Source organism: Phyllopteryx taeniolatus, chromosome 2 (assembly GCF_024500385.1).
Source record: "Phyllopteryx taeniolatus isolate TA_2022b chromosome 2, UOR_Ptae_1.2, whole genome shotgun sequence".
Lineage (NCBI taxonomy): Eukaryota > Metazoa > Chordata > Actinopteri > Syngnathiformes > Syngnathidae > Phyllopteryx > Phyllopteryx taeniolatus.
In genome coordinates this window covers 19,774,110-19,918,288 of record NC_084503.1, presented here as the reverse complement: position 1 = coordinate 19,918,288, position 144,179 = coordinate 19,774,110, and the positions used below count along the sequence as shown (strand labels likewise).

Genomic DNA, 144,179 nt, shown 5'->3' with positions numbered 1-144,179 from the left:
TTATCTTAACACCTCAATACACAAATGTTGTAACAAACCTGTATAGCCAGGAAGGGTGTCTGTAGTGTCTGGGTGGGACGATTCTTCCGCTTTGTGCTCTATGGTTCATGTATTTTGTCAAAGAACAATATATTTTGAACTAACAAGTAACGAAGATGGTTAGGAGAACTGTATCGCAGTAAAAGTATACATTTTAGTTAGGAAATGTACAAACCCAATTCCATTGAAGTTGAAGTTGATTTGCAAATCATGCTCAACCTATATTTAATCAAATACACTACAAAGACAAGATATTTAATGTTCAAAATGATAAACTTTATTGTTTTAAGCAAATAATCATTAACTTAGAATTTTATGGCTGCAATATGTTCCAAAACAGCTGGGACAGGGTTATGTTTACCACTGTGTTACATCACCTTTTCTTTTAACAACATTCAATAAATGTTTGGGAACTGAGGACACTAATTGTTGAAGCTTTGGAGGTGGAATTCTTTCCCATTCTTGCTTGATGTACAGCTTAAGCTGTTCAACAGTCCTGGGTCTCCGTTGTCGTATTTTACGCTTCATAATGCACCACACATTTTCAATGGGAGAAAGGTCTGGACTGCAGGCAGGCCAGTCTAGTACCCACACTCTTTTACTACGAACCCACACTGTTGTAACACATACAGAATGTGGTTTGGCATTGTCTTGCTGAAATAACCAGGGGCGTCCATGAAAAAGATGTTGCTTGGATGGCAGCATATGTTTCTCCAAAACCTGTATGTACCTTTCAGCGTTAATGGTGCCTTCACAGATGTGTAAGTCCCCTATGCCATTGGCACTAACACAGCCCCATACCATCACAGATGCTGGCATTTGAACTTTGCGTCCACAACAGTCCGGATGGTTCTTTTCCTCTTTGGCCCGGAGGGCACGACGTCCATAATTTCCAAAAACAATTTGAAATGTGGACTCGTCGGACCACAGAACACCTTTTCATTTTGCATCAGTCCATCTTAGATGAGCTCTGGCCCAGAGAAGCCGGCGGCATTTCTGGGTGTTGTTGATAAATGGCTTTAGCTTTGCATAGTAGAGTTTCAAGTTGCACTTACGGATGTAGCGCCGAACTGTATTTACTGACATTGGTTTTCTGAAGTGTTCCTGAGCCCATGTGGTGATATCCTTTACACATTGATGTCGGTTTTCGATGCAGTGCCGCCTGAGGGATCGGAGGTCACGGGCATTCAATGTTGGTTTTCGGCCTTGCCGCTTACATGCAGTGATTTCTCCAGATTCTCTGAACCTTTAGATGATATTATGGACCGTAGATAATGAAATCACTAAATTCCCTGCAATTGTACGTTGAGGAACATTGTCCTTAAACTGTTCGAGTATTTTCTCACGCACATGTTCACAAAGAGGTGAACCTCGCCCCATCTTTGCCTGTGAATGACTGAGCAATTCAGGGACGCTCCTTTTATACCCAATCATGGCACCCACCTGTTCCCAATTACCCTGTTCACCTGTGGGATGTTCCAAACAGGTGTTTGATGAGCATTCCTCAACTTTCTCAGTGTTTTTTGCCACCAGTCCCAGCTTTTTTGGAACGTGTTGCAGCCATAAAATTCTAACTTGATGATTATTTGCTAAAAACAATAAAGTTGATCAGTTTGAACATTAAATACCTTGTCTTTGTAGTATATTCAATTAAATATAGGTTGAACATGATTTGCAAATCATTGTATTCTGTTTTTATTTATGTTTAACACAACGTCCCAACTTCATTGGAATTGGGGTTGTAGTTGAAGAAAAGTGAAAGTTGCCAGAAATAAGAAAATAATGAAGTACAGATGTGAACATTCTACATAATTACAGTAACAAAGTTTTTGTACTCTTGTTACATTGCAAGACTGATGTATTAAGGTGTATTTTTTTTAAAGTTGTTATCATTAGCTAGGCACGGTGGCCGACTGGTTAGAGCGTCAGCCTCACAGTTCTGAGGTGCGGGGTTCAATCCCCGTCCCCGCCTGTGTGGAGTTTGCATGTTCTCCCCGTGCCTGCGTGGGTTTTCTCCGGGCACTCCGGTTTCCTCCCACATCCCAAAAACATGCATTAATTGGAGACTCTAAATTGCCCGTAGGCATGACTGTGAGTGCGAATGGGTGTTTGTTTCTATGTGCCCTGCGATTGGCTGGCAACCAGTTCAGGGTGTACCCCGCCTCCTGCCCGATGACAGCTGGGATAGGCTCCAGCACGCCCGCGACCCTAGTGAGGAGAAGCGGCTCAGAAAATGGATGGATGGATGGATCATTAGCTAATTTAGCATTTTTTGTTTGTCAGTTCACAATGTTAGCAAAATCATGGAAACATGTTGTTTTCATAGCATAAAAGCCTGAGCCAATGCTAGCTCTATCTCTAGGTTCATTTTTTTGTGCCAAGGTATAAAACAGGTATTGCATATTATTAACGGTTTTATATTTTAATCAGTTAATCAGTATTTCTACTTTTTCCAGTCTTTTTATTACCAAGTATCTGTACTTCTACTTAAGTAATGGGCGTGAGTAGTCTTGCCACTTATAACAACAACACAACCTGCACCTTACAGTTGACCCACATCTATGGTAGCTTTTTGCGTGTGTCCCTCAGCCCAGGGGAAGATGCAAAAATGTCAAATCAGTTAAAGTTAAAAAAAAAAAAAGTCAAATCAAAACAGCAGTAGAATTTCAGACATGGTGACTGAAATATAATGCAGAAAATAGTCATCCAATCAGAAATGTTCACCGTTGAAGACACCACCCATATAGTTATAAGCAAAGAACAGTGATGAATTGATGTTACTACAAATCAAGTGTGGTACTTTCGCTACTTCATCTGCCTGGACCATTTTGGACATGTTCAAAATCAATAGAATTCACGAAAAGGATAATCAGTTGATCATTGTAGCCAGAAGAGTGATCAAATATCTGATCATGCTGTTTATGAGGGAAGTACAAAATGTATAGTTTTTATTACAGTAATATGGGGTTGACACGATTAGTCTGGAAACACCAGTAGGCCTATTAATAATATATTAGAGATTAAATCTAATAATAACCAATGGGCGGTAAAAGGAAGTCAGACTACCTCCGATTGATGGGCCACACATCCTAATTTAACAACTCAAAGACTTGGTAACACTCGTTCCTGTATCATTGCTGACCCCAACTGGTGAAATTTATTCCCCTTTAATATCTTACACACCAGTTTTACTGGGTTCGGTTGTCATGGATATGAATGCCCAAATGGCACACACTGCTTGGCCATATAAAGTCAACAATATAAATGTACAAGCCTTTTTTCATAGCTCTCTATGCAATGTGCCTTAGTATTATGTGGTGTTTGGCGATCTATTGTATAGTGAACAGCGGAGGTGGGAAACGGATTATACTCTTGCAGACCCATGAGATGCGGAAAACTATTAGAAACACATCATTATGATCCAATGTAGATGATACATAAACTGCAAACCACAAAAATACATTTCTACCTATCTGACAGTTCCAATCAAACTGAATACCATTGTTTTCAGAAAGGCGGACATTTGTTTTATTCAACACTTACGTTGGATGTCTTGACTTCCTTGGAGCCAAGGGTGTCGCTGGCAATTTATTTTGAACATACCAGAAGGCCACAACAACCATGCGTCAGTGCTTTTATCAGAACATCCAGGAACCAGTATCCCAATTGAAAACCTTTTATGTAGTACTGGAGGTTTGCAGTGCTGGGCATTACACACAAACTGAGCTCCAATGCCGAACAGCAGCCAACTAGGACCGGCCACTTTCCACTTTCTGGCTGAAGGATCACGTTGCCATGCCAACTGCCTCCTTTTACCGATGTGCGACCTGTACCACCGGTCGGGCATCTGCAAGAGCTACCTGAGCAAGCTGTCCCGGTAGAACCTGGGCTCTGTCCGACTCGGGCCAGTCTTGGGCCTCTTTTATTTAACGATTACATTACTGACTTTGCTTAGGCTTAGCCCATTATGTGGCATTGTCCTCACGTTATTGGAAAAAGCAGTCATGCCTACTTCTTCTGTCCAAACTAAAGGCTGTTCCATTTAATGAAGAGAAATTCCAACAGACAATAATGCTGTCTCTGTTGAGACAGATGCATAGGGATTTTATTTTGCATGAATATATTGCTCCAACTTTGCTTGCATTGGTTGAATCTAGTTTAAAAGGGAGTGAAATGTAACATCCATGCAACCATTTAGTATACCACTTACACAACTGAATTCAGGCGAGAGGCGGAGTACACCCTGGACTAGTTGCAAGCCTAACCAAAGGTCACATATAGACAAACAACCATTCACTCATATTCACAAACAAGGAAAAGTTTGAGTCTGCAATTAACCTAACATGAAATGCAATGTAACAATGGTAATCTATTTTACTACAGATATTAAGTGATCAGGTTTAGTTGAAATACACACACGTTAAACCCACTTTTAACAAAAATTAGGTGACATATCTTCATATCTTTTCCAGTTTATGTGGTGGGAAAGAAGGTTTCAGTTTATTGGCAGTCAGGCCAAATTACTCTTTAAATGTAAGTGAATGTACACTCCCAATCACCACTGCTTGGCGATTCACCTGTTTTGACAGGACCCCATTCTTAAATGGTGAAATGCTAAAATTCTTTCAATGTAACGAAACAAAACATTTTCAATATGTCACTAGCACACAGCTCCAGGGAGTTATAGGCTTTTTGGAATCGTTTTGACTTTTACACCAAAAAACTCGTTCAGATTCTGTCCTGGTGGGCTGGGCAGCACAGACGTTTTAGCATAAAAATGTAAGCTATTGGGCAATAGTCGCACACACTGTAGCGCCGTCCTGCTGGTTTGTTCACACCTTTCATCTTTGTCTTTGATCACAATTTTCTAAAATGCTTTTTTGTGAAGCCTTCAGATGTGCTGTTGGATGACAGTTTGAGGGTAGGCTCATCCCATATTAATATTTACTGTATATCGTTCTGAACAAGGAAATAGAAATGAAAGGAAACAATAACGTTTATTCATCATAGGGTATACATTACATGGTATAATAGCGATGTATTATTGGTAAAGTTATTATCCAACTGCATTTTTATACACAAATACAAAATTGGAGGTAGGGCCTCAAAGATTGATGACAAGTGAAAATAAATGCATTTCACATATATATTTTATATTATATTATTTTTATATCTTACACCAATTCTAAAACATATATATATATAACCTCTATTTCTAAATCAAGTTATTCATGTTGGAGGCAGATATCTATATCCATCGGCAGCTGTGCCTCAGAGAACACAACAGAAATGTATGACATTACTCAAGTAATTAGAATTTTAACCTACGCAGTCATAGGTCACACAGTAAAGTGCCAAACTGACTCAACTGACAATAGGAATACTGATACCATGAGACAGACATACTATTTGTACTATTATGAGACATCTATAAGGCCAATGGTTACCTGAAGATGTTTTGTAACATATTGGCAAACACCAAGATATACTGCATGGAACATGTATGGCAGTAGCTAAACCTCCTACACACAAATCACATGATCTTTTTCTTCTGTTTTATCTTTACATTTGTATTTCTTTCTTTGGTTACTGCCAAAGGTTGACTTGCAGGCAAAGTTATTTATGTAATTCATTGATTAGTTCAAATTATCAAGTAAATAGTTTCTTCAACCTCTGATCATTTCAGTTTCATGTAAAGAGAAAGCTCATTTATCATGCATTGACATATATTAGTGAGGAGTTACTACACATGGACATTGAGTTGAGCAACACAAACTGCACATGCAAGCCTATTAATGTCATATTTCATGAAGCTATGTGCATTTAGTGCCTTTTTCCCTCAAAAGCAGATGTGAAACACAAGGACACACATTAATGTGTCCCTTTTACCCATTATAATACATATCAGGCGTTGTCTGCAGAGAACATACAATCCACTACATCACATCAACTTTTGTGGTTAGATATCTTGAAACTTGTATTCCTGCATATCACCCTAACAAGCATACACAATACACAAGCGCTCAATAAAAGCACTCTGGAGTAAGCAAGCTATTCACCAATCAGACTCATGTGTGTTCATACATTCACAATGTGCATTGTTTGGGTTTCACAATCTGAATATAATTTGTTCCAAGTTCTTTTTTCAGTTTATATTTACAGCGGCTGCACCGTGTGCCTATCAGCTACATGTATGATGCATTTACATACTCTTTATAGCTTATAATTTGTTCAGAAAAATGGAAAACGCAACTACTTGCAGTCATTTGCCAGTGGACCAAACACGCACGGTAACCAGACTGATTTTGACATACAATGCCTATTGGTGATACAGTATCTTCATTGCTTTTTGTCTGTAGAAATATTGAGAAAACTCTCCCGTGCGCGTTTCACATAGCGTATGCGAATCCCACCAAATCCCCTTCCAACGAGCAGTCGTTTGATGGGAGTGAATACCTGAGACCCTATTTTCAAGAGGACAGAGAAGCGAGAAGCATTCGAAACGGCAGAGAGGTCTCCAGAGCTACCTGTATATCGCAAACAACAGACAAAAACAACTCCAGGAAATGAGAATCCTTTTTCTGGCCTATCACATGTAACAGCTGCTGTGAGTGTTGTGAGACGTGACAAGTGACAATACACACAAAACCAACACTTTGTACATATACAAAGACAACACGCACACATTCAATCTGTCGTGCCAGCTCTCTCCTCTGCTCAAAGTTAAAGATATATTCATCTATATCCACATTATATATATATATATATACATATATATATATATATATATATATCATCTTATTCTGTGGGTGAGGCTATTACTGCAATGCACATTGTGTTTTCACAAATTGCTATTAAAGTCACAACACATACAATAGCCTACTGCAATATATACTGTCTACAATAGATGCACAGTGACTATCAGGCTTATGTAAAAAGGTTAAATGGCTTCTATATTTTCAACTAAAAGTTGGATTGGGATGACTTACATTTTACAGAGATAAGATACATACAAGATGATTTAATTGAGGAAAAAAAAGAAATATCGACCCAAGCATATATGAGACTGCAGTCTCATCCGAGGCCAAAGTCTATCTAATGAAAGTGGAGATCACAATGCATTGACTGCTCTACACGGACCAAGGAGGCACAAATTCCTGATTTTCTATTCTCCACTTCCTATCACTATTTGTAAGAGCAACAGCAGCAAAGCAGTGGTTACTATAAACAAACAATGCTGGGATGAAAAGTAAAATTAAAGAACCACATACTGTTCTTGTAAATATTAAGGGGCAGTCTTAATATTTGCACTGGCAATATGGATGGCACAAACTTGCCAAGCTTTTTGAGCCATTCTCACTGTCACTGAAGACTATTTTCTTGTGTCTGCTTGTGCTGAGACTATTATTTTTTTCCGCACAAACATGGTTGCACGCACGCACGCACGCACGCGCACACACACCCACATACACATATGACTTGATCGGAAGGAGCTAAAGTATTGCAGATTGCAGCTCTGTCCATTTATGAGAATCGGTCACAAGGAATCAGTCCCACCGAAGGTGGTGGTGAAATCAGTAGTCATGAGTGGGAGACAATGAGAGAACAGCAACTGAGCACAAAGCAGCAGTGGTGGAGAGGATTCCACCGGGGCAGCCCCTCCTCCCTGAAACAAGCGTGAGTAGGGAAGTAGAAGAGGAAGGAGGAGGAGAAGGTGACTATTCCCAAATTAAGACGAGGAGGAAGGCAAAGGGAGAAGGCGCTGAAGCATATAGTGGAAAAGAGGCAGAGGGAAGGTGGGGAAGAAAAGGGTTCCTCTGCCTCGCACCCCCACCCAAGGTTAGAGCTCTCCTGTGGCTGCTGTTACTAAAGGGCACGGAGTTGGAAGTCCGTAGGGGGCAATTTGAGGCCAAGGGAGCTGGTTCCCAGTGGGTCGATCATGTTCTTGTAGCGTTCTCCACGGTGCTTCATCAGGAAGGGACCCCAGTCTGGCTGAGGGGAGCAAACCAGCTTCAGACGCTGCAGAAGGACAGACATAGGTTGCTGCATTATTCCTTCTCACAAAAGTAAATACTCGCTTGTGTTTGTGTCAACCCGTGTCCCAATTCTCCTGATATACTGTATGTTCAAATTACGTAGAAAAACTGAGCCACTCCCCCGCTCTCTGCTTCTTCTCTGCAAGTATTCACCCCAAACATCCCCCCCACCCCAAAAAAAAGCTATGTGCAGGAATTTATTCTTTACAACTGGACGCCAGGGCGGCACGGTGACCAACTGGTTAGAGCGTCTGCCTCACAGTTCTGAGGACAAAGGTTCAATCCCGGCCCCGCCTGTGTGGAGTTTGCATGTTCTCCCCGTGCCTGCGTGGGTTTTTTCCGGGCACTCCGGTTTCCTCCCACATCCCCAAAACATGCATGGTAGGTTAGTTGAAAACTCTAAAATTGCCCGTAGGTGTGAATGTGAGTGCGAATGGTTGTTTGTTTATATGTGCCCTGCGATTGGCTGGCGACCAGTTCAGGGGGTACCACGCCTCTCGCCCCAAGATAGCTGGGATAGGCTCCAGCACGCCTGTGACCCTAGTGAGGATAAGCGGTACAGAAAATGGATGGATGGATGTACAATAAAAATATATAAGAGGTGATCAACTGACCCGGTGAGAACAGTGATGTTGGCAGAGGTTTTCCAAGCCCAGCCATGCAGCCATCCGCATACAGGACACCACTGTTACATATGTTTATCCTTGATTTGTCTCAATAACTTTTGTTGCTAATGGCTAATGGATGTTAAATAATCTACCCAAGAAACTATAAGTCTCCTTTTGCGAGAGGCTGCATGTGCATGTAGAAATGATTGACAACACACCTTCTGTCGCTACAGTCTCTGATAAGCTATTTTTCAAATTAAATTAGAGGCATAAAATGTGGCCAGAGAGGGATGATTTTTCAAAAGATCATTTTAATGATATTCTACTGTCAGATCATCAGACAATTTTAACATACTACATATGACAATAAGTTTTTTTTTAAACTGCAAACTTTACCTTTCAGGCAACATTAATAATACAAGTAGAATTATGGAATGTAAACTGCAAAGTGAGCTGTGCAAAGTTGTCTCTCCTCCCTCTCTTGTACATGTTTGTTTCATGTCACCAAATTACGAATACGCATTTTATTGTTTAGGTCAAATTAAAGCTGTTAGCTATTTTTAATGGTATTTTATAAATGTTAATTTTTTATGTGTATGTAAAGTTAATAAAGGTTTTATGATGTGACACCAAACAACAACGAATTCAGGCTGCTGTTACAGCTACTGGATGAACAACACAGGTTGTGGGAAAAAAAATCTAATTACATATTCAGTGATTAAAAGGGACCTTTTAACAAAAAAAGTCTATTTGAACACTCAGCAGGCAGCACGTTTTTGCTGCTGATGAAGATGAGATTGCTGATTTGCCAACAGTGCGTATCTCAATGATTACCTCAATTAAGGTGCCAGGAGCGAGGTACATCTTGATGACAAACATGATGGGGATCCAGATAACAGAACAGATAACCATTAGCCATGCCAGCACCATAGACCAGGTGGGGTAGGTGTAGTTCTCATATGTCATCACACTCCACTGAGAAAGACTCAGAATCAAGATGCCCTGCATGGATTAACAAATCAACAAAATGCAGGTTTAACTATATACAGTATAATATCTTGCCATTGCAGCAACAACAAAAAATGATTTCACAAAAGCCATTTCAAGCCTGGCAGGAATGAGTTTTAGAAAATTATAATCATTTTTAAAAAACGTACAACATAGCTGTCAAACTCCCGCCACATTATTTTATATGGCCCGTGAAAGCAAATCATGCTCATCAAATGTTTCCTCAAATCTGTACCCAAATTCAAATTGTCATAATAAACTATGTTGAGATATTGCATTTTTATGTTACCAAACCCTTCTTCTACACTAACTTAAACAATACTATTATCCTTGTCTTCTGATTTCAAAACTAATTATCAATTTGTTGTGTACTGGTAATAATGTTTTGATGATGATTAAACATTTATATGGTTTCACTGTTCTAACGGCTTAATTGACGACTCTAAATTGCCCATAGGTGTGAATGTGAGTGCGAATGGTTTTGTTTGTATGTGCCCTGCGATTGGCTGGCAACCAGTTCAGGATGTACCCCGCCTCCTGCCCGATGATAGCTGGGATAGGGCCTTTGAGGGAAATCATAGCTACAATGAGGTCCAAGACAAAAAAGAAAATGAGTTTGACACCCCGGATGTACAACGTCAATGGTCCTGACTATGTATTGATACTTACACAAAGATCATATGAGAGTCGGTTGTATCTTTGTTACACAGAACCCATCCAAGCAGGAGACCACTGCAAAATTCTTTCTCTGATTTGCTATTTATTATGTTTGAATAAAATGAAAAGTCTGCAATTGGCTGGCAACCAGTTCAGGGTGTACCCCGCCTCCTGCACGATGATAGCTGGGATAGGCTCCAGCGCTCCCGTGACCGTTGTGAGGATAAGCGGCTCAGGTAATGGATGGATGGATAAAATGAAATTACCATTTATTTTGCAGGTAATGAAGGTTCCAGTGTTTTCAGATGTCCAATCATTTACCGTACCGCTTATCCTCACTAGGGTCGCGGGCGTGCTGTAGCCTATCCCAGCTATCTTCGGGAGAGAGGCGGGGTACACCCTGAACTGGTTGCCATCCATTCGCAGTGGCATAAAGTCACCCAGCAGCATTGTGACAGACTGGTGGAGAGCATGCCATGGCTCATAAACCTGTGATAGCAAATCCTGGTTATTCCACCAAAAAAAACATAAGTAATGTTTTGTTTAACTTTTGGAATTTTTGGTGTCTTTGGATCTTTTTTGTTTTGACTATTATTCTGTAAATAAATGGCTCTAAATGAGGTTTGTATTTATAATCTGTCATGGTCTGTGTTTTTAGATTAATTTACTTTATTTCATGTTTTCCTGTGTCCCATGTAGTTCCTTTCTTGTGTTCTTTTAGTTCTCGTCAACCGTCTACCTTGTGTCGACCAATCACCTCCCTCCAGCCACTCGTGTCTTGTCCAGGTGTTCCTCGTTGTCTCGTCAATTTGTTTGTATTTAGCTGCCTGCTTTCGTTCAGTCTGTGTTGCTGCTTTGTCGAATGTCGTAAGTCAATAGTTATCAGTCGTCACGTCTCCTTAGTCCTGTCATGTTTGTCTCCTCTTTGTGTTTTGTTGTTACTTTGTGTTTAGATTTTGGACTGTTAATTTAGCTTTTTGCCTCTCCTTGGTTGCCTTTTTGGTTTTGTAAATAAATCTTTTGGGGAAATTCCGGCACTCCCGGCTTGCCTCGCTGCTTCCCTGCATTTGGGTCCTCTGCTTCCTTGCCTCAAACACCTAAAAAAAACTCAAACCTGACAATTTGAGAGTTATGTTGTCACTGTCAGTAGCTTAATCAGAGAAACTGATAATTGTAAATTTATACCACTTTTTCGATTATTTAATTTATTTTTTTAAATTAACAGAAGTGAGTGCCGGGCATTAACTTCACACCCCTGCTTTCCAGGCATTGTGAATTCCCTGACAGAAAGGTACTGTCCAGCTGTGTTAACACTTCAAAAGGGGGAAAATTGCAGGCTGACTTAAGTACTCAGTTCTACAAAAAGGCCCAAAAAATTGGGCTACTACAGGCACCATAAAAGGATCCTTAACTAATGACTTGACTACAAAAGGCTCTACTGTTCCATGTGTTCATATACAGGGTGATTGAAAAGCAACTCCCTATTTTAAAATACTGAATTTATTCATATGTTGTAATATTCTTCTCAATTTTATTGTGTATATTCCATGATTAAAGGAGTTCAGAAATGGTTCCGAAATAAATTACAAGTACTTAAAAATAGAGAGTTTTCAATAATCCTGTATATAGAAACAAGGATAGATGACAAAAATGTGTGCTAAAGAATGGGCAATTAAGAAAAAAATAACTATAAACAAAACTTTTGACTGGAATTGAAGAAGACAAGGAAATGAGCAGTAAGAACAAGGACAGAAATAAATTAGTATGAATCGAAGTTCTCCCATGAGAACTGCATGATGACCAACCAGCCAACTGTGGCTCCATTTGTCGTCGTCAGACCCGCTTTGGTTCTACAGTGATTTTCAGCATATTTACTAATATATGTTCTGTATGGTGGCCAATATTGGCATGCAGTCCTCTTCAGTGTCCCACTTCTTCTTGGCTAACCTCTTTCCTTGTATGATTTCCTGTACCTTGAGGTTCCACCACCAAGTCTCCTTCTCCCGTTTCTTACCAGACGATACACCAAGTACTCTTCTGACTGTCTCTCTGATCACCTTGGCTGTCGTGGTCCAATCTTCTGGAAGCTCCTCCTGTCCACTGAGAGCCTGTCTCCCCTCTTCCCGAATAGCCGCACAACACTCTTCCTTTCTCAGCTTCCACCACATGGTTCTCTGCTCTGCCTTGTCTTCTTAATATTCATCCCCACCACCAGTCATCTTACACACCATTACCTTACAGTCAGTAACCTCCTTCAGATTTAATCGTCTGCACAAGATATAATCCAACTGCGTGCTTCTACCTCCGATCTTGTAGGTCACCCTATGGTCCTGCCTCTTCTGAAACAAAGTGTTCAATACAGCCATTTCCATCCTTTTTGCAAAAGTCTACCACCATCTGTCCCTCCAAGTTCCTTTCCTGGATGCCAAATTTACCCATCACTTCTTTATCCTCCTCCACCAACATGTCCATTACACGACACTTTGTCTGGGATGCTCAGAGCTACTTCGTCGAGCTCCGTCCAGAATTTCTCTTTCACCTCTAGGTCACATTCTACCTGTGGGGCATAGCCGCTAATCACATTATACATAACACCCTCAATTTCAAGTTTCAGTCTCATCACTCCATCTGATACCCTTTACACCTCCAAGACAGTCTTCGTTAACTCTTCCTTTAAAATAACCCCTACTCCATTTCTCTTCCCATCTACCCCATGGTAAAATAATTTGAACCCTATCCCAAAACTTCTAGAACCTTACTGCCTTTCCACCTGCTCTCCTGGACACATGATAAATCAACATTTCTCCTAATTATCATGTCAACCAACTCCTGAACTTTTCCTGTCATAGTCCCAACATTCAAATTCCCCATATTCAGTTCTCGGCTCTGTGCTTCCCTCTTCTCTTTCCACCTCTCCTTGATCTTTGACCCACAGTAGCTGAATTTCCATCGGCGCTCTGTAGGTTAACTGCGCTGGTGGCTGACGTTGTTGACCCGGGCCACAACCAATCCAGTATGGAATTCTTTGGATGAATGCTCATATTTTTTGGCAAAGTTTTAAGCCAGATGCCCTTCCTGACGCAACCCTCTGCATTTATCAGGGCTTGGGACCGGTTTACAATTTGCACTGTCTCGTGGTGCCATAGGGCTGCATTGGAGCTAGTACTCAAATACCATACACAATTTATATACATACAGTAATTAAACAGAAAAATACTATCGGCCATTCTCTAGCGTAGCTGGGACCTTAACCTAAGGAAGAACAAAATGGATGGGTGGCTGGATAAATGGATGGATACAATTTTAAGTTTTCTGGCTTCCAGTATATTAAAGTTCAAATTGGCATTTGGACAAAAGGCCAAATACAAGTTTGAAAAAAAAACTGATTCTGAATTCTAAACATTCTAAACAAAGTAAAAAGCACCACAATGATGTCACACTTATTTAAACATGCTATCAAAAAAACTATTTTAGACTTAGTGACACGATAGGAGTTGTAAAATCCACTTTGCATTTTAGCATTACAGGGAAAATGGAACATTGAAAGCAATAAAATGGACACTTTTGAGGCGTGTGTGTGCGTGTGAAACAGACCGTCAGAATGGTTGGTGTTACAAAGGCCCAGCAGAGTCTCCAGAAGCTATTGGGCTGAAAACCAATCATCATTTCGATATCCTCGCAAAACTTTTGCAGCCCTGCATAGGGGGGGAAATGAACAAATGAAAGAAGAGTAGAAATTGCATAAAGTCACAAAACCAGGGTTTAAAAGGTCTCTTACACGAGACGGACAAATTTCAAGCCAGGGAGCATCATCAATCTCTGACTTCCCAAAGAAGGAGGATGGAGCAGGTGGCTTCATTCCTCATTCCTCTGAAAAATGACGCTGAGTGGCACAAACAGGCAGTCAATGTGACATGCTATCTGATGGCCAGGCAAACTGGATGTGAACAGTTTTCATCTGAGCTGTAGTGAATGTGTGCAAGCTTGGCTTTACAACAGAGACATCTAATGGCTGAGATGAGAATAACACCCTCCACAAGGATCTGGTCGTGATTTCAAGTCTCTAAAGCCAAGTACTGATTTTAAGATTTTATTTTTTACTTTATTAAGGTAGAACCTTAGTTAAGACTCCCCAAATGCGAACTGGACACATACCGACAATCTGGCCTCATCCTCTCCTCCGATCAAAGGCCCAATTGTCAAATGTCTCCAAATTGTATTATGGTCTGGGCGCTGTTGAGAGTGATTGTCGACATGACAATGTGTGATAACAAAAAATGGGCAATGGAAAACAAAATAGCTATAAACAGCACTTTCGACTGGAATTAAGAAAGACGGGAAATGGACAGAAAAACTAAGACGCAGAAATAAATTAGTGGGAATCGATGAGCTCCCCAAGAAAATGGGATCTCCCGTGAGAACTGCATGACAACACAGCAGACTGTGGCTCCATTTGTCAATGTCAGCCTTGCTTTGGTGCAACAGGAAACCTGTTCAATATTTACCATCACAAATTCTTGTGTGTGTGGTCAACACTGAGTTGGACCGAGCCACCCACTGCATGACTGACGTGAAACGGAATGATAGCCCATTAGGAAGTGACCTGTTGCTGGGCACCAGAAAAAGGGAGTTGTTTTGTTGAGTAACGTGTGTCCTGGATCATACACCACAATAAAAAATCATACACCACAATAAAAAATGACAATGAGACCAGCTTTGCAACAACAGTGTAGTTACCACCAGATAAGTTAAAGGTTAGCCTAGCTTCTATTTTCTCTTCTATTTATTTGTATTTTCTGGCAGGGTGCCTTGTAGCACCATGCTGCCTCCCAGTTAAGTCTTGGTACTTTGACAGATAGCTGGTTTGGGGCAGGAAGATTTACGATTACCCGTAGCTATATGGTTATGTGTCTGGTGTACTGTTGTTGGTCATCTCGAGGACACTCCACAAGATAAGAACACCATTTTTTTTCTTCGGCATGTTTGGGGTGGGTGGCACGGTGCAAAAACTGGTTAGCACATCTGCCTCACAGTTCTGAAGACCGGGATTCAAATCCCGGCCCCGGGTTTGCATGTTCTCCCCGTGTCTGTGTGGTTTTCTCTGGTTTCCTCCCACATCCCAAAAACATGCGTGGTAGGTTGATTGAAGACTTTAAATTGCCCGTAGGTGTGAATGTGAGTGGTTGTTTGTTTATATGTGCCCTGCGATTGGCTGGCGACCAGTTCAGGGTGTACCTCGCCTCTCGCCTGAAGATAGCTGGGACAGGCTCCAGCACGCCCACGACCCCAGTGAGGATAAGTGGGAAAGAAAATTGATGGATGGATGGATGGATGGATATTTGGGGTTTTAAAATCGATTACGATGCTAAACGATGTGTGTGTATCCCACCAGATAGACATTTCACGTTTATCCCACCAAATGACAATTTTAGCTTACTGCCAAGAAAGAAACTAAAAGCTTGAATATGTGAGCCTGTGATGGAGGTGGATTAGTTTCAGATCACTTTTGCTGATTTATTTTATTGCATCCATCCATCCATCCATTTTCTGAGCCGCTTCTCCTCACTAGGGTCGAGGGTGTGCTGGAGCCTATCCCAGCTACCATCGGGCAGGAGGCGGGGTACACCCTAAACTGGTTGCCAGCCAATCGCAAGGAGGCGGGGTACACTCTGAACTGGTTGCCAGCCAATCGCACATATAAACAAACGACCATTCGCACTCACATTCACACCTACGGGCAATTTAAACTTGTCAATCAACCTACCCTGCATGTTTTTGGGATGTTGGAGGAAACCGGAGTGCCCGGAGAAAACCCACGCAGGCACGGGGAGAACATGCAAACTCCACAGAGGCGGGGCCGGGATTTGAACTCCGGTCCTCAGAACTGTGAGGCAGACGCTCTAACCAGTCATCAACCGTGCCGCCTATTTTATTGCATAAATTCAATATTGGGCGGCACAGTAACCGACTGTTTAGCACATCTGCCTCACAGTTCTGAGGACCCGGGTTCAAATCTGGCCTCGCCTGTGTTTGCATGTTCTCCGCGTGCCTGCGTGGGTTTTCTCCGGGTACTCCGGTTTCCTCCAACATCCCAAAAACGTGCATTAATTGAAGACTGATGAATTGTCCGTAGGTGTGAATGTGAGTGCGAATGGTTGTTTGCCCTGCAATTGGCTGGCGACCAGTTCAGGTTGTACCCTGGCTATCGCCCAGAGTTGGCTGAGATCGTCGCCAGCACGGCCACGGCCCTAGTGAGGATAATTGGTACAGAACATGGATGGATGGATGGAATTCAATATTTTAAGGCAAAATGGCCAGATGTCCCAGTAATTGTTAGAAAAGTAGATATTGGGGGTTTTGACAATGCATGAATCGAAACTTTTTTTGCCTTCAATTGGTTGGCGACCAGTTCGGGGTGTAACCCTCCTCTCGCCCAGAGTCAGAGCCAGCACCCCGGCGACCCTAGTGAGGATAAGCAGGAGGGAAAATGAATGATTGAATGAATGTCTGGGCAAAAAACATCTTACTGGAATTATGCATAAAAATGCATTGTTAACGCTGATGTTATCACCCCGGAAGGTACAAACTGTCAAGCTTTACTCAGTTTCATTGAACCCAACCATACCCTTCTAAATTGGGTGACTTTTCATGATGCCAGTAAATTTGAGGAAAAAAAAGGGGGGAGCTCAGTGGAAGAGGCAAAAGACCAAGAGTTGCTGTACTCACCATACAGATAAGAAATCCCCACTAGCTCAAAAATGGCAATGATGACCAAGGAGTAGGAGGCTGCGTAAGTGTCCACCAACTGTAGCATGTACATGCCATTCTATCAAACACACACAGACATCATTGCAACTTTAACATTTGATACTGACTCATTCATATTAAATGGGTCACGTAAAACCTAATCAAGAAAGCACTTGAGCAAAAATTATTTTGCAGGATTTGAATTGCATCATACCTCTGTGATCATGGGAAATCCCAGGAGGAAAAAGGTGAGGCAGCAGACCAGTGTGAAGAGAGGTTTGTGCTTCCTCAAGTATTTGGGGAACTCGTCCGACACAGAGGTCACAATGGTCTCAATGGTTGCAAACTAATAAAGGCAGAAAAAGAAAGAGCAGGGGGAAGATGGACACACTGCTTGAGAACAATACATTGCAAGATAGCACACGATGAATCAGAGCTTCAAATGATGATGCAATTCTGTATCAAATCAATTTCCACTTAATCCAATTAACATTTTCACCATGTTCCAATGTGTGTGCGTGTGTGTGTGTGCGTGTCCCAATTTTGCCCCGTGATTGGCTGGCAACCAGTTCAGGGTGTAGCTCGCCTCACCCAAAGTCAGCTGGGAGAGGCTCCAGCATGCCCGCGACCATAGTGACGATAAGCGGTATGGAGAATGAATGAATGAATGAATGACTCAATTTTGAGCAGGAACAGATTGAAAAACAAATCAAGGCAAAGGGTTTAGATTGCCACAGGGAGACTTGACAGGTGGAGGCTGTCATCTGAAAAGACTACAAGATGGTAAAAAAGGCTAGGCGTCCTAGGAGCAGAGGATGAATACACAAACATGCAGACGACAGTGGTGGCTGCGTTCGTACGTGTAAACTAAAAGATACAATTAAAAAAGAACCCTGTGGCACCAATCTACCTACTTCCTTTGGCCTCTCTCCCCCTGAGCTCCTGAAACTACTTTTCTGTCAACATCCCTAGTCGATTAGAGTCAAAATGCTTTTTGGGCTTCTTCCGACCCACCGCTGCCTGAACAAAGTAGTAACATCATTTACTCTTCCTGTTGATTTGTGTGCTGCTGTGTCCTCTTCTCAACATGTGAAGGTGGCCGTGTTCTATCTGGATTGAAGGCAATTTGGACGCTCTGGCATAAAGTTGGTAAATACAGTCCTGCAATGCACTGTGATTCACTGGACACTTCATCTTCTAATGAAATAATATATGTAATAAAAAATAAATATATTTTGCTAAGATAGAATACTGACAATTTTGACTGGGACTGTCAGACATTAATTTTAGTTTGTGGTTGTGCTTGTAGTTTGCAATGGTAAATAAAGAACAATGCAACATGCTGAGAAATGTTCCCTTTAGTGATATGAAATCGACAAAATAATTTACACAGTATGATGCAGATTGGATCTACGTCACTGGAAACAACCCAAAAAATTAAACTGTTTTGTTATTGTAGTAAATGTCCCTGAATTGCGTTTTACTAGCCATCATTTGGTTTTGTTTTATCTAAAACATTAAGGTCAACTTAGTTTCTTTCACTCCAATCACACAGATCCCCTTCTGCTTCTTGCACTTCATCCAAAATCTGTCCCAGTGGGGAGCATAAATGGCTAATTGTGTTAATTGGGTCAATGTGTGCAGCAGTAAGCATTTTGGCAGGAGGAGGGTGACTGTTAAACATTCAGCTGGTAAAGAAGGAGTTTAATTCAGCCATAACAATGGAGTTTGGCCATTACAATTATGCTGTTTGTGCATTTTTGTCTGCTTTCCAGGGTGCACACTCAAGACTCCACTTTGGCAATCCAGCCTATTGGGCATGGCTGGCATAAATTTCATTGGATCTCTGAGACCCCAGTGAACTCTGCCAAGCAAGTGGCTTCACCAATCAAAAATGAGTGCTGTGACCGGGGAAAAGAATCCAAGCATCTGCTGACCCCCATTGCTGTGTGTACTAAATAGGCAAAACTTTATTTCAACTGCAAAGTTATATAATGAATCACAAATTATTTCTTGTAGTCTTTGTGATTTACAACATTACTGTTTTTTCTATTATATAAGCCTTCATGGTGGTTTGTTCTGCAGCCATTTCTTAAACATAAAAATTATACTGCTGCCATCTATTAATGTTTGCCACAACATGCAATATTGTAGCATGGGCCCATTTGTAAGGCAGCTGAAGTGGCTTTTATTGGACTTTGAATGGCTCTTTGAACTCCTTGAATCACTGAGTCCCCGAGTGTACTGAATCAGCTGGTGACTGTTATAGCAAGTACCAGGAAGTTTGATGGCTTTTAGTCCCAAAAAAAATATCTGCATTACAGTTGTCACACTAAGGTCATCTATACTGAGTAACTGTGTAATGTAACATTGTGAGTCTTCATGACTGAGGATTCCTTAATTAACTAAAGGCTCCAAAAGAAGTTCTGTAATGTTTGTTCATGTTAGGGTCACAGGTGAGCTAGCCTATGCCAGCTGAGTTTTGCTGACAGTCAACATTGCGTTGTTTTAAATAAAATTTAATTACTAAGAATAGTTATTTCTTTTTTAAGTAGTTGTCGTCCTCTACATACAGTATGTGTCATTAAAAAGCCACAAATCTCTACCACATCCAATCTCATTAGCAGATTTGACTGCATGCAGAAATACACATACAAAGAGCTTAACAGTTACCATGGTATCCAGGCCAAGAGTCAGGAGCATGAGAAAGAAGATGATAGCCCAGAATGGAGATAGAGGAAGTCTGGTCAGAGCCTCTGGATACACCACGAATGCTATGCCTGGACCTGCAGTCGCGAGGGCGCGCGCGCACACACACGTATAAATATGAAACTGCACACAATGTGTCTCCTGATATTTGTCCAGGTGTGTTGCAGTGACTACCAGCCAGCCAGTTTCCTACCTTCGTCTGCCACCTTATCAATTGGCACATCCAACTCATGTGCCATGAAACCAATGACAGAAAAGATGACGAAGCCAGCAAATATACTGGTGGCACTGTTGGTACACACCACTATCATGGTGTCCCTGCAGGGAAAGAAAGGAAACGGATCTCTTACTTTGGAAAGTTTCCGCTTTACTGACTGCAAAAATTCCACACACTGGAAAGGAATTTCAGATGTGAAATATTACAGGACTGCACACAAGAAAGTACAGGAGTGCCCTCTAAAGGCAGTAAAAATGGCATGAACAACATCTGAACAATGCATTAGGAATTTTGAAAATCTTTTCCTTATTACAACCCCAATTCCAATGTTTGGGTGTTGTGTTAAACAAATAAAAACAGAATACAATGATTTGCAAATCATGTTTGACCTATACACTACAAAAAGATATTTAATGTTCAAACTGATATGTTTTTAGCAAATAATCATTAACTTAGGCTGCAACAAGTTCCAAAAAAGCTGGGACAGGATCATGTTTACCACTATGTTACATCACCTTTTCTTTTAACATTCGATAAATGTTTGGGAACTGAGTACACTAATTGTTGAAGCTTTGTAGGTGGAATTCTTTCCCATTCTTGCTTGATGTACAGCTTCAGCTGTTCCCAGGGTCTCCGTTGTCGTATTTTCAATGGGAGATAGGCCTGCAGGCCAGTCTTGTACCCGCACTCTTTTACTATGAAGCCATGCTGTTGTAACACCTACAGAATGTGGTTTGGCATTGTCTTGCTGAAATAAGCAGGGACGTCCATGAAAAAAACGTTGCTTGGATGGCATCATGTTTCTCCAAAACCTGTGTACCTTTCCGCATTAATGGTGCCGTCACAGATGTGTCATTTGCACTAACCCAGCCTCTTAACATCACAGATGCTGGCTTTTTCAACTTCGCATCCATAACAGTCTGGATGGTTCTTTTCCTCTTTGACCCGGAGGACACGACGTCCACAATTTCCAAAACCAATTTTAACTGTGGACTCGTCGGACCGCAGAACACTTTTCCACTTTTCATCAGTCCATCTTAGATGATCTCGGGCCCAGAGAAGCCGGCGGAATTTTTGGGTGTTGTTGATAAATTGCTTGCACGTACGGATGTAGCGCCGAACAGCATTTACTGACATTGGTTTTCTGAAGTGTTCCTGAGCCCATGTGGTGATATCCTTTACACATTGATGTCAGTTTTTGATGGTGCCGCCTGAGGGATCGAAGGTCACGGGCATTCAATGTTGGTTCTCGGCCTTGCTGCTTACATGCAGTGATTTCTCCAGATTCTCTGAACCTTTGGATGATATTATGTACCGTAGATGACGAAATATAAAGACTATTTTGTACTAACAAGTAACGAAGATGGTTAGGAGAACTGTTATCGCTGTAAAAGTATACATTTTAGTTAGGAAATGTACAAACCCAATTCCAATGAAGTTGGGATGTTGTGTTAAAACATAAATAACAGAATACAATGATTTGCAAATCATGCTCAACCTATATTTAATCAAATACACTACAAAGACAATATATTTAATGTTTAAAATGATAATTTTATTGTTTTAAGCAAATAATCATTAACTTAGGCTGCAACACGTTCCAAAACAGCTGGGACAGGGTCATGTTTACCACTATGTTACATCACCTTTTCTTTTAACAACATTCAATAAATGTTTGGGAACTGAGGACACTAATTTTTGAAGCTTTGGAGATGGAATTCTTTTCCATTCTTGCTTGATGTACAGCTTCAGCTGTCCGTTATAATGCACATTTTCAATGGGAGGACTGCAGGCAGCCCAGTCTAGTACCCGCACTCTTTTACTACGAACCCACGCTGTTGTAACACATACAGAATGTGGTTTGGCATTGTCTTGCTGAAATAAGCAGGGGCGTCCATGAAAATTATGTTGCTTGGATGGCAACACGTTTCTCCAAAACCTGTATGTACCTTTCAGCATTAATGGTGCCTTCACAGATGTATAAATCACCCATTCCATTGGTACTAACACAGCCCCATACCATCACAGATGCTGGCATTTGAACTTTGCGTCCACAACAGTCCGGATGGTTCTTTTCCTCTGGCCCGGAGGGCACGATGTCCACAATTTCCAAAGATAATTTGGAATGTGGACTCGTCGGACCACAGAACACTTTTCCACTTTGCATCAGTCCATCTTAGATGAGCTCTGGCCCAGAGAAGCCAGCGGCGTTTCTGGGTGTTGTTGATAAATGGCTTTCTCTTTGCATAGTAGAGTTTCAAGTTGCACTTACGGATGTAGCGCCGAACTGTATTTACTGACATTGGTTTTCTGAAGTGTTCCTGAGCCCATGTGGTGATATCCTTTACACAGTGATGTCAGTTTTTGATGCAGTGCCGCCTGGGGGATCAAAGGTCACGGGCATTCAAAGTTGTCTGTGAACCTTTATGGACTGTAGATGATGAAATCACTAAATTCCTTGCAATTGTACGTTGAGGAACATTGTCCTTCTATTTTCTCACGCACTTGTTCACAAAGAGGTGAACCTCGCCCCATCTGTGCTTGTAATGACCTGAGCAATTCAGGGAAGCTCCTTTTATACCCAATCATGGCACCCACCTGTTCCCAATTAGCCTGTCACCTGTGGGATGTTCCAAACAGGTGTTTGATGAGCATTCCTTAACTTAAGTTAATGATTATTGGTAAAAAAAATAAAGTTTATCCCAAACAGGTGTTTGATGAGCATTCCTTAACTTAAGTTAATGATTATTGGTAAAAACAATAAAGTTTATCAGTTTGAACATTAAATATATTGTCTTTGTAGTGTATTCAATTAAATATAGGTTGAACATGATTTGCAAATCATTGTATTCTGTTTTTATTTATGTTTAACACAACGTCCCAACTTCATTGGAATTGGGGTTGTAAATGAAAACCCAAGGTTGGTCGGAACACACTACATTTACTGTTACATTTACTCCAGTAACATTTTGGATAAATTGTACTTGTCATTTTAATGAAGAATACTTTTTACTTTTACTCGAGTATTTATGTGAAGAAGCGGTACTTTTAACCTGTTTCAATAATCTACATGCCACTCGCTAATTTCATTTATCAATAATTGCGTGCGTGAACAATTTTTAGACTTTCCACCTTCTACATCGGGCCCCATTGCTCCAATCCCTCGTGATTACCACCGTGACGTTTGACTCAAATTCACCAATTAAACAACACAAGAAAGTCACATGTCCGCACACAAAGTCTTTTATTGGGCTTCGCAGGCCAATCCAAGTGAGTCATGACAGCCGCCCGTGACTCGTGTTTACATTACAGACTACGAAAAACAACAGCTTTAACATGCAGCGCAGTTTTGTCAATGCCCAAACTTGGATATTTCAGCCCAGTTCTAACTTGAGAAAGCTCTCTCTCGCTCTCTCGCACTCTCTCTCTCTCACACACACACACACTTTATCGATAAGTCTGGTCTGTAAACAGCTTCTTCATTCAGTCATTTCAGTGGATAAAGCAAATTATGTTTCTGTAAGGCCCTATGCAGGTGTTGTTTTCCACTTAAAAATTTTAATGGGGGCGAGTTTGAATGTGATCCCTTAAGTATGAACACAGCCACGTGCCAGTTATAGGAGGAGAGAGCATCCTTGTGCAACCAGATTTTTTAATTTATTTAATTTGAACTTTATTTAAAGACCAGTTAAAACAGAACATCTCTTTTGCAATGGTGACCTGGCCAATAAGGCAGCAAGTTTAATGTCAAGTCCAAGTCAATCACATTCAAGTTTATTTCAGTTGTTTCTTTTCACCTCCCCTCACAAAAAGATACAAAGATAAATCAGTTGAGTTGTACAAATTCTGGGTCACATTACTGGTGGAAAAAGTTTGAACATGATTTATCCTGGTCAAAAATTTTTTACAACACAAAAACCTGGCATTTTAACAGGGGTGTGTACACTTTTTATATCTATTGCAGCCTTGGTTCCTGTTTTTGTATTCTGCCTGGTGAGCCTACAGTATGTGCTGTTTACCAAGTACAAACAATATAGTATAAGACCATTTCTTGGAGCTGCATTTGCCTTAATTTGTTATTTTACAAATATTTTATTTTAAAAATATTTTATTTATTATGTTTTAGATTAAGTGATATGGTTCAGCAATATCTGAATTTGCACATTTATATGTTATTTTTATTTTATTTGACACTCACACTGATTTAAAAATAAGTCAGAAGTTACTCACTAGTTACCCACTACTACTTACTTGACTGGTCTCATTCTTACTCAAGTAATTATTTAGAGGACTACTTTTTACTCTTACTTGAGTACAATATTTGGCTACTTGATCCACCTCTGGTTAAAACCACATACATATATCTCGTGGTCAAAACATTTTATGTAAAGGGCTTCAAAGTACCTGTAAAAATAATTTGTCCTCTTTCTTTCTAAAGTCTGGAGAAAATAAATAAACACAGATAGACCCGTATTTTTAAGTGGAGTTTATATTTGTTAAAAAAAAGAAAAATAATAAAATATAGCAACATAAATAAGCATAAAAACACGTGTCTCGTCCTAATGAGAACATTTTGCTATTTCAAATGGTCAAGATCACCCATATTTTGCATTGAAGGCTTCTGTCATCCTAACAAGTGCGTCACCATGGTGCAAGTTTGAAGTTATTTGCCAGAAGCATAGTTTACCTTTTGTGTGTTTACCTGTAGCAGTTATTGTGGAACTTATTGTAGGACGAGAGTGTTATCAGGCCTCCCCAAGCAGCAGACAGAGAGAAAAAGATCTGAGTGGCTGCATCTTTCCACACCTAATGGAGGACATACTCCACGTTAGAAGCAGGAAGGGGGAATCCAACCTTTGAGAAAGCGTCAGGTGAAATAGGTCAAGCACTGAGTGAAAACAGGGCAGCGTCATGCACCTTCCCGTCCATAAGTTTCTCCCACTTTGGTGTGATGAAGTAGAGAATACCATCAGCAGCCCCGGGGAGGGTCACGCCTCTGATCAACAGGATCACCAGCACCACGTAGGGAAAAGTGGCTGTGAAATACACCACCTTACACAAGAAGAGACATATAGGGAAAACAAGATGGTCAAAAGATTGAAAAACAGTACAATACTGTATACTGTATGTCAGATGTGTGAGTAAGTCATATGTGCAAGTCAAAAGCAAGTCTGAAGTCACAACCTTCGAGTCGGAAGCAAGTGCCAAGTCACTGCGTGAAAGAAAGTCAAGCAAGTCAGGTCGAGTCGCCACTAAATTTCAAGCAAGTCGAGTCAAGTCATTACTTGGTTTAACCAAGTTGCAAGTCAAGTCATGCAATCTTGCTCCAGTCGCAACATACAGTATATTGGGAGTGGTAAAAAAAAATACATATATATTTTTTTTAACAAATCATAACACCAAAAAAATACATTTATTTACACCTTATGAATGTTAATGAATGATCAACTGAGATTATGATTGATTGAATTTATTGCAGACAACTGTTTATTCCCCCCTCCCCCTTATCGTGGTGGAGGGGTTTGCGTGTCCAGATGATTCTAGGAGCCAAGTTGTCTGGGGCTTTACGCCCCTAGTAGGTACACCCATGGCAAGCAGGTCCTCGGTGAGGGACCAGACAAAATACGGCTCATTGACCCCTTATGGTAAACAAATGAATGGACCTAGGGTTCCCGGACGCGGGTCACCGGGGCCGCCCTCTGGAGCCAGGCCAAGAGGTGGGGCTCTAAGCCGGGTCTGCACCCATGGGGCCCGGCTGGGCACATCCCAAAGAGGCAACGTGGGTCCCCTTTCCCATAGGCTCACCACCTGTGTGAGGGGCCAAAGAGGTCGGGTGCGTAGTGAGCTGGGTGGTGGCCAAAGGCGGGGACCTTGGCGGTCCAATCCCCAGCTGCAGAAGCTGGCTCTATGAACCTGGAATGTCACCTCTCTGGCAGGTAAGTAGCCCAAGCTGCTGTGTGTGGTAGACCAGTTCTGACTAGATATAGTCAGGCTCACCTCCACACACAGCTTGGGCTTCAGTACCAGTCCTCTTTGAGAGGGGTTGGACTCTTTTCCACTCTGGAGTTGCCCACGGTGAGAGGTGCCAAGCAGGTGTGGGTATACTTATTGCCCCCCGACTGGATGTTGGCGTTTAACCCGGTGGACGAGAGGGTAGCCTCCCTCCCCCTTTGGGTGGGGAGACGGGTCCTAACTGTTGTTTGTGCCTACGCACCAAACAGCAGTTCAGAGTACTCACCCTTCTTGGAGTCCTTGGAGGGGGTGCTGGAGAGCCCTCACACTGGGAACTCCCTCGTTTTGCTGGGTGACTTCAACGCTCACGTGGGTAATGACAGTGAGACCTGGAAGGGCGTGATTGGTGCTCACTGAAGATAAAACGGCATGGGAGGAGTTTGGTGAGGCCATGGAGAACGACTTCCAGCGGCTTCAAGGAAATTTTGGTCCACCATCCATCGTCTCAGGAGGGCGAAGCAGTGCACCATTAACACTGTGTATAGTTGGGACGGTGCACTGCTGACTTCAACTCGGGAGATTGTGAGTCGGTGGGCCAAATACTTCGAAGACCTCCTCAATTCCATCGAAATGCCTTCCCATGAGGAAGTAGAGTCTGGAGACTCAGAGGTGAGCTCTCCTATCTCTGGGGTTGAGGTCACTGAGGTGGTTAAAAAGCTCCTCAGTGGCAGCACCCCAGGGGTGGATGAGATCCACCCCGAGTTCCTAAAGGCTCTGGATGTTGTGGGGCTGTCCTGGTTGACATGCCTCTGCAACATCGTTTGGACATCGGGGACATCCGTCCGATCTACGTTCCTACCCTCACCTATGGTCACGAGCTGTGGGTCATGACTGAAAGATGATTGTGGATACAAGCAGCCGAAATAAGTTTCCCCTGCAGGGTGTCCGGGCTCTCCCTTAGAGATAGGGTGAGGGCTTGGTCATCCGGGAAGGGCTCAGTCAAGCCGCTGCTCCAGATGAGGTGGCTCGGGCATCATTATGATGCATCCCGGACGATCTGGTGCTGTGTTCCAGGCACGTCCCACCGGGAGGAGGTCCTGGGGACGACCCAGAACACCTTGGAGAGACTATACGTCTCTCGGCTGGCCTGGGAACGCCTGGGGATCCTCCCAGAAGAGCTGGACTAAGTGGCTGGGGAGAGGGGAGTCTGGGCTTTCCTGCTTAAGCTGCTGCCCCCCGAAACAGACTTCGGATAAGCGGAGGAAAATGCATGGCTGGATGGATGAATTTATTTATTGCACTGAATTGTTTTAAAGTTGTATTTCAAACTCAATTTAACTCAACTTTATTTCTGAACAAACTATGTTGTGTACTTTGTGGTGCCAGCCGTGTAACTCCTACGGTTCTTAAGAGATCATCATTAAACAAAAGCCATACATAACACTGGGGAACACAATTTTTGTTGAGTTAGGTTTGACAGTTGTTTTTAACTCTTTTTGGGTGCGGAATCCAAAACTAATCTAATTTTTTCTCTATCACGTCAAGTTTTTTAACAAAGTGAGAACAAAGTGGAACAAAGAAAATATATACCTATGTAAATAAAACACTAAAATGGAATAGTTACAGTAAACTAAAACAGGATCTCTCTGCTGCTCTTCTCTCTCTACACGAACTGCACCTCAACGCACCCGGCTGTCAAACTCCTCAAGTTTTGCAGATGACACCACTGACACTGACGAGTCTGCATATCGACAGGAAGTGGAGCGGCTGGAGCTGTGGTGCGGCCGACACAACCTGGAGCTGAACACGCTCAAGACTGTAGAGATGATCGTGGACTTCAGGAGGCATCCTTCGCCAAAGCTGCCCCTCACGCTGTCCAGCTGCCTTGTGTCAACCGTCGAGACCTTCAGGTTCCTGGGAATTACAGTCTCTCAGGACCTGAAGTGGGGGATCAACATCAAGTCCGTCCTCAAAAAGGCCCAGCAGAGGATGTACTTCCTGCGGCTTCTGAGAAAGCACGGCCTGCCACAGGAACTGCTGAGGCAGTTCTACACAGCGGTCATCGAATCAGTCCAGTCTGGTTTGGTGCTGCTACAAAAAAGGACAAACTCCGACTGCAACGGAATATCAAAACCACTGAAAAGATTGTCGGTACCCCCCTGCCCACACTTGAGGACTTGCACGCGGCCAGAACTAAGACAAGAGCGTATAAAATCCTCTCGGACCCTCCACATCCCGGTCACCAGCTCTTCCAGCTCTTTCCCTCAGGTAGGCGCTACCGATCAATGCAAACTAGAACGAGCAGACATTCCAACAGCTTCTTCCCTATTGCAATCAACTTCTTAAACAGCTAACCTACAATTTCATTGCAACATGCTGCGAATTTTTTTGTCTTGTTTGTTGTCACATTTCTGTGGGGCCAATTATACATTACTCGTGCACTCACTGTAGTAGTCTCGCCACGCTGCACTATTTGCATATCTGTTGTTGACCAATACTGGCCACTCATGCCAGAGTAGCATCTGCACCATTTGCACACTGACTGAGGAGTATCTGCAACATTTGCACAATCGACATTGTCCCAGATTATCGGACTACTAGTCACTTTAAACTGCATAGATTCCTTGAAGTCTCGGTGCCCTTTGCACAATGGTCATTGCACCGGACTATTGCGAGATTAGTCATTCAAACTGCTCTGAGTGCGAGAGGACTCTGCATCTTTTTGCACCATTGTCTAAAAAATAAAAAAAATAAAATTGTACAGGCATTACCAGATAATTAGCAACCCTTTATTGCTCAGTGACTGTTTTTCTCAATGTCTTTTTGTCTCTAAAGTGTTCTCTGTCAATTGACTGTTTGTTGTCGTACTAGACCGGCTCCAACTACCGGAGACAAATTCCTTGTGCGTTTTTTTGGACATACTTAGCAAATAAAGATTCTGATTCTGATTCTAAAAACGAAATAGAATTTACAACGGTGTGCCCATGGTTACAAGGTTAAGAGAAAAGACATCACAAATCCTCTTAATTCCTACTATGCTATCTTTTTGTTTGCAGAAATTGATACTACTGACCTATTGGGAGCTGCACACACATCTCACCGTACTGTCAATTGTGACTGCATAAACAAGTTGCCACGTAGCTGTAGATGAGTCCCATCGTAATCAACTGGGAAATCTTACTACAGCTAATCCGTGGAATTTTGCTTATCAGGAGGGTAAACGTTTTTCACCTTTAATGTGACAAATAACCTGTAAAACTCGGAAATCTTTTCAATAGAAGTACAAATAAACAACAGATCTCTCATAATTAGAGAATCTCAATTTGAAGCACCAACTCTGGAAAATTGACAATTGTTATTAGATGAAAAGTTGTTTCCTATGCGGTGGTCTCAATTTTAAAAACAGTGCACACAGCTTCATCACAGAGCCACCACCACAAATGATATTTTAATGGTGACTAGGAGTGAGTGTAGGTCGAGTGTGAGTGGGCTGAGCCCTTGACTTAATTTTGGAACGTACCCTTCTGAAATTTGATCGAACTATTTAGACCCTGAAAAAGGCCATTTGGTGGACGACCCAAAATAGCGCTAGCCTTGCCACTAATATATAATAAAAATGATAATAATAATAATTACAGTATCTGTTTATTTAATATATAAAAGTCTGCAAGGCACTTCTCATGATTACGTTTTGAGAGGATGCATGGCATAATTATCTCCACAAGAGGGCAGTATAATATAAGATTAATGAACGTGCTCAAACGTTGACGTTGAAACCAATGTCTTATAGTTCAACCCATAAAACGCTTATTTCAGGAGATTTTTATTCAACTTTTAAATCGCAAACATATATAGATTCACTTCTTATTATTAGTATTATCATTACTTCGTTTTGCCAATTAGCTGGGAGATACGACATATCCACTGTTTTATATGGGAAGTGCGTGGAGTCCATTTTAACTCACTATCTGGCTTTAAAAAAAAAATGTTAATACAGTTCTTAATATGTACAAGGAGTTAAAGCCTACCCATTTAGGTGTAGTTGTTTTAGGGGTAAAACAGCATCTTTAAGATCATTGGCATTCCGTCAAAACGAATAGTAACGCTATACATGGGGGACCACATGTTTTTGTTTGATGCTTTTCTTTCAAAACAGTTCGAGGCATTCTTTTTTTTTTTTTTCTGTAGTTAACAAGTACAAAGCGCAGCATTACCTTTCCTGATGTCTTGATTCCCTTGGCCAAAGAGGCGTAGACAATGACCCAGGCCAGAAACAGACAGCCTGCCAGAGGCCAGCGAATGTCTCCCGGGTATTCGATGCCTTTGGAGATGTGCAGCACATTGTACCTGCAGGAGGAGTCATCAAACACCAACACACAACAAAAATATACTTTGAATACTGTACAATGTTATGTTGCTATATTTTTAGCATTACTTTGTTGGACAATTTTTAATTAGAAAATAAAACATCACATGCTCCTATCATGTAGCTAAATGAGGTAACCAAAATATTAAGACACCATATGATGCAGTTCAGTACTGCACTCTACAATATGAAGAGTGTCAATTAAAAGTCAACATCACTAACGTTATAAAGGCAGATTTTGTTTTCTTTACAGATCTTGATTCTCATTTAGGAAAGACAGCACACTCACACATTTGTTTTTTACTAGAATTCAAGCATTTTGCTTTTGTAAAGGACACACAAGAAAATAAGTTTACATCCAATTGGAGAGAGAAAAATTTGATATTTGATACAATATGTTTACATGAAAGCCTGAGAAATAGCAGCTTTAAAGGATGCATGTCATAAAACATACATTTGCTTAGATTACATTATTTTTTCTCACCAGCTAGAAGCATCACTCACTTGAAGTACTCCTCACTGGGGCTGACATACGTCTTTCCGCCTTCCACTGCCATGTTTAATAGTTTGCTCAGGTTTCCAACAGTGTGGGCAGACAAACAAAAAGAGGAGTTCTTGATCGAGGTGAAGTTCCTGTCCCGCAAGATGCAGGAGTCTGTTCCGAGAAGAAACCAAATGCATCAATTAGATAACCAGCCAATATACAGATGAATTACCTTCATTGAACCAAAGCATATATTTCACATTAGGAACATCTCACAGCAAACCACGAAACAAAAATGGCACAAAAAGTAGTCTCAATTTATTCACAAACTTACTCACTCAGTGTAAAATCTGCGCCTGTTCGGTCGAACACATTTATCAAATTATTATGTTTGTATGAATGGCAACATTGGTGGATACACTGGTAAATTCAACCTGCTGCCATCCCGTGGAAGAACATTTCATTGTTCTGCCCGTCACTATACGTCGGTGGCGATGGATGGATGGATGGATGGACAGACAGACACACACACAGACAGACACACACACACACACATATATATTGGATAAGATAGCACTGCATAATAAAGTGGTTGGTGCGAAACACTTGATTGGATAGATGAAAAGCAGTGGTGAGAAGTAACAAATTACAAATATTTTACGAAATATGAACTCAAAAGTCCAAATACTTGGATTTGTGGATGTCTGTACTTGAGCTTTTTACTTGAGTACTTTTTACTTTTACTTCATATTTGAAAACATATCTGTACTTTTGCCTCCTTACTTTCTACATAGGCTTGATACTTTTTTTCAAGCTCCTTGGACGATGACGCCAATTAAAAAAAATGTAAAAAGACCTAAATACACTGATTTTAAAAAAAAGTCCTTTGTATTTACTTCATTCAAAGCTGTAGCGTAAACCCTGCGTATATCGCAGTTGACGCTTCGCGGTCACGCAATGTAGCTGATTTTGTTCTTACTCTTATTTTTTTTATACTGCTTGTACAATATTTTTGTTTGTTTTGCGCTCGCTCTCTCAATACAGTATATTGTTTTGTTTTAGCTTGTCAGACATTTTGGAAAATGAGGTCATCATTGAATGCCCGCCAGAAGCAGAGAGCTGTGATTGAATTCTTGCTTTGGAAGGGGAACCACCACTTAATAATTTGAAGGTTGCAAAATTTGTATCGAGTTCGGGTTATGTCATCAATGATGACACATTATGGTGATGTCAGCAAAAGCGGCAGGATCTTGGGCCCGCCCCTGCCCAGTTACCATACATGTCTGCACAAAGAAACGCCTTGACCTCACTCAACGAAAAAGGACCAGGAAGACAGCGGCTTGTCGTGCTCTCAAAGTGCTCCTCAGTCGGCTAGGTGACCGTGATGAGCCGCTGAGCCGCTGGAGGAATGAAGAAGGGACCTGCGTTCCCCTCCCCTATGGCTCCCACCTCACTCAAGAGTGCACCGCGAGTGCCAACGTTACACGAAATGTTGCCGGTTTGCTGTTCTACTTTTGGCAATGTACAATAAATTGAAAAATATAAAAGGTGATCAAGTTAATGAACGACTCTGTGAGAACAGTCACATGACGTACGCAATGGTTTTCACAAGCTCATGCAGCCATGCGTCCGTCTGCGTATAGGACACCACTTGCCGCAATAGAGGTCTAACCTTTATTCGAAGTGGAGAGTGGCCCAATACCTTCTTTTAAACTTTGGTTCCGAACCGGAGTTAAATAATCCGGTCAAGAAACAACAGGATAATCTCCTTTTGCGCGACGCTGCTGTGAATACAATGATTTGCAAATCATGTTCGACCTATGTTTAATTGAAGACACAACAAAGACAAGATATTTAATTTTCAAACTGATAAACTTTATTGTTTTTAGCAAATAATCATTAACTTAGAATACTATGGCTGCAACATGTTCCAAAAAAGCTGGGACAGGGTGACATCAGCTTTTCTTCTAACAACATTCAATAAATGTTTGGCAACTGAGGACACCAATTGTTGAAGCTTTGTAGGTGGAATTCTTTCCCATTCTTGCTTGATGTACAGCTTCAGCTGTTCAACAGTCTGGGGTCTCCGTTGTCGTTTTTTACGCTTCATAATGCGCCACACATTTTCAATGGGAGAAAGGTCTGGACTGCAGGCAGGCCAGTCTAGTACCCGCACTCTTTTACTACGAAGCCACACTGCTGGAACACGTGCAGAATGTGGTTTGGCATTGTCTTGCTGAAATAAGCAGGGGCATCCATGAAAAAGACGACGTTTAGATGGCAGCATGTTTCTCCAAAACCTGTATGTACCATTCTGCATTAATGGTGCCTTCACAGTTACCCATGCCATTGGCACTAACACAGACCCATAACATCACAGATGCTGGCTTTTTCAACTTTGCGTTCATAAAAGTCCGGATGGTTCTTTTCCTCTTTGGCCCGGAGGACACGACGTCCACAATTTCCAAAGACAATTTGAAATGTGGACTCGACGGACCACAGAACACTTTTCCACTTTTCATCAGTCCATCTTAGATGATCTCGGGCCCAGAGAAGTCGGCGGCGTTTCTGGGTGTTGTTGATAAATGGCTTTTGCGTTGCATAGTAGTGTTTCAAGTTGCACTTACGGATGTAGCGCCGAACTGTTATTTACTGACATTGGTTTTCGGAAGTGTTCCTGAGCCAATGTGGTGATATCCTTCTCGTGATGATGTCGGTTTTTGATGCAGTGCCGCCTGAGGGATCGGAGGTCACGGGCATTCAATGTTGGTTTTCGGCCTGGGCACTTACATCCAGTGATTTCTCCAGTTTCTCTGAACGTTTTGATGATATTATGGACCGTAGATGATGAAATTCCTTGCAATTGTACGTTGAGGAACATTGTCCTTAAACTGTTCGACTATTTTCTTACGCACTTGTTCACAAAGAGGTGAATCTCGCCCCAGCTTTCTCAGTCTTTTTTGCCACCTGTCCCAGCTTTTTTGGAACGTGTTGCAGCCATAAAACTCCCAAGTTAATGATTATTTGCTAAAAACAAAGTTTATCAATTTGAACATGAAATATCTTGTCTTGTTGAACATGATTTGCAAACCATTATATTCTGTTTTTATTTATGTTTAACACAACGTCCCAACTTCATTGGAATTGACCATTTGCACGTCCATTCACATCTACTGTATGGACAACTCGAAGTTTTCAATTAACCTACCATGCATGTTTTTGGGAGGAAACCGGAGTACCCGGAGAAAACGCAGGCAGGGGGACAACATGCAAACGCCACACAGGCGAGGACGGATTTGAACCCCAGTCCTCAGAACTGTGAGGCAAATGTGCTAAACAGTCTTCCACTGTGCTGCTGGGTCTCTAAATTAGAGCCAGACTTCTGTCATAGAATTAGTCTTAGAAGATCACATTGAAAAAGGACAGAAATGAAGAGCATGTAACTGTAATGTTTACGTTCGATGATGTGGAAAAAGGGTGACAATAGCTAGTAGTTCTTCTGACGGCCAGCCGAGGTCAGTGCTGCGCACACTGCAGCACTGCAGCAGCTGCTCAGTCAGTACAGTAAATATGTCAAGCAAGCAGTTTTTTTGTGCTGAATTCACACAATCTCAAAGAGAGAAATTCGTTAAATTTCGATACTAACTCGAAGCGTACTATATTCAAACACATGCCCTCACATTTGACCACAGCCAAAATAGTATTTAACGTTTTTATTAACATGCTTTATGAAATAATGACATTATGGAACGTTCAACTGCTATTACTTTAGTAAAGCATGTTCATCTCGTCCGGTAAAGTATCGCATAATAAATAAATATATGTATAGTGTGTGTCCACACTGTGGTTGTCATACTCAAAATTCTACAAATAATTGAATGTACAGGCCATTGAAGTGTTGAATGAAAACCGCCGCATATATCACAGTTTCCGCAGGACACCTCAACTGAGAATTGTGACGCATTGCGCACTTTCAGTGTGTGTGTACGTGCGTGTAAGTACGAATGCCTCTGTGTGTGTGTGTGTGTGTGTGTGTCTCACCTAAGAGCAGCATGTCTTTGTCCTTACAATCCACCGTGTTCCACGCATTCCTACAGTTAGCCCATGGCAGTGAGCCCTTCAACGAAGCGAACAGGTAGTACAGTGTCCAGCACATAATAATATTATAGTATATGGCTATCAAGACAGATATTATCAACATGGCCATCCCGCAACCTAAAATAAATGAATGAGACGAAATATATAAATTACTCTTAAGGAAAGTGGAGACTGGTGAGTACAGTGAATGTTGATCCAGCTTGAGTGCAAGGGCCAGTGTGTACCTTGCAGTGCCGGGATGCACTTCCACACCGACACGGGGCCCTGGCTGGCAAATTGGCCCAGGGACACTTCCAGTAAAAAGATGGGGATGCCGGCGATCCCCAACATTGTCAGGTAAGGGATCAAAAATGCACCTGCAGGGCACATACCCAACACTAAAATTGCAAATCTTAAAACAGTAACAAGAAGAAGAGGCGGGCACAGGTTACATCACATTTAAAACATTATCATAAAAATAACAATACTACTTCCACCACTACCACGAATAATAATTATAATAATAGTGTAATAGTTGGCTAAGGGAAATTTCTACAAATAAAAAGTCTGCAAATTTTGTGACTGCTATTTTAGTTGGTTGTGAAATAAAAGCCAAACCATGGCTACAAAAAAAATGGATCTAAACAATTTATAGCACTATCAAAAAAATGTATAGTAATAAAAGTGACGGCATTATTATTATTATTATGATTATTATATTACTTTTTTTTCTACACAACATTTTTGCTGTTATAGGCCTATGTAGGAGATGTTACGAATAATCTTAAATTTCGTTTATGGGTGGGTGGGAGGTTATGATTGAGGCATGCAGGCTGTTATTTTATTATGTCTTCTAAATTGTGTCAAACACAACAGCCCTCTTACCTCCACCGTTCTGGAAGGCAAGATAAGGAAACCTCCACACGTTCCCCAGTCCCACAGCATAGCCAACCATGGAGAGGATAAAATCCACTTTACTGGACCAGTTTCCCCTGGCCTTGTTCTCATCCCCTCCCTCGTCGTCATCACCTTCAGCCTGACATGAAAAATACGACGTGATCATTTTCAAAACTATCGTAATTGGAAAACAAAGAAAGAAAAGCAAAAAGAAAAAAAAACGTCTCATGGGCATAATATTAGTCAGAGCATTTTTTTTGAATGAACGAACACATCTGCGGTTTTGAGAGAATTAGTCCACAGTCTGCACAAACTGTAGATTTGTGCCAATAAATAACTTGTATCAGAAACACAGTGGATTTGAGAGAACAAATACTTTCACTAATCACTACCAGCACAGAAGGAGAAGAAACAATCCGCAATCTGGTGTAAATCTTAACCTCCGCATTGAAAAACTAATCCAATTATCGCGAGATCAAAAATTCCTGGTGTCAGCACATACAAACGCTTTTCTTTATACAGTACTTGGTTCACTGCTGGATTTGAGGGGGGGTCCACAACCAAGCAACACGTATTCTTCAACGCCCGTAGTTTACACATACGATGCTCCAGAATACTCAGATGAATAAAATATGGGCTTTGATTAATATGGCAAAAGTTGCCACTATCGTGCACCAAAGACCCAACACAGTTTCTAGTCAAGCCGGAGTGCAAGCCACATACTGCAGTCCCGCAAACATTTTCGAAAAGTGTGCCATGGATTAAAACTCGCCCGTTATTTGGTGGAATAAAATATGTTCGCCGGTGTGCATTGATTTGACAAAGAGATCTAAACTTCAAAGTTACAAGTTACCAGGCTGCTGTAATCACGTTAAGAACAAAGCAATGTTCGTTCAAGTCACAATCTGCGGGTTCATGCAGTCAAACGGTTCTTTGAGCAGGCTTACCCGGGACAGGGAGCCGGCTCGAACAGACATGTTGCCATCAACCCCCAGTATGACGGTGGTCTGGCTCAAAGGGGTCCACTTGGACCCGGTGTTGTTCTGCTCCGCGTACTGCGCCCCATCTCCGCAGGACGAAATGGGGGGCTCCTTGCCAAAGGCCGAATTGGCCGTCATAGACGCTTGGACCACCGCTGGGTTGTTTTTGAACGTCCCATATGCTTTATTGCCGTCCGGTGCTCCCGGTATATTTTCCGTGGGACAAAAAGTTTGGCTCTCGTTGCATAGAGCCGGCGGCTGAGGCGCCGGGTGGTTGTGCTGAGGAGCGGCCGGCTGAGGGGATGCGATTTCGGGCTTGTTGGCTGGCAATTCCGCACTTCCGTCCGATTGCTGCGTGGGGATGTGGGCCACCGGTTGTTTGGCCATGTTTCTCTGGTCGTCCTGGAACATGGACGTGCGGGATGAGCACGACAAATTGTGTCACGAGTGTACAAAGTGTGAGACTGACGGTTGGATGGAGCACATTTATGCTTTGTGGTGGAAATGGTGGTGGGGGGGGGGGGGGGGGGGGGAGCAAGTGCCTTTTTGCCACGTTTTGGGGACGCGTTCTCTACTCACAGCTCACGGTCTGTACAGGCTGTGTGTGTGTGTCAGTGGGAGGGGGTTGCGTTACAATACCCCCTCTTCTCTCGTTCTGCAGGATTCTTTAATTTTACGGCCCATTGCCCCCTCATGTCATTCAGCCACACACACATCCAAGATTTTTTATTTTTTTAATTTTTTTTGATTTCTTTGATTTTTATGTGCAATAGACAAGCTGCTGCGGCTTCGCTCTCCCGGGCAAGCATGCACGATCGCCGGCTTTACTGACCCGGGGCGCACAATTATAAATGACTTCCTGGAAATGTAGCCTATCTCCTGGGGCTGGGTGTCTGGGGGGGGGGGGGGGGGGGGGGGGGGGGGGCACGAAATGAAGGCTGTAAAAACAGACGAAATCTTGCAATTGCCCGGCTTGGACCCTAAAACGACTTTTATTAAAAAAATAAAATAAAATAAATCAGCTCAAAGAATGCCACTAAATGTGGGGATCAGCACCGAAGTAAAGTTTGACTGCAATTCAGCACCACAGACAGCGCAAAGGGAGCGCACAGCGAGGAGTCCAACACGGATGTGACAAAGTCCATCCAAAAGAATCCAAAACCATGTGAAATCATGCGCAAGGGCAAATCGGGGTGTTCAGAAACACTTACCATTCCGCGGAGTTGTCCGAACAGGCTCAAAGGGGTGCAAGTGGAAAGACGGGAGGTGTGAGCGCAGCTGACTTGCTCGTGCATGTGCACGCTACTCTGAGCGTGCGCCGATTTTCTTTCTCGGGCTCCGTGCGTCAGTACAGAGCAAGGTGCCCTTGGCGGGACATTTACTTGATAATAGCACTTTGATAAATCATTTGGCCTCGCGGATGGGGATTTTTTTTTTTTTTAAGGGACACGCTGCGCAGAGATGACAGAGGTGCGCGTGCGCCAGTGTACGACGTACGCGTCTGTATTACGCACCAGTTACGATACGTTGACGCCGGGCGCGTGCATTTAAACGTGTCACATGCACGTACATACGCACACGCACCCACGTCCGCAGCCTGTGTTAATAGTCACAAATGTAAACATAAAAAAAAAGGAAGCCTTATGAGGATGTGGTGCGGACATAAATTGGTCACATAGGACTAACAGTGTTCCAAAACATGTCAGTTTCTAAATAGAGAGACACTACAGGCCCCCTGTGCCAACTTTGGGGTCTCTCTAAAGCTTGTAATGTGCACAAGTCTTACACAAAAGGGGTTGGGGATAGTATCCTAAGCCACGGCTCTTCTGAGCAAGTGGAACCTGGGTGACGAGGAAAAGTAACGTTACATCCTTGAATGCTGCATTGCGTACGTCGTCTCCAAGCCTTCGTTTAAAGGTTGAAAAAAAATGAATGACCTTTTATGAAACGCAAATCGTGAACTTTTTTTGCGCATTATTATTTATTTATTTTTAAACAATCATCATACACTTAGCAAACACCATCCTGCATTTGCAAACACCACAACTCCCTGCAGCAGCATGTGGTTTATTCGTTAAATTTGAACGCCTTAATTGTGTCTCAGCTAAAAATACACTTGTACCCGTGCACCGTTGCCTAGCGACCACGTGACGCTATTGTTGCAAACTAATGACGGGGAAAATAAAAACGGAGAGGGTAAGGGGGGGTTGCTTTTATCAACGTTGATACGTTTAGGCATAATCATCCTTTAATCTGCACTATGATGAGTTTAATCACTGTCCTACTCGAGATTTTGTAATGTCACTCAATCAGGCCCATGCAAAGAAATAGTGAAGATTTGAAGTTAAAAGTCAACTGCGATTTCAACCTGGAAATGCAGCACGGCTTTTGATATTAGACTGTCGTTAACGTAGAAATAATCAAATTAGAATGATTAATTTTACAATAATGCTCAGTTTTGCTTGACAGAATTACTGCGTTTTAAATCTCTCTCACGTGTAGCTAAACATAAGGGGGGGATATATAGTTGTAAAACAATGCAAACAACTACGACAATGAACTGTTGTTGTTTTTTTTTAATTTAGTACCTCTGATCAAACACTAGCATTATCTTTGTAGACTTTTCACATCCCTTTTTATCCCCCACTTCCATTATCAAGATTTTAGTGAGGCCTGCGAAAGTTTGGCGTTCCATGTTGTTCTTCAAAACGCAAAATACAATTCCTAATCAAGGAGGAAATTCCACACAAGATGCCTGGATAGGGCGTGTTGGTTTAATAAATAACTAAAACAAAAATCCTGTCGCTACACAGTATATGATTCGAAAAATCAAGATTCTACAAACCGCGACGCTGGCACATATTTCCCCCTTCACGTTCGATGCGACAGCTGCAAGACTTTACTATACACACTGCACCCCTTCCAAACCCGCCTCCGTTCCAGATAAGAGACTGGAACCGCTGTATTAGCCTTGACTTTAATTGCACTGTCAACTGGGAATAATTGTAATTGATTTGTGCCTTTTAACACACACGCATATTGGCACACACAAGCGCTTATAATCTTACGTTTCACGGCCCGCAATGCCTGTTTTTATTTTTTTTTTTTTTTTTTACCGTTTTATTTAGAAGTTTTTATGAAATGTACAATTTTTAACAAGTCAATATCATTTTGGAATAACAAAGTGTTGCTTGATTACCTTTGTGCTGGTGCTGGTTAATTACACATGCAAGCGTCTATAATTAATGGCTCACTCCACTGTTGCGTGTGTGATAAGCAGCCGCATCCATCCGAGGCACCTGGAAAGTAGTGATTCAGTGGTGGAGGTCACCGGGAGGCTCATCCTCATCCTCATCATCATCACCGTCACCATCACTCTCCGCTGACAGGGACCCTCACACTTCCATTGTATGAAAGAGACAACCTCTCTGAATTAGGACATTTTTCTTCGCTCAGGTGATGGACACACATTTTAAAACACCAGAGTAAGTGTTGCATCATTCAGGTGGAAACTGAAAGCTCCAATAGCCACACCTTGCACGATATGTTCACAGTCATGTAAACCGAAGTGATTCTGCAAACAAAAATCCACCAGTTAATGTACAGGCAACGTTTTAAGTTAACATTTTAATCTTTTTCACAGTCACACCAGTGGAAAAATATAAGTTAGCTCTGTAATTATACATTCAAACAACAACATTCTAAGTTTGACAGCCGGGTGCGCTGAGGTGCAGTCGTTCGTGTAGAGAGAGAAGAGCAGCGGAGAGAGGACACAACCTTGGGGCGCCCCAGTGCTGATGCTGCGTGTGGATGAGGTGGCCTCCCCCAGCCTCACCTGCTGCGTCCTGCCCGTCAGGAAGCTGTAAATCCACTGGCAGATGGCAGGCGAGACGCTGAGCTGGAGAAGCTTGGAGGAAAGGAGTTCAGGGATGATGGTGTTGAACGCTGAGCTGAAGTCCACGAACAGGATCCACGCATTGGTCCCTGCACTGTCGAGGTGTTCTAGGATGAAGTGCAGTCCCATGTTGACTGCATCATCCGCAGACCTGTTCGCTCGGTAGGCAAACGGCAGGGGGGCCAGCAGGGGACCTGTGACGCTCTTGAGGTGCTCCAGCACGAGATGTTCAAAGGACTTCACGAACACAGATGTCAAGGCGACAGGCCTGTAGTCATTTAGACCCGAGATTGTAGGTTTCTCGGGGACTGGAATGATGGTGGAGCGTTTGAAAGAGGATGGTACTTCGCACAGTTCCAGAGATCTATTGAAGATCTGTGTGATGACTGGAGCGAGTTGGTCCGCGCAGACTTTGAGGCAGGATGGGGACACATGTTCTGGGCCTGCCGCTTTGTTAATCTTTTACTGTTTGAAGATGCGTTTCAGGCCTGCCACGGGAGCTGCTGAGGCAGTTCTACACAGCGGTCATCGAATCAGTCCTGTGTTCTTCCATCACAGTCTGGTTTGGTGCTGCTACAAAAAAGGACAAACTCCGACTGCAACGGACAATCAAAACTGCTGAAAGGATTGTCGGTACCCCCCTACCAATACTGGCCACTCATGCCAGATGAGCATCTGCCCCATTTGCACACTGACTGCGGAGTATCTGCAACATTTGCACAATCAACATTGTCCCTGATTATCACACTACTCATCACTTTAAACTGCATACCCTCCTTGAAGTCTGTGCGCCCCTTGCACAATTGTCATTGCACCGGACTATTGCGAGATTAGTCATTCGAACTGCTCTAAGTGCTAGAGGACTCTGCATCTTTTTGGACAATTGTCATAAAAAAAATAAAAAAATAAAATAAAATACAAAAAAATTGTACCGGCATTACCAGATAACTAGCAACCCTTTATTGCTCAGTGACTGTTTTTTCTCAATGTCTTTAGGTCTCAAAAGTGTTCTCTGTCAATTGACTGTCTGTTGTCGTACTAGAGCGGCTCCAACTACCGGAGACAAATTCTTTGTGTTTTTTGGACATACTTGGCAAATAAAGATGATTCTGATTCTGAATGGCCCGCAATTGCGAGGAGGCCTAAGAATACGTCACGTGGCACAAGACGGTTACTCATTTACAACTGTACTGTTTTTCATTTGGCCTCGAAGTATTTTTTTATAGAAATATTTTCTGTTAGTACTGCTTTAGCGTAGAGGTTACTTACAACTACAGTTCCTTTCGACTTACGTACAAATTCAAGTTTGGTCGCCAGCGTAGGAACAGAACTCAGCAATAAACTCAGTTCTCAAATGAGGACCACTGTAAAACTTGACACTTGCTTACAACTGACGGTGCGTATATATGGAAAGTATTGTCAGCATTAGTGGCAGGACACATCACATCTTTTCGACCTTCACATCTTCATTATGCTCCGTGCCAACCTGAGGTCAACTCTTGGCAAAGAAACTCTGTAATAATGGAATCTTGTTCCTGTGAATGCAAGTCCACTTACTGCAAGTAACTTCCACTATTTTCTTTACACCCGTGAGGCCAAGTCATTGTTTGGTGTTTCAAAAAAGCCAATTGCAGGGCACACACACTGACAAAACCATTCATCCTCATATTTACATCCATGGAATGCTCTAACGTGCCTGCTCGTGGAATGTGGGAGGAAGCCGGACTACTACTATCTCCAAAATCACCACTTTTCAGTAAACCCTCAAAACGGTTGTCAATGTTTGTTGAGCCATTAACATAGAGAGAGCAAGGCATTTTCAACACTTTAGATTGGTCAATATTTTTTTCAAATAACAGACCCACGAGGGAACTGATTAGTATAAATCTGTGAAAAAATAAATAGACCAAATTTGGACATTCCATCCGATCGTGACGATATTTCTCTTTAACTAAACTGGATGAGCAGAGGAAAACGGATGCATAGAAGCAGCAAAGCAAAGCAACTTTATTTATATAGCGCATTTCATATACAAGGTGAGGATAAGTGCTACAGAAAATGGATGGATGGATGGTAAACCAATATGCTTTACATGATTAAAAGCATTTAAAAACAAAGAAAAAGAACTGTTTACGAACATAAAACAAAAACAATAAAAACAGCGTACAATGCAAGGAAGATTATTTTAAAGTGGAAATGCTCTACAACGCATGAGAAAAAAAGAAGTTTTTAACCTGGACTTAAATACATTCACAGTTGGAAAAAAGATTTGTGAATCAGAGCCTCTTGTAGAGTGTCTTCCCAGAAGAGTGAACAATGTTTTAGCTGCAAATGGGAGCAACTCCAAAATGTTGTTAAATTTTCACTTCATGTGCATAATGAAATGAATGGTACAAACTTCAGCTCTCAACAGCCTGTAACTGATAACATAAAACACATCGGCAAGGAGAATATTATTATTTTTTTATTACGAATAAGAAAAACAATCCAAAAATGGCTTAATACATGGGCAGTTTTTATACTAATACTAACAACAACACATTTACTGTTTTTATAATGTCAGTTACATGACATTACTGCACGCTGTAGGTCAGCTTCCTGTCTCGGAGGTCAAAGGTGACCAACAGTGAGCGAGGGTCCTTTTTATTTTTGCGCACTGTGATTTTTCCTTGAAGCTCCTCACCTAAAAAAAGCATAGAATAAATATTAGTGGATTCAATACATTTTCACTTGGACATTAAATAATGAAGGGAAAAAGGTAATTTTCATGGAAAATAATAATTCAAAAAAAAAACACGGGGTGAGAGCTCTCCCATAAGGCTCCTATTCCCGGAGACAAATTCCTTGTGTGTTTTATGGACATACTTGGCAAATGAAGATGATTCTAATTCTGATTCTGGTAAAAAGTAGAAATTCATGGCCGTAAACGACCAACAACCGGACATTTGTTTCCCCCATGAATGCCAATATACATACACAGTGGGGCAAAAAAGTATTTAGTCAGCCACCAATTGTGCAAGTTCTCCCTCTTAAAAAGATGAGAGAGGCCATGTAATTTTCATCATAAGTATACCTCACCTATGAGAGACTAAATGAGGAAAAAAAAAAAAATCCAGAAATCCGGGGACAGTGCCTCTGGATTGGCAGACTGGGGTGGTGGTCCCCCTTTTTAAGAAGGGGGACCGGAGGGTGTGTTCCAACTACAGAGGGATCACACTCCTCAGCCTCCCTGGTAAGGTCTATTCAGGGGTGCTGGAGAGGAGGGTCCATCGGGAAGTCGAATCTCAGATTCAGGAGGAGCATTGTGGTTTTCGTCCTGGCTGTGGAACAGTGGACCAGCTCTACACTCTTGGCAGGATCCTCAAGGGTGCATGGGAGTTCGCCCAACCATTCTACATGTGTTTTGTGGACTTGGGGAAGGCGTTCGACCGTGTCCCTCGGGGAGTCCTGTGGAGGGTGCTTCGGGAGTATGGGGTACCGAACCGCCTGATACAGGCTGTTTGGTCCCTGTACGACCCGAGTCAGAGGTTGTCCGCATATCCGGCAGAAAGTGGGACTCGTTCCCGGTGAGGGTTGGACTCCGCCATGGCTGCCCTTTGTCAACGATTCTGTTCATAACTTTTATGGACAGAATTTCAAGGCGCAGCCGAGGCATAGAGGGGTCCGGTTTGGTGGCCTCAGTATTGCATCTCAGCTTTTTGCAGATGATGTGGTTCTGTTGGCTTCATCAAGCCATGACCTCCAACTCTCACTGGAGCAGTTCGCAGCCGAGTGTGACTGGGATAAGAATCAGCACCTCCAAATCAGAGACCATGGTCCTCAGTCGGAAAAGGGTGGCGTGCTCTCTCCAGGTCGGGGATGAGATCCTGCCCCAAGTGGAGGAGTTCAAGTATCTTGGGGTCTTGTTCACGAGTGAGGGAAGAATGTAACGGGAGATCGACAGGCGGAACGGTGCAGCGTCTGAAGTGATGCGGACTTTGTATCGGTCCGTTGTGGTAAAGAAGGAGCTAAGCCGAAAGGCGAAGCTCTCGATTTACCGGTCGATCTACGTTCCTACCCTCACTTATGGTCACGAGCTGTGGGTCGTGACCGAAAGAACAAGATCCCGGATACAAGCGGCCGAAATGAGTTTCCTCCGCAGGGTGGCCGGGCTCTCCCTTAAAGATAGGGTGAGAAGCTCGGCCATCTGGGAGGATCTCAGAGTAGAGTCGCTGCTCCTCCACATCGAGAGGAGCTAGATGAGGTGGCTGGGGCATCTGATTCGGATGCCTCCCGGACGCCTCCCTGGTGAGGTGTTCCGGGCATGTCCCACCGGGAGGAGACCCCCGGGACGACCCAGGACACGCTGGAGAGACTACGTCCTTCGGCTGGCCTGGGAACGCCTCGGGATCCCCCTGGAAGAGCTGGATGAAGTGGCTGGGGAGAGGGAAGCCTGGGCGTCCCTGCTAAAGGTACTGCCCCCGCGACCAGACCTCGGATAAGCGGTAACAAATAAATGGATGGATGGAAAATCCAGAAAATCACATTGTCTGATTTTTAAGAATCTATGAGCAAATTACAGTGGAAAATAAGTATTTGGTCACCTACAAACAAGCAAGATTTCTGGCTCTCACAGACCTGTAACTTCTTATTTAAGAGGCTTCTCTGTCTTCCACTCATTAGCTGTATCATTGGAACCTGTTTGAACTTGTTATCAGTATAAACGACACCTGTCCAAAACCTCAAACAGCTCCACTATGGCAAAAACCAAAGAGCTGTCAAAGGACACCAGAAACAAAATTGTAGACCTGTACCAAGCTGGGAAGACTGAATCTGCAATAGGTAAGCAGCTTGGTGTGAAGAAATCAACTGTAGGAGCAATTATTACAAAATGGAAGACATATAAGACCACTGGTAATCTCCCTCGATCTGGGGCTCCACGCAAGACCTCACCCCGTGGGGTCAAAATGATCACAAGAACGGTGAGCAAAAATCCCAGAATCACAAGGGGGACTTAGTGAATGACCTGCAGAGAGCTGGTACCAAAGTAACAAAGGCTACTATCAGTAACACACTACGCCGCCAGGGACTCAAATCCTGCAGTGCCAGACGTGTCCCCTTGCTTAAGCCAGGCCCGGGTGAAGTTTGCTAGAGAGCATTTGGATGATCCAGAAGAGGATTGGGAGAATGTCATATGGTCCGATGAAACGAAAATAGAAATGTTTGGTAAAAACTCAACTTTTCGTGTTTGGAGGAGAAAGAATGCTGAGTTGCATCCAAAGAACACCATACCTACTGTGAAGCATGGGGGTGGAAACATCATGCTTTGGGGCTGTTTTTCTACAAAGGGACCAGGATGACTGATCCGTCCGTGTAAAGCACAGAATGAATGGGGCCATGTATCGTGAGATTTTGAGTGAAAACCTCCTTCCATCAGCAAGGGCATTGAAAATGAAACGTGGCTGGGTCTTTTAGGATGACAATGATCTCAAAACACACCGCCCGGGCTACGAAGGAGTGGCTTTGAAAGAAGCATTTTAAGGTCCTGGAGTGGCCTAGCCAGTTTCCAGATCTCAACCCCAAAGAAAATCTTTGGAGGGAGTTGAAAGTCAGTATTGTGCAGCGAAAGCCCCAAAACATCACTGCTGGAGAGGAGATCTGCATGGAGGAATGGGCCAAAATACCAGCAACAGTTTGTAAAAACCTTGTGAAGACCTCTGTTTTTGCCAACAAAGGGAATATAACAATATAAGTACTGAGATGAACTTTTGTTATTGACCAAATACTTATTTTCGACCATAATTTGCTAATACATTCTTTAAAAATCAATGTGATTTTCTTGATTCCCCCCCCCCCCCCCCCTCATTTTGTCATACCTAGGCATACCTATGATGAAAATTGCAGGCCTCTCTCATCTTTTTAAGTGGGAGAACTTGCACAATTGGTGGCTGACTAAATACTTTTTTGCCCCACTGTATTCACTTCTCTGAAAAGTCAAATATTAATCAGTGTTTCAAGTAAAACTGTATAGTTGAAAATTAATGGATAATTATATTTTTGTTGCATTAAAATAAAATAGATAGATTAAAGAGCCTCTAAATACTAGTGTATTAACCACTATAGAAACATAAAACATTATTTTGGTCAGTACCAATTATTGTTAATTTAGGATAGCCAGAGCATAAATATTACATTGCGTGGCTGTTTTAAATTTGTTTGCAAAATGTGAACATGTAAAAAATAAAATAATGGTGGACATAATGTATCTCAGTGGGATACAATTGTCTTGTTTGTCCTAAACACAACATCTGCACGCACATATGACGCACGCACCTAACCCTCGACTCACAAACAAGAGGCAAAATTAAATTAGCCAGTCGGGTCGACATAAAATATAAACTATTGCTGATAATAAGAAATGTTAACAGCACTGCAGCAGTGCTGAGCTCAGACATCTGCAGTATGAGTACAAATGCACTGGTGCTCATAGGAATGATGTGTGTGTGTAAAGCAAATGTGCTTTAATATATGTTAATAAGCACCACTGCCTTGTGCCTATATTGTGCATGATTGCAGAGGCTCCTCTTGCTACGGTACACGCTTTTTGTCGCTGGAGGTTACAAGAGGACGTGGAAAGAAAATGCTGAGCATGGCGGTTTCTCCCGTAGTCGCCATTATTTCTGTCACGTCTCAGTCGTTGCCATACCAACGCTTCTGTTACACAGAACTTGCTGCTGGCGCCGCACTCTGGGTCTGTTACTCCACTGCAGTGAGCTCGAGCAGCTGTGAGAGTTTACATCGCTTCCAAAATGAAAAGAAAAAAAAACAAAGGTAAACATTGTCATTACTGCAGATGGCAATTGCAAATTTGGGAAGTATCTAGGAAAGGAGCATAGGAGGAACATAAGAAAAATGGGCAGATGAATAATTATTTATGCTATGGCAACCCTCTGGTTTCAGTTTATTTGAAAGAGGGTGACTCTGAAAAACAATTGATTAATTAACCCTAAGGATAGTGGGTGGAAATTGCCCCCCAGCACAACTCGAACAGAAAATGTAAAGATCCACTGGACATTTGACATGAGCCGCTTCAAACATCTGGATAGCCTTTTAAATGGATTTCATGCTAAGAATTACAAAACATGCCATTCAAGTTTGAACAACACAGTAATTGGAACTAGATACTAAACCTTTTTTATGGTGAGTTTACATTTGACATTTTCAGACACAAGGAAATATGCAACAACGGAACGCTATAAGGATGTAAGGATATAAGCATCAATTTAGTTTGAGAGAGCCGCCAAACCTCTCCCGTACGAGTATGTGCAGCAACAATAAAAAAAAAATTCTTGACACCATCACCATAACATCGTATGAGGAAAAATAGATCCATATGAACCCAAATCCATCATGCATATGCAAGCCAGCAGATAACGATGGAATGTTCTGCTTGTTTGGACAAGAGAATCAAAGAAGTGTGAAAATGGATTATTGAGTTCCAACTTCTCTTTGTTGCCAAACACACACCCATGCAGCGTTATATCCTGTTCTTCAGGACCAGCTGATGACATTCCAACATAGGATGTTGAATGTGATCCCGTCTTCTTTCTCACTATGTTTTCAACTGTGGTTGCACCCGTTGGGAGATGCCGAAAATGACTGTCACGCACGCTAAATACGATAATAACCAACAAATTGAAATTTTAAACTGTATGACAAAGCTTCTTAAATGTTATCACAGTTCACCGGATCAGTAAACTGTTTCATTCCTATTCTGTGGGATTACTTTATGGCAGTGGTAACCAACATCTTCAAGCCCAAGATCCCTTTTTTCAACAGAATGTAAACTGAGATCTACTACTAAAATATCTTGAGAAAAACACTTGCCACGGGTAAGGCTGTTCTGTTACTTATTTCTGCACTTTTGACAGTACAAATGCATACATAAACACATAGATCAGTAATCTGACTCTGAACTATAAAAAATAAGTATACCACTGAAGATGAGTAACAAATGCCAATATATTGGAATGAACAAAAAATCTAATTAAATTAAATGTCAAACAAGGACATGAAATAGATGCTATTTGTATCTTCTATTCAATACGCAATAACTCAAGCAAAATTCAGAAAAATGCTCAAATGTAGAAATAAAATAAAATGTAAACAAAGTCCAATACCCAACAATAGATGAAAAAGTGCTATTGGTATTTCTCTTCAATGCACAATAACTTTCAGTTCAAGTAGTATTCATAAGCATGCTCAAATGTAAAAATAAAATAACATAAATGACACAATCAGTGGAAATCTATCTCCACTCACAAGTGACCTGAAGTCCTCACCTCCAGCTCTGGTTTTCAATTCAACATCACTTTGAAGTTCAATACTCTCCATGTCCAACACTAATGTAAACTCCTCCTGGATTTTCCCTGGTAGCACTTCTGTCTATGTTGTGGAAAGGGTTGGCTACAAACCAACTAATAGACTCATGCTTTGTACTTCCACAAATCTACGGACTAATTTATTTACTAATTTGTTCAGACGGACACAGCATTGTTTGAGATGGAAATAACTTTTATGCCTGAGGTTTTGTGCACACTTTGAATCATTGCTGTGTGCACCATCCGTATGGTTTCTTGGGCTTATAGCCAATAAATGGCTAACTTGGAAAGATGGTTCTGTCACTGCCTTTTTTTTTTGCTGTTGGTGCGGTGAAAAGCGATTGGTGTGCTGTAGTCTTCGTTCTTGTGTCTTCACTCACTGTTGAGGGAATAAGTGTCTTCGAAGTTGTCATGGGTAAGGTGCTGCTGCCCGAAGTTGCGTCTTTTTTTTTTTTTTTTTTTAATAGATGCACTGTATTTGCATATGAGGCATATTGTCTTCCCATTTAATGACGTAAAGAGGAATCCATCCATCCATTTTCTGAGCCGCTTCTCCTCACTAGGGTCGCGGGCGTGCTGGAGCCTATCCCAGCTGTCATCGGGCAGGAGGCGGGGTACACCACGAACTGATTGCCAGCCAATCGCAGGGCACATAGAAACAAACAACCATTCGCACTCACATTCACACCTACGGGCAATTTAGAGTCGTAAAGAGAAACTCGCTTTCCCATTCTTGATGGAAAAAATGCACCTTTCTTTTTTGTCGCAGCGGAACAATCTGACAACCTCCGTGAAGTTTGCAGTCACAATCGGAGCATGACCTTTTTGTGCTTGTCAAAATAAAATAAACAACATTATAAAATAATATAATAATTCATAATACAAACTTTTAGTGATCAATATGATCGAAAAACCCAATTCTAAACGTCCAACCAAAAAGTATTTAAACTAAGAAAAAAATAATTCTCGCTCTTTTTAAATTAGGCCTGAGTTTTATTTTGAAAAAGACTCGCGATCTACCATGTTGGGCATGGAGATCGACCTGTTGGTTACCCCTGCTTTAGGGGACTTCACTGTCATCTGACATCATCCACCCTACACAAGTGTACCAAAGTGCACCACTACAACTGTTGTAAAGTGGTATAATATTTAAGGGGCGTTTACAATGGAAATGCCCAAAATGTGTACTGTGCCAAATCAAAGCACCTGGTGGGAAAATGAGTTGGATTTGTTTGCTGTTTAATTCTGAGCACAAAGTTACAAAACGTCTTGGTAAACAAATGAAGATCAGTCACATTCGAGCGTCAACTCAGGTATCCTCATGTCTTGTCTTCCTTCCAAATGTACATCATGGCCATCTGCATTTAAGAGCAGCTTGTGTGACTTGAAGAAAAGATTAACTGCTATAGAATAGCTCAAGGACCATCACAGTTAAAAAAAGAAGGGGCAGTGAAGGACTCGGTGGGGCATGAAAGTTGCCACTGCATACCGTATGTTCACGACCATAAGGCGCACTTAAAAGTCTTAAATTTTCTCCAAAATGGACAGGGGAGCCTTATAATGCGGCGCGCCTTGTGTGTAACTTTGATGAGCGCGCCGCTTGACTGACTGGGAGCATTTCCTGCTGACACGCTGCTTATGTAGAGGAAAGCCGGACGTGATTGAGGACAGCATGTGGATGTAAAGGGGAAAGGGTGCGCGTGACAGAGGACGCTAAAGGCACACCCCCAGTAGGTATATAGTGCCGGGGTGTGCATTGTGCAAAACAACATCGGTTTGGCTAAGGACCCCTGAAAATGGCACCTACGAAGAGACACGCTTACGAAGCACAGTTTAAACTGCAAACTATTAGTTACGCGGAGGAACATGGGAATCGAGCAGCCGCGAGAGAATTCAAGATCAACAAATCCATGGTTTGCAAGGGGAGGAAGCAGGAAAACGAGCTTCGCCAAGTCAAGAAGACGAAGCTGAGTTTCCGCAGAAACAAGGTGAGGTGGCCCGAGTTGGAAGACCAACTCGAGCAATGGATTAATGATCGAAGAACAGCCGGGAGAAGCGTCTCTACAGTCACCATTTGACTGAGGGCAATAACGCTTGCAGAAGAAATGAAAATCGAACATTTTCAAGGAGGTCCGTCTTGGTGCTTTCGTTTTATGAAACGGCGCCATCTATCCAGCCGGGCAAGGACTACCGTGGCGCAGCAACTTCCGGCGGATTACAAGGAAAAGCTGGCCATCTTCCGCTCCTACTGCAGTAAAAAGATTGCCGACACATACATCCAGCCCAACCACATCACCAACATGGACACTTTCGACATCCCGGTGAACCACACTGTAGAGAAGAAGGGGACCACCACGGTAGCGATATGCACAACGGGCCACGAGAAGTCGGCTTTTACTGTTGTGCTTGGTTGCCATGGTAATGGACAGAAACTGCCACCTATGGTGATTTTTAAGAGCAAGATCAGAATCAGAATCATCTTTATTTGCCAAGTATGTCCAAAAAACACACAAGGAATTTGTCTCCGGTAGTTGCAGCCGCTCTAGTACGACAACAGACAGTCAATTGACAGAGAACACTTTTGAGACATAAAGACATTGACAAAAAAAAAAAAGTCACTGAGCAGTAAAGGGTTGGTAGCATCTTGTCCTTGTCAGGTTACCGTATTTTCACGGCCATAGGGCGCACTGTATTAAAAGGCGCAGTCTCATTTACGGGGTATATTTCTGTATTTTTCAACACATACATAAGGCGCACCGTATTATTGGGCTGCCGAAAGATGCTGCCTTAAGAAAAGTTTCCAGCCGAAGTCATCGTTAAGGCCAGTCAAAAGGGCTGGACGGATGAGGAGAAAATGAGAGAGTGGCTGAGTGAGGTGTACCTAAAGAGATCTGATGTTTTTTCCACACGTCACCGTCCCTGTTGATCTTTGACTCCATGCGCGCCCATCTCACAGCCGCTGTCAAAAACCAAGTGCAGCAAATGAACTCTGAGCTTGCCATCATTCCGGGAGGCTCGACGAAGGAACTCCAACCGCTGGACATCGGTGTAAACAGGGCGTTCAAAGTAAAGTTGCGAGCGGCGTGGGAGCGATGGATGACAGCTGGCGAACACAGCTTTACTAAGACCAGGAGTCAATGCCGGGCGACTTATGCCACCATATGTGAACGGATTGTGGATGCTTGGGCTAAGGTATCTGCTTTGACTGTTGTCCGAGCTTTCGCGAAAGCCGGCATCATTGCTGAACAGTCCCCTGGCAACGAGACTGACTCCGACGAGTACGAGAGGGAACCTGGCATGTTTGATGGAGAACTTGCCCATCTGTTCATTTCGGATACAGAAGATGAGGACTTTGATGGATTTGTGGACGAGGATTCATCAAAATATAAGGGGAGTACATTGTTAAATACTTCAATAAAGTACAACCGAACTCAGTTTTACTCCCGCTGCCTTTTTAAAAACATTGTTTTAGCGTGCATGCATGCTACCGTATGTTTTACCATGCCTGCGCGCAATAATACAGTGCGCCTTATGTATGTGTTAAAAAATCCAGAAATAGACCCCGTAACTGAGACTGCGCCTTTTAATACAGTGTTCCCTATGGCCGTGAAAATACGGTAACCTGACAAGGACAAGAATGGAGTTCAAGTTTCCTAAGTGACAAAGCACAGTTTACTGCCTTCTCACAAACATCACAGACAAAACACTTTCTCTGGTTAACACAAAGTAGGTAAAACCATGAAAGAATGACCCTCCTCTTCAATAGCTGAGCCACACAAACACACCGGAGCATGACAAATGATTTGCTGTTTAATTTATTACGCTGCCAGCCAGGAGGATTTGCAGGGATGTTTTGTTCCAGCCTGCTGCGTGCGTGCTCTCTTTTGCGCTGGCACCTCCCACAGAAACATAGCCTGAGAGTTAATTACTGTTGCACTCGTACCAAAGCATCAAAACGGATTCGCTTTCTGCCGTGATAAATCACCACAGACAGTCGGCACAAACCACTGGAATGTTTACGCCTGGCCCTTACTACAGCCAATCAGAACTGCAGGCCATCTCAGCCAAAACACATAGGAGGTCATGACTGTATGTGTTTTTGTGTAGTGTGTGCGTAAGACACTTTCCTCAATTTCAAGGTGACTTCAGGGAGTTCTCTCATTGCCAGAGGATAGTTTAGTATAGAACTATGCAAGCCCTCTTTTGAATTTGAGTGTAAGAAAGGAGCCGTGTGTGTTATAAGGGTATACCATACACCCTATCAAGCGATCAAAGAATGCTGTTAAAAACTCAATTTCTGGTTTACGACCCCTGGAGGAGGTTGAGGACCGTCTGTGTGGCGAGGTGGAGAGAACATCAATAACCTGCTGCTCTCTTCCTTGCTCACCTACTACTGGGCTAATTGTCTTCCTTCTATATGCATTCACACAGTGACCACTTTTTTAGATACACCTCCACAATCCAATGCATATATGTCAAACTCAGGCCCAGGGGCCAAATTTGGCCCACGATGTAATTATATTTGGACCGCAAGACCGTATCAAATGTGTATTAGAGCTGGCCCGCCAGTATATAGCACATGCGCCACTAATACCGTATTTTCTCGACCATAAGGCGCACTTAAAAGTCTTAAATTTTTTCCAAAATGGACGGGGCGCCTTATAATGCGGCACGCCTTATGTGTGCACCAAGTTCCAAAATCTGTAAATGTTGTGTGAGTTTGATGAGCGTATCGCTTGACTGACTGGGAGCATTTCCTGCCGACACGCTGCTTATATAGAGGAAAGCCGGACGTGACTAAGGACAGCATGCGGATGTTAAAGGGGGAAGGGTGCGCGTGAAGGACGACGCTAAAGGCACGCCCCCAGTAGGTATATAGCGCCGGTATGTGCATCGTGCAAAACAACATCGGTTTGGCTAAGGACCCCCGAAAATGGCACCGACGAAGAGACACGCTTACGGAGCACAGTTTAAACTGCAAGCTATCAATTACGCAGAGGAACATGGGAATTGAGTAGCCACGAGAGAATTCAAAGTCAACGAATCTATGGTTTGCAAGTGGAGGAAGCAGGAAAACGAGCTTCGCCAAGTCAAGAAGACGAAGCTGAGTTTCCGCGGAAACAAGGCGAGGTGGCCCGAGTCGGAAGATCAACTCGAGCAATGGATTAACAAGCAAAGAACAGCCGGGAGAAGCGTCTCTCGTCACCATTCGACTGAGGGCAATAACGCTTGCAGAAGAAATGAAAATCGAACATTTTCAAGGAGGTCCGTCTTGGTGCGTTCGTTTTATGAAACGGCGCCATCCATCCATCCGGGCAAGGACTAGCGTGGCGCAGCAACTTCCGGCGGATTACAAGGAAAAGCTGGCCATCTTCTGCTCCTACTGCAGTAAAAAGATTGCCGACAAATACATCCAGCCCAACCACATCACCAACATGGACACTTTCGACATCCAGGTGAACCACACTGTAGAGAAGAACGGGACCAGCACGGTAACGATACGCACAACGGGGCACGAGAAGTCGGCTTTTACTGTTGTGCTTGGTTGCCATGGTAATGTACAGAAACTGCTAGCTATGGTGATTTTTAAGAAGAAGACGCTGCCTAAATAAATGTTTCCAGCAGAAGTCATCGTTAAGGCCAATCAAAAGGGCCGGATGGACGAGGAGAAAATGAGACAGTGGCTGAGTGAGGTGTACCTAAAGAGACCGGATGGTTTTTTCCACACGTCACCGTCCCTGTTGATCTTTGACTCCATGCGCGCCCATCTAACAGCCGCTGTCAAAAACCAAGTGCAGCAAATGAACTCTGAGCTTGCCATCATTCCGGGACGCTTGACAAAGGATCTACAACCGCTGGACATCGGTGTAAACAGGGGGTTCAAAGTAAACTTGCGAGCGGCATGGGAGCGATGGATGACAGATGGCGAACACAGCTTTACTAAGACTAGGAGGCAGCGCCGGGCGAGTTACGCCACCATATGTGAATGGATTGTGGATGCCTGGACTAAGGTATCTGCTTTGACTGTTGTCCGAGTTTTCGCGAAAGCCGGCATCATTGCTGAACAGCCCCCCTGTAACGAGACTGACTCCGACAATGACGAGAGGGAACCTGTCATGTTTGATGGAGAACTTGCCCATCTGTTCATTTCGGATACAGAAGATGAGGACTTTGATGGATTTGTGGACAAGGATTCATCAAAATATAACGGGAGTACATTGTTAAATACTTGAATAAAGTACAACCGAACTCAGTTTTGCTCCTGCTGCCTTTTTAAAAACATTGTTTTAGCGTGCAGGCATGCTACCGTATGTTTTAAGCTAGCGTATGATTTACCATGCCTGCGCCCAATAATACGGTGCGCCTTATGTATGTGTTATACAGAAATAGACCCCATAACTGAGACTGCGCCTTTTAATACGGTGGGCCTTATGGTCGTGAAAATACGGTATTACAAATCCCAGAATGCTTTGCTAGTGTGTTGGACCATCAGTCTTGACCGGCAAGCGCCCATTTCCCTTTCTGTTGCAGTTGTTAGCAACCTATGCTACCAGTCTCCTCGAGCAAATTTACACTTCCCCTTCCCAAAAATGGCCAAACGAAAGATGGAAAACAGTTAACTTCCAAGACAGGTGGGAGGCAAATTATCTGTTCATTAAAGTAAAAGACAGACCTGTTTGTTGTGTGCGGAGCAACATGGCTGTAACAAAGAATAAAAGATAATTGAATTGATATTTTTTTTAATGCCCTTTATCAACTCCTAGCCAGGGAGTTTGAAGGACATTCTTATTTTTGGGGGGGTTGTTTTGTTGTTGTCCTTTGAAAAATGTTGATTTACATCAAAAAGAAGGTAGTTGGAGATAAATAGAAGATAGAGAGACAGAAGAGGGGAGGGGGGTGGGGTGTTGTAGTGTAGTCCGTTCCGTTTCACGTGGCATGAATGTAAGTGTCGCAAGAAGCTGGTCAAAGAGCCGCATGCGACTCCCGAGCTGCGAGTTCGCCAGGCCTGGACTATGGGGAATTTTTAAATTCGTAAACGGATGGTGGAATCACTCTATAACTGTTCTATACTCCTGATGTCGGCAAGGAGGTGGCAGAGTGAGGTTTTGGGCTGGAGAAAGCCTTTCAAGTGCGTGAGGGTCTTAAAATGACCTCTGCATAATATGCAGTTTCTAACAGAGTATTCCCTGCCACGGTACAAAATGAAGAACTGTGCCATCCACAATAAAATGTTTTCTCATGCAAAACAACAACGCCTCCTGTGCTGCAAAAGATATCATGGATGACTTATAAGGATATAAAAGGAGAAATTGGTGTGTGGCCGCCACCATCCGCAGATCTCAACCCTATTGAGAACCTGTGGAGCATCTTTAAAGCACCGACTGTGTGAGGGTGGAAGGCAGTATAATGTACCTCTAAAAAGCAACTCGAGGAGACAATCCTGGCATCCTCAAATGAAATACAGGGAGAATCCATCCTTGGGTTTACATTTACAATGGCCGATAAGAGTTGTTGAGGTGAAATTGAAGACGGGTTCCTATGTCAACATCTGTAAATAATCTAATGTGATGTTGTACAGTGAACTCTCACTTGCGGTGATTAGGGACCAAGATCTGCCGCAACCCCCCCCATCTGAATCGAATTGATATAGTGGTCACGGTTCGGTACACACTAAATTACAATACGTCATTTTATATCAACAAACATGAAATAACATTTACGCCGACATCACCCCAATGAATGAATGAATATAATTTATTTTCGGTCAGCATCATAAATCATTAGTCAATCAAAAATGTACACACAAGAGAACAAATAGGGTTACGGCTGAAGTGTATAGCTTATAATTGCCTCACCCTTGGATTCTTTCTTTCAGAGATTTGTTTTAAATTAATATAACATGTGCTTTTGCCAGACTGTACAATATTAGTGCCTAATAATTTCGGAGAAATTACTAGCTTCAGACAAAATCTCAACTTTGTCCTCTCTCTCTCTCTCTCTCTCGTCCGGAATGGACGCGTTAAACGCTTGCGTTTTCCACTTTAGTCCAACATACGATGTTCTATTTCCCTTTTCGTACGCCTATTTTCCTTCTTTTAATACAAAGTCGACGCCCTCCACTCTTGTGTGTGCCTTGCTTTATACAAGATTCGTGCTTTTTTACATTTTTTGATTTACAAAAAGAATATATTGGTTGTTTGAAGTACCCCACATTGTGCGTGTGAAAGTTTGAACATGATGTATTGAATATGAGGAAGTCCACTTTGGCTCAATCAACGATGGATGGTGCGATCTGACACTGATGTACCTTGACCTTGGAGTTTACCATTAATTTCTTGGGCGGTTGCTCTGGGCTGTTTTGTTACCATTTGTATTAGCAGTCTCTTCAATTTGTCATAAATTTTCCTCCTGTGGTCACATCCATGGATGTTGGCTACAGTCCTGTGGATCTTAAGTAGGACTTAATGGAACAGTTCTTAAATGGTTCAAGTCCTACCTGAAGGAAATGAGTTTTTTTGTAACCATTGGAAGTTTTCAATCTCATCAAATGGCAGTGACGTATAGCGTCCCTCAAGGGTCAGTTCTTGGACCTCTTCTGTTCAGCCTGTATATGCTACCCATGGGTAGAATTTTTCAGAACGTTAATGTTGACTATCATAGCTATACAGATGACACACATTTATATCTAGGAGTGTCTTCAGATGACCATAGTTCAATTGAGGTGTTATGTCACTGTTTAAAACAAATAACTGGATTCACCAAAAGTTCCTTCAATTAAATCACAACAAAACTGAGGTAATTGTTTTTGGCAGTAAACAAAAGAAGATTGTTAGTAAATACTTGGGACTCCAACATCACCACCTCCAATCCCAGTTATATATTTAGAAATACTTACACAAAATAAAGCAAGGGCAGAAACAAGCACTAAAGGTAGCACCAATGCAGATACCTCAGGCAGTTCAGCAGTAAAAGCAGAAATTAATTCATGCAGCGTATTACTACTCAGTAAAGCTGTTTCCAATAATTGCAACATCTGCAAATAAAATTCTAGACACTGTCATGCAAAGCAAAAGTCTTATTTCAGTTAGAAAACCTCAGTGATTCAATCTGAACATTAACAAGCTGACAAGCAAGTTATGGTACGATGAGACAAAGCTCAGTGGTATGTATGGTAAGGTTCAAACATGTAACTATAGCATTTAAACCGATTTCTTTACAACAAATCACATTTAAAAAGATTAAATGTGTAAAATTGGTATTATGCTAGTGTGCAAATCAGATCAGGTTGTCAACTATTCAATTCCAATGCCTTCACAGACTTTAAAGCACAACTGTATGCATAGATCACCATTTGACCAAATTGAATCAGTTCTGTGCGACACATTCCTACTGCAGCATGGCGCTATCATACGGTCGTCCACTGCTCTCACATTCAGCTGCATCTATCAGACCAATGAGAACACAGAGCCTCCAATAGTGTTTGAACTGTTACAGAGATTTTGAAGTTTTTATCATGGTGGTTGCTGCCAGAGCGTAGCCAAGGGCCAATGGACATCTATGTATGTTCCCCCACAGGTCATTTATTACAGTAGACTCCATCAGATATCTAGTCAGTAAGTGGACAGTCTGCCCCCATGGCCCATTTATCCTCACATCACCAGACACATCCGTGATTTCCATTATGATACAGTGCACAGAGCACCAGAGCTTGTAATGTGGAGAAAATAATAAATATAGACAATATCAGACTCGAGCTACCCAATCGCAGGGCACATAAAAACAGACAACTATTCACACTCACATTCACACCTACGGGCAATTTAGAGTCTTCAATCAACCTACCGTGCATGTTTTTGGGATGTGGGAGGAAACCGGAGTACTGGGAGAAAACCCACACAGGCACGGGGAGAACATGCAAACTTCACACAGGCGAGGCTGGATTAGAACCTGGGACTGTGAGGCAAATGTACAGAAAATGGATGGATAGATGGATTTGTTTAGCATGTTTGAAACCTTGCACTCTTAAAGTTGTATACTTAGAAAAGGTATGGCCAAACAAGCTTGGTGGTTAATTATTTCATTAATCATATTATTTGCTCTCCATAGCAATTACACACAACACAATTACATGTCACAAAATTTAGGACCCAAAGTCCAGATTTAGCTCAATAAGTCCCCCTAAAAGACCTATGTATTAAATAAAATTTAATTAAAAAAAAATACATTAAGTCATTTTTGCTTCTAATATGTGCATGCACTATTTTTCATTGGTCACTAAGAAAGCTCCTCTCTCTCAACGTCATCAATCAAGACGTGCGAGCGGCCATCAGATGAGTTTCACATGCTGTCTCTGACAGCTGAATGTGATTTGTTTGGATCCCCTGCTGTCTCTTGCTCTGACAGATAACGAGTGTCAAGCAGTCTGACGACATCACCACCAGAGACAGATTAACTGACAGCCAGTTGCCGAGGACCATTAAGGCTGCAAATATAGTAAAACGCATGCGCGCACAAACACGTCCACACACAAACACAAAAACTCCAATGCAACACTCAAAACAATATTAGACTACTAACCAGCCTGGACTGTAAAGGGTCTCTCCAGTTGGAAGATGGTCTGTTTCCAATGGGTCTTTGTGACCTGTGGACCCGTGGAGAACATCACCTGGCCAATCCACCAAAACAGTGTTATTGAGCAGTTCCAATTCAATAAATTCAAATTAAATTCAACTGAATTAAACTGAGACAACACAGAATCAATGCATTATATATTTTACGAAAAACATTTTGATTGTATTAAACACAGGGATACTGCTCCAGTTCCAAAGCGAAGGTTGATCACCATCCCAAGATGTATTGCATACAACCTTTAATAATTAAGAACATTCTGTAAGGATATTTCAGCGTCACCCATGAAGTAAGTTGTCATGTCATGGGATCAAAAACAGTGAGGACCAAGCCCAGAGTCTCAAGTTAAACACACTGAGAAGGTTAGATGAGCTCAGCATTTTTGTTCCAATTGAGCACCTCTGATGGATAAGTGCGTATATCAGCTATGGACTAGGTTGCCTGTCGATTGCCAACAAACGCCTCGAGGAGGAGAAATAAGCTAAAGCGTGAAGATAATTGACTTTTTCTGCTAAATGCCTTTGTTGTTGTTGCCAGCACTGCTTACCTTGTTACGGCAGCCTTTGTCAAAGAAAACGTCAAAGTAGCCGACAATTGCCTGCAATGAAATATGAGAGGTGAGTTAGAGTGTGTGCAATAACCACCTGGATTTGTTGACATGAAAGGGTTGACTGCAAAGGACAAATTTTTATTTTTTTTTAATGCGTTTGTTATTGAGTAATGTAAAGTGCTGTTTACTAAAGGTCAAGGCAGGGGAACACAACTCAGAACATTTAAGGCAATTTTACAGTGTTCAGTGTATAAATTGTTCATGCGTTACTTTGAAAGATGTACAAGTAATGTTTTTTTAAATCTCCTTCCTCTCAATGTGAACTTGGTTTCTCATTTGGGCTGAGTCAACAACATGTTCCATGTGCTCCCTCTCACCTCATCAGAGAGGCTTGTCACCGCACAAAAGAAATACATTATGAAGTAGCCACCAACACCATATTGTAAAGATTGCTGATGATTACAAAAAAATCCATTTGGGAACATGAAATTAGCAAACATTGCTATATTGACTGCATTGCTAAAATGGATGGATTGTTACAGGAAAACGCCAGCATGAGTAGCCATTCAACTAATTTAAAATGTTCTACACTTTTGACATATTTCAAGTTTACACTTGAATCAAAAATTACACACAGATAAGTAGCCATTTAGATTAACTTTCTTCTATCAAGAATGTTGGATATGTGTAACCAACTTAAACACAGTTGTAAGGACTGCCCCTGGCCAGACTCCTTTGGTTCACCAAAAACAACCTCCAGGATGATTTTGCTCCCATTTCTCTCCCCACTGGACGAAGAGAGGTACTCTATCAATCTCAGGAGCACACTTGTAGTGGCAATGATGCAGAACTAATAGCTTTTAATCCTGACGCAGCTGACAACTTGGAGGCCGGCTTTCAGAGACAAAGAGCTAAATCGATGCAGCAAAGAGGAGGGGAGATTCCTATTTAAAGCTATTTTTTGTTGGTGTACAAAGACTGAAGAGGTGAAGTGTAGTAAACATTTATAAAGCAGTCCATTTTTAGATTCTGGCTAGAGTGGCAGCAGAAGAGGACAAAGTAGAAAAAAGAACATGTCACCCTAATACAATTATGGCTTTTAATGAACGCAGCAGAGACGCTCAGTGCTGTGGTAATTAGGAAATTTGCTGTAATTACTCGGCAGGCAGCGCGGTTTGACTTCTCTCAGATGCAGATGATGATCGTCACTGCGCCTTTGTAGATGACAACCAGTTAACAGCCTAAGTGGCAATACTGTAATTTAAAGTTGAGACATATATTTAAACATTAATTACAATAATAATAATTCAATGATAGAGTTCTTGGCCACAAACACTAATGTTTGTATTAGCAAATTTTAGTAGTGCTTTTCATGCCAACCTTACAAGAGTTAAAGGTCGTATGTTTATGTTTAGGTCCCTGGTCTAAATTCTACAGCTACATTGAGACATGTTCGACCACCGCTGTATGGATTCTGCACCGACCGGCTGGGACAAGATCAGAGGTGGATCACTTCCCCAGAGGCGTTGCTGTGGAGGTTTCTGCTCCGACTAACCGGGCAAGGTCCTGAGGAAGAACCACTTTCCCGAAGGCATCTCCCTGCAGCGCTTCTTCCCTTTAAATTAACTTTCGTACCATCGTAATTAACATTATACAGCACTATACCATGAAATAAATGTTGACCACTCGACATCCATTATAGCCTGGTCATCCTGAAAGGGGGATCCCTTCATCTGTGGTCCATTTCAAAGGGTTGTTCTTTTTCCCCCCAACAGGGTTTTGAGTTTTCCATTGCTTGATTTTGGGGTGTGGGGGGCTGGGGGGTATATCAGAGGATGTCATTGATCTTTGTCAAATGTGAGCCTGTGAAGCCCGACTGGGATTAAGAGCTATAGAAATAAACTTGACTAATAGGCAAATACATAAGACAGATGCTGTAAAATCACAAAAATCATATCTACAGAAATCTAGGGTGGATGGGAAAAATATTTGTCATGATTTTCTTTAAACTTTTTCATAACTGCAGGCCATGTTAAGTAGATATAGACAACCAGTGAACCAGATACAGGACCTCATCCAACCGAAGAGAGGTAGAGTGGTAAAACTGCTGCCAAAGTTGTGACATTGTTGCATAATAATATGCCCGATGACATTTTTTTTCCCTAAAATGAAAATGGAGGGTCTTATGTCTTATTCAGGAGTGTCCTGGAGAACACAGCATTAAGTTGCAAGGTGGACTTGACCTCCACATTTTACAATTGAGCATCTGTTCATCTTGTATAGCCATCGAAATGACTAAAAACTTCAAGCACTGAGAGAATGTGCTGTGGGCCGGAAACCATTGCCCACCATCTTTTGGGGTACGGACTTTGAAATGCCAGAGAGTTATATCCTGGCCTACTCATTTAAATACAAACTCAATGCTGTGAAACCAAAAGCATCAGCTAAGATGTTTTTAAAAAGTAGCCAATTTCTGCTCCATTCATAGCACTGTCATATCAAAAATGCTCCTTTACTCAAGTTGAAGGCAAGCAAGTAGTTATGACTGTCAAAAACACACACGGACACCAACAGCAGGAAAAAACGGAGTGAGTGCATTTCATTTTCATCAGTGTTTCGCCCTCGGCCCCGAATGTGTCTGTGATAAGTGATGACAGTGAGCTTCATGATGGCCCATGGAGGAAGCTTAACTACACTGCAGCACTCCATTCAAGTCTCTAGGAAGAGAGGAGGAAAAATTTATAATTATCATCATGGTTAACACCAACAGGGAGAAATTCATCAATGTTCCCCTTTCGCCTGGCTATGTGTCAGTTAGCCGAGTGGCCCGGCCAGATACTATTATACAACAGTGGCCACCACTGTTGCGGGGAGGGGGCACAAGGGGGGTGGAGTATTGCTGACGGGGACTGAGGGGGGAGAGGTCTAATGTGCTTTTGATAGGGTTTACCCAGGCGTGGAGGCTTCAAGCATGACTACCTCACAAGCGCATTGGTGTGAATTCCCTCCTGTGCACCTCCTCTGCCATATTGCTGTTGTTCCAGTGGGATGGAGCACGAACCGTCCTTGCCTGTAGTCTACCTCCGACCAAAATTCCTTATACATGTCCTCAGACAACACACAAATAAGTGCAACTTAACAGCTGGAGAAACTCCTTTTTCAGTGGCGCAAACCAGACGGTACAAAGCTGCGTCACTGCACTTTAATTAGGTGGTTTTTGAAATCTTATTTGAAGATTAAGAAGGCAACTTGACACTAAATCTGATCAACACATTGATTTAAACTTAAAAAAAAAAAAAAAAAAAAAAACGGTGGATAGGGGCTTAATTTCATTGTCACTTTGAAAGTTGAGGTGTCAAACATTTGGCACCCAGCTAGCTCGCAAGCTAACAGGCTACCGGAGGCTCCACGGAGCTGATGTCGCAAACAGGGGGCGGGCTAGTCCACTGCATCACCTCTTCGCTTGGTGTAGGTCCACATAACATAGACACTTAAGGGAAAGTCAACACAGCGGCACACGTCATTCAGCCTGTGGCTCACACGAAATGACAGACTGCCAATCTGTGCACATACTTCCTGCTAATTACATACAAAGCATGCTTTGTGTAACACAAAATATATAACATTTGGGAATTCACGCTACGACACTGTAAATTGCGGTATCCAGCGAAGATGCACTTTTGGAGTGTAGGCATAGTTAGCTTTCTAACTGCACACTGTAGCGGTAGAGATTATTTCGTGGGGGACGGGGGACTCATGCCAGTCTCCCAACTTCGTCACTGCGCAGCTCAAGTTCTTATAGAGTGGGGGAAGGGCGACTCATGCCGGACGCCCAAGTGCGTCACTGGGCAGCAGTTTTAGACGTGCCGAAAAAAAACTGGAAAACTGAAATGGTGAAAAATAGTTAAATGCTCTATCTCCACTCTTCAGTAATACAGAGTTCTCAGTATTTACGTTTTCACCAATTATCTTCAAACATGTCTAATGTATTTAGAAACAATTTTCTGAATTCACTTTACAAAGTCTTTAAACAAAGCAAAAATAAGAGGAACATGCACTTCGATCATTGATTTCTTGGCCATTTGCACCACACACCAATTCTCTCAGTCTTATCCAGAAATGTTTTCAATACTCGGTTGTTTTTAGCAGTCAAATTTGTGTCAAAAATGTGACTGAAATAAAGCTATTGTGTTCGATTACGGAACGAATGTGTCTCTGCTGGTAATTAAGCTATATATGTGGCACACATGCAGCAACAGCCCAATAATGTTCCAATAATTGATATCTTAAACGTGATGTACTTTGTGCACTGATGACCAGTGTTTAGATGGGAACAATTCCACTGAGAGTCGTTTTCAAACGTTTGATGTAAAATATTTGATTCCTACTTTTAAGTTTTGGTTAAAAGCGCCAGGTCCAATTCTGAGTGATATTTTTCAAATGTGCAGCAGAATTTGGTGACCTTTGTCTTATTCTATGTATCACAACTGATAATGCAAACATTTACTGCTTCTTGTGTACCTTGTGTCTGGCTTCAAGGTATCTAAGCAGACACAATAAGCACAAGCATGTGTGATGTAAAAAGGGGTATAAAAAAAAAAAAAAAAAAAAAAAGGTGGCTGAAAAAAGAGAATGAGAGGATTTATCTTGTGTGTGAGCAGCACAGACGCAGGGGTTGTGCTGTTCATTTAATGCAAGGTTAGGCAGACTGAGCTGATGAATGGACTGTCGACAGGAGAACAAAAGCAGGCGCTCCATCATAGGGCGAGAGGCGCAGCAGCTCTCCCTCACCAATCCCCAAGCACTGGTCCAGGAGCAGTTTACCCTTCACACATCCTAACCTTAACTACCACTGAAGATCTGCAGACAATACTGACTCCAGATCGGTATCTTTATGACAGCAGAGCAGTCCTTAGGTAGGTCAGTAATCATCTGTAAATCCTGAGAACAAGCAGCTTTGATGCTGAAGGAGAGTAGAAAGAACAATTTAGAGTGACGATACAGAATACCTGCATTATATAAGCTCGGCTTTTGATAGCATTAAGTAATGACACATCCCATTGTGCATAAAACATTCCACGACACAGCCACTGTTCGATAGCCGCGCACTAAATGAATGATACTGCTTTGCAATAAAAATCCCAAGAGAAAAGCAATTTGCAACTGAAAAAAGGAGCATCAAGCATCCTCCCTATCTATTTTGCAGCATTCCATATGACTTTGGAGTACAAAGTGGATACTTTAAAAAAATATTTACAAATCCCATAAACAACCGTGGGGCTATACACAATGTGCAAAGGCCAGATAATAACCATATATTGATTTTACATTAAACCAATACACCCAATTATGTAGCACTGCACCACGACAGAGAAGACTGCAACACTACACGCGTCACAATGCAGAGCATCAGAAGACATTAAAGTGAGGCTCTTCTGCTGCAGGCTGCTCACAACACAGTGAAATGTGGCTCGGTCAACGGAGGAAGTTTAGGTGAGCGATGTGGTGGCAGGGAAAATAGGCTCATAAAGCATTTTTTACGCTTTTGTGTTTTTAGCTAACACCCAGTGTGGACACAACTTAATTCATGTGTTGACCCACACCATAGCTTTTAGCTTTAAACTTTTCATTTTTGAAAACTGCAGTGGAACCATGGGTTACGAACTTAATTGGTTCTGTGACCCCATTTGTAACCCGAAACGTTTTTAAACTGAGGTAATTTTTCCCATTGAAATGGATTACTAAGTAATCCTTTTCAGCCGCCAAATTAAATTATACTTACCTTTTTTGATCAGTGTGTGGTTAAAAATATAGTGCAATAAAGAAACAAGTCAAAACACATTATTATGAAGAAATAAAACTAAATAAATATGATATTTATATTGCTCTTCATCTGTGGTCCATTTCAAATATTGCTCATTAACTTTAACTAAGGAGGGGAAAGGAGGAGGATTAAAGCTAATCATTGAACAAGAGCCTTCTTCCATTATAACACGGGGAAATTCTAATTCAGGTGTTTTTTTTTCTTTTCTCTGTTTCTTTTCCAATTGCTTGGTTGATTGTGGCACAACAAACTTTTTACAGTTCAGAAAAAAAAAAACATGAAAGTGGGATAGCGCACCTCTTTCCTCTTCTTATTGGCTCAATGTGCGTATCAGGGGAACTTCTGCCAGGCAAAGGGCTATGTAGAGGATTATTCTGATGTGATAACGCCAACATTAACCATTTGTTGTTTTAATTGAAGAGATGCTACAATTCAATGAATAACATAACATACTGTAAATAGTATTTTGACAAAATTAAAATGCTTTCCGGACTTATTTTACGACAAACGGTATTACATTTGTGATGGGATAATCGAGGATGTTGAGGTGGGACTTCCGCCTAGAACAGTTTTGCACCTTACGCCGCAGAGCAGACTAGTTTTCAGCGTACATCCAAGCGTTATACATAGTCAATGATAGTCACGCAGCGCGGGTAGAAGCACAACATACTGTAGATCCTTTTTCTCCCCCAAACAATACATTGTTTATTTTGTCAACTATATTTATGAATTTTTGGGCACGTTGGCCGGACAGAGCGCTGTACTGGCGCGTAATGTCAGACGTTGGATGCGGAACAATCGGTGTTACGGCTGTAACGATTCAGCATTCAGTGATTTCTATGACAAAATATGGACGTTCTGTAACATTTGGCAGCTCTGTTCTTGTCATACTGCTTTTGTTTACACATTAAGAACACAAGTGCTGTTTTTGTTTTAATTCCCCATTTTAAAAAACCAGTCAGGCAACAAATACTGAAAACAGCAAGATCTTAATCAGCAGTGTGTCATCTCTAGTAGTGGCTCGGGTGAAAATTATTTGTATTTATTTATTTTAACAAAAAATAGTTACATACTGCAGATTTCTAATTTTCATCAATCATTAAAGAATGAAAGTGAGTAATTGAACAGACAAGGCAAGCAGGCTGAGAACATTCCCTCTTTATGACAGGTAATTCAAAGTCACATTAAGTTCAATGCTTGGATTGGAAACCCTGAGACATCAGCGTGACTGATAACCGCTGAAATACAGTAAAATAATCCATCAACATAAACTGACTGATGTCTCTGACACTTTTACTGCAATGTCCTTTTTACACAGCAGATCTCATAATTCATTGTTGGAAAAAGTGCATTAACAAACTTTTGTTTTAGACTGGGAAACTGTGCGGTCAAGAGAAATCCAGGAAAATCCATTTGGAAAACAGAATGTTTTTTTTAAATTCTAATTTTTCTCATTGCTTGCGTTCTGTTTAATTGCTGTTTGAATAACCAATGTGTTTGCACAAATTTTGTTTGATGTCTTGTGGAAAGCTCTGCATTTATCAGTGGAAAGAAACCACACATTCTTCGGAAAGCACTACTAATTAATCAAACGTGCATGAAAAAAAGCATTTCAGATGCATCATCGTGTGACAGGGTCTGGTCATAGCGTGCATGCATTACCGTGCAGTCTGTGGTGTTGGTAATCTTCAAGCAAAAGTCGGCTGCAAACTCCAGCTCTGAATGAAGCACTCTGTTGCAGTCGATTGTCTGTTGAGTATAAAAATGAAATATTACAATATTAATGATTGTATTTGTATATATTCTTAGTGAGTAGGCCTTGAATCCAAATAATATTGGCTATAATGTCTGCAAACATTTTGCTAGAAGTTTTCAGCCTTAGAACTTTTACTGTGGCACCGTTACTGGTTTAAGAAAAAATGGGGCACGGGAGAATGTTTTTCTCGATTTCATCTCTGGAACATTCATCATAAAATCCCAGCATTCAATTGGAGTTCAATGTCCATTGAAAACAGCCCCTCAAAAACATTGGTACATTGATAATGCATTGCGCCTTTATGGAAGGAGAAATTAAAATGTAGGTTCAGAACATTTAAAGTATTACAGAGCTGCTTCAGCACAGCATGAAATGGTTCTGGGTTTAACTTTACTTGATTTCTCCTAGTTGAGGAAAAAGAAAAGTAATCAGGTTTACAGAATATATAATTCCGTGAGAGGGCTCTCAATTTTACGGAGTAGCAGTCAGCCTTAATAGAATGTTATTGGATTGTATAAATGAGAGGCAATGGATGAGCGTCGTCGTAATTTGGGGAGAGGGGCTGTCTATTTGTCACTGGAGGGGTGAAAATATCGATTAGAGGATTCAAATTCCATTACATCAAGTTCTACTCTCATTCATCACATCCACACATGGGAGTAGGACATGATACTTAGCAAACAGGCCAACCGGAGATGAAATGCATAATGGTATTAGAGATTAGAGGAGGAGAGTGCACTGCAACACTAAAAGACACTAAAGAGGTAACTTTGTTCGGATGTGGAACCACTTTGCCTTTCTTTAATCTCTGTGCTTTCTCAACTCAAAGTTTAAAGTGAGTGTTTTATTCACAGCATGCTCAGACTAATCCATTACAGTTACCGTAAAAGGAAGTTAAACTTTTTATAATACAGCCACTGTGTTTCATTTGTAAAGTCCTCATTATGTCCACCGGTAATCTGGATATTCAATCAACCAAGTCACCACAGTTCCTATCAAGATTCATTCATTCATTCATATTCCGTTCCGCTTCTCCTCACTAGGGTTGCGGGCGTGCTGGAGCCTATCCCAGCAATCTTCGGGCGAGAGGCGGGGTACACCCTGAACTGGTCGCAAGCCAATCGCAAAGCACATATAAACAAACAACCATTTGTGCACACATTCACACCTAAGGGCAATTTAGTGTCTTCAATCAACCAACCATGCATGTTTTTGGGATGTGGGAGGAAACCGGATTTCCCGGAGAAAACCCACGCAGGCACGGGGAGAACATACAGACTCCACACAGGCGGGGCCGGGGATTGAACCCCGGTCCCCAGAACTGTGAGGCAGATGTGCTAACCAGTGAGGCAGATGTGCTAACCAGTCATCCACCGTGCCGCCCCTATCAAGATTTTTTGTAAAAATTGTCCTCATTTTTTATGAGCCAAGCGCCTGTGCAACTTTATTGAATTTAAAGACCCTGTAAAGTGATTTCAGTAATCTGTTTCTAAAGACATTAGACGTTTAAAAAAATATATATTCAACCTCTATTTATCCAGGAAAACATTGAGATTAAAAATCTCTTTTACAAAAAGTGTCCTCGTCAGGAGAGGGTACAAACACATGAAACAGGTATAACATGACAAGCTAAACACATTCAAACAATCTCATAATACAAAAATCAGCAGTTTTCCTTAGCATAACGCAAACTCTTTAAAATCAAATTAAATGAAGAATCGACAGCCTGATGTTTCGGCCGCCAAGCTGCTTCAAAGTCATTTAAAAGTGTTCAAAGAGACCAGATCCTTCAGTTTCAGCTGTTGCTGAAGATGTTTGAAGATAAATCCTGAGAACAATTTCGTATTGATTGTTGAGATATGACTGAGTTGAGTTAAACTCTTTTTAACCATTTCAGTTGTCTGGATTTTTGGGGTGTGGCTAAAACCAAGCCCAAGTCCACTCTGGAGCTTTCTGGGATCAGTCAGCCCTTTCCTCCTATATATTCTAAGTATTGAGCGCCTTCATTCCATCAGTGGCTATCCGGCGTAATTGCATGTTAGTTAGCAATAATAACTTGGCACATTTCTACCACTACAACATGCAGGTAGCTAGCAAGCAATGCCGACAACCCCCAAAATGTATCATTCCTAAAGTGTTATTTCTGTGTTTTGTGCTATTTGGGCTATAGTGTCTCTGTTGTGTGGACCCATGAATGGCGCGAGGCGGTGACAAGTTGGTCCACTGCCGGTCCCTTTGCGAGCCCGCTGGCCCACGAGCCGCGGGGTCATCTGGTTCATTGCCGCCTCACTTTGTGTCTTATATGTGGGTCATATAACGGAGACATAACAGAGACACTTCAGGGCAAGTTAACTTTATATTAAACAAAGCTGCACGTTATTCTACCTGTGGCACACACTACAGACATTTGAGCACATACTCATAATGTATTTGATTGACAAGTGAGGGTGAAGCAGAGCGTGTTTTCAGCACATTCAGTGGTCACGCCGTCCGACAGATGGGAGGATCTTTATTTTTTTGGAGCGGCATTTTTTTTAATCCGTATTCATTATTATATTAATTCAAATATGGCAGGGTTGTTAACAACACTCTTTTCTGTGGTGTGACATTTTTGTTTTCACTTTACATGGACTTTAAGGATTATTTCTAGTCTATCAATTGATTTCTACGGTGCAAGGTGTCAGTTATCATGAATACATATCGAGAGGAGCAATGACATTATAGACACATACATACATCTGTGGGCAACCACACCGGTTATTCATGATTTTTGGTGTGGGCAAAGTATGGCCCGCGGGCCACATCCAACCTGCTCCGTTCTTCAATCCGACCAACAGAGCTTTTATCAAGAGTCCTGTAATGTTTGTTGCATTTATATAGTCATGTTGGTGCTAAAAGTGGTTAAATTAATAAAATTAAATATAAATAAATGAATGCATTTTAACTCAATTATTTAATGTCAATAATACAAACATATTAATAAACACGTTTTAAAGCTAATGTTCTATTTTATAAAATAGTTGGTTAGTTCTAATTAAAATAATGACAAACAATACATTAAAGCATTATTGCTTTATTATTAAAATGACGTATTTTACATTAACATTTATTTTTACCTCATCTATAAAATAATTGGCCTATCTGTCCCTTTAAAAATGAAAGGTGGCCCTTGCCACAAACGCTTACTCACTCCCATTCTAGTGCGAGTGCGCCCTTATATATTATAACTTTTGAGGAATATTAACCTGTATGACCGTAGGTTCGGAGATGAGCGAGTCTGCATTTAACACTTGCACGACAGCCTCCGGCACGACGACCTTCTTCATGCATGACATGTTAAAGCCATACACATCATCCCAGAATGCAATGCATTCTTCGTGCTTCTGTTTATCTCCCACTGCTGCCAGGCTGATGTTACAAACGTCTGGGTAGACTGAGGAGTCAAGAGGAACAAATAGGCAATTAGTTCACTGACAAGAAAAGACAAATAGCGATTAATTGTCAATTGAGAAAAAAGATATCAATAACCAAGAGCAAAGTTCAGGTTAAGTGGAATTACCACTGACTTTTCGTTACTACTCTGCTATACATTATGCATTAAAAATAAGCATATGAACCCAATCAATACTTTGACAATAAGGTAAAATACGGTATTCATGAAGACCAAAAGGAAGAGGGTGGTGAATTTGTAGTCCAACAGGTTGAGACTCGAAGAGAAGACAAGCGTAACGTCATCAATTTTGAAGGTTTCCAAAAGCATTCAACATGACTAATTAGAGAACACCGAAAAAGTCCTGTGGGTGTGATATGTTCCATCAATTTCCTGAAGCAATAGTAATGACAAAACATGGTTTGGCCTGGTTTTTGTCCTACTTGCAAACTCCAGACTGCATTAAATTCTAAAGCCTATTTAAAGAGCAGCAGTTGGATTTAATGTCTTTTAATGTGTTTTCACATATGATATATTGGTATGATTACGCTGCTGGGTGATTAGGTTACGAATATGATGCTTGCACCCCGACTGTGTGAACCAACATTAGCCAAGACAGAGGCCTAGGGCCAAACTTACAGAAAAAAGAAAACATGACTTTTAACTTCTACACAAGCAAGAGGAAAAACTTGTGGCAATATGCTTATTTGAGCCAACACTGATAAGCATTGTTAACATGACAATGCTTCAGTACATGTATCCATCCATCCATTTTCTGAGCCGCTTCTCCTCACTAGGGTCGCGGGTGTGCTGGAGCCTATCCCAGCTATCATCGGGCCGGAGGCGGGGTACACCCTGAACTGGTTGCCAGCCAATTGCAGGGCACATAGGAACAAACAACCATTCGCACTCACAGTCATGCCTACGGGCAATTTAGAGTCTCCAATTCATGCATGTTTTTGGGATGTGGGAGGAAACCGGAGTGCCCGGAGAAAACCCACGCAGGCATGGGGAGAACATGCAAACTCCACACAGGCGGGGCCGGGGATTGAACCCGGGTCCTCAGAACTGTGAGGCTGACGCTCTAACCAGTCGGCCACCGTGCCGCCCTTCAGTACATGTATACCATAAAAACCCATGCATAAAGACACATAATCCTATGATAGTGATGAGCACGAGGCAAGCAGTTATCTTCATGACATAACTCGGTGCTTGATAGTCACTCTAGCCACAGCCATTAAATGACGGACTGATAGTAAGATGATGATGATAAGTGGCAGCAAGAGGAACGTATAGCTCGGGAGCTGCAAAAACAATTTTAAAAGTTTAAATAACTGTTTTGTGTGATCCAGGTCATAGAGCCACTCATAAATGTTATGACAGATTTATCTAACCGAGATAGTCAATCTTTTTTCTGGAAATGGAATATCAATCTCGGGATGGTCGAAAGTGCAGAAATGGACATAGTACAGTCAGTTCTTTCAAAATACTATAGAACGATTCTTTTGGTTTAAGTGGATAACTGCAGTTACAAACAAGTCAAACTACCACCATGCTGAGGTGAGTCTTAGCTTAGTCGCTTCAACTGCACAATTCTAAAAACAAGACAAAATGACATAAGATGTAAATTAAAACAGCAGCAGCTTGCTACTTTTGGACAAAACCCGATAATGTTTTTAAGGCAACCAATAGTAAGTTACTGCTGATAGAATGATGAGTTGCGCAAATTACAAGGTGAGCCAGGATGAATTGCTCCCCCCCCCCCCCCCCCCCCAATGAACTGTTTAAAACATTGTATTTGTTTAGCATAATTTGCTCACTTCTGTTCAGTTGTCATCCAACAAAAATCATACTAGAATCAAGTTCCACTGAGAATTTGGTTGAAGGTAAAGTACAAATATAATAAGGTCAGCACAGAGTAAAAAAGAAGCAACATTGCTCTCTCTGTTATATGCTCTGCACTATCCTCTAGGGATGATTATTATGCAGAAGTATTTTTCTGTTGCCCTACTATTAAGTTATAAGCCTTTATTTCTATATCCCTACAAAGGAGTTAATAAAGGGTAAAATGGTTAATGGGTAAAAAATAATTGTAAAATGGTTAATGGGTAAAAAATAATTGAGGAAAAAAATATAGTGGCGACAACCTTGGCTGCAGGCTTCAATCAACAAGAGCAAACCTCCAATTTTCTATCATTTTAAAAATATAACCCTTCCAGTAGGCATCTTCTATTTATTTTGCCTGACATATGGTTTGCCACTCAGCCTCACATAACCTTCAATACATCGGGCCATAAATTGAGAGAATGGATGGTGACAGCTCACCGATGGGCATCTCATGGTCTCTCATTATTAGCTGACGCCTGCTTGTGACCATGTGAGTGTCACCATACTTAATGATGGTGTTTACACACTTGCACACACAGAAACATCACTTCATTTTACTCAAATTACTGAAGCAAGAGAGTGATCATGGAGGCCAGGTGGGAGGGGGCTTTTGCTGATTTGGCAAAATTTGTACAGGCTTAGTTGAAAAATGTACTGTAAAAGCAATGGAAACAAAAGGTTGCGCTAGTGAAGGATGGGTTACTGTACTGCGAAAGGGGGAAAAGACTAAGAGGAAGGGGCACATGGGTGTCCCCAGATTCATGGCTTTGACATCTGCGCCCTTCTCGACTCGATGCACTCAACCCGTTTGTCATGTCCCCGCCCCACTACACTTGCTCTCTTGAGACCCCTCATTGGTCGGCTGTGAAAGAGTAGTAGGCGAGGGAGGGAGTGGGGCAAAACAGATCCCTTTTCCCAGGACACTGTGCAGTGCAAGCCATGGTGAGAAACATTTAAGGATCAAGGGTAAGTTCATTCTGTTGGGGAAATGGACTTGTCTGTTAGTGGGTCTGCACAGATAAGTATAAAACTGTACACAATAATAAATGATGGACCAAATTTTCTGTGTTCAGATTAAATTCACCCAAAAGATGTTTGATGGGGTCGAAGTCAGTGATCTCTAATTGCCCCACACCAAACTCATACAAGCATGCTTTTGTAGACCTTTCTTTGTACAATGAGGCACAATCATGCCGGAACAGAAAATGGCTTTCCTCAAATTGTTTTAGCTGAGGGTGACTGTGTGGATTATTTGCTAAACCTTTGGTGTTTTTATTTTGTCAGAGACATAAGGGATTTTCGCACTTCAGGAACCTTTTCAGGAATGTTCCTATTTACCCTGGTATTTTCATTTACTGCCCATGTTTCCACCAAAATCTACCCAGGTACAAAAGTTCCATGATTCATCCGATTTAGTTCCTCCTAGCCACAATGCGCTTTCAGGAAGTTCCTGGAACTCTTGAGGCGGCTGGCTGTACCGATGGAGGCTGATTGGTTGAACAGACTTTCACACATTTTTCATTTAATTTCACACTTTCACAGATTTATAGAAAATATTTAATTATTGTATTTTAAGCCACTGTAATATGCAAGGTTTAAACAAACACTGTGCTTAGATATATGAAAATAAAACAAACTCTATGTGACGAATGATTAAATTGGAATATCCATCCATTTTCTGTACCGCTTATCCTCACTAGGGTCGCGGGTGTGCTGGAGCCTATTCCAGCAACTGTGGGCAGGAGGCGGAGTACACCCTGAACTGGTTGCCAGCCAATCGCAGTAAATTGGATTGTATTGCACATAATGTTAACTTGAACTAATCCCAACTCCCCTCAAATCAAAAACCGAGTTTAAAATGTTTTTTTTCTTCTTAGGTTGGAAGGTACAGAGAAGTCTTTTGTCTACTTCAAGTAGTAATGGTTGGAAACCGGTGTCAGGGTTAAAGGTTCTTGACAAGCCATATGGCATCCACTGACCTGCCATCTACTGCCCTTCTGAAGTCACATATCTATCTCGATAGGTACTGTCATATTGGCTGGCTGAATGTGCATGCTGCTTACATGTCTGTGACCTCTCGCTCATGTCTCAAGAAATCAGTGTGGTGGAACACTTCCCAGGTTCGGTCACATCTGATGGATGACAAACGATGACCCAGGAGCCACACCACAATAACAGTTCTTTACATAATGTATATTAAAACAAGCACACTGGCTGGATCAGTGCAAATGCCATATATAAACATATATATATATATATATATATATATATATATATATATATATATATATATATATATATATGGCACGGTGACTGGCTGGTTAGAGTGTCCGCCTCACAGTTCTGAGGACCGGGGTTCAATCCGCCTGTGTGGAATTTGCATGTTCTCCCCGTGCCTGCGTGGGTTTTCTCCGGGTACTCCAGTTTCCTCCCACATCCCAAAAACATGCATGGTAGGTTAATCGTAGGCATGACTGTGAGTGCGAATGGTTGTTTGTTCCTATGTGCCCTGCAATTGGCTGGCAACCAGTTCAGGGTGTACCCCGCCTCCTGCCCGATGATAGCTGGGATAGGCTCCAGCATGCCCGCGACCCTAGTGAGGAGAAGCGGCTCAGAAAATGGATGGATGGATTGATATATATATATATATAGAAAATGTAAAGGTACATCGCACTAAAATGTCCGCATATAGTGCACTCTTCGGCGGCCACAGCAGCGTGGTGCACTGCCCGCTGAGTTTGAACGGAGGCAAAGGAGGGAAAACAGTCCCAGCGCGGCTGCCGGTCATTATGCTGGGCCTCAGAGGCCGCCAGGTGCCACAGAGTGTCTCACTCCGGCCCGTGAGAATGTTTGCAATATGCATCGCTGGGAATCTTCCTCTCCCGGCTAAAGCGGGTATTTAATTGATAGCTGGAAATTTCAAGGGGCGGGGTTTTCAGAGCATTCAGCGACACGCCGACAGCGTCGGGAAGCTTAAAGAACATCTCAATTATTAACCATTTTGAAGCCTGACTTCAAATATGTGGCAATTTTTTTATTCATTCAGATTTGTCTGGCTTGTTAACAATACTCTTCTCTGTGGTGTGTCAAATTTACAATATATTTTTGGCCCAATTTAAAGCTATAAACCACAACTATTTTTGGTTAAGAAAAAAAAAGAAGTAATTTTCACCCAAGCTACTACAAGATTAGATGACAGAATGCTGATTAAGCCTATCAGCTTCTGACACTACACACTATTTTTTTCAATATTTACAGTGGGTAAGGAAAGTATTCAGATCCCCTTAAATTTTTCACTCTTTGTTATTTTGCAGCCATTTGCAAAAACAATTTAAGTTAAATTTTTTTCCTCATTAATGTACACACAGCACCCCATATTGACGGAAAAAACAAACGAATTGTTGAAATGTTTGCAGATTTATCAAAAAATAAAAAATAAAAATCTCACACAGCCATATGTATTCAGACCCTTTGCTGTGACACTCATATATTTAACTCGGGTGCTGTCCATTTCTTCTGATCATCCTTGAGATGGTTCTACACCTTTATTGGAGTCCAGCTGTGTTTGATTATACTTATTGGACTTGGTTAGGAAAGCCACACACTATATAAGACCTTACAGCTCACAGTGCATGTCAGAGCAAATAAGAATTATGAGGTCAATGGAACTGCCTGAAGAGCTCAGAGACATAATTGTCGCAAGGCACAGATCTGGCCAAAGTTACAAAAAAAATTCTGCTGCACTTAAGGTTCAAAAGAGGACAGTGGCCGCCATAATACTTAAATGGAATACGTTTGAGACGACAAAAACCCTTCATTGAGCTGGCCATCCGGCCAAACTGAGCAATCGGGGGAGAAGAGCCTTGGTGAGAGAGATTAAGAAGAATCCAAAGGTCACTGTGGCTGAGCTCCAGAGATGCAGTCGGAAGATGGGAGAAAGTTCTAGAAAGTCAACCATCACTGCAGCCCTCCAACCGCCGGGGCTTTATGACAGAGTGGCCCGACGGAAGCCTCTCCTCAGTGCAAGGCACATGAAAGCCTGCATGGAGTTTGCTAAAAAAAAAAAAAAAAAAAAAAAACACCTTAAGGACTCCAAGATGGTGAGAAATAAGATTCTCTGGTCTGATGAGACCAAGATAGAACTTGTTGGCCTTAATGCTAAGCGGTATGTGTGGAGAAAACCAGGCACTGCTCATCACCTGTCCAATAAAGTCCCAACAGTGAAGCATGGTGGTGGCAGCATCATGCTGTGGGGGTGCTTTTCAGCTAAACACAGCTAAAATAACAAAGGAGTGGCGTCAGAACAAATCCATGACTGTTTTTGAATGGCCCAGCCAGAGCCCTGACTTAAACCCAATTGAGAGACCTGAAAATGCCTGTGCACCAACGTTCACCTTTCAACCTGATAGAACTGGAGAGGATCTGCAAGAAGGAATGTCAGAGGATCCCCAAATCCAGGTGTGAAAAACTTGTTGCATCATTCCCAAAAAGACTCATGGCTGTATTAGCTCAAAAGGGTGCTTCTACTAAATACTGAGCAAAGGGTCTGAATACTTATGACTGTGTGATGTTTCAGTTTTTCTTTTTTGATAAATCTGCAAAGGTTTTAACAATTCTGTTTTTTTCTGTCAATATGGGGGGAGCTGTGTGTACATTAATGAGGGGGAAAAAAAAGAAAAATGTATTTAGCAAATGGCTGCAATACAACAAAGAGTGAAAAATTTAAGGGTCTGAAGGTCTGAATACTTTCCGTGCCCACTGCATATTTTTATATCTAGTGACTATCCTATACATTCCCACCCTGGATCACTTGGTGGTGCTTTAAAATGAGATGGTGGAAATTACGTATTTTACCTACAAACGGGCAGGCCCATATAAGGACAGCGCGCAGGTCGAGTGAGCCATAGAGAAAGGAGAAAGCAATTGAAGTAACATGTCAGAGGATAACCCAAAAAATGTCAGCAACATGGTGCAGAAGTGGATCCTACCACATCAATCTTTTTCCCCACTTGTTTTTCTTTCAAAAAGTTTGAACGACAAAATGTTTGAGATGTGCTCCTGAAGACAGAGTGCGGGGAGGTGTCGGAAAGGTAGCGCGGGGATGGAAGTAGGAGGAGGCTGGACAAGGATTTAGCCTACGACATATCGAAGCAACAAAGGTTTTGTTGTAATGCTGAATTCCAGCGTTAGGGGGTGCCAGTAATTGCGGCTTATACCTTTAATCGGCCTTCAAAATATTTCAGTTTCTTTTGTAATTGAGTACGGGTTATAGGTCACGTTAAAGGTAAAAAAAGCTATAAAATAATATATATATATTTTTTTTTTCCGATCACAAAAGTGTTGTCTTGTGTTGTGCAGATTGCTTCAAGCGGCTCATGACAAAGAGTGAGGGAGCAGCACTACTAAGTATGAAGAACATGTTTCTCTTCCTTTCGCAGGAGAAAATTAAGCTTACTGTACATGAAAAAGCTGGCTCCACTGAGAAAACCACAAACAGATATTTGAAAGACTAAAATCGCTTTTATTAAACTAAGATTTAAACTCTTGGGTATTTGTATTATCGGTGTGTCAGGTTATAGGAGCAGTCTGACATTTTCTTTGATCTTGCCTGGAAATCAAAAATACAAAACTACGATTACAAATTTCTTGGGAAACACTACCCTTTTCTGTAATTAAACAAACCAAATTATTGCCCATGCCAATTTGGACATTCAACTTTGTTAGTTATAAAACAAAAACACATTAGATTCTACAGTTTATCCTGATGTAATATTCTTGTTACTGTAAAGCCCAAACTTAAATTAAAATGCTGGCAGAGACCCAAATCACCAACGCTGGACTGTGAGCGTGTTTCTCTTCCTTTCACAGGAGAAATAATTGAATAGCCATGATTGGACATACTGATGGCAGTTATCATGGATTCCCAGAGGACTGAATTGTTCCCCTTCAGTTTGGTGCAACTCCTATTCGTCTTACCCTGATTAGTGGGCTGGCTCATTATTGTGTACAAGTCAGGCACAAGTGCATTTTCTTACAGACATTAATATAATCTATAATACCTACTATGGCAACTTCAGTGCTGTGGAAATTTTGCAAAATGTGGGGGGAGGTTAGTGTGTTTTCTTTCAGCCTTACATATTTAAACTCATTATAAACAATACCTCAGGAAACTTCAAGAAATGTCTCAGGAAACTTTGTTCCAGACAGCATATAAGGGCTACTACCTGAACCATCTTCATCCAAATAGAGGTCTCTGGCCACCAAGACGGAGTCCAACATGGACTCAAACAGCAAAAAGTAACCCTGCAAAAGACAAAATGGCAGGAATTAAATCCATTACACATTCTGTTATACGTACAATCCCCAATTCCAATTAAGTTGGGACATTGTGTAAAAGGTAAATAAAAAACAGAATATAATTCTGAATATGTTTTGCAAACCCTTTTCAACCTATATTAAATTTAAAACTAAAAAGACAAGATATTTAATGTTCAAACTGATGAACGTTATTTTATTTTTTTTAAAAACATTCATTTTGAATTTGACACCTTTAACACGTTCGAAAAAAGCTGGGACAGAGGCAACAAAAGACTGAGAATGTTGAATATTTAAAAAAAACACCTGATTGGACCATTCCACAGATGAACAGGTTAATTGGAAACAGGTGAGTGTCATGAATGTGTATAAAAGGAGAATCCCCGAAAGGCTCAGTTGTTCAAAAGCAGGAATGGGGCAAGGTTCACCACTTTGTGAACTGTGTGAGCAAACAGTTAAAGAAAAACTTTTCTCAACATACAATTGCAAGGAATTTAGGGACTTTATCATCTACAGTCCATAACATTGAGAATCTGGAGAAATCTCTGCATGTAAGCACCCTAGTAAGGATAAGCGGAACGGAAGATGAATGAATGAATGCATTCTGTTTTTATTTACGTTTTACACAACTTCGCAACGTCATTAGAGTTGGGGTTTGTAGCCAAGGCTCAAACATTTTGTACATAGTATAAAAAAGGCTTAAACCATTTTGATATAAACTGGTATCAATGGATCGGCACATACCTGTAATATATGTATGATGAAATATAGCCATGTAGCTACTGGATAATTCAATGAATTTTAATTTTAATTAGTAGCAAAGAAAACCTGAATTTACTATATGAAAGTCGTAACATCACTACACGGTCTGCAACAAAACATCCAAATTTAACCCTGAGAGGACTTACTGTTCTGCTCCAGCAGATAGCACATTAAGCGTGGTATTATTTAATTTATGCTGAAATTGCATTTTCTCTATATCATGTCGATTTCTGCTGACAAATGTCCTTTTCTAGCTGTTAGCCCTCTAACTAGCAGCCAATCTGCCATACAAACCAATGCACTACATTACGTGCGAGTTCAATATTTGAGGTGCTTAGCCAAATGGAGAGGGAGTGTTGGGTACACTAGTCTTTTAAATCATTGAACCAATCTTGAAAGTACAACATGTCATGTCTCCAGGACTTGTAACAGCGGGCAGGAGGCGGGGTACACCCTGAACCGGTTGCCAAACAATCGCAGGGCACATATAAACAAACAACCATGCGCACTCACATCCATTTAGAGTCCTCAATTAACCTACCATGCATGTTTTTGGGATCTGGGAGGAAACCGGAGAACCTGCAGAAAACCCACGCAGGCACGGGGAGAATGTGCGAATTCCACACACGCGAGGTCGGATTTGAACCCGGGTCATCCGAACTGTGAGGCGGATTTGCTAACCAGTCGGTCACCATGCCGCCTCATATTTATTTATGTTGGTAGATAAACCCATTAGGAAGAATATAATGGTTAACTTGATGAAACATTTAAATAGACTTTTTTTCTGATTTGATTTTAGTGAAACATTGATTATACTGAGAATTATATTGGATCAGTATTGGAATGTTTTTCTTTGATGAGGGTACAAATGAACAAGGTGAGGTGAGGGTCAGTATGGCAAAATTAAACTGGACAGAGCAAGTATATGAGTGTGACGACAATGCTTTTAGTATGTGATAAAGAAAGTGGAGACAGAGTGAAAGCTTAGCATTAAGTAATGTAGGTTGGGGACAAGATCAGAGCCTTATTATTTAAATTAAGACAGCCTTTCATTGAAAGGATAAAAGAAAGTGAGGAACAAACAAGGGAAGCAAAATGATTTATAACTTTGACCCCAAAATCACCACCATCAGCGTCAAGGTCCAGAGCTGATAAATGTGACAGTGATGAAGCAGATAAACCCAAACCAACCGGAATGTTAGAAAAGGGATCCATTTCTTGTTTGTCGATGCTGGATTGGTCGCTTTCTAAAGTCAGATACACTCATTGTTACTGACTATGGTCCACTCAATGACCTTAACGCTATACCGTTTTTGAAACCCTCACCAAGCATACACCGGTCTCATAATTTAGTGCCAATTTCACGGGACACTGCTTCACTTGAAGGAAAAGGGATATGAGAGAGAGGCTCGCGAGCACAGTCACACCCTTTATGGTCAATGATGGTCCAGGATTACTGCCCCCACTACCTTCACAATGGTCTACACCCAACAATTTTATAAATGAAAATATCTAAATTAGTATCACAGCCACTTTATTGTGGAGTGCTTTGTACTTTAGGTATGTTTCACATATGATGTTCTATCAGGAGGTGGGGGGAAGCTTTCTGACATTGCATCACATGCTCGGTATGTACAGTGGGAGAAAAAAGTAAGTAGTGATCCCTTTGGAATTTCTTAAATTTCTGCATAAATTGGTCATACAATGTAGTCTGACATTCATCTAAATCACAAGAGTAAACAGAGCCTACTTACTGTACGTTAAACAAATACCACACCATTATATTTTTTCATATTTACATTTTTTTTTTCGTATGACATGGAAAAGGGAAAAACAAGTGAACCCTTGAATTTAGTAAGCAGCAATAACCACAACCAAATGTTTCCTGGAGCTGCAGATCAGACTTGCAAAATGATCAGGATGAATTTTGGACCATTCCTCTTTACAAAACTGTTGCACCTCAGCAAAAATACTGGAATGTCTGGTGTGAATAGCTCTCGAGGTTATGACACAGCATCTCAATTGGGTTGAGATCAGGACTTTGATTTGGCCAATGCAACCATTCTGTTGTTGATTTGCTTCTGTTTTGTATCATTGTCCTGTTGGAACACCCACCCTCTTTTGAGCTTCAACTGTTGGTCAGATGGCCTCAAGTTCATCTGCAAAGTATCTTGATTAATTTGTGAATACATTATTCCATTGATGACAGCAAACTGTCCAGTCTCCGAGTTGGCAAATCACGCCCATATCATGATGCTCCCGCCACCATGCTTCACAGTTGGGATAAGGTTTTGATGTTGGTGTGTTATGCCATTTTTCCTCCACACCAGCGTTATAATAGTTTGGGATTTTCCATTATAGCCAATTTTTTTTCATTTTGTTGTGACATTTCTTTTTCAAAATTGAAGACTCTAAATTGCGCGTAGGTGTGAATGTGAGTGTGAATGGTTGTTTGTTTAGATGTGCCCTGCAATTGACCAGCGACCAGTTCGGGTGTACCCTGCCTCTCGCCCGAAGATAGCTGGAACAGGCTCCAGCACGCCCGTGACCCTAATGAGGATAAGCGGTACTGAAAATGGATGGATGGGCATTTCTTTTTTAAATTGAGCTAGTTTTAATTAGATTTTAGAGCAGATTTGTTAGTTTTTATTTATTTTTTAAAAGTTTTTCTTAGTTTTAGTATTTTTACGTTTTAGGTTTTTTTTGGGGGGGGGTATTTGTCAAGTGTCGGATAAAAAAAAGATCACAATAAGCATTGTGTAATAAAAACTATTTAATTTTTTTAATTCAATCGCTAACAGATGAAAAACCATCCACAAATCAAATACAGGTACTGTATAATAGACCACAGAATTTGAAGTGCAGTGTATATTACTGCTTTTAAGGTTAGATTAGATGCATCACAAAGTGCGTAAAACCATTAATGAGACACATGCAGTAGTATAGCCGTTTTAAAAATATGTTATAACTTAAAAAAAAAATCAAGTTCTTATTTGCATGTTTTCCTTCCCTTGTTGCTAAATTGCAAATTTATCAAGTGGACTTTCAGATTTGTGACTGTTAGGTAGAATGAAACAAATGCTCATGTACAGTATGAAATAATTTGACAAAGACGAAAACAAAGGATTTTCATCGGATATTTTCACTATAATTATAGTTAGTTTTGCAAACGTAAAATGTCGTTTTAGTTAACGTTTCTTTTTTTTTAAAACACTTGTTTTTATTTCATTTACGGAAAAGTTTTTTCATATTTCGTTTTCATTTGTTTTTGTTTACTCTAAAAACCTAGCTCCACGCATGGTGTTGTGTGTTCCTCCCAAACAATTCAACTTTGGTTTTATCTGTCCACAGAACATTTTGCCACAAGTGCTGTGGAACATCCAAGTGCTCTTTAGCAAACTTCCAACGTGCAGCAAATGTTATTTTTTTAGACAGCAATGGCTTCCTCCTTGGAGTTCTCCTGTGAACTCCATTCTTGTTTAATGTTTTACATATGGTAGTTTTGTCAACAGAGATGTTGACATATGCCAGTGATTTCTGTCAGTCTCCAGCTGACACCTCATTGAGCATTCTGCGCTGTGCTCTTGCAATCATCTTTACAGGACGGCCACTCCTTGGATGAAAAGCAACAGTGCTGAACTTTCTCCATTTATGGATAATTTGTCTAAACGCAGACTGATGAACATCAAGACTTTTAGAGATACTTGTGTCACCTTTTCCAGCTTTATACAAATCAAGAATTCTTAATCATAGGTCTTCTGAGAGCTCTTCTGAATGAGACATGGTAAACATCAGGCTAGGGCTGCATGATTACGGCCAAAGTAATCACAAGTATTTTGATTTGATAAATATCCCCGTCAATATATTGAATTGTCCAGGTCTCCATTGTTCTGTTTGACCTTTGATCAAATGTGCACGGTCGCAAACTGCAAAGAACTCAACAGCTGTGATTTGCCTTTCTATTGACTCACAGCATTTCACTGCGGCCAGGCCAGCCGAAAAGTTGAAGTCAAGGCAGCCGCTACAACGATGTTAATACTATGTCATACCGTAACACACCGCCTCTTTGCCAGCTACTGCAAAGACCTACTTCAGAATAAAATCTTCATATAATCATGTATTGGAAATCAATGATATTTTAGGATTTTATTTTGAAGTTGACCTTGCAGTGCATTGCTTAAGGAAACCTTAACCATGTGTTCGCCCCCTCGTGGCTGGCTAACTAAGTTGCGGATGGTGTTGCATATGAAGCACTCCATATGCAGCAGTGCCCACATTGTCAATGTAAAAATCACTGATGAGGAGGCTCATTTAATTGTGGAAGCCAAAATCGTGATCACGATTAAAATTAGATTAATTCGAGTTGCCAGAGGAGCTCTAAGCCACACTTCCGACCTTGTCTCATTGATTGGACTCCAGGTTGGTTCACACCTGACTCTGATTAGCGCTTGAATCTGCAGCCTAGCCACTTTTTCTTCCCTGTCCTGGGAATATTTACTATTTATTTTCAGTAGAAAAATGAAAGAAAATATAACATATATAACAATGACTCATGTTAGCAACAATATTATTTCCTGCATGGTAGAGGAAATAGAGCGATTTGCCACAATGATTTGGGGGTCCCAACTTAGATCACTTTTTACAATTAGCTGTTGGTGCTGAAAATGTCAGCACACATATAGAAATAATAATATAATATAGAGAAATTGATGCAAATAGTAGACGTGTTTTTGTGAATGTTAATTAAGTACTGATCATGTTAACACATGTTTATGTAATACTAATGACTGCTTATAATTTTAAAAAAATTATTTCCTTAGTATAGCAACATATACAATGCCTGCACAAGCAGCAGATCATTAAAACATTCAAATTTATTGGTTTATAGAAATTTACAATTATAATTACTAATTAATAATAAATATGGAACACAATTGAGGTTAGCATATTGACATGGCCTTCGAAAACCGTTCCAGTTGCTCATAAGTACACTTTGGAAAATGAATTGCCAACCACTGCTCTAGGATATAAGAAAGACTTCAAACCTTTCAATGCTCCATACCGTCTTAACAAATCATTAGACTCCTGCAGAGCTCCCGCAAAATGGATGCATCTACCCTTAGCACTTAGCAGAAGAGCTGGCATTTACTGTATCTGCTTTTCACATTCTGTAGAACACAGCAATTGGGATAGTGATGCTAATTTTTTCACTTTCACACAGTACATTGGGATCCTGCAATTAGATTTTTAGATGTGTGATAATGACAGCATCTGGTGCTTTGGACAAATTCTTTCAAAACAACATGATGGGAGATGGGCAGCAACCCACCTATTACAGCTCTGATACTGTTTTGGAACACTACTAGGTCAGTGCTGGTTATATAGAAAAGCAACAATCAGAAGAGCAAAAGTAGCATCTTTCACAGGCAGTGTGAAAGCAGTTAAAGCATTAAAGAGCTGCTGGACTACAGTATAAGATGACGTGTGAGGAGAGAGCTAAGTTCAGAGAGCCAGGGTTGCACAGGCAACACACTGCAGTATAGCCACTTTGCATTTACATGAGACTAATGAAAACCCTAATGAGAATGGGCTGAAACAGCTTATAGACATTACCAAAATTAGCATATAAAACAGATCTCCCTGTGGCTTCACACAGTGTTCAAGCACGTCTGAGTTTCCACCAACAAAAATAAAAATAGCAAACGCTCTTTTTCAGCTTTGTGACATTTATTTTGATTGGTTTTCCACACACTCACCTTGACACAAGTCTTATACCTTTCTACAGTATTCTTTTAAAACTCTCAACAGATAACTGTTTTCAACCAAGGTAGGTCAATGACCTGTTTGAGGCAGCACAAACTACCAGTGTGATTGTCATGCGGCATGATGGAGTGGAGGACTACCAATTCAATTTGAGGGCAGAGAAACACAGTGAATCACAACTTTGGAAAACAATGTGTGTGCTATGTGCGCTACAGTTTTCCCTTGGGGGTTTCAATCGTTCTCATACACAAGAGAGAGGAAGAGGAACATCAGAGGTTGCAGTAATATCTTGAGAGGGGTGATGAGCGCTTCTTGCTGGAATGCAATAACATGAATGATACCTTACTGGAAATCATATGCGTTTTGCTCAAACATATTGGATTTACTGTATGTTCTCTTTGGCTCAATTCTAAAATTTCCGCTCATAACAATTGAATTAATTTAATGAATGCCATTATTGTGTATTCTAGGTCTACAAAAAGGTTACGAAAATGTGGCAATGATGTGGTTACAAAAATAAAATCAATTCGCCCTCTGTTAAAGAGAAATATGTTTTTCTTTGCTTTAAATTAACTTTCCTTGCTCTTAATTAACTTTTGCTACAATACTATGATTTGTTGTGTACCAAAGCCGGGAGAACATATCTTTGGCTAAGAATGTTTCCCTAGACCAGTCGAAAACATTCTTGTAATCTAGACACCCCAAAAAAATGACATCCTGACTTTCATTTTAGGTAATTCTGAAAGAAGTGTTGAATTCTTCAAGACTACAACCCTACCAAGAGAAGACCTGAAACTAAAAAGAGACCAGGACCCGGAACAAACCTAAATGTGTTGATTTCTGTTAATGCAATAAAACATTTAAACATATTATTAGAAAACATAAACATTTTAATTTAGAGAAATATTAAAAAAAAAAAAAAACATCATTGATGTCAGGCCGAAACCTTTGTCCATATTTGGCCAATTTAATATTTTTCCCACAAATCGATATTAATGGTCAATCCTCACATGGGTATGTTAGTTTTACAAATTATTTACCAATATGAAGTTTTGAAAATGGCTTGCTCTCTTTGACGTTGCAATGCTGATAGCTCAACTTTTTTTTTTTTTTAATTTACTGAAAAGTGTTGGTTTTGGAGTTAGAAGGTTTCCGTCCGTTGCCTTAAAGGCTTACAAAATGCCTGTAAGAGGAAAAATACATTATAAAGGGATTTTATACAACAGAACCAAAGATGCAGAAGATGAATATAAACAAAATACAAAAACAAGGCAACTAACATTATAAGGAACAGTAAGAAAGACTCCTATAAGACTAGAAAATAAATACATTAAAGAAATTTGGAGAATATAAAATGACACTTTTAGAGCTGACACTAAACAATAGTGTACCTAATATTTTTGTATAATAACATTGAAAATTATACAATGGAGGTGATGGCAAACAACTTTAAGCATTTCTTTGTAAATGTAGGCGCTGATCTGATAAAAACTATTCCAGATGCAGCCTCACAACCCATATGTTGAAGATATGCATAGATTGAGGGAGAGAAATCCACCCTCAATCTTCCTAAAGGATGTGCAGGGGAAATAAACACTAAGGGATTCACAAATGCAAAAGGAAAACATCTAATGTTTATAACAATATAGGAACACCACTAGTTAAACAGGTAATTGAGGGGATATCCAAACCATTAACGCACATCAGTAATTTATCATTCCAGACTGGTACAATACCGAACCAAATGAAAATAGCCCAAGTAATTCCGTTGTACAAAAGTGGGAGAGAAACAATTTCATAAACTACTAACCAGTTTCGTAACTACGACAATGTGTTTCGCCTGGTCGTTCATGTCTTCTTTAAAGAATTGTACACATCTGACAAATTCTGCTTGAGTACTCAAACATATGAGCATAACTGTGTGTTTTCACATTTACTAAACAAAAGTAGGGCTGTGAATTTCAAAAGTAGAGCAAGTAAATAAAAATAATTATGTATTCAAATAAAGTGCTTAACTTCAGAATAATTATTTGAAACAACTAACAAAATACAGATAACACTTCATGTTTTGATCATATGGGTAGAAGCAAAATCATGCATTGTAAAAATGTATTATACATAGGTTGAAGGGTTTTCCAGAATTTTGAGGTCAACTTTGGGGGTGCGCACTATACACAAGAAATTACGGTACTTTTCCTCCCTGTCCTGTAAATGTTTACATTATTTTCAATAAAAATATAAAAACAATTCATTGTGTGGTATTAGATTACGCAGGCTTTGTTTATTCTTGTGATTGAAATGAAGATCAGACTACATTTTATGACCCATTTATGCAAAAATTTGAGAGATTCCAAAGGGTTCACATACTTTTTCCTCCTACTGTATAAATACAAAAGGGGTTAAAATTGAAAGGGTGCAGGCTATTAAATTGAAATGGGTCATAATTAATAAGAAAATTAGGTACAAGCCACATAAAGGTAAAATCTAAAGCAGCAAAAAACATTGCCATCGTTAACAACGCCAAAGACAGACTCGACCATAAACCTCTACTGTTCCCTAGTACTACCACATTTACAATATTGTGTTGAGGTTTGGGGAAACTCATTACAGTCATTATTGACACTCCCAAAAAGAGCCATTAGGACTGTTCAGAAGGTAGGATACCCAAAACCCACTAGTTCACTGTTTTTAAAAATCTTATCTATTAAAATTCACAGATATGTAACAAATCAAACAGCACAACTAATGTACAAGGCCAAAAACAACAAACAACCAGGAAACGTTCAAAATCTGTTTTGGAATAGGGAAGGTAATTATTAAAAATACTAATTACACTGGCCCTGTTGTCCATCCATCCATCCATCCATTTTCTTTACCACTTATCCTCACTAGGGTCGCGGGCGTGCTGGAGCCTATCTCAGCTATCTTCGGGCGAGAGGCAGGGTACACCCTGAACTGGTTGCCAGCCAATCGCAGGGCACATATAAACAAACAACCATTCGCACTCACATTCACACCTACGGGTAATTTAGAGTGTACAATCTACCAACCATGCATGTTTTTGGGATGTGGGAAGAAACCGGAGTACCCGGAGAAAACCTACGCAGGAACGGGGAGAACATGCAAACTCGAGGCGGGGCTGGGATTTGAACCCCAGTCCACAGAACTGTGAGGCAGATGTGCTAACCAGTCGGTCACCGCGCCTGGCCATGTTGTGATTTAGCAAAATGATGCAATACAGCACAGGACACTGCCATTATTTTTGTGATATGGTTGTGACCTTTGGATAATCTTGGTTTTAGCTACTATGATTCAATAGACAATCCGCATCAGCAGGTGCACTCCAATCTCCTTCTGCATTCAAAACACGTCTGCCTCAATTACTACAGATCATTATTTCTCCGAGTCCCAGGAGTGCCAGAGCAAAATAAAGGAGAAGGCCTTTATGCATGAATCTGTGTGTTTGGAAGTGTATATGGGAGGGCCTGCTTGCTTCACTGAATACAGAGGGCAGCACCTCCATGTCAGGCAAGCTCTTTTATAAGTCTGTCGTCAGATGACACCGAATTACCATAAACATATCATACACATCACTGTAATAGATTCTGTGTGACTGAAACACTGAGCAGCTTCCAATAGAAACCTAATTTCCGTTTTAATCCAAGTAAATGAGAAACACACAAGACAGACATTTCCAGTATAGCTGTGAGGAAGTCAAAGTAGTACTGTATTATGAAATTAATTATATTATGTTAGACAGTAGAACACATGAAAAGTACTGTATGCCAGTTCAGGGAAATTGACATTAAGACATTTCAATTAAATGTTTATGCCAAAACAGTATGAATACCTTAAAACATTGTCTTTGATTTAGTAAAATGCAAATAGGACAGTATAATTGTACAATAAAAGTACTTACATAGTCCTTGTTCACAAATTCATACTTTTTAGTTAACGAGGAGGCCAGTTATCTTACAGATGCACCATTAGTAGTAAGGGTTTAGTAAGGGTCAACTTTTCACACAACAAAAAGGAGGTCGTTCCTGCAGCAGGTCTGAGTAGGCCCAATGTACCGACTGGATGATTTGGATTTATGAATCCCCACAGGGTTGGGAGGGTTACTTAAAAAACATTCTGATAGTTACTAGTTACCTGATAAAAAAATGTTATCAGTAATGTAATCCAAGTACCAAAAAGTACAAACTGTCACTCCGTATCTTTCTATTACTTCTGGATTAGTCCAATACCAAATAAAGACAAAATGAACTAAATCTCTATAAAATATACAGTATAATTGTATACAGTGGTCTGTTTTTTCTCTCTCTCTCTCTTATGTTTAATTGAACCACTTAGCCAAAAATATGTTTTCTTAGGATGGGAGGTTTGGCTCTTTTCAGACATGACCATATGTAAATTATCAACACTGTTTTTTCTCATTTTTAATTGTCTTTTTTATCTTGAGCTCACTGTCAGTTACTTATATAAGTAGATTTACACATAGATTAGAAAATATATAAAGTTTGGCATGAAACAGATTCACAACAGCAACTCATTTGGACGGAAATTTTCTGCGAATGATCTCCCCATGACGCTGTCCCAGAGCCAGATGGTGCTTTGCTTTCAGGTGTCACTCATAGGTATACTACACCACAACACAGTATGCTGTCTCACTGGCAGTGGAGAGTCTGTCCCCTTCTGTTTTATTATGGCACGATCCTGAGTCCATACATGTTATTAGCCACATGGCCACCATGCTTGGCGTGGTTCTCGTGGTCTAAAAAGACAAAATTTAAATCCGACGAAACAATCATAATTTTACTAAATGTACCTGTAATCTGGTTGAGTTTTTTTCCCCTGTAACTGTAGTGGAATAAAGTTACTTTTTTAATTATCCTAATTATGTCATTCCATTTTTTATTTATTTAACTCAGGTGGTTTAATTGAGATCGGAGTTATGTTTCACGAGAGAGACCTGGCCAAGATAGCATGAAATGCATGTACAGTCAACGACACATTTCAAGGGAATCAGTTAAAGAGGCGCAAATGAGGGTTTTAAAAAACAGGCAAGGCTATTTTGAAGGCTATTCCAGTAGCAGAGAACCAGTCAGTCCTGACACTCGGAACAGACAACAACATTCTGATACCCCTCAAGCCTGCATCACCAACTAAAACCAAATAATAGTAAAATGAGGTCTGTCAGCAAGTTTCTTAAAGATCAAAAATAAATAAATAAAAATCACAGAGCCACGGTGATGTTCTTCTCAGGCCAGGAACTTTCGGATGCTCAGAGCATTGAGAGCAGGCGAGTTGTCATGGTGAAGCAGCCATAAATTGTCCTGCCACAACTCTCACTTCCTCTCACTCACTAAACAAAGCAAACGCCACAGGATCCATTTGTAGACAGGCTGGTTGATCGTCTGGTCATAATTAAAGAAGAAAACCCATAGTTTGGGTTTGAAATATATCTATTGTGATTAAGAATCTTAGAACCTTTGACACACCTCGTACACAGGCAGCTATAAACACTATCTGAAGTGTTAGAAGTTGCAACCGATAAATCAACATTTTACATCGACTCACCTGAAAAACCTGTAAAGTGTGTATGTGACATGAGTGATTGACAGTGAGCTAGACAAAAGTAGAGGATGATTGATTACTCCCATCGTTTTCTGAGGCAGGTAATGGTCTCAGTGCTGATAATGAGGCTAAAGAAGGGGGGCTATTAATTAACTACTGACAAACACACACACATCCGCTTGATGAATTCTGACATGTTTAAATTTGTGCATTTTAATTTTTAATCTAGAAAGTACAACTAATCCCTGTAGATTACTATCATTCCATTTCATAATCAACGGGACATATTATGGAAACTTTGTAAAGAAATAGTTGGGTTTCTGAAGTGCCTGCCTACCCATCAAATGTGAAATTAAACCACGAAGTACCGTATTTTCACGACCATAAGGCGCACTTAAAAGTCTTACATTTTCTCCAAAATGGACGGGGCGCCTTATGTGTGCACCGAGTTTCAAAATCTGTAAATGTTGTTGTGTGACTTTAATGAGCATTCCGCTTGGCTGACTGGGAGCATTTTCTGCCGACACGCTGCTTATATAGAGGAAGACGGACGTGACTGAGGATAGCATGCGGACGTAAAGGGGGAATGGTGCGCGTGACAGAGGACGCTAAAGACACGCCAGTAGGTATATAGTTCCGGTATGTTCATCGGTTTGGTCCCGAAAATAGCACCTACGAAGAGACACGCTTACGAAGCACAGTTTAAACTGCAAGTTATTAGTTAGAGTTAGGAACATGGTAATCGAGCAGCCGCGAGAGAATTCAAGATCAACGAATCCATGCTTCGCAAGTGGTGGAAGCAGGAAAATGAGCTTTGCCAAGTCAAGAAGACGAAGCAGAGTTTCCGCAGAAACAAGGCGAGGTGGTCCGAGTTGGAAGACCAAAGAACAGCCGGGAGAAGCGTCTCTACAGTCACCATTCGACTGAGTGCAATAACGCTTGCAGAAGAAATTAAAATCGAACATTTTCAAGGAAGTCAGTCTTGGTGCTTTCGTTTGATGAAACGGCACCATTTATCCATCCGGGCAAGGCCTACTGTGGCGCAGCCTCTTCCAGCGGATTACAAGGAAAAGCTGGCCATCTTCCGCTCCTACTCCAGTAAAAAGATTGCAGACAAACACATCCAGCCCAACCACATCACCAACATGGACGAGGCTCACTTTTGCTCACTTTCGACATCCCGGTGAACCACACTGTAGAGAAGAAGGGGACCACCACGGTAGCGATACGCACAACGGGGCACGAGAAGTCGGCTTTTACTGTTGTGCTTGGTTGCCATGGTAATGGACAGAAACTGCCACCTATGGTGATTTTTAAGCGGAAGATGCTGCTTAAAGAAAAGTTTTCAGCCGAAGTCATCGTTAAGGCCAATCAAAAGGGCTGGATGGATGAGGAGAAAATGAGAGAGTGGCTGAGTGTGGTGTACGTAGAGACCGGATGGTTTTTTCCACGAGTCACCGTCCCTGTTGATCTGTGACTCCATGCGCGACCATCTCACAGCCGCTGTGATATTATTGCAGAGTCTTCCCTCCTCCTGTAACTTTTAAAAATAATGGTACTATACTGAAATATCAATTATATCAGCAACTAGTTGACATTCACTTTATTGTCATCACATTAGTGTCAACTTAAAAAATAGTGCAACCTCATCTCTGCCTATTAGGAAATTCAATATTGTCAAATTAAGTTACAGGTATAGTAAAACAAACAACCATTCACACTCACAGTCATGCCTACGGGAAATTTAGTGTCAACTTAAAAAATAGTGCAACCTCATCTCTGCCTATTAGGAAATTCAGTATTGTCAAATTAAGTTACAGGTATAGTAAAACAAACAACCATTCGCACTCACAGTCATGCCTACGGGAAATTTAGAGTCTCCAATTAATGCATGTTTTTGGGATGTGGGAGGAAACCGGAGTGCCCGGAGAAAACCCACGCAGGCACGGGGAGAACATGCAAAATCCACACAGGCGGGGCCGGGGATTGAACCCAGGTCCTCAGAACTGTGAGGCTGACGCTCTAACCAGTCGGGCCACCGTGCCGCCCCATGGGTATACCGTGGGACAAAAACATATTTAGTCATATTTTCATATCTAAACTTGTTACAGTACACTTGCCACATAGGTCTGGCTGGAACCGCGTTGTAGCCAACTGTGAAGCGCAAAATAGCAGGCAAATTAGTACGTTTACAGAGGAAAATATTGTAATATACAATGCTAGATAGCCATAACAGGGACCGGAAACTGAAAATGAATTCGTACGGCACCCCCGCTACGTCACTTGAGAAAACTAACCTATAATTTGAAATATATAAGAGAAACCAGGGTGTCAAACATACGGCCCACGGGCCAGTACAGGGCCGTCAGGGGGTCTAATCCGGCCCGTGGGGATGGAGATCACAGTCACTGCTATTTTTCAATAAAAGTAACTTTTGTTGCTAATTTTGTCCACTGGAGGGTGGACTGACAACACAAATGACATTGATGCACTTGCGAAGGCCAAACAATGGCAAGTTTCAAGACACTAACATAAATGGTGTGTGAATGTGAAAATAAATCCCTCCTGTAAAAATGTTTTAAGACATTGAATATTACAAAATTTCAGTCAAAAACTTCCTTCAAAAGAGGTTGGTTATTTTGATTTTTTTTTTTTTCATCCACTGACACAACTTAAATTTTTATGGATACATTTACGAAGGATACATAACGGAATGGTGCACGCTCACTGATTCATCCATCCATCCATTTCCTGAATCGCTTATCCTCACTATGGTCGCGGCGGGCATGCTGGAGCCTATTCCAGCTGACTTCGGGGGAAAGGCGGACTACACCCTGAACTGGTCGTCAGTCAGGGCAACATGGACAACCATTTGCACTCGCATTCACACCGTCACTGAGTGGGAACTGAACCCACGCTGCCTGTACCAGTCAGGCGAGTGTAAAAAAAAAAATGTAAACAAATTTCAAATTGCTCACAAGCAATTAGCAACAAGATAATAATGAATAAATGTGAATATGTTCTGAAAGTACTTGTAATTATTTGCACCAAAACAATGGGGAAAATTTTTAATAGCTGTTATTTATGAACTTTTAAGCCATAAATATTGTGGTCTGGCCCGCTTGACATCTAATTAGTGTAAATGTGGCCCGCGACACCCCTGAGATAAGCTAAGTTAATGGAGGTTTTCATCATTTCAGCAGCAATAGTGGGTACAGGAAATACAAAAAAATCATACAAGTAAAGACATTTTGCTGGAAATGCATCCGCCATTCCAAGGTTGATGCAATAAATATTTTTTAATAACAAATATTGAAGCCATAATTTATTAACAATTATAGCGTAATGATTATTTGTGAAATTGAACAATATCCCAAATTATATATTCCTACATAATATACTGCAATAATTGACATAATTTTAAAAATATGGAAATCCAGACATTGTTCTGGAAGCCATGAACCAATAATAAATGCAATTTTACTAATAATTGGCATAGTTTTAGAATTAATATTTAGGATGTTTGATTCATTTTTAGACATGAATTAATGTATAGTTCTTTGTGTTGCATTTTTTGTATGAAAAGTCCTGACAAAGTTTGATTGATTGATTGGAAATTTATTTCTGTGTTTTCGGCTTTCGGCTCCTCAGTTTCAATTTTTGTTTTCCGTTGAGAATTTTTATTTCACCCCGTTAATAAATAAATTATACACTATATTAGGTGAAACATTTTACATGGTAAACCATGGTCAGTCAACCTTCCAACTAATATGATACACAGTAGAGCACAGGCGTCCGCCCAAGCCCTACAGATTATTTTTACCGGTAATGTCACACGTGAATAGTCACTTGTCACTTGCCAGAAATTGCTGGGCACAATAATTTCTGTCCCCAAGCACAGTTTTTAAAATGTCATATGCCAGTCATGCCCAATAGGCTGTATCCGCCAGGCTCCACTGCCGCTCACAGCAAAGACAGGAGAGGGTGAACTCTCCGGAAAAAAGCCATGCATCCAAACAAACACCAAGTACAAAACTCTGGTTTTGTAATTACTTACAAAAACATTTATACAAATTCATTAAACAATTGTACAACCCCAATTCCAATGACGTTTGGACGTTGTGTTAAACATAAACAAAAACAGAATACAATGATTTGCAAATCATGTTCAACCTATATTTAATTGACTACACTACAAAGACAAGATATTTAATGTTCAAACTGATAAACTTTATTGTTTTTAGCAAATAATCTAACTCAGAATTTTATGGCTGCAACACGTTCCAAAAAAGCTGGGACAGGGTCAGGTTTACCACTGTGTTACATCACCTTTTCTTTTAACAACATTCAATAAACGTTTGGGAACTGAGGACACTAAATGTTGAAGCTTTGTAGGTGGAATTATTTCCCTTTCTTGCTTGATGTACAGCTTCAGCTGTTCAACAGTCCGGGGTCTGCGTTGTCGTATTTTACGCTTCATAATGCGCCACACATTTTCAATGGGAGAAAGGTCTAGACTGCAGGCAGGCCAGTCTAGTACTAGTGAATGGGGCCTTCACAGATATGTAAGTTACCAATGCCATTGGCAATAACACAGCCCCATACTAAACACAGAAGCTGGCTTTTGAACTTTGCGTCCATAACAGTCCGGATGGTTCTTTTCCTCTTTGGCCCGGAGGACACGACGTCCACAATTTCCAAAAACAATTTCAAATGTGGACTCGTCGGAACACAGAACACTTTTCAACTTTGCATCAGTCCATTTTCGATGAGCTTGGCCGAGTCCAGAGAAGCCGGCGGCGTTTCTGGGTGTTGTTGATAAATGGCTTTTGCTTTGCATAGTAGAGTTTCAAGTTGCACTTACGGATTTAGCACCGAACTCTATTTACTGACATTGGTTTTCTGAAGTGTTCCTGAGCCCATGTGGCGATATCCTTTACACATTGATGTCGGTTTTTGATGCAGTGCCGCCTGAGGGATCGAACAAAGGTCAAGGGCATTCAATGTTGGTTTTCGGCCTTGCCGCTTACATGCAGTGATTTCTCTAGATTCTCTGAACCTTTTGATGATATTATGGACCGTAGATGATGAAATCCCTAAATTCCTTCCAATTGTACGTTGATGAACATTGTCCTTAAACTGTTCGACTATTTTCTCACGCACCTGTTCACAAAGAGGTGAATGACTGAGCAATTCAGGGAAGCTCCTTTTATACCCAATCATGGCACCCACCTGTTCCCAATTAGCCTGTTCACCTGTGGGATGTTCCAAACAGGTGTTGGATGAGCATTCCTCAACTTTCTCAGTTTTTTTTTCCACCTGTCCCAGCTTTTTTGGAACGTGTTGCAGCCATAAAATTATAAGTTAATGATTATTTTCTAAAAATAAGTTTGTTTAGTTTGAACATTAAATATATTGTCTTTGTAGTGTACTCAATTAAATATAGGTTGAACATGATTTGCAAATAATTGTATTCTGTTTTTATTTATGTTTAACACAACGTCCCAACTTCATTGGAATTGGGATTGTATTAGCTACACTTGGTGTGCAAGCCTCTTGCACTTATACATAATTCAGAATGTTTAGCTTCTGCTCTTAATACCTTATATATGCTAAGGTCCACTTGAGAGATGACAGTTGTTCATTATCTTGTTAGAACATCCTTTCATTCTCCACCACATGTTTAAAAGTAAATTACTGCAAAAATTAACGAAACATTTAGTTCTGTATCAGTATTTGTATATCCCACCCTAAAGCAACACTATAAAGCGAGCAGGACCATCACCTGTGATTGATCGTGTTGTGGATCTTTATTTAGTCTTTGGGGACCTCATAATCTCCGCCAGCCCTCTGGTCTCCAATCTGATTCTCAATGTTTGTTTTTCTATGTGCCGAGAGAGGAGCGATCAAACGCGCAAGTTATGGAATGACAGTGGTGCTACTAAGAACAGTCTTTCAAACGCGACCAAGACAGACAGACATCTGCCTCCTCCTCCATCACCATCACTACTGACACAGCACATTCATCACATACCTCTGTCCATTAGTCCTGTTAACACCGTCCCCTGTGCACACTAACGACATTGAGAGTTAATTGAATGATTCCCTTTATAACTGACTGCATTGACAAAAGTAGTAACATTACTTCACAGCAGCATATGCTATTCTACTCTATAAAGCAACACAACCCTGTTTTTGGAATGCTAATTATCTGTTATGTCTAACTATCATTCCTTATAACATCTATTTGTGAAACCATATACAGGAAGCCCTCGAGTTACGACGTATTCGACCTACGACGTTTCGACTTTACGACACCCGTGCCTCGTCCGCCATTTTGTCCCCAGCACCATAGTGTTTCTGCTTAGCTAGTGCATAGTCCTTGTCTGTGTTTGTGTATCTTTGCCTTTTTCGCCCTCCTTTTTTCACACTCTCAGCAGTAATGGTAAGTACAGGATCTTATTTTTTTATTTTAATGTATTTTAGTTTATTTATACGAAGTGTTAACCTTTCCTGCTACGGTCACCTAACCGTTGTCGGGAGACGCCCTCTCCAGTGCGGAGATTGTCCTCCTCGCGGTTAACTCCCATCTCTCGTAGTACAGCTGAGCTGGGTGGCGGCAACAATAAAGGCACGAAGCACCGATTTGCTGCTTTAATGGGTTTATTAGCTCCTCTGCACATTCATCGTCAATGGGTACTCCGCTAATCGCTACTCTTCCCCGGTCGCCGTCACTACACTTGCCACTGTACAAACTCGCACCTGCGCGCACTCCTTCCTCCTTCACAGTCCCGTCTCATTCACACATCGACGCACACGCCCACACACACTGAGCTTGCTGTCACAATCACGTGGGACAATACCCGTAACGGAAGTATTTCGACGTAAACTCCAACTTACACGGAAATTCGGGTTACGTCGCCAGCGTAGGAATGGAACACGTTCGTAAAGCGAGGACTTCCTGTACCTATATACAGTATAACGATGAGAAGCTTTCTACCAATAAATAACCAGATTATATACCTACTGTTGTGGATCACTCCCCCCCCCGAAATTAATCACTAGATACATTTACTTGAATATACGAGGTGTATCAGAAAGGTTCCAGGACTGGTCTAAAAAAATATATATTTTAAATGCAAACTAAAGGTTTACCCTACAGCGTTTGCTTTGTTCAAAGTCACGCGAGAAGAGGGGAGCGTTGTGGCAGGTCAACTTTTGGCTGCTTCCTCTTTCCCAAGAGAAAGGGGATCATAAAGGCTAGCTGTTTTGAAGACATCAATATCATCAAGTTGGCTGTAACAACGGAGCTGCAAACATCAGCTGTCACTTTTCTACCAAGCATGCTGATTATACTAAAAGTCAATCAACGCAGGAACTGATGGCTATGGCTAAGCAGTTAAAATCAAGCTTGCAGGCTCAGCAAAACACCTTTATCTGACAAACTGTCATTCAAGATTCAGTCACACAAGACCCTGAAACAGCGCCACGGGAGCTGCAGATGAAACTGATTGATTTCTAATTTGATACTGCCTTAAAAGAGAAGTTGAACTCTCAAACTGGATGAGTTTTATGCTTCATTAAGCGCAGACAAATTTTCAAAAATACGGATGATGGCACAGAGGATGCTAGTGGTGTTTGGCTCTACACGTGTGTGAACAAACCTTTAGTGTGATGACCACCAACAAAACATCCTACAGATCCCAGCTGAGTGATGAACACCTCATATGTGTTCTGAGAATTGCCACAACAAAACTAATACCAGACTTTGAAAAAGGTGATGAACAAAACAACACTGTTCCCATTAAAAGTAAATCTATGTATTAACACTACAATGCCTTTTTTGTTTGTTTGTTTATTTTGTATATGTAAGCATCTGGTCCTGGCTTGGCCCGCCTGTCGAATTTTAAAAGTCAATCTGGCCCCTGAGCCAAAACGTTTTCCCACCCCCTGCTGTAGAATATTCTTAAGAAGTCACATTTCCAACAAATACAACCCCAATTCTAATGAAGTTGGGACATTCTGTTAAACATAAATAAAAACAGAATAAAATGATTTGCAAATCATGTTCAAACTATATTTAATTGAATACACTACAAAGACAAGATATTTAATGTTCAAACTGTGGACGTCGTGTCCTCCGGGTCAAAGAGGAAAAGAACTATCCAGACTGTTATGGACGCAAAGTTCAAAAGCCAGCATCTGTGATGGTATGGGGCTGTGTTAGTGCCAATGGCATGGGTAACTTACACATCTGTGAACCCACCATTAATGCTGAAAGGTACATACAGGTTTTGGAGAAACATGCTGCCATCCAAGCAACGTCTTTTTCGTGGACGCCCCTGCTTATTTCAGCAAGACAATGCCAAACCACATTCTGCACGTGTCACAACAGCGTGGCTTCATAGTAAAAGAGTGCGGGTACTAGACTTGCCTGCCTGCAGTCCAGACCTGTCTCCCATTGAAAATGTGTGGTGCATTATGAAGCGTAAACTACAACAACGGAGACCCCGGACTGTTGAACAGCTGAAGCTGTACATCAAGCAAGAATGGGAAAGAATTCCACCTGCAAATCCACCCCAACAATTAGTGTCCTCAGTTCCCAAACATTTATTGAATGTTAAAAGAAAACGTGATGTAACACAGTGGTAAACATGACCCTGTCCCAGCTTTTTTGGAACGTGTTGCAGCCATAAAATTCTAAGCTAATGATTATTTGCTAAAAACAATAAAGTTTTTCAGTTTGAACATTAATATATGTCTTTGTAGTGTATTCAATTAAATATAGGTTGAAGATGATTTGCAAATCATTGTATTCAGTTTTTATTTATGTTTAACACAACGTCCCAACTTCATTGGAATTGGGGTTGTAGAACAGTTTGATGAAATGATGCAAGTTGCATCCTCCCTTTTCCATTGTCATGCTGTGGTTGCTTTACCCAACAGAAGGTTTTGAAACTGTACAGTCTGGATCAGTTAGTTTGGTACCCCACTAAGCATCAGAAAATGGAAAATTGTCAAGTTTGCATATCGTACCACATTGGACTGAAATGCTTGGCTCAAGTACCTTTTATGATTAGTGGTTATCCATGTTGTGATAATTGGAAGAACACAGTTGCAGCACTAATGTAGTGTGAGTGAGTGAGTGAGTGAGTGAGTGAGTGAGTGAGTGAGTGAGTGAGTACGTGTGTGTTAGTGAGAAACTGGAGGAAATCTCAGTAAATAATATTGTAAGATGTGACCCACTGATGGCACTCAGTCATGTAGCTTGCTGCTTGTTTTGACTACTGATAGTTTCTCACCTCGTGACAGCATGTTGTGTGGAATGAACATTTATCTGATGGCTTTGAATGTAGTGTGAACCCTGCATCATTTGTCAGGAGCAAAGTAAGAACAATAAAGTATGGTGTCAATCCAGGAATGTTTTCATTTTGGTGACTCTCAGAAGATTTGCATATTTTTCATGTTTCTTAATTGTGCAGTGGATCTTGATGACACATTTTACAAGGAGTATCTACATTTTCTAGCTGACCAGAATCGGCACAGTTTGGCCTTGGCAGGTCAGCCTTATAATTAATGGGTACTACATCATTGAAAGCGCTACTCACTCAGGACATCAAAAGTATTATTCAGTCCTTTACACTATTCAGGAAGTGTAGTCTTTCAGTTGTAATTTGCTCTATTTTTAAACAACAGAATGGAAGGCAACCTTTTAAATCTTGTTGTATCTGAGAAATGTCTGCCACAGCAGCCTTGATGAGAAGTGACTAGAAGATTCTGAGATATATTAGCGCTCTGTGAGCCAGTGTCATTAGATATTATGCCCCCTATCCTTCACTGTTCCACGAGCATGTCACTTGCCGAATTTGTAATTCCCCAGGGGATAGGAAGGCTCTGGCTGACGACCCCTGTTCGTGACCCTGGGGTTTCACGATGGATAGGGGGAGGCGGAGGGGACAGATACAGGAGGCTCATGAATTAGGGATGACTTCAGTGGTGCGTTCAACTTTGGCCATCCCGCCTGTATCGCCACACAGAATCTCACTGATGAATGGGCATCAAGTCAAAAGAAGACTGGTCCTCCTGGTTAGGTATTCAGAGGACATTATGGTTTCAGCTTAGTCCCATTTAATAAATATTTTAAAAATGAAAAACAGATGTTGACACATTGGAGTCTGTAGGTTTTTTTGAAAACAAAAAACAAATGAATGTAGTATGGGAGTATGTACTACTGTATTATCACATGCTTGTCTGTCATTGACTGCAATTCATCTCCAACCTTCTGTCTTTTCAATCTGTGTTATTTGATTACTGTAAATGTGTTGTCATATTTGATCAATTCATACAGTGCTGTGAAAAACTATTGTCCCTTCTCAAATCCTTACATGTTTTGCATAGTTTCCCCACTTTAAGATCATCAAACAAATGCAAATAGACAAATATACTGTAAGCCAAGTGAACTTAGAATGCTGTTTTTAAATGGAGATTATATTAAGGAAAAGAAAAAAATATATTCAAAGTTACCTGGCCTGTGTGTAAAAGTAATGGCCCTCTAAACCTAATAACTGGTTGGGCCATCCTCAGTAGCAGCAACTGAAGTCGAGCATTTTCTATAACTGGCAATGAGTCTTTCACATCTTTGTGAAGATATATTTTTCCCACTCTTCTTTGCAGAAGTGCTTGATTTCTGAAAAAAATGAGCATTTTCAAGCATGAATGGCCTTTTTAAGGTCATCCCACTGCATTTCAATTGGATGCAAGTTTGGACTTTGACTACGCCACTCCAAAACCTTAATTATTTTTTTTTTTAAACCATTCAGAAGTTGACTTGTTGGTATGTTTTGGATCGTTATCTTGCTGCAGAACCCAAGTTCGCTTCAGCTTGAGGTCATAAACTGATGGCTGAACATTCTCCTTCAGGATTTTCAGTTAAAGAGCGGAATTCATGGTTCCATCAATCACAGGAAGTTGTCCAGGTCCTGAAGGAGCTAAGCAAACCAAGACCATCACACTACCACCATGTTTGACTGTTGTTTTTTCTGAAATCCTGTGCTACATTTACGCCAGAGACACACACCCTCCAAAACGATAAATTTTCATCTCGACAGTCCATATAATATTCTCGCAAAAGTCTTGGGAATCATTCAGATTTAAAAAAGTATTTTTTAGATTTTTTGCTAAAGTAAGACAAGCCTTTATGTTCTTTTGAGTTAGCAGTGGTTTTTGCCTTGGAACTCTGCCATGGATGTCATTTTTGCCCAGTTTCTTCCTTATTTTTGTGTCATGAACACTGACCTTAACTGAGGCAAAGGAGGCCTGCAGTTCTTTAAAAGTTGTCCTGAATTCCTTTGTGGCCTCCTGGATGAGTCACTGCTGTTGTCTTGGGGTAATCTTTGTAGGCCGGGCACTCTTGGGAAGGTTGACCACTGTTCCATGTTTTCTCCATGTGAGGATAATGGCTCAACCTATGGTTCGTTGGAATCCTAAAGCTTTAGAAATGGCTTTTATAACTCATCCATCCATCCATTTTCCGTATCCTCACAAGGGTCGGGGGCGTGCTGGAGCCTATCCCAGCCATCTTCTGGCGAGAAGCAGGGTACACCCTGAACTGGTCGCCAGCCAATCGCAGGGCACATATAAACAAACAACCATTCGCGCACACATTCACACGTAAGGGCAATTCAGAGTCTTCAATCAATCTACCATGCATGTTTTTGGGATAAGGGAAGAAACCGGAGTGCCCAGAGAAAACCCACGCAGGCACGGGGAGAACATGCAAACTCCACACAGGGGGGGCCGGGATTTGAACCCCGGTCCTCAGAACTGTGAGGCAGATGTGCTAACCAGTCTTCCACCGTGCTGCCGCTTTTATAACCCTTCCCAGACTGATAGATGTCAATTACTTTATTTTTCAACTGTTCTGGAATTTCTTTGGATCGTGTCATTTTGTTGCAGCTTTTTAAAATCTTTTGTTGGAACAGATTCTGTTTAAGTAATTTCTTGATTGAACAGGTCTGGAGGTAATCAGGCTTGAGTGTGATCAGTGAAAATTTATCAAAAGTTGTGAGTAGCCACATAATTCATGATCTAAGAAGGGGGTAATTACTTTTTCACACAGGGCCAAGTAACTGAATATTTTTTTTCCTTAATAAATGAAATCATTTAAAAACAGCATTTTAAGCTCACTTGGGTTATATTTGTCTGATATTTACATTTGTTTGATTATCTTTATCATTAAAGTGGGGAATGTATGCAAAAATCTAAGAATTTGAGAAGGGGCCAATACTTTTTCACAGTACTGCAGTCTGTCTTTAATTGGCTTTGTCCGCTTGGGAAGAGCAGGAAGCAAAGACGTTCAAAATGTCTTTGTAAGGCGATGAACTAAAGGTCCCATATTTTGGCTATTTAAACCTCCAGAGTGACTCTCTAACATGGACTTAGTATAAAAGTGTCAATTTTATTTAAAAAAATAAATAAATAAAACAATGAAAAAACATTGGTTTTGTCATACGTGTGTCCAGAAAACGCCCCTGTGACAGCTACTTCTGTTTGACCCAGTTTTTCTTTGTCCATATTTGGCTAAACTCATCGCCTTTCCTCTGATTGGTTGCCTCCGTATAGAAGACCCACTTGTGAGAACACACGTGTTTGTTATGTTGACAGCGTTGGATCGGGAATGGAAAGGTAGCCGGGGATAGTCGCTAGTAACGTAGATAAACTCAAGAAATTCGAATGACCTGATTTCAGGCCTCTCGCCCAAAACACCTCAGGAGTGTGTGGACTATTTTAATTCATATTTCACGTTTACTGAGGCACCATGGAGACAATATTAGATTCCAAATACTAGAAAAAGTTGGTTTTGCAAAATTATAATAAAAGATAATGTGAGGTAAGTGGTCGCCATCCCCTAAATGCTTGATTAATTGGTTGATTGTTGGATTAAGAGGAGTGTCTAAATACTGTCAATAGAGGAGTATTATATTTTTGTTACCAATCAATTCAATTAAGTGAATCATCACAGCTCTCCTTGTGCATGCCTTGTGAACGTAACCTGGCTCTGCAATCAAACACTGAACTATCTATCAATATTGTAAGCATGTTTTCAAGACTCATTACATTGTACGTTCATAAAAGAGACTTATAAATATGGCAGGAAGTATCCTGGGGCAGCAGTATTTTACAATAAGTACTTTGGCTAATTTGTTATAACATCAGCTTCATTATATACGCTGCATTATTGTGTACTGACCATCCATTCTGAGATTATAATATCCACCTTCTCCACGGGGAGGCTGATGTCTTCTATGCGTCCTTTGAGCAAAGTGATCTTGTCCTCCAGCTTGTTGGACCTGCAGTAAAGAAAATATTGAAGCTTTACAAATCTTGGCAAACAGTATCATTCTTCAATTCGAGAGGGCTCTTGTGGTTTCAATCCAAATCTCAAATGCTGAAAATTTTCATTACAGGGCTGCTCACTCACTCAGCTTCTCTCACAGAGGGAAAGACTTTCTGTCCTGCGTTTCAGTGCACTGGGATGGAATTGCAGTGAGATACAGAATAAGTTCAGAAAAGTGATCTACGTTCTTCCGCAATATATTTTATATTTCAGTGAAAAACGATGGTGAAAAACCTCATCAAGCACAAAAAGCAAAACAGTAAACACCGAACATATTAATTTCTAGATTAGTGTTTGGATGTATATTTTAGGTAGTATAATTTGACTTACACAAGCATCAAATTAACAGAGTACATTGATTGGAGCTATTCAGGCCGATTTTATGTAGCGAAACATTAGAAAGTATAAAAGAAAGTTGCTTTCATGTAATGACAACTCAAAATAATAATCACTGTAAATGATAAATGGAGGGCACTTATATAAACTCTTTATCTACACAATCACAGTGTCCAAAGCGCTTCACAGAGGCCCGAGGTAGATCTGGACAAAAAAACAGTACAGATATACTGTTTTGGATATTCCCACGGCTGAATTATGGACGCAAACTGGAAAAGTGTAATCATGGGACCACAGAATGAGATAGGAACTGTAAGATCACCTGGACCATTTAAAAGATCCCTCCCTTCAGTCTGGCCATCCTGGATATCAATCTCTGTGAATATTCCATTATCATGACACCTAATGTTACAGAGGACAGAGCAATTACTCACAGCAGCCCAGAGTTCATTTCTGTAACAGTGATGCTTATCTTGAACCGTCTTCCCCCTCTCTACCACTCTGCTCAAGCTGCTATCACATCCTTCCAGAGTCCAACCCCCCCCCCCCCCCAATCCCGTCTTCACAACAGGGAAGCACTGTAAAGTCATTATTGGGGTAATTTAGAGGACAATGTCAGGGCTCAGAGAAGAGTCAGTGTCTGTGCCGCCTTGTACAGATATGTATATGTGGTAGGGTGAGTGTAGGAGAGACAAAAGTTGTGTATTCAATCCCTCGAAAATGTGAAGGATATTTGTTCCTGAGCAAAAACAATCATGACTTGACTTCAGCAGAAACTAGATGTAAATGGGACTTATATATATTGTGTTTGTTTTAAAAAAAAAAAATTATTTAGATGTTTTCAAGATGAAATGGTGATAACATTTTCAACTCTGCCCCAATTTAAATTACTCTATCAAAACTTAAAGAAAACATACACAGAAATGCGACATGCTAAAAAATGCTTTCCTTCTTATTTTATTGTGCATAGCAGCACCATGGATCAATAAATTTGATGCAGTCAAATAACAAAATGCACATCTTATTTTGGATGGTGGAGCTATTGCTTTACTCAGCACAAAAACATGGTTCTAAAATCTAGAAGCTTTCTGCAAGAAGATTTGATTAATAGTGAAATCATGCACAGAAAACAAAGGGTGTGGAAATTATGTCTTGGCATTGCCTGAAACACATTAAGCAAGCATCACTTGGGTGCCATCCCTATCCTGCTCAAAGTTCGAGATGGGAATTGAAAACCCATTCTTAGAGAACCGGTTCCCAGTAATTTGATTCCTCGGAATCATTTGTTCCTCTATTCTTCCATGCGATGTAACAATAAATATCGTAGTACGAGATATGCGCGTGTGTGTGTAGTACAATAAAAAAGTCTACCGTACAATAACACCCATCAGCCTATCGTATATATCATTATTTTAGCTTTCCCTTGCTTCTACTGAGGGTATCCTGTAGTTTATTTTACTCCCCTTAGCGCTGCCCAGTCGTCGGGTATCGCAAGAGACGCCCTGGTCCTCCGGCAACTGCGCCGGCGAAGCAATGGGCTGCCCGAGCCGCAGGGTGCAGAGCTGGAGCAGCAAGGTGCAGTTCAAGTTTGGATGATCAATGTGTCCTGCAATTCACATTAGTTCAGGGAGCTGGCTTCGTTCTTCATTGACACACAAGGCGAGTGACCCACTCCTAAGAATGGTCACAGTTTGGTTGGGTTGGGCTGGTTGTCACTGGCTGGGCCACCTCTTCCAGGCAGTCCGGTTCTGTCGGTTTGGTATTCTCGAGTAGCAGTCTTGTATTTATTTTTAAATTCATTTTATTTATTGCTGAGCACAAACAACAAACATGCCTTTCATATCTAGTATCTACTTGTATAGCCAGTACGACGAAGAAGAAGAACAATCATCTTTTATTGTCATGAACATGCATGCGTGCACACAAAATTTGTTCTCTGCATTTAACCCATCACAGTGAACACATACACGTTAGTGGAACACACTGGAGCAGGGGGCATCCGAAGCGCCCGGGGAGCATTTCGGGGTATCAGCGTCTTGCTCAAGGACACCACAGCCGTGAGTCCGGGGGATGTTGGCGGATGGTCCAGTCGGGGTTTTGAACCTAGGTCCCCCTCAGTGGCAGGCGATGATCTTAACCATTGGGCCACGGCTGCCCTCACACAATGCTACATTCTTTTCTGGAAGCAGTGGAGTGTGTGCTACTGGGATACGGCAGCCAATCATAGCACAGCGGCGTGTCTGCTGGAGCCAGTAATATTGGAGCAGGGCGTGTCCTTCCAGGAAAATGTGCTGGATTCCTAATAATGTTGGGCGTTCCCTTTCCGGGTTGTCTCAATTGTAATTTGTTTCGTCTTTTGTAAACGTGTTTCTGCTTTTGTTAATGTGTTTTCTGAAATGTAAAAGTGTTTCGGTTTTTGTTAATTTGTTTTCTGAAATGTAAAAGTGTTTCACCATTTATATTGTTTTGCACTTCCAGGCCACTGTACTGATTTCCATTGGTTAATTTTCATAAAACCTTTATTTAATACTTCTGTCAGATTTAAGTTTATGTGACTACTGTGGGTTTTTCTTTGATTAACGCAGGGGTACCAACAATTCTGTCCACGTGTACCTTTCAAGGGTGTCTCCATTATGTAAAGTTGATGGGTTTCTTCTCCACTGACTCATTTGTTGGGACCTATTTCATTAATTCATTTGTTTGTTTACAACTGCGGTCTGACTGATTCTTCTTCACTTGCTCCCCCAGTTGGGGTTTGAGATTGGTATGCACACGTCTTTTAACATGATCCAATTTAGAGTGCTTTGTTATGTGCAGTTGTCCAGTGTATGCTTGGGTTCTCCAATCCATTTAGCTCTACCAGAGACGGCACGTCCTTTTTCTGCTTCTTAAAACATTTTTTACGTAAAAGCCTTTACGACTGCCATTATTACAGTTATGTAAGAGTGTCTTATAAGCAGAACAACAGAGTTCGCTGAAGGAAAAGGACATTTCAATTTTACAGCCCACTGGCTCGCTGTGGGAGCAGGAGTTGGCATGCAGGGTGCATCTCAGGTTTGCCAGCGGTGAATGCCGAGCTCCGCCTTCAAAGGAACACACATGGCAAAGAGGTTCTGCTTTGGTTGTGACTTTATCACTCTTATTTCTGTGTGAGTCTCGTACATCCCCTTGCTGCTAATATCAGGATTGTAATTAAAGTGGCTTCTGTTGGTTGCGCAGAAGCATCCATCTCCTGTCTCCTCTCCGTAGCTGAAGTTTAAATGAAAGGCTGAATTTCTTCCTTCACAGTCACTTCCTTAATGGATAATGTCTAGTTTTTTTTAATGGCTGGAATTGATGGATTGTTCAATAAAATGCTCTGAATTGTGACCGCAAAGTGGATGTTTGAAACTCAACCTAACTAGTTATAATGGAATGAGATTGTTTTGTTGTATTTTTGTGTCAACATATATACTAGAAATTATTTTTAGATGCTGTTACCAGGCTGAGAAGACCTACTAGCGAATACCCATTCAGCTGGGTATGTGTCCAGATGGTAAAAGACGTATGTGACTTATTAAGTGTGGCGGCGTTAATATAAATGCCATTAACCCTAAAGCCTGTCGAACGCTGTGCAACGTGGTCGAACCCAACTGGACCGAACCATCGCATAAAAATAAGAGTTGCCGACGCACCCCCGCACATTGAGCTATTGTTCACATGGACGCCCTTAACAGCGACCCTGAATAGGCGTTTGATGCTGTATATAAAATATACTGTACTTGATCACATTTCTTAAACCATAAAAAGATAGATTAAGCGTTAAGGAAGAAGCAGGTTGTTAAAGAGGATGCTGGTGAGAATTAAAGGGAAACTGTGGATATTCGAAAAGGAAACTGCCATAACCCATTCATTTGAACGTATATTCTGGTCACAAACTTCGCTTTTTCATGCACAGGCACATTATACATTATGAATATCGGTTAGTATTGATTTAAAACAACATTTGATACCTTACATACTATTTATATGGCTTGAGCCGAAGCAACGCGGCGGCACGGCTCGCAAACCCGGAAATGTATTTTCACCATAGGGGAAAGCTTCTGTGCATTTTGATTGAATGTAAACTGGGACGTTAAAATGCCGTGCAACGGAGATTATAATTTTGAATCGCCTCAAAACCAGTGGCCGACCGATCGGCCGCTCAAGGAAACAGTTGCCAACCCATTCACACTGCATCATAGTTCTGTCGGGTTCGCCAGCAGTGCTCTGTGTGCGCCAGCCTTAACCACCATAATCCTAACCTTAACTAATCCTAAACTGCTTTATCCCCAACCCTAGTCCTAAACCTAACTATAATAAACTCCTTAGTTTTTTTAAATTATATTTGGGATGGGCATCTCATTACTTATGCGTAGCCAGACATGGAAACACCAAAGGCGTGAAAAGGGTAACCAAAAAAAAAAAAAGTTTTTTTTCATTTTAACAAAAATTAAGCAATCTGGAAGACTGACGAGTACAATAAGGCAAAATAAATTTTCTTCACACAGAAAAACATTTATTTACACTGCTCAAGTACATATTGATGCACAAATTTAAGATTAAAATTGCTCATTTCTTTCCTTTTTTTGTTTTGGCCTTCAATTTGAGCCAGGCCCATCTCCACCTGCACCTGATGCCATTCATGTGTCACATGAATAGCATCCCCCTCTTTAAGCCCTCTCATTTTGGAAAAAAAATGACTAAAATCATTGCCTGTTTCACTTCATTCTTCACTTTTACCAACTTCAAAGGCTAATCCCAAATGCATCCTCCAGGAAAACATTAAGTACAATATTTTTCAGTTTTTTTTGGCCATTTCAGAATTTGAAATTAGTTTATTCTGTGTTGTGACATAATCCCTATCATCGCTGCATCGCTTAATACATTTAACATTAACATCCGTAAACTAATTAGTAGGCATCACACGATCAGGATTTTTGGGGCCGATCACCGTTAAGCAAGTTTAAAAAACAAAAACGATATCCGATCACATGATGGCGCAATGTCTCCATTTACATGACTTGTTCATTTATTGTATATACGTGTGTACAGTATACTGTATCCATCCATCAATTTTCTGTACACCTTATCTTATCAGTCTGGCATGCATTCCAGTCGCTGACTAATTACAAGCGACGATCCCCCCAAGCTGAGAACAATAACACACTAGCCAACGACTTGAATACCTTCTACTGCAGATTTGAAAAGGACAGTTTCACACCACACACCAATCCGGCCGCACCCGCGACCACAATCACACCTCTGACCTCTGCGTTAACCATCCATGAACAGGATGTGAGACGCATCTTCAAACAACAAAAGATTAACAAAGCGGCAGGGCCGGACCACGTGTCTCCATCCTGCCTCAAAGTCTGCGCGGACCAGCTCGCGCCAGTCTTCACTCAGATCTTCAACAGATCACTGGAAATGTGCGAAGTTCCATCCTGCTTCAAACGCTCCACCATCATCCCAGTCCCCAAGAAACCTGCAATCTCGGGTCTGAATGACTACAGGCCTGTCGCTTTGACATCTGTGGTCATGAAGTCCTTTGAACGTCTTGTGCTGGACCACCTCAAGAGTGTCACAGGTCCCCTGCTGGACCCCCTGCAGTTTGCCTACCAAGCGAACAGATCTGCGGATGATGCAGTCAACATGGGACTGCACTTCATCCTAGAACACCTCGACAGTGCAGGGACCTACGCGAGGATCCTGTTCGTGGACTTCAGCTCAGCGTTCAACACCATCATCCCTGAACTCCTTTCATCCAAGCTTCTCCAGCTCAGCGTCTCACCTGCCATCTGCCAGTGGATCTACAGCTTTCTGACGGGCAGGACACAGCAGGTCAGGCTGGGGGAGGCCACCTCATCCACACGCAGCATCAGCACTGGGGCGCCCCAAGGTTGTGTCCTCTCTCCGCTGCTCTTCTCTCTCTACACGAACGACTGCACCTCAGCGAACCCGACTGTCAAACTCCTGAAGTTTGCAGATGACACCACTGTCATCGGCCTCATCAAGGACGGTGACGAGTCTGCATATCGACAGGAAGCGGAGCGGCTGGAGCTGTGGTGCGGCCGACACAACCTGGAGCTGAACACGCTCAAGACTGTAGAGATGATCGTGGACTTCAGGAGGCATCCTTCGCCACAGCTGCCCCTCACGCTGTCCAGCTGCCTTGTGTCAACCGTCGAGACCTTCAAGTTCCTGGGAATTACAATCTCCCAGGACCTGAAGTGGGCGACCAACATCAACTCCGTCCTCAAAAAGGCCCAGCAGAGGATGTACTTCCTGCGGCTTCTGAGAAAGCATGGCCTGCCACCGGAGCTGCTGAGACAGTTCTACACAGCGGTCATCGAATCAGTCCTGTGTTCTTCCATCACAGTCTGGTTTGGTGCTGCTACAAAAAAGGACAAACTCCGACTGCAACGGACAATCAAAACTGCTGAAAGGATTGTCGGTACCCCCCCTACCCACCCTTGAGGACTTGCACGCTGCCAGAACTAAGACAAGGGCGTGCAAAATCCTCTCGGACCCTCCCCACCCTGGTCACCAGCTCTTCCAGCTCCTTCCCTCAGGTAGGCGCTACCGATCAATGCAAACTAGAACTAGTAGACATTCCAACAGCTTCTTCCCTCTTGCAATCAACTTCTTGAACAGCTAACTTACAATTCCATTACAACAAGCTGGCAATTTTTTGACTTGAGTTCGTTGTCACATTTCTGTATTATGTATTACTCGTGCACTCACTGTAGTTGTCTCGCCGTGCTGCACTATTTGCATATAGTGGCCACTCATGCCAGAGTAGCATCTGCTTCATTTGCACACTGATTGAGGAGTATCTGTAACATTTGCACAACCATTGTCCCAGATTATCGCAGTACTCGTCACTTTAAACCGCATACACTCCTTGAAGTCTCAGTGCCCTTTGCACAATGGTCATTGCACCGGACTATTGCGTCATTAGCCATTCGAACTGAGGACTCTGCATCTTTTTGCACAATTGTTGTTTGTTGTTGTTTTTTGTCAATGTCTTTATGTCTCCAAAGTGTTCTGTAAATTGACTGTCTGTTGTACTAGAGCGGCTCCAACTACCGGAGACAAATTCCTTGTGTGTTTTGGACATACTTGGCAAATAAAGATGATTCTGATTCTGATTCTGATTCACAAGGGTTGCGGGCAAAAATTATTCTCTAGCATTTTAGACAAAAGTTAAAACATCAATGAACTCTAGGGGGCATTCATGGATTGGCCACTGACATAAGTTTAGGTCAAATCAACATTACAACATGACAGAAATAATGGGTGCTAACTTACTGTAATTAAATTACTTTATTGCAATTAAATTACTTTAATAAATACTGTTAATGACATGCTTCTAACTTTCTCACTGTCGCAGCAATATGGACGGGTGTTGTCCAGAGTTTGAGTCCGTTTGACACCCCCCCGACCCCCACCACTCTGCGTTGCTTGAACGCGGCATGCTCATGTACCTTCTTCAGGTGCTCGATCTAATTTGTTGTGTTGAAGCATTTAATAAACTAGCTTTTGGATTCATACGTGACGAAGACGCGGAGTTAAATGTCTTGTGCAGAGCCCATCGATGAAGTCATTGATCGGATTGGCGACTTATGACATGAAGCCGATCAGCATAAAATGCTAATTACTGGCCGATTCCGATAACACCGATCAGATCGGCGTAAAGTCTACTAATAAGATAATTGTAGGCACGTTTCCTAATTAATACAAGATGTACTAGCAGATCAACGCTCGTCGCCGATGTTTCGTGTGCTTTGCGGTTCTGCTGGGATCACAACCAGAGGAGGGTAGAGTAGCCAAACATTGTACTCAAGTAAGAGTACTGTTACTTGACAATAATGTGATTCAAGTAAAAAGTAGTCCTCCAAAAAATTACTTAAGAGTAAAAAGTACACAGTAAAATAATTAGTCAAGTACTGAGTAAATAGTAACTTCTAATTTTTTTAACCCCAGCATGAACATCAAAAACAATTACAAAATAAAATGTGAATATGCAAATTCTGATATTGGTGTGTGCGCGCGCACGTATGCAGTCAAAACTACACACAAAAAAAAAAACATCTGCAATTTACTGCACGATGTTTTCTCCAGTTATAAGTGAGCTGAAATTATCACGTTTGGGCAGACCGGGCCAGACAAATGCTACAATACATGAAGGCTGTTTATGTTCGTCTAAATGTAAACAAGAGTAGCCCGCCGTTGCCTTCATGGTAACGACGATCTTGCCAACATGGTCGCTACGTAGACACGACAATCAGCTGAGTTGGCCTATCTAGTGTTAATACCTATGCACAGGAAGCCCAATGGAAGACGATGTTGAGGTCATGTGACATTCTTGTGTCATTTGATTGGTGAACTAGACAAACGCAAACAGCACCCAATACGGAAGTCGAAGTCTCGCGCACAAAATAGTTGATAAATAAGCAATAATTCATAAATAAAAGTAGCGAGCGACATTTAGATCATTGTAATGGAGTAAAAGTAGGGTTACTTCTTAACAACAGCAGCGGAAGTGTTTTTTCTGGAACAATACTGGAACTTTTTGGCAAGGGACATCAGCTCTATGTTCATAGACGCAAAAATGATGCATACCAAGAAAAGAACACTGTCCCTACTGCGAAACATGGAGGAGGCTCTGTTATGTTCTGGGGCTGCTTTGTGAAAGGTAGAATGAAATCTCAAGACTATCAAGGTAGAGAGAGAAATATGCTGCCAGTGTCAGAAAGCTTGTGGTCTCAGTCTCAGGTCATTGGTCTTGCAACAGGATAATGACCTAAAACACACAGCTAAAAACACCCAAGAATGGCTAAGAGCAAAACACTGGACTATTCTGAAGTGGCCTTCTATGAGCCCTAATCTAAATCCTATCTGTGGAAGGACCTGAAACATGCCGTCTGGAGAAAGCACCCTTCAAACCTGCAACAACAGGATCAATTTGCTGATGAAGAGTGGGCCAGACCACCCTCTGAGAGGTGCCAAAGTCTCATTGAAAGTTACAAAAATCGTTTGATTGCTGTGCCTCAAACGGTTGTGCAACAAAAGATCAGGGTACCATCATTTTTGTCAAGGCCTGTTTCATGAGTTTTTTTTTTTTTTAAAACAATTCTGTTGAACCGCAATTCAAAAGCAATATTTGATTTTCATTGGTTAATTTACATTAAATTTGTATTCATTATTACTTTTGTCAGATTCGTTATGTGACCACTGTGGGTTTTTCTTTTATTAACAGAGGGGTATCAACAATTTTGCCCATGTGTGTATGTAATTGACAACAAAAACATGTGACAAAGCTAATCTACATAACAATTGAAAGCAATGGTTTAGTTTAACAAAAAGCAAAGGAAATCAGATAAAAAGTTGCAAAGACCACCACTAGCTTTCTCGTTTTATTGAACTTTTCCCCAGAAGGCATTTTGACATAAAACAGTAAACAGTAGAGGCGCAGACGTGATAGTAAGGACAGAGTTCTATTTGTTTTTCGAGAGGGAGTTATTTAACAAAATTTCCTTTTTTGTCTTTTAGGCTACTGAAGAAACTGATACATAATTATATGTGAATATTACAGAATTGCTAATACAATTCTGTACTGATATTTTTGTGCAGTTCTCCAGAATATTTTGTATGACGTTTTTTTTTTGTTTTTTTTTGACAAAAACTGAATGTTGCTTTAAAGTCCCGACCGAATTCTCTCACCTGACTATATCCATGGCCAGGTAGATAATTTCTGATTGGTCAACAGCTATGACCTTCTTGGCTCCAGCCCTGGCAGCAAACATCGATAGTATGCAAGTCCCACAGCCGACATCTAAAACAACCTATAGGGCACAATAATTGTGAACTAGTAATTGTGTGAAAGATTATTCAAATATATAATCTTTGGACATGAGAGGCATATGGATGTGAAGTTTTCACGTTGCTGTGTATTCGTGTGTGGGTGTGAAGCTAGACTGCATATCACCAAGTAGGAGATGCGCCAGCATGCTGATTGTGGTTCAGTGGAAAATGCTATAAGTTCATTGTACAAAGTAAAGAGTGTAGTACAAAAACCACAGCTTGGCAAACAGTATGATATAGGTACGGTGGGAAGAAAGACGCAACATGGTCAGAGAATGAGTGCTGGCCATCAATCCTTTAATTAACCTTGCGAACTACACACCAATAAAAACAAGGTAAACAACTTTGTTCTGGGTCTGGTAAGGATGAATTCTATTTGAAATAGTTTCGCGAACTGAGGTCCCACTATATATAATTCTCATCACATTTTTTTGGGGTACCGGGTACTTTTCATGTGGTTCATTTGGATGAGAGAATCCCACAAAGCTTTAAAAAAAGAAAAATTAACGCACGTCCTCTAAAAATTAGGTCCTGTGTCATCACACGGGAAGCTGGTCACCTCCAATTGTTTAATGTCCTAAAGCTCAAAGAGTAGCATCTCTTTCAAACACCAAATTGCTTCCTAAACATTTTATTCCTAAAGCAACACTTCCACTGCTATTGACTTCTTAATCACATTTATTTTGGGGCTTTAGGGGGAACAGCTAATTTGTTCATGTATGCCACCACTGGTGTTAAATGCCTGACACCAGCTGTAGCGAGCATGCACTCATCTGTATGTAACACTTCCTATCTGTGTTTCCATTTCAGGGAGCTGCGCCTGCAGGTATCCCGCTGCCCTTACGGGCTTGCTTTGAGGGCTGCAGGCACAGCGCTGACACAACAAACAAAACCTTTGTGCTCACCCGCCACATTTATGTGCACTCTGCCAAACAATCTTTGCAGTGCTGATATAAGAAAATCCTCTTGTATTCAATATCCCGCCTCCTCTGTGCCAAATGCTTGGCTCTGACAGGGATAATGTACATTCCCATCAACGCAACCTGCCTCTCACACTACCACACACTCAGTGCTCACCAGCAGCCCCCTATATAATGGATGGCCATGATATGGACCACTGCTTCTTGGGACTAACGACAATGGTCTTTGCTGGTAAGGGGATATGTGTTTTGTTAGTTGAAGCCTGTGTTTGTTATCAGCGCTTTGCAGTCCACATTGAGTGCACTAATAAAGTCACACAGTGGTTTAATCAGACACTATCATCGTATTAATGCCTTACATGAAAAATGCAAACAGTGTTTATTTGTGCTGAAGGCCTGGCTGTACATTAAACAAGCTAATCAGCAGATGCAAACTCACAGGCACCTCAATGACAGTAATTAAATTTAAACATTAATACTGCTGAGAGAATCGCACATTTTATGCGAGTGAACATTGTGCAAATATATTCAGTATGTACCTGGTATATGTACTCTTTGCATTTTGGGATATTTATGTTGAATAGGCTCACCTTGTCTCTGAACACTTCAGGGTTATTGTACATGAAGTCACGGTAACTCTCAGTGCGCACTTTATCCTGTGAAAAGAACATGAAAAAGCCTCCATTTAAATTTGAGAGAGGAATTTCAATGGGTTAAAGATGGCTGTGAATGTTACCATGTGTATGTTCCTGTTTTATTGCTGCATATATGGCACACGCTTGATGCCTTTCAAGGTGGCTGCAAACATCAACTGAGTAACATTTATTTATGTTTATTATTGTTATTTTTTTTAATGTTTTTACCTTTGCTGCTGCTTTTAATGTTTTTGTTAATTTTTTATTCATGGACAGCACTTACGCTACAGTTGCTTTTTTTTTTTTTAAAGTTCTCAATGAATAACCGAGTAGTCAGAAGTTCTTATACACTCACCATTGACATGAATGTCATTAACTTTGACCTGTATGTATTGTCTTAAACTGTTATTTTTTTCAAGGTGGAATGAATAGACAACATATGATTTTAAAAACAATTATTGGGTACACATTTCAATTATTTTGGATTTTTGCTAATCCACACAGGGTCAAATGTTCCTTAGCAAGTTGTATTGCGGTCAGAAGCTTTTGGTTTGATGTTCTTGGCAAAATTGGGTTTTATTTAGATTGGTGGTTTCCTTGCACTGACCTGGCTTTTAAGCATATTCCACAAAGGTTCAATAAAGTTGAGTTCAGGGCTTTGGGAAGACCATTCCAGAAGTTAATGTTAGCAAGTGTTATCAATTCCAAAACCAAATTTGATGTTTGGGATCATTGTCCTGTTGGAACCCCCAATTGGACCCCAGTTTCAGTAGTCTAGCTGTTGAATTGGAAGAATTTGGAGATAGTCCTACTTTTTCATTAGTCCATCCTCTTTGTGTAGAATACCAGTACCACTGGCAACAGCCACAGAGCATGATGCTACCACCACCACCACCATAATCGATGGTTGGTAAACCTATTGAAAATAATTTCAATGTAGTGACAGTGTCGGTGTCTCACATGGCAGCTTACTGCTGACTTGACACTTTCAATCAAACATCTTATCCTCAGTATGAATGGGTGCATACTGAATGATCATTTATGTGCCTCTTTAAAATTGTGCGGCAAAGTTGCCCACTGCAGAGCGTGCTGTGGTGCAGGGCAGTGGCTCAACAGACAGGAAACGGCACCTGCAGAACTAGCTTGCCTGTCACACAGTGTTTGTATGCATTTAATTGTAAGATCACACCTTGAGCATCTCCTCGTGAATGCCATAATGACCATATGAGCTGAAGTAGGCTTCGTCCTCTTCCTCGCGAAGCTCAGCCACACTGCACAGGTTAGTGGAGCTTCCAGTTTCTGGATTCAGCACCAAATCTTGGAGCAGCAGCCTTAAGAGTATGCAAGATAAATTTGAGTTTTATATTTCCTATACTAGGACGCAGAGCAAAAGCTGTGGGTAGAAAGCACATTCAACCTTTACAGCACACAGGACATAGCGGTAAATGGAGCAGATGAGAGGCATTTATCTTTGGAGCTCACTTTTCATTCACCCATCTCCTCCCTCCCCTCTCACTTTCTGTAATTTTCCCTTACAGCCCCCTCTTCCAACCCCATGCTCACTTTAACCTCTGTGCTGCAGTGGAATTTTCCCTTCCTTGAAAACTTCTTCCACATGGTAGCGTTGGCTGCTAAGGTATCTGAAATATTGTGTCCCCCTGCTGGCCAATTTGTCATGAGTGACAGGACCGATCAAATGTCAGAAGAGGAGAGAGAAAAAGAAAAAAAAAAAAAAGCGAAAGGAATCTTTGGAAGAAAGATTGAAACAAATTCAAATAGAAGCCGGACCTAGGGAAAAATATAGGATATTCAATTTAAAAGAGTAACATGACTGACTTTAGTTGATGCAGATTTTCAAAGGATTGAGCCACAGCATCCTCAGCAAAAGTAATCCTCTGCAGCATTGCCTGATTGGACTCTGATGGCTCGCATGTTGATGCAACCTTCCCCTGGTGACCACACAGATCCTCAGGGTCTACAAAGAATAAAATAGATTTTAAACTGGATGGGTAATGGCTTGTTTCAAGTCGTCATTTTACTTCATCAATTCCGTCATTTGTGATCAGTCCAAGTCCATTACAGTGGTTTTAAATGTTTTTATATTTGTCATAGGATGTAGAAGGTTACTGAAAAGTAAAATGATAGTACTTCACCACATAAAAAAATAAAAATAAAAAAATCGAATACATCAGTGACCAAATGGTTAGCATGTTTGCCTCAAAGTTCTGAGGTTTTGGGTTTAAATCTCAGTCAGGCATTTCTGTGTGGTGTTTTCTTGCTCTCCTGCTGTCGAGTACTGCTGGACATTTTCCTTGTTTGGGTTTTCTCCAGGTAATCCAGCTTTGTCCCACATTCCAAAAATATGCATGTTAGCACTAAGATAACTGATGACTAAATTGTCCATATGTATGAATGATTGTTTGTCTAAATGTTCCCTGCGTTTGACTGGCGACCAGTTTAGGGTGTATACACTGCCTCTTGCCCAAAGTAAGCTGCGATAGGCTCCAGCTCAGCTGGCTGTGACCCTAATGAGTCACAAGCTTTAGAAAATCGATGGATGAATACACACATATAAAGGTATCTGCACATACATATTAATCTCAGGCAGCACAAAATAACCACACAAGTGCAAGGATTTCTTTCAAGAGTGGTTACATGTTCATTCAACATTCTCGCAGAGACAAATGCACTGCAAAGGAGGCACCCAGTAGAGCCACAAGTTGAGGCTCTACCTTTCTGTGCCACAAAGCCGTGTTACCGTATTTTTACAACCATAAGGCGCAGTCTCAGTTACGGGGTCTATTTCTATATTTAACACATACATAAGGTGCACTGTATTGGGCGCAGGCATGGTAAAACATACGGTAGCATGCATGCACGCTAAAACAATGTTTTTAAAAAGGCAGCGGGAGCAAAACTGAGTTCGGTTGTACTTCATTGAAGTATTTAACAACGTACTCACGTTATTTTTATTTTATTTTATCCTCATCCACAAATCCATCAAAGTCCTCATCTTCTGTATCCGAAATGAACAGCTGGCCAAGCTCTCCATCAAACACGCCAGGTTCCCTCTCGTCATTGACTGAGTCAGTCTCGTTGCCGTGCGGCTCCTCAGAAATTAGTCCGGCTTTTACGAAAGCTCGAACAACAGTGCAAGCAGCCACGTTAGCCCAAGCATCCACAAATTGTGGTGTAACTCTCCCGGCGCTGCATCCTAGTCTTAGTAAAGCTGTGTTCGCCATCTGTCATCCATGGCTCCCACACCATTCGCAACTTCATTTTGAACGCCCTGTTTACACGGATGTCCAGCGGTTCGTCAAGCTTCCCGGAATGATGGAAAGCTCCGGGTTATTGCACTCAGTCGAATGGTGACTGTAGAGACGCTTCTCCCGGCTGTTCTTTGCTCATTAATCCATTGCTCAAGTTAGTCTTCCAACTCGGGCCACCTTGCCTTGTTTCCGCGTTTTCCCCCCCCCGCGGAAACTCAGCTTCGTCTTCTTGTCTTGTCGAAACTCGTTTTCCTGCTTCCTCCACTTGCGAACCATGGATTCGTTGATCTTGAATTCTCTCACGCCTGCGGCTGCTCAATTCCCATGTTCCGCCACGTAACTAATAGCTTGCAGTTTAAACTGTGCTTCGTAAGCGTGTCTCTTCGTAGGTGCCATTTTTGGGGGTCCTTAGCCAAACCGATGCACATACCGCAACTATATACCTACTGGGGGCGTGTCTTTAGCCTCCTCTGTCACGCGCACTCTTCCCCCTTTACGTCCACATGCTGTCCTCAGTCACGTCCGCCTTCCTCTATATAAGCAGCGTGTCAGCAGGAAATGTTCCCAGTCAGTCAAGCGGAGCGCTCATTAAAGCCACAACAACATTTACAGATTTTGGAACTCTGTGCACACATAAGGCGCCCCGTCACATTTTGTAGAAAATTTAAGACTTTTAAGTGCGCCTTATGGTTGTGAAAATACAGTAATTAAAAAGTATAGCTTTCATTGAAAAAGACAGCAAAAAGGAACAATAAGTACCTGTTTGCAATAAGGGGTCATCCTGTATAACTGGCTGGAGGAAGTCTTCACTCTCCCACGGTAAGGAAACATCTGGCAGCCCGATGAGATGTGATGGATCACATTTCTGAAAAAAAAAAAAGGTCATGGTATCGCAAAGCAAAAGTGTATTGTAAACTCATTCATGAACCAGTATTCAAATACTTTCACTCAGAGACATAAATACTCACTGTTGAGCGTATGAAATTGATCAGCTTTATGTAACTGTAGTCACCTAAATCTAATAGGGGAAAAAACAAATCTGTGAAACAGTAAAACTGTAATCATAATTCATTGGATTTATGTAATTTGGCTTTCCGTTTATGCAGTGTTTCAGTGTGTACTTACTGTGTTTCTTAATCAGATCTATAATGTTGACTTGGTGCTCAGCCGTGCAGTGCTGCAAGGTGTCAGGCACTGAATTTAGTAATCTGGAAGGGGAAAAAATTACAACCATGACATAGCCTACTTTAATAGTCAAACAATAGAACAATGAATATACAACCCCAATTCCAATTAAGTTGGGACATTGTGTTAAACAAACAAAAACAGACTACAATGATTTGTAAATCATGTTCAACAAGACATTTAATGTTCAAACTCATAACCGGTCCCAGCTTTTTGGGAACGTGTTGCAGCCATAAAATTCTAAGTTAATGATTGTTTGCTAAAAACAATAAAGTTTATCAGTTTGAACAATAAATATCTTGTCTTTGTAGTTTATTCAATTAAATATAGGTTGAACATGATTTGCAAATCATTGTATTCTGTTTTTATTTATGTTTAACACAGCGTCCCAATTTCATTGGAATAGGGGTTGTAATTTGGATGGCCCAATCTACTTGTTTTAAGGCAGGGAACACGAAATTCAAAACAATCCATCTTAAACGTACTTTACTTAAAAAAATAAATAAATAAATAAAAAATTTAAAAAAGCGGTGGGGGGGCGGTTCTGCAAAAGACTTCTCGCCTCTATGGTCTATTATGAAGGCAGGAGAGGCATTCTTCTCATCAAGTGCTCTAAGCAAAACTAAATAATGATGACTGTGTACAGTCACTTAGTGATCAATAACAATAAAAAAGTGTAGAAAAAGGGTGCCAGTAGAGCACTGACAAGAGCGTGTACCAAATGATCAATCAGCCGAGCTACCTCAAGAAACTACAGTCAGGTATCATTCAAAATCAACAGCGTCCTTGTCGCAATAAAGAATCCCCCAAAGTGTTAAGAGCTGTTGAAAAAGGCATCCTGTGGAGGACTGACAAACCTATGTATTGTCATTACATTGTAGTCTACAATAAAATGCAAACCATGACAGATCAGTTATTACAAACGGTCATAACTTCATTATCCGTTTAGTAAAGCACCGTTTAAGTATGAAAAGTGATACTGTATATAAAAGATTGATTGATGGGTAACCTTGTGTATTTTGCCACTCTTGCCCATTAACTGTAGCTGCACAGTCCCATAGCAACATATATGGGGTCAACAACCTTTCTGGAATTGAGCTACTGTACTTCTTGGGTACTGATTAATGCGAAAGACTACCAGTTGAGACACACTTCTGAAATAACAAATTTTCTCAAATTACCTTCCATGACACATATCTTATTTTTAATAATTAATGATATTCATCTGTGAAGGCAGTGATCATGTTAATGATTTCTCACAATAATTATGACAATGATTTATGATTAATTATTTATCATGGCCGTGGCACGGTGGCCGACTCGTTAGTGCGTCTGCCTCACAGTTCTGAGGACCGGGGTTCAATCCCCGGCCCCGCCTATGTGGAGTTTGCATGTTCTCCCCGTGCCTGCGTGGGTTTTCTCCGGGCACTCCGGTTTCCTCCCATATCCCAAAAACATGCATGCTAGGTTAATTGACGACACTAAATTGCCCGCAGGTGTGAATGTGAGTGTGAATGGTTGTTTGTTTGTATGTGCCCTGTGATTGGCTGGCAACCAGTTCAGGGTGTACCCCGCCTCCCGCCCGATGTTAGCTGGGATAGGCTCCAGCACGCCCGCGACCCTAGTGAGGAGAAGCGGGTCAGAAGATGGATGGATGGATATTTATCATGGTAAGAAATAAAAATAAAAAATAAACACTTTATTCCTCTCTGCAAGGGCTGATATTTTCAGATCATCACTTCTGCAACCATCCATCCATCCATCCATCCATCCATTTTGTACCGCTTATCCGAGGTCGGGTCGCGGGGGCAGTAACTTTAGCAGGGACGCCCAGACTTCCCTCTCCCCAGCCACTTCATCCAGCTCTTCCGGGGGGATCCCGAGGCGTTCCCAGGCCAGCCGAAGGACGTAGTCTCTCCAGCGTGTCCTGGGTCGTCCCCGGGGTCTCCTCCCGGTGGGACGTGCCCGGAACACTGTTCCACGGCCAGGACGAAAACCACACTGCTCCTCCTGAATCTGAGATTCAACTTCCCGACGGTCCCTCCTCTCCAGCACCCCTGAATAGACCTTACCAGGGAGACTGAGGAGTGTGATCCCCCTGTAGTTGGAACACACCCTCCGATCCCCCTTCTTAAAAACGGGGACCACCACCCCAGTCTGCCAATCCAGAGGCACTGTTCCCGATGTCCACGCGATGTTGCAGAGGCGTGTCAACCAGGACAGCCCTACAACATCCAGAGCCTTGAGGAACTCCGGGCGAATCTCATCCACCCCCGGGGCCTTGCCACCGAGGAGCTTTTTAACCACCTCGGTGACCTCAACCCCAGAGATAGGAGAGCCCGCCTCAGAGAACCCAGACTCTGCTCCCTCATGGGAAGGCGTGTCGGTGGAATTGAGGAGGTTTGGGCTCACCACCTGTGGGAGGGGCCATAGGGGACAGGTGCAGTGCGAGCTGGGCGGTGGCCGAAGGCGGGGACGTTGGCGATCCGATCTCCGGCTACAAAAGCACTTGTGCAACATTCCTGGGAAATCATAATGTCCCATCACTCGTGTGCTGTTTTTAGAACAAGTCGGCGGGCTACTAATGTGGTCATTGTGGCCGTGCACACCATGTAGGTGACCATGCTTAAGCATAACAGATCTGACATGGCATCCCTCACCTGTCACAAAATAAACAGGTAACCTGTTGACTGTCCTCCTCCATCCACTGCCACTGCTCTTCGTTATCATCGGAGTCACCATCACCGTCTGATAGCTCGGGCATGTCCTCGAAATCTGCACAAGGATCTATTCAAGTGGAAGTATTTATGAAACACTGTTTATAGTCTAGTGAAACTCTACCATGAAACTCTGAAATCTATTACCAAACTCAGCATATAGGAAACATCACTGTACTCTGTATTCCCTAGTTGATTGGTTTGGTCCTCACTTCCTCAACGCAGACTGCAGCACTCGTATACTTTTATATACAAGGCTATTCTTGATAAGCTTCCATACTATATCTGCTCTTAAGTATGTGATGATTCAAAATTCCATGATTATCAGATCCAGCACCTGTGTGCATTTAAAGTGCTCTCCCTTGACTTTTATTTTGGCCCTTGGTCCTGTAATGACCTTCCGAGTCGACTCAAACTAGCCTCGTTGGTCTCTATGTATGGTTTAACTTACGTAAAAGTTGCTGTATTTCTTGATATCAGTTGTTCCTGCTCTGACGTGTAGCAGCACTTTTATGTATTGACATGACCGTTAACCTTCCTCATTGTGTTGTGATAGTTATTTTGTGCTTGCATTTTGTACATTTATTCAGTATTTACTGCTATCCATTCTGGGTGGATGGTAGTCTATCGAAGTGCAACTGTAAGGTGGTCGTTTCTCTATATTTTGTTTACTTTTATGTATAGTGTGTTGTATGTAGATTGCTATTACGTGAATTCTGCTGCGCCTTCTCGGCCAAATCATTCGTAAAACAAGACGTTGACCTCAAGGAGTTGTTTTCTAGTTAGAAAAAAAACAAAAAAAGTTTAGCGCTGAATAGGATTCTCCTGTTGTCATACGTGAATTAGGTAGCAGACGATAACACATGTGCCAACACCACATTCACTGGATAGGCTAGGTTGCTCATCACGTGTTGAAACGCGTGGTTTAAGTTATGTCTATTTTCCAGTGATACCATCTCGTATATTTGTTATTTGTCAGAGACTCACGTGCGTCTGTACATTCTGCCATGATGCTGCTGTTTCCCCGATTACTTCCTGGTGACTTAAGATGACGCACGGTACGTACCAGTGACACTTCCGGCGTACACTTCCACCAGATGTCGCTGCAAACCACGAGCCCATGCTCGAATACAGTACACTTAGTTTGAAAATAGATTTAGAAAACTCAATCTATTTTTTAAAGAGTCGGTTTTATTAATGTATTTGTAAGTGTACAATGGAGCATAGAAAATTGTAGTTGTATTAAAAATGGGTATAGGTCATAAAAAAACAAATGGTTCAGATCAAGTTTAAAATAAAAATAAAAATAATAAAAAAGAGTTCAGTTTTTATTACAAAAGCAAAACTAGGGGGTTCTGGACTAAAATGGTTGAGATCATTTACATCAGTGACGTGCGGTGAGATTCATGATTGGTGAGGCACTGACTACGTCAAGTGACTCTGGAGCTCGATAAAGCTCAACTCAACACTGCCACATGCTGGTTGTGGCACCGTACATACCAGACTCCACTGTGCACCTTTAGTGGCTTTTCTGGTCGATAAGAAAGACTATATGTCACACACTTTCATTAAATATATTAGACAGTCTTTTAAACGTCAGTAAGTGCAGTTCGAAAGACTATATGTCACACACTTTCATTAAATATATTAGACAGTCTGTTAAACGTCAGTAAGTGCAGTACATGTGTGATAAAACGTATATTATTGCCGATGTAATGAGGAAACATCAGTGTGTGTATGTGTGTGTGAAGCCACGGACCAATCACAGCCTGCCTGAATGGGTGTGTGCGTGGTCTCTTGAAGCATCATGGGAGCGATGACACAACGTGACTCGTGGCTGCGCTTTCTATACATTTGAACACGAAATATGAAAATTCCGCTATTTTAATGATGAAATCATTGAAAATATTGGATTGAAAAAGAAATCAATGAAAAGCACGGACCATAGAACTAGAATGGAACAATTTAATCTACAACCCCAATTCCAATGACTTGGGACATTGTGTTAAACAAATAAAACAGAATACAATGATTTGCAAATAATATTCAACCTATATTTAATTGAATACACTACAAAAACTGACTGAGAATTTTATGGCAAGTTCCAAAAAAGCTGGGACAGATTCATGTTTACCACTGTTTTACATCACCTTTTCTTTTAACAACATTCAATAAACGTTTGGGAACTGAGGACACGAATTGTTGAAGCTTTGTAGGTGGAATTCTTTCCCATTCTTGTTTGATGTACAGCTTCAGCTGTTCAACAGTCCGGGGTCTCCGTTGTCATATTTTCCATCCATCCATTTTCTGAGCCACTTCTCCTCACTGGAGCCTATCCCAGCTATCATCGGGCAGGAGGCGGGGCACACCCTGAACTGGTTGCCAGCCAATCGCAGGGCACATATAAACAAACAACCATTTGTACTCACATTCACACCTACGGGCAATTTAGAGTTGTCAATTAGCCTACCGTGCATGTTTTTGGGACATGGGAGGAAACCAGAGTGCCTGGAGAAAACCCATGCACACTTCATAATGCGCCACACATTTTCAATGGGAGACAGGTCTGGACTACAGGCAGGCTAGTCTAGTACCTGCACTCTTTTACTACGAAGCCACGCTGTTGTAACACGTGCAGAATGTGGTTTGGCATTGTCTTGCTGAAATAAGCAGGGGCGTCCATGAAAAAGACGTTGCTTGGATGGCAGCATATGTTTTTCCAAAACCTGTATGTACCTTTCAGCATTAATGGTGCCTTCACAGATGTGTAAGTTACCCATGCCGTTGGCACTAACACAGCCCCATACCATCACAGATGCTGGTTTTTGAACTTTGCGTCCATAACAGTCTGGATGGTTCTTTTCCTCTTTGACCCGGAGGACACGACGTCCACAATTTCCAAAACCAATTTGAAATGTGGACTCGTCGGACCACAGAACACTTTTCCACTTTTCATCAGTCCATCTTAGATGATCTCGGGCCCAGAGAAGCCGGCGGCATTTCTGGGTGTTGTTGATAAATGGCTTTTGCTTTGCATAGTAGAGTTTCAAGTTGCACTTACGGATGTAGCACCGAACTGTTATTTACTGACATTGGTTTTCTGGAGTGTTCCTGAGCCCATGTGGTGATATCCTTTACACATCGATGTCGGTTTTTGATGCAGTGGCGCCTGAGGGGTCGTAGGTCACGGGCATTCAATGTTGGTTTTCGGCCTTGCCGCTTACATAGTGATTTCTCCAGATTCTCTGAACCTTTTGATGATATTATGGACCGTAGATGATGAAATCCCTGAATTCCTTGCAATTGTACATTGAGGAACATTGTCCTTAAACTGTTCGACTATTTTCTCACGCACTTGTTCACAAAGAGATGAACCTCGCCCTATCTTTGATGTAAATGAATTCAGGGAAGGTCCTTTTATACCCAATCATGGGACCCACCTGTTCCCAATTAGCCTGTACACCTGTGGGATATTCCAAACAGGTGTTTGATGAGCATTCCTCAACTTTCTCAATCTTTTTTGCCACCTGTCCCAGCTTTTTTGGAGCGTGTTGCAGCCATAAAATTCTAAGTTAATGATTATTTGTTAAAAACAATAAAGTTTATCAGTTTGAACATTAAATATCTTGTCTTTGTAGTGTATTCAATTAAATATAGGTTGAACATGATTTACAAATCATTGTATTCTGTTTTTATTTATGTTTAACACAATGTCCCAACTTCATTGGAATTGGGGTCATAATCATACGTTTTTTTTTTCCTATTCACATGCAGTGGAAAGGAAAGACCACCAGGGGGCTCTGCCTCACTTGCCTACCCTGACCACACGTCACTGATTTACATCAGAGTTCAATGCACGGACGGACTAAGCAATGATACCGGCTTCCTCTGGAGAAATATTTAACTTGTGGCCATTTTTTGCTTGATGTCTCGTAGTATCACAGATTCTGCTTTTTGTATGCAAAACATGTTTCTTTGCCAGTAGAGTCCACGTGGTTGTGCTCTGTTCAAGCCCGGCCTGATGTGCCAGACCTGAGCGTATCCTTTCCTTCCTCCAATCCAATCACTGGGATGCCACTGAGCAGTTTCTCTACTTGGGGAATGTCCCTTAATTACAGAGCCCACCTTGCTGCCAATTGGTTTTGACAGTTTCAGTTGGTCAAAAACCAGTTGCGACCCAATATTATGATGTGATTTACTTTGAGACTACACACCTGATAGAGCGTTTTCCTTTTGAATATGAAAAAAACGGTCCAGATGTGACACTGACTGCAAACTCTGCTGAGAACATTCTCAAATCAGAACTTGCTTGTGTTGAATTTCCATCAGGAAAAGGGACTTGTTTGTGCTCAGGATGGTTTTGAACTGCATCTGCTGAGGCCGCCAAATTGATAGTATTTTTGCTTTTTGGAAAATTTCTGGATTGCAAGCCACGACTGTTTGGGTAAAGATTGTTAGATTTTGATCCAGAATCAGTGGTGTCACTTTGATATCTCGCCAAAGTTGGAATCACGTCACCAGTTGTCAGGCCATTAATACCAGAAGGTTGAGACCATTCTTTATGGTCACAGCAGAGGCCCACGTGAGCCTGTCCTGCGGGAATGTGACGCACATCACCTACAAAATCACACAACAAAGGTAAAAACTCAAGTATTTCTCCACTCATTAAAGTTGAGTTAGCAGCAGATATTACCTCTTTGTCCCCCCCATTTCATATGACCAACCTGAAGCCAAAAGCACAGCACAAGGAGGCTGCAAAAGCATTGTTAAATATAATCAGTTAGCCATTCTAATGATACAGCACCGAACCACTGGCATAATTTACCTCGTAAAACCTGAGACTCATTGTTCATCGAGTTTCAATAGCTACTTGTACCTAGATTATTATCAGACGAACTCAGATGTTCTTCATTTGGATTAAGTGCTGCATGCACGGTGACAATGGCCACCTCCTAACGTTAGGTCTTTAAAGGTGATGAACAACCCAAATTCCAATCAAGTTGGGACGTTGTGTTAAACATAAATAAAAACAGAATACAATTATGTGAAAATATTGTTCAACCTATTTTTAATTGAATACACTACAAAGACAAGATATTTAATGTTCAAACTGATCAACTTTATTGTTTTTAGCAAATAATCATTAACATAGAATTTTATGGCTGCAACACATTCCAAAAAAGCTGGGAGAGGTGGCAAAAAAGACTGAAAAAGTTGAGGAATGCTCATCAAACACCTGTTCAGAACATCCCACAGGTGAACAGGCTAATTGGGAACAGATGGGTGCCATGATTGGGCAGAAAAGGAGCTTCCCTGAATTCCTCAGTCATTCACAAGCAAAGCTGGGGCGAGGTTCACCTCTTTGTGAACAAGTGCGTAAGAAAATAGTTGAACAGTTTAAGGACAATGTTCCTCAACGTACAATTGCGAGGAATTTAGAGATTTCATCATCTACGGTCCATATTATCATCACAAGATTCAGAGAATCTGGGGAAATCACTCCATGTAAGCGGCGAGGCCGGAAACCAACATCGGAATGCCCATGACCTTCGATCCCTCAGGCGGCACTGTATCAAAAACCGACATCAATGTGTAAAGGATATCACCACATGGGCTCAGGAACACTTCAGAAAACCAATGTCAGTAAATACAGTTCGGCGGTACATCCATAAGTGCAACTTGAAACTCTACTATGCAAAGCAAAAGCCATTTATCAACAACACCCAGAAACGCTGCCGGCTTCTCTGGGACCGAGCTCATCTAAGATGGACTGATGCAAAGTGGAAAAGTGTTCTGTGGTCCGACGAGTCCATATTTCCAATTGTTTTTGGAAATTGTGGCCGTCGTGTCCTCCGGGCCAAAGAGGAAAACAACATCTGGACTGTTATGGACGCAATGTTCAAAAGCCAGCATCTGTGATAGTTTGGGGCTTTGTTAGTGCCAACAGCATGGGTAACTTACACATCTGTGAAGGCATCATTAATGCTGAAAGGTACATTCAGGTTTTGGAGAAACATATGCTGCCATCCAAGCAATTCTTTTTCATGGACACCCCTGCTTATTTCAGCAAGACAATGCCAAACCACATTCTGCACGTGTTACAACAGCGTGGCTTCGTAGTAAAAGAGTGTGGGTACTAGACCGGCTGGCCTGCAGTCTAGACCTTTCTCCCATTGAAAATGTGTGGCGCATTATGAAGCGTAAAATACGACAACGGAGACCCCGGACTGTTTATCAATCAAGTTTATCAGTTTGAACATTAAATATAGGTTGAACGTGATTTGCAAATCATTGTATTCTGTTTTTATTTATGTTTTAACACAACGTCCCGACTTCATTGGAATTGGGGTTGTATACACACAAACAAATAAACACAGTATACATAAACTCTACAAATTGTTTTAATTTTGCTTTGACCTAAACAATGACAATTGAAAAATATATATTTTAGCTTTTACCAGCTGTCAAAGTACATGGAATATGAGCTCATCAGGTTTTTTCCCTCATTCGTGGAGAGGTAAATATAACATTTCATTATATTTCGAAGTAAAAAAAGAAAGTTCCATGTTGAATGCATGTCCTCCATGTATGAACCATTTATCAATTATAATAAATATAGGAGCCATTTTTTATTTACCTATGACTTTCCATCATGTGGTGGGGGAAAAATATTAGATTTTCAAAACACAGTTGCGGAAAACCATTTGTTCACAAGGGGGCGCTACTACACAAGAAACTAACGAAAAAATTAGTTCATGCTCTCCAACAAGGCAAGTCGCATTTATTGCCAAATTGATTTAAAGTGATTACAATACAATGAGATCTAAACATTTTAAAATGTTATTTGCCGTTATCTCAATATACCAAGCCACCATTGACTGAAGTAAATTATATTTAAACCAACACCATCATAAACATTCAACGCATGCAAATGAGTAAGCAACATTTAAGGCAGTGGTTCTCACAATATTATAAATGTGAATTATCTGTGTTAAAATCCCTGTACTTAACATTTTGCAGCAGAAGATATAAAAATTTTCCTCTGCAGAAGTCAGAGATCAATAAAGCATGTGCACGACCCTAGTGAGGAGAAGCGGTACGGAAAATGGAACGAATGAATTACAATCCTTGACATGATGCAATGAACCTGAGCTGTAAATTGCCTGCTACCAACTCCATAGACCTGAAATGGGAAATCAGGAGTTGTTATAAATTAAATTTATTTCACATCAGTAAAACTTTATTTCAAAAGTAGCAATAACTGCTATAATTACACAAAGTCTATAGTTGCACGTTGTCGTGCTTAGGTGAGAATACATCAAAATATGTTATTTAAATAAGTGCCCAAGGATGGAAATCAACAAGTAAAACTGGGCATTTTCCTGGTCATTACAATAGGTTTTAAAAGTAACTTAGTTTCAAAGTCACGAAACTCACCCGAGAGTTACTTCTTGTCACTTTTCCCCAGAGTGTTGATGGCTTTGTTCTCCAGGATCTCAACCTTTTGTTCAGGCTGAAGCACAGTGTTTGACACCATAGCCTTCGCCACTGTTTGGATGGGGATGGACATGGATGTGGAGCAAACAGCAGAGACTGCAGTGAAGAACTGCCTGGCCAGCCACTCGCCAGGACGACTCTGCTGTCTGTCTACCAGCAAAACCCTGTTGGAAAGCAACACAAAAATAAAACAACCAAACAGAGACAATAGATTAGATGTGTAGGAAATGGCCTACACTAATGTTCTCGGCCAATGGGTGCTGTGTTTGAGAAGAATGGGAATACAGACATGTTTGATGTCCAACAAAGAAAAGTGGATTGAAAACCTTCTTGCGAACTTGGGGTGAATCTTTTTACACCAGTTTCATTGTAATGAAAAAATCTGGCGTCACACATCAACAGCAGGGACGATCATGAATGTACAACCCCAATTCCAATGAAGTTGGGACGTTGTGTTAAACATAAATAAAAACAGAATACAAATGCAAATCACGTTCAACCTATATTTAATTGAATACACTACAAAGACAGGATATTTAATGTTCAAACTGATAAACTTTGTTGTTTTTAGCAAATAATCATTCACTTAGAATTTTATGGCTGCAAAACGTTTCAAAAAAGCTGGGACAGGTGGCAAAAAAGATTGAGAAAGTTGAGGAATGCTCATCAAACACCTGTTTGGAATATCCCACAGGTGAACAGGTGGGTGCCATGATTGGGTATAAAAAGGACCTTCCCTGAATTGCTCAGTCATTCACATCTTTGTGAACAAGTGCGTGAGAAAATAGTCGAACAGTTTAAGGACAATGTTCCTCAACGTACAAGTGCAAGGAATTTAGGGATTTCATCATCTACGGTCCATATCATCATCAAAAGGTTCAGAGAATCTGGAGAAATCACTGCATGTAAGCGGCAAGGCCGAAAACCAACATTGAATGCCCATGACCTTCGAACCCTCTGGCGGCATTGCATCAAAAACCGACATCAATGTGTAAATGATATCACCACATGGTCTCAGGAACACTTCAGAAAACGAATGTCAGTAAATACAGTTCGGCGCTACATCCGTAAGTGCAACTTGAAACTCTACTATGCAAAACAAAAGCAATTTATCAACAACACCTAGAAACGCCGCCGGCTTCTCTGGGCCGAGCTCATCTAAGATGGGCTGATGCAAAGTGGAAAAGTGTTCTATGGTCTGACGAGTCCACATTTCAAATAGTTTTTGGAAATGGTGGACGTCGTGTTCTCCGGGCCAAAGAGGAAAAGAACCATCCGGACTGTTATGGACGCAAAGTTCAAAAGCCAGCATCTGTCATAGTATGGGGCTGTGTTAGTGCCAATGGCATGGGTAACTGTGAAGGCACCATTAATGCTGAATGGTACATACAGGTTTTGGAGAAACATGCTGCCATCTAAACGTCGTCTTTTTCATGGATGCCCCTGCTTATTTCAGCAAGACAATGCCAAACCACATTCTGCACGTGTTTCTACAGCGCGGCTACGTAGTGAAAGAGTGCAGGTACTAGACTGGCCTGCCTGCAGTCCAGACCTATCTCCCATTGAAAATGTGTGCCGCGTTATGAAGTGTAAAATACGACAACGGAGACCCCGGACTGTTGAACAGCTGAAGCTGTACATCAAGCAACAATGAGAAAGAATTCCACCTGCAAAGCGTCAACAATTAGTGCCCTCAGTTCCCAAATGTATTGAATGTTGTTAAAAGAAAAGGTGATGTAACAAAGTGGTAAACATGACCCTGTCCCAGCTTTTTTGGAAAATGTTGCAGCCATAAAATTTTAAGTTTGTAATGATTTTCTAAAAACAATAAAGTTTATCAATTTGAACATTAAATATTTTGTCTTTGTAGTGTATCCAATCAAATATAGGTTGAACATGATTTGAAAATCATTGCATTCTGTTTTTATTCATGTTTAACACAACATCCCAACTTCATTGGAATTGGGGTTGTAGAACAGTTTGATGAAATGATGCAGGTTGTATCCTCCCTTTTCCATTGTCATGCTGTGGTTGCTTTACCCAACAGAAGGTTTTGAAACTGTACAGTCTGGATCAGTTACTTTGGTACCCCACTAAGCATCAGAAAATGGAAATTGTCAAGTTTGTCCCAACTTCATTGGGGTTGTAAATGTCCATTAAAGATGCTGAAGATGCACACGCTGCTGTTCATGTACATTGATTGGTAAGATGTATCAGTCTAACTTCTTGGTGTGAAGACATTTTGTAAAAAAAAAACAGGATACTATAATGTACCGCTAATACTAGGTGACATGCATGTCAAGGTTGTCAGTGATGTTTATTTTGGTTTACTTTTGAGGAGAGCGTAATGGCCTCAGCTGTTCCAAGTGGGTAACAGATAGGCCTGTCATGTTATTACAATATCGACTTATCGTTCGATAAATAAAATGGACACAATAGTTTTTGCGGACTCGATAAATTGTCATCATTGTGGTGAGCCGGCGTTGTGGAGCAGCTAGTGGACTCATGGAACGCTGGCAGACCGGTACACTCTTGCCGGTGTTGGCGCTGTCCATTACTCCACAGCCTTGCTCCATGTGCAGTGCATAGATTCACAAAACAGGGACACTTGAGTGAAAGTTAACTGTTTGTTGTGTTGTTGTGCAAGCTAGGTCATTAGCTCGTGAGCTAACAAGTTAAGGCTCTAAACAGCTCGCTCCACCGCAGCAATGTCATTTAAAACATCAGAGCTTCGCTCCGACTTGTTGTGTGTGTTAGTCCCCAATTAACACACACGGGGACGTGAACTGTTTATTAAGCATAACCTCAGTGGCACACATTCAGCTAGTAGATGACTACAGCGAACGTCAATGTATATTTGATTCACAGGTGAAGGGGTCATCTTCAGCGAACCAACCACACAGTAGCTAGGTTTACATGGAGACTTTTTTGTCATTCCGATTGAAATGATTCTGATTGAAGATCTCTGCTCAACTGTTTACATGCGACGTGATCTATTCTGATCGAATGTATACTTGTGCACTACTCATCGTGAACGTCATGTCATTTATCAAGATGGAGGTCCTTTGTCTATTCAGCATAGTAGTTGGGATTGTTTTTATACATTTATTTTTAAAAACGCTTAATAAAAACAACTTATAAGTAGTTAAAAACAAGATCTCTGTCGCATACGAGCTGCGTCGGCAGAGGCCATATTTACGGTGCGTAAACGATGACATCACTGCGCTACCAGCGAAGCAGCCGTGGCTAATGTCGGCTTGTTTAAAGTGCACATTACTTACAGTGCACATCTCATCCGCATTAGTGAGGGGCGTGGCTTTGGTCAGCAATCCGGAGTGGAGGGAAGTGAGACTACATTCAAATCTTGCTAGCAGTTTTAACACTGCAAACTCACCGTTTAAAATACAGTATAATAGCCTTTCCAATACTTGAACTTTGGAAACAAAATATGTGCTGAGTGACTTTTCTATTTAACCTGAGACTGTCAAAATAAAATGGCATAAGCTATTTTGATTATCAAGCAGGGCAACATTTTCTTGGAAAATTGCTTTTTGATCCATGTGTGTTGTGTTTACTATTATTTAGTGTATATTGCGGCATATTTTGACATGACAGGAATACATACAAGTTGTCTGGATGCCGGGGAGGAACCAAACAAGTAATTTGGGTCTTGAGTTGGAAATTTTAAGGATACCCGCGCCATAGCTGGTATCGACTGTTTTAGCACTTTAAAACGTCCAATGTTTATTGGGAGTGATTTCCCAAAGTCAGTTCAAGTCCTTACATATAACCAAACAGTATGCTGCTTTCCACACATTACCCTCTTCTTGTTTTTGTTGTAAAGTTAATTGTTTTGTAAGGTTTCAAATTCAAGGCTAACTTACCCAGGTCTGTAAACGGCATATCTGTCAAAATCCAACGCTTGTATATCTGCTTCCACTTGTCCCTAAAAGAAATGCATTGCTTTTAGTAAAGCTCTAAAGTCAGGATTTCATAAGAAAAAGATCAACAATTATCATATTTGGGGTAAAGCAAAAGTAATATGCAGTAAGGAGAAACACCTTCACTTTGAGGTAGAGGAAGTTGCTGCTTTTATCAGCTCCTCTTGATGACTCCAGGTGGAATTGTTTGCAGCCTCCAGCTTTGGCGAGCTCAGCAGATTTTAATACATAGTCATGATCAACTCGGATGAATCCTTGCTGAAATCAGAACGATATACCATAGGAATTAGCAATAATAATTATGATTGCCAAGCAAAGACACATTTAAACAATTTAAACAACAGAAACATTAGCAAATTTCTGTTGAACCATCACAGTAATCTTCAAAAATGCACACTGTTGATTTTTCTCTTTGTCACGATGATTGCAAACTTCTCTCTTTGTCATGTTTATTGTGGCGAACAATTTGATAGACATGATATGCAACCACTCAAAATGTACTCCTGTATTTGTGTCTGGCAACAGCATGAGCTTCAAATCACTTCCTACTTCGCTATTGTTCTGTCTCATGTTTGTGACTTGACCAAATTCTGTACAGCTTAGGTTCTTTGGCGTACAGGGGGCCTGCCTGAGAACATTCTATTTTAATTTATGACTATTTCTATTCTATGAATAGTGGCAGTGGCTATTTTTTTAGGGAGTGGTCTGCTGGGGCAGAAAACCAAACAGGCTGATCAGGCAGGCTAGCTCTGCCCTGGGATATCCTCTGGAGTACGTGCTGTCATCTATGATGATCACTGACGCCCACAAAATACAGGAGATCATGAAAACCCTCAGCAGCTCCTTCAGTAACACACTCCTTCAACCCAAATGTGTGAAGATGTACCACAGGTCCATCCTTCCTGCTGCTGTAACACTTAATAACCTGCATTGCTGTCAAAAGCCTGTATAACACTGTTAATATATAACTTATTCATGCATTTGTCATTACACTGATGATAGTTTTGCTATTTGGATTCAAACTACATTTATGTATGGTATTTATTAATACATATCAGTTGCCACGCTGCTTCAGATCACTGTTGGTGATGTAGCTCTGGACATAAATAATATGTTGTGATATTTTGTAATTTATGCTTGGCTACACTGTGCAGATTACTGTCCACTTTGCTGCAAAACTGGAATTTCTCCATGGTGGGACCAGTGAAGCCATATTCTCTTGTATTCTGTTTGTTTAACTTACAGCCCCTGCTTTTGCCCTGGTTGTTCCCAGGCAGCAGTAGCCAACGTCATGGCCCTGGAAGGCAGCAGCATAATCCTCAAGTTTTTCAAAGTCCACCACCTCTTGAACCTGGAGGCAGATAAGACACAATGTAAAGAAAAATATCAATACAACCTCATCGGGAGATGTGTCACATGGCTTCATAGTCGGTCCACTGACCAGGTTTTCGAACACTTTGCCCTCAAAGTTGAGCTGCCTTCTCCCGATGAGGGTGATCTTGGAGAAGATGTTGCACTGTAGTAACTCTTGAAGCAACACCTTCCCAGTCTCCCCAGATGCCCCAAGTATGAAACAGCTCTTATTTTGCTGCCTGAAATTTTCCTCCAGAGTTTTCATATCTGAAGTCATTCTGTGTGGCAGTAATACAAGGATCTTACCATTTGTGCATATCTTCAGCAAATGTTCACAAATCACATTGTGCAGGCAAGCATAAACAACATGCGAGAAACATGTTATTATCTAAATTTGTTTATTTTAACAATGATAGCAGGACACGCTGACAATAAATAATTATAAATTTGCTTTATAGAGTAGTTTATGTTTACAAAATACAGTGTAAAAAAGGTATGCAGTTGATCAATGCTTGACACTGTTTAAAACAAAATCAACGTGCAGTTCAAAGTAACCAGTGGACTTATATACTCAATCAGTTTAATCAAATCTATTACAAGATCCATGCCAAAAAGGATGCCTTAATACTGACATAAGTATTAAATTAACATTGTCACAGTAAATGTGGTTGTATGTCATGTAGTTGCTCTCCAAATTATTCAACCCCCATTCCTAATTATACATACAGTATTAGCATAGGTTACACGGTTACAACAATAGTTTGTAATGAACCAATATTTTGTTAATTTGTCCATCTAGTTAAAGATTGAAAGTAAATGTAATGGAACAAATGTGTTTTCCTCAGGGTGTTACTTAATTTTGAGGAGAAACTGTAGCTAGGTAACCGAATTGACGTGTCTATTGTCGTACTAGAGAGGCTCCAACTACCGGAGACAAATTCCTTGTGTGTTTTTTGGACATACTTAGCAAATAAAGATAATTCTGAAAATAAATATTGAAAACAGTGGTCACAGTGGTGCGGTTACACACCACGTCAAACCACCATTCAGTTCTGTATATTAGAGCCTATTGTGTCTATTGTGAACGGGGACCATTCAAAATATTTTTCGCTTGATTGAGTGCACGTGAATAACACAATTAGATACGCATTTCTAGCAAGTAGCTTTAGCACCATTAGAACAGCCGTAGGTGTCTGCGGTGTCAAGCAAGCAAGCAGCGATCTTTACCTGGCGAGGTGAGCTGGCTCAGGGTCATCGAAACCCTTGAGAACAACTGCGACGATGACGACCGAGAGGGCTAAGAATGTTGTAGCTTTTCTTAATGTGACGTCCGGTAGTTTGATAAGAGGCATCAGTACGAACAACACTGACACTTCCTGGTTGTATCGCGCCCGTCTTCCTGCTGCTCGGAAGAGCCCACACTCACACTACTGCACATTCAGCATGTTTCTCTGTAAACGTGTAATATGTCTAGAAGTTTTTGTATTTTATCTTCACATTGCAGTAATTAAAATAAACAGCGACGTCCGATATCTCCCCCCGCCCCCGCTTTCTCTTTGCAATGCTGAGCTGGTAGATTGTTAAAACAAACCTCGAACCCAGACCGCATCACCGCAACGTCAAACGTACTTCCGGGTGGCGATGGCTACGATTGCATCACTCGTGTAACACCCCAGTGGTGTAATGTTATTCCTAATCGGATGTCGTGGGTAAAAAATAAAAAAAACAGAATCCGGAGAGGGAATAGCTCCACAGGAAACTTTATTTTGCGGTACGACTCCAGTGCACGACCATAACCTTTTTTCTGGCCGTTACACTTGGCCTCATCACCACATATCACTCCGCCACTACCATTCCTTTACTATAGTCCCCAAACATTAAATAATACAAAAGACCCATACAAATAAAATACATCATCCATCCATCCTTAAATTTTCTTTCACGTATCCGAGGCGGGGGCAGCAGCTTAAGCAGACCTCTCCCTTCCCAGCCATTTCGTCCAGCTCTTCCAAGGGGGATCCTGAGGCGTTCACAGGCCAGCCGAGAGACATAGTCTCTCTAGCCGCTAGAGTCTAGCGTGTCCCGAGTCGTCCCCTGTGCCTCTTCCCGCAACACTTCACCAGTGAGGCGTCGAGGGGGCATCCTAATCAGATGCCCGAGCCACCTTATCTGGCTCCTCTCGATGCGGAGGAGCAGCAGCACCCCCAATGACTGAGCTTCTCGCTCACCCTATCACTAAGGGATAGCCCAGACACCCTGTGGTGGAAAATCTACTCACAATATAAATAATAAAATAGGTCCATACAAATGCAATGCAATATATAAATCAAAATATATCGCTATTCGTGGCTGGTCTTGCTGTATTATTCGTATCATCATGTTAAGTTTCTGCCTTTTTGACACTTTAGCAGCCAGGTGAAGAGCAGCTGCAAGGTTTGTGTTGAGCAAGTGACAGACAGGCAGACAAGTTTAACTTAAAAATAAAAAAAATTAAAAAAATAAAAACATGTAAATTGAACCAATCAAACTTGTATCTCCATAGAAACACAGAGTGTCGTCGAGAACGTTAAATAGTGTAGACAAAAAATATTCAAAATAAATCTTCTGACACTAGTAAACAAACTCTGGAAATTCAGACATAGTTAACATGATCATTGAGGGATTGGGTAGTGAATTGATTTTTCCGTTGTTTTTATTAATGGCACAGATGAAACTCAATTTTGGCTGCTTGCATTGATGAGGTTGTTCTTTTGGTCACAACCCACACCTCGTGACCATAGGTGAGGGTTAGAGCAGGGAAGAAAAAAATCAACATCCGCTTACATATATTGGAAGCAGTGAAGCCAAGAGAAACACTATGAAAGTAAGAATATAGCCTATTGGGAAGAAATTAATACAATTTAATGGAAAAAATATTATAATTTTAAGGGTGTAAACGTAGGTAGGTGCTACTAACTGTGTTTAGACCAGCAATGAAGGCCTTACTGCCGCTGATGTCTTACCACTGCTACCCAAGCTCACCTTGGTTGTTCAATCCTCTTTTAGGTTGCCATGTTTGGCAGAACTACGTTCTATTCCAAGTGATGAACCTGAAAAAGACAGAAGAAATAGATAAGACCACATCCAGTTACAGTACATAGATTATAATTTGATCATACTCCAGTCGCTGGGCACATAAAAGATAGAAACATTCACACTCACATTCATTCCTATGGATAATTTAGAGTCTCTTAACATGGATGTTTTTGAAAGAAAACCTCTACAAGGACAGGGAGAAAACTTAAAACGAGAAGGCAGCAGCTGAGCATTGAACCCCAAACCTCAGAACTGAGGCAGATGTATAACACACTCATACTCATACTGGCCCGTGGGAAGCAGACTTCTGACGAAAGCTGGACTGCATGATATATTTAAAAGCAAAATTCCCATTTGAGTATTACAACTAAAATGGACTTCAATCCAAAATGATGCAGGATTTTATAGTGAGAGGAGCATGTGAGTTAAGACCGCGTACATAAGGAATGTTCTCCCTATTAGTAAAACCCTTCCTGTGTGACATATGGCGTACATATAAACTATCCATCCAACCATTTGCTATACTGCTTCTTCTGTTCAGGGTCACGAGGAGCTGAAGCCTATCCCAGGTGACTTCGGCGAAAGGTGGACTACACCAGTGGACTGTCAATCACTAGGCACATATTCTGTAGAGACAGCCTGGTAACCACTCAAACTCACATCTACAGTCACTGACTGGGAACTGAACCCATGTTGCCTGCACAGAAGTCACTACTACTATATTCATGTATTTTGAGCCGCTTATCTATCCAAACATGGGATGGAAGCAAGTTAAGAAAGTTTCTCTCCTAATACAGATGAAGTGTCTACTGCATGTCAGGTACAATGAAAACAATTAAATTGGAAGTCAGACTACAATGCATGTACTTTTTCAACACCTTTTAAAAGTGTTGCCAGAACTGTATCAGTGTGTGACAAAGTCTGCAGAGTGCGAATCAAACCCTCAAAAGGCCTTTCACTTTCCTCAGACCTTCGGGGGGTTTCATTAGGCAAAAGCCCCACACAAAGAAGGCAAGTCCACTCACATGCAATGAATTCATCAACTCCCCATGTTTTGAACACCCCTACCATTTGGAACACAAGGCATCGACCCAATCTAATAGAATATGATGGCGCCAGGGATGATCCTTTAAAGATGTCAGCAGTAAGAGACAGAAAGAAAAGAGATCTTAAACTGGCACTCTGCTCAAATGAAATGTCGCGTCTTTGTTCCTGAGCCGCAGGTGCTAATTGGGCCGAGCGGTGGGGAAGAAAGCTGCTGCTGGGCTCCTGTCTGTCGCACCTGTTGGGTCATTGTCTCAAGCATTGATCGGACAGGAAGTCGCAGTAAGAAGGCTTATGGCTCACTGGCTGCGTGGCAGAAACGTGGTTCAATTTCCTTTTTAGAGCCTCGCTGCTGGAGGTGGAAATACCAATGGTGGTCAGTGGTCAATCACGTTGGACCATTGTTGGGCTTTTACCAAAGGATGTATGTTGCATCACTTCACTCACTGGTTTTTCCAGCTTTTCACGAACATTTGACAGAGAGTATTAGTTAAGACTACTTTCACGCATCAGACACTGGACAGCTGTATGGATATGACTTTGGGAATGCAGTAATCTGACTTTTTGCATATAATATTCAAGATTTCCCAACCTAGACTAATTAATGCTTAAAGTGAGCTCCGACTGAAATGACAAATACATTTAATTTATTTGACATAGTAGACAAGGGGTTAGCACATCTGCCTCACAGTTCTGAGGACCCGGGTCAAAATCTGGCCTTCCTGTGTGGAGTTTGGATGTTTTCCCGTGCCTGCGTGGGTGTTCTCCTGGTACTCCGGTATACTCCCACATCCTCAAAACATGCATGGTTGGTTAATTGAAGACTCTAAATTGTCCGCAGGTGTTAATGTGAGTATAAATGGTTGTGTGCTTGTATGTATGTGCCCTGCGATTGGCTGACGACCAGTTCAGGGTGTACTCCGCCTCTCGCCCAAAGTCAGCTGGGATAGGCTCCTCCACGCCCGTGACCCTAGTGAGGATAAGTGGTATGGAAAATTGATGGATGGAAAAAAAGTCAAGAACAAGCATCCATCCATTTTTCAATAGCAGCCCTCATTAGGGTTGTGCGGGAGCTAAAGACTATCCCAGCTGACTTTGGGCAAGAGGCGGGATACCTCCTGGACATTTCACCAGCCAATCACAGAACATAAAACATTCAGAGTGAAAAGTTCATTTGTACATCAGTTAGCTAATGCCAACTACTGTATACAATTAAACACAGTCTCTGTCAAGTTGGTTAACATTATGAAATAATGACATTGCATGGTTGAGCATTTAAACAACTATTCTATGGACAATTACTTTTGAACGGTTTTCTATAGGAATAAAACAATCCTGCATAGACACACCCGCCTACACGTGCACACTCTGTATGTGGCGCATATGAAGACGTCGAGACACACAAATGCAGCTTAAGGTTCAGGAGTGCCGTTCACAGACTCTGGAGTGGGATGCTAATGATGGTAATTAATGGAGTCTGACAGCACAATCTGCTACCCATTGTCTGCCAATAAACAGCCTTACAGTCCACATGAGCCACAGAGGGGACAGTGTTTTGAGAAGCAGTGAGAGCAGCAGACTCCAGCCTGGGTGGAGGGTCACCCCTCAGGGGACAGTCCTGATCCTCAAGTGGGGATTAACTCAATTAGAGAGGCCCTGTTTGATCAAAATGCAGCGATGGATGCAAATATATATGAGGCGACTGTGTGTTTATGTGTTACTGTTGCCATTATTTGTTGCTGTGTACTGCTGCAGCTGGCGTCAGGATGATGCCTTTTACTTGCCTCTGACTTTCTAGCATATATCCATTTATTGTCATACATCGCAATAGCAATTAAGCTCCACCGTGTTTCATCATGCATTTGATACCAATCCATTAAAGAGACTCTCTGATGCTGTGAACATTGGCACGTATTCCATAGTTCTGGATTTACTGTATAAATGATGTCTGCAGAAAATATTCCCCCAAAATAGATTCGGTATACATTTTAGCCTTGTTTTCTTCTAATATTTGATTTTCAGCCAAATTTAAAAAAAAATTTTTTAGACAGTAATGAGTAAAAATAGTGATAGTGAAACATTTTAATGTTTTTTTTTTTTTTTTTTTTTTTTTTTTTTAAATTGATCATTAAAATGCCTCTGAAGAAAGAGACAGCCACATCATCCCACATGAGGTAGGGGCTTGGAGATTAATTTCCATTATATATGTGTATATGTGCCCTGCCATTGGGTGGCGACCGGTTCAGGGTGTACCCCGCCTCTCGCCCGGTGATAGCTGTGATAGGCTCCAGCACTCCCGTGACCCTAGTGAGGAGAAGAGGCTCAGAAAATGGATGGATGGATGGATATATATATATATAAACACACACGGTAGGTAGAGAAAGTATTCAGATCCCCTTAAATGTTTCACTCTTTGTTATATTGCAGCCATTTGCTGAAATCCATCCATCCATCCATATTAACAGTATATGTATAGTTTGTGTTCCAGACAAATACGTGTTCAGCTACAGCGGGCCTTGGAAACGTTCCTTAATCATAGCTACTACAATACACTACAATACTTTACAACAATCCAGTGTCATAACATGCATATCTTAGTGCTGAATCAATTTCACGAATCATTCAAAATCAAAAGTTTAAGAGGTTAAAATTGTGGGTGAAAACAACAACAACAACAAAAGGAACAATAAAGTAACAGTAGGGCACAGCGCGTCTTCCTCAAGCTTTGTTCCAGGCTCAGACCTCCAGCCAAACAGGGTATCAGTGGTGCTCAGCGGAGCTTTCCCGCTCAAAGGGCTACGGCTAAGCAGCGATGAGACCTACTTTTCCTCCTCTGAGGAACAATAAACTCATTAAAGGAGCAAACAGATTATAAGTGTTTTTCAATAGGTCACCCTTAAAAAGAGTCTGGAAGACCCGGGAGTTCCCAGCAGGTTGAGCTAAGAAGACACTTGCGCATCTGGCTAACCACCCGACTTTTTACTGGAATGCTGTCTTGGAACGTCCCTTTCATATTAAGCTTTTGAATATGGAATGAAAAGAATTGTGACTAGTCTAAGATGTCTTGAAAGCAAGAGCTCATGAATTTGGAACATATTTGTGAGTTTACAATTCTGAGCTGGGTGGTTGTATTTTATAATGTCTAAACAAAGAACAAATACTTATAGTACATGACAACTCAGAATTAAAAGGAAGCAACATGAAAATAAAGCTGTGAATTGCATCTCAAGGCTTCAAGTTTGCCTAGGAAAAGTGAGGCAGTACCATAATTTCATTGAAGCCCAATTCATTTTAAATAAGTCCATCAAGTACCATTTTGCGAGAATAAATTCAAACAGATCCAAATTTGTTTTTATTTGTAGCATCAAATTTGTTTCTTCAGTGGAGCATATTTTTCT

General features: G+C 41.3%; 3 protein-coding genes across 14 annotated transcripts; all 3 read right to left on the bottom strand.

The window, feature by feature from the left end:
• Positions 1-5,017: 5,017 nt before the first annotated feature.
• slc6a5 (solute carrier family 6 member 5) lies at positions 5,018-38,144 on the bottom strand. 2 transcript variants are annotated; one of them, XM_061764737.1, is made up of 15 exons: positions 37,989-38,144; positions 35,786-35,936; positions 35,146-35,277; positions 34,865-35,038; positions 30,844-30,994; positions 30,188-30,320; positions 24,939-25,073; positions 24,724-24,827; positions 19,998-20,122; positions 19,769-19,881; positions 17,310-17,441; positions 17,075-17,174; positions 13,943-14,043; positions 9,518-9,685; positions 5,018-8,058 (listed from the first exon to the last, which is right to left on the bottom strand). In XM_061764737.1, exons 1-15 carry the CDS (start codon positions 38,070-38,072, stop codon positions 7,906-7,908), a joined length of 1,956 nt encoding a protein of 651 aa, XP_061620721.1. In that variant the 5' UTR covers positions 38,073-38,144; the 3' UTR covers positions 5,018-7,905. The 2 variants fall into 2 exon arrangements, with proteins under 2 accessions (XP_061620721.1, XP_061620712.1); XM_061764728.1 differs by lacking the exon at positions 37,989-38,144 and adding an exon at positions 36,745-37,217.
• Positions 38,145-42,655: 4,511 nt separating this feature from the next.
• prmt3 (protein arginine methyltransferase 3) lies at positions 42,656-128,989 on the bottom strand. Of its 10 annotated transcripts, none has more exons than XM_061764650.1 (17): positions 124,859-128,982; positions 124,581-124,649; positions 123,815-123,941; positions 121,095-121,177; positions 120,938-120,987; positions 120,729-120,834; positions 118,537-118,675; positions 117,890-118,031; positions 116,656-116,721; positions 115,005-115,126; positions 104,802-104,874; positions 102,821-102,990; positions 79,333-79,411; positions 67,698-67,784; positions 60,209-60,259; positions 59,611-59,698; positions 42,656-43,355 (listed from the first exon to the last, which is right to left on the bottom strand). In XM_061764650.1, the coding sequence occupies exons 1-17, from the start codon at positions 124,878-124,880 to the stop codon at positions 43,246-43,248; spliced, it is 1,584 nt and encodes a 527-aa protein (XP_061620634.1). In that variant the 5' UTR covers positions 124,881-128,982; the 3' UTR covers positions 42,656-43,245. The 10 variants fall into 10 exon arrangements, 9 of the variants coding, with proteins under 9 accessions (XP_061620634.1, XP_061620605.1, XP_061620615.1 ...); XM_061764621.1 differs by having other exon boundaries at positions 104,775-104,874; positions 124,859-128,981; XM_061764631.1 differs by lacking the exon at positions 102,821-102,990 and adding an exon at positions 71,037-71,224 and having other exon boundaries at positions 59,611-59,674; positions 104,775-104,874; positions 124,859-125,014.
• Positions 128,990-130,254: 1,265 nt separating this feature from the next.
• On the bottom strand, positions 130,255-138,458 carry htatip2 (HIV-1 Tat interactive protein 2). Of its 2 annotated transcripts, none has more exons than XM_061764719.1 (7): positions 138,254-138,458; positions 136,751-136,940; positions 136,553-136,660; positions 135,430-135,567; positions 135,253-135,314; positions 131,309-131,532; positions 130,255-131,054 (listed from the first exon to the last, which is right to left on the bottom strand). In XM_061764719.1, exons 2-6 carry the CDS (start codon positions 136,937-136,939, stop codon positions 131,316-131,318), a joined length of 714 nt encoding a protein of 237 aa, XP_061620703.1. In that variant the 5' UTR covers position 136,940; positions 138,254-138,458; the 3' UTR covers positions 130,255-131,054; positions 131,309-131,315. The 2 variants fall into 2 exon arrangements, with proteins under 2 accessions (XP_061620703.1, XP_061620695.1); XM_061764711.1 differs by lacking the exon at positions 138,254-138,458 and adding an exon at positions 137,890-138,247.
• Between the last annotated feature and the right edge of the window lie 5,721 nt (positions 138,459-144,179).

What these genes read in the sequence shown, in the direction of transcription:
- slc6a5 (XM_061764728.1), bottom strand. Translation starts at nt 37,188, where the DNA reads ATGTTCCAGGACGACCAGAGAAACATGGCCAAACAACCGGTGGCCCAC. An exon ending in CCCAGTGAGGAGTACTTCAA is followed by an intron (nt 30,321 to 30,843) that starts GTGAGTGATGCT and finishes CTCCTCCTGCAG; the next exon opens with GTACAATGTGCTGCACATCT. An exon ending in GGGGATTTCTTATCTGTATG is followed by an intron (nt 14,044 to 17,074) that starts GTGAGTACAGCA and finishes CCCCCTATGCAG; the next exon opens with GGCTGCAAAAGTTTTGCGAG.
- prmt3 (XM_061764615.1), bottom strand. Translation starts at nt 124,880, where the DNA reads ATGGCAGAATGTACAGACGCAC. An exon ending in TGACCCCTTATTGCAAACAG is followed by an intron (nt 118,676 to 120,728) that starts GTACTTATTGTT and finishes TATTCTTTGTAG; the next exon opens with ACCCTGAGGATCTGTGTGGT. An exon ending in CTGAAGTGTTCAGAGACAAG is followed by an intron (nt 115,127 to 116,655) that starts GTGAGCCTATTC and finishes TGTGCCCTATAG; the next exon opens with GTTGTTTTAGATGTCGGCTG.
- htatip2 (XM_061764711.1), bottom strand. Translation starts at nt 138,014, where the DNA reads ATGCCTCTTATCAAACTACCGGACGTCACATTAAGAAAAGCTACAACA. An exon ending in GCAAAGTGTTCGAAAACCTG is followed by an intron (nt 136,661 to 136,750) that starts GTCAGTGGACCG and finishes ATCTGCCTCCAG; the next exon opens with GTTCAAGAGGTGGTGGACTT. An exon ending in TCCTCTACCTCAAAGTGAAG is followed by an intron (nt 135,315 to 135,429) that starts GTGTTTCTCCTT and finishes CATTTCTTTTAG; the next exon opens with GGACAAGTGGAAGCAGATAT.